Here is a 144,179-nt window from a genome sequence, read left to right on the forward strand (position 1 = left end):
ACAGGAAAAACCATAGCCTTGACTAGATGGACCTTAGTCGGCAAAATGACATCTCTGCTTTTGAATATACTATCTAGGTTGGTCATAACTTTTCTTCCAAGGAGTAAGCGTCTTTTTATTTCATGGCTGCAGTCACCATCTGCAGTGATTTGGGGGCCCTAAAAATTAAAGTCTGACACTGTTTCCACTGTTTTCCCATCTATTTCCCATGAAGTGATGGGACCAGATGCCATGATCTTCGTTTTCTGAATGTTGAGCTTTAAGCCAACTTTTTCAGTCTCCCCTTTCACTTTCATCAAGAGGCTTTTTATTCCTCTTCACTTTCTGCCGTAAGGATGGTGTCATTTGCATATCTGAGGTTATTGATATTTCTCCCGGCAATCTTGATTCCAGCTTGTGCTTCTTCCAGTCCAGCGTTTCTCATGATGTACTCTGCATAGAAGTTAAATAAGCAGGGTGACAATATACAGCCTTGACGTACTCCTTTTCCTATTTGGAACCAGTCTGTTGTTCCATGTCCAGTTCTAACTGTTGCTTCCTGACCTGCATACAGATTTTTCAAGAGGCAGGTCAGGTGGTCTGGTATTCCCATCTCTTTCAGAGTTTTCCACAGTTTGTCGTGATCCACACATCAAAGGCTTTGGCATAGTCAATAAAACAGAAATAGATGTTTTTCTGGAACTCCCTTGCTTTTTCCATGATCCAGCGGATGCTGGCAATTTGATCTCTGGTTCCTCTGCCTTTTCTTAAACCAGCTTGAACATCAGGTAGTTAATGGTTCATGTATTGCTGAAGCCTGGCTTGGAGAATTTTGAGCATTACTTTACTAGCATGTGAGATGAGTGCAATTGTGCAGTAGTTTGATCTTTCTTTGGCATTTCCTTTCTTTGGAATTGGAATGAAAACTGACCTTTTCCAGTCCTGTGGCCACTGCTGAGTTTTCCAAATTTGCTGGCATATTGAGTACAGCACTTTCACAGCATCATCTTTCAGGATTTGAAACAGCTCAATTGGAATTCCATCACCTCCACTAGCTTTGTTCATAGCGATGCTTTCTAAGGCCCACTTGACTTCACATTCCAAGATGTCTGGCTCTAGATTAGTGATCACATCATAATGATTATCCGGGTCATGAAGATCTTTTTTGTACAGTTCTTCTGTGTATTCTTGCCACCTCTTCTTAATATCTTCTGCTTCTGTTAGGTCCAGACCATTTCAGTCCTTGATCGAGCCCATCTTTGCATGAAATATTCCTTTGGTATGTCTAAAATTCATGAAGAGATCTCTAGTCTTCCCCATTCTGTTGTTTTCCTCTATTTCTTTGCATTGATCCCTGAAGAAGGCTTTCTTATCTCTTCTTGCTATTCTTTGGAACTCTGCATTCAGATGCTTATATCTTTCCTTTTCTCCTTTGCTTTTCACCTCACTTCTTTTCACAGCTATTTGTAAGGCCTCCCCAGAGAGCCATTTTGCTTTTTTCCATTTCTTTTTCATGGGGATGGTCTTGATCCTTGTCTCCTGTACACTGTCACGAACCTTAATCCATAGTTCATCATGCACTCTATCTATCAGATCTAGTCCCTTATATCTGTTTCCCACTTCCACTGTATAATCATAAGGGATTTGATTTAGGTCATACCTGAATGGTCTATCGGTTTTCCCTATTTTCTTCAATTTGAGTCTGAATTTGGTAATAAGGAGTTCATGATCTGAGCCACAGTTAGCTCCTGGTCTTGTTTTTGTTGACTGTATAGAGCTTCTCTGCCATCCCTTATGGTGAAGGAGGAATAAGGATGTGAAATTTAGAAAGAAAAAAAAAACAAACACACACTTGCTCCTTGGAAGAAAAGCTATGACAAACGTAGAGAGCATATTATAAAGTAAAGACATCACTTTGCTAGAAAATATTCAAATAGTGAAAGCTATGATTTTTCCAGTAGTCATGTATGGATGTGAGAGTTGGACCATGAAGAAGGCTGAGTGTTGTAGAATTGATGCTCATGAACTGCGGTGTTGGAGAAGACCCTAGAGAATTCCTTGGACTGCAAGGAGATCAATCCAGTCAATCCGAAAGGAAATCAATTGTGAATATTAATTGGAAGTTCTGATGCTTAAACTGAAACTCCAATACTTTTGCCACCTGATGCGAAGAGCTGACTCACTTGAAAAGACCCTGGTGCTGGGAAAGATTGAAAGCACGAGGAAAAGGTGATGACAGAGCATGATATGGTTGGATGCCATCATCAATTCAATGGACATGAGTTTGAGTAAACTCCGGGAGATACTGAAGGAGAGGGAAACCTGGCGTGGTGGAGTCCATGGAGTTGCAAAGAGTTGGACGTGACCGAGCAACTGAACAACAACAACAAAGGATGTGAACAATCAAGAAGCAAGATTTGGCTCCAGATAGTTGTGATGCATGTGGAAGAAATGAATTCAGTGAGCCCGGGTGCTTGCATCTTCCCATACATAGAAAACTGCTAAATTCCTTGAGATATCTGGTTTTCCTTAATTAACAGACTGCCTTCCCTTCTGCCTCCACAGCCCGTTACAAACTTCTATATATCCTGACTCCTTTCCCCTTCTCCTTGGAGCAGTCTCTCAGGGTCACTTGCGATCCTGTCTCCCGGGCTTGTAGTCCTCATAATTCCCACTGAATGCAGTAACTCTATACTTTCAGACTGTGACTATTTTTTAGTTGACAAATGCCACCAGGTTTTTAAATGAAGACCCCAGAAAGAGTCCCTCTTTGTTCTGGCAGAGGGAATAATCATTTTGAAATTCTTTCACACATTTCTTCTTATCAGAAGCCTACTTTTCAGTAGGAAAAGGTGTTAGCAGGATCATTTCCCACTGAGGGAAGAATGCTCCACCAATTTCAGCTCCCTTTTACCCTCCTCTCTCACCTCAAGTGTGAAAACATCTATACTGCTGGAGAGAAAGATGGTGAAGGCCATGCCACAGAGATTCAGGTCCATCAACAGACAAATTTGATGCTAAAACTCTCCTCTCACACATCTTACACTGTATCAGCAGCAGCAAAGTGAAATATAGCCAGTTCTTCTCATTTGTATTTGTGAATTCACCTCCTTCTTAAAATGTATTTGTAACCACATATCAATCCTTGTAGCAATTCTGCAATCATTTGCTGATAAGGACAGAGTGGTGAGAATTTTTAGTTTCCTTATATGCATGACCCAGCTGAGATGGAATTAGGAGATGCTCTGCCTTCTTGATTCAGCTCTCATATTGGAAAAATACCCTTCTTCAGTGTCTATTTAGTGCTACATTAAAAAAAATAAAATAAAAGGATGATTTTGGTGATGATGCTGTTTAAAATGGACCCCAAGAGAAGTGCTGATTTGCAGTAGTGTTTCTAGAACAAGAAGGATGTGATGTGCCTTTCTGACAAAATATGTTTGCTATAGCAGCTTTATCCATGCATGGGTTACAGCACCTGTTCACTGTGAGTTCAATGTAAATGAATCACAGTATGGTACCTTCATAAAATGGAGGAGGAATTTCACCTATCTGTATATAAGGCTGCTCTGGAAAGTGATGAAGTAACATCTATAGTGTGTGATAAAATTATTGGAAATATCAAAATGTGTCTAACTTTTGGGACTCATAAGGGGAAAAAAAAAGCAGTAAAAGGAAAAACATAGTGCACAGCAGTGTTGTGTGGCTGAAAGCTAAAGAAATTTAGGGTCATGTTATGTGGGGTCAGGAAGCTGAAAGCTTTCTTGGCTAGTGCTGGCTGGCTCATGCGTTTCAGAAGGCAATGTAGCATAAAACTGCTAAACTTACAGGTGAAGCAGTTTCTGCAGACCACAGGCTGCAGCAAAATTGTTCAAAAACGTCTGCTAAATGTTGTACAGGAAAGGGATTGTGTAAAAGAGTAAGCTTCCCATGTTTTGGGACTGGCTTGGTTTTAAGGTCTTTGGCAAATGGACCTATAATAGTCCAAAGAGCATTTCAGTTGGTGAAAGGTTCTGACTGGACTTGCAGGAACCTAAGCCTGCATTTCCCCTCGCAGCAGCAGTTCAGTTAGTCCAATCAGTGTCTCTGGTGACAGTATAGAACACAAGCTATGGTGAGGATAAGAACGGACTGTGTGATAAACATGGCTTACAGCTCAAAGAACTGCAAGACCCAAACTGTCACCAGGGTGGAGTGCTCAGTCAAGACCAAAGGCAAAAGGGAAAAAAAAAAAAAAAGAGGAATTGACATTGGAGGGATTTGATATCTCTGAAAGCTATAGATAAAGCAAACATTAAATACCACCCACTTCCTAGCCCAATTAATCCAAATCCTTACACTAAATGACCAGTTGGACAAAACCAAGGGGTTTAATTTATAAGTGAGAAGTAGAAAAGTAAGAGTAAAAAGAAAGAATATGTAAAGAATAACAGCCAAATTTTCTTTTCCAATTTTGAGGGAAAATATATGATATCTCACCTAACAAAAAGTGTAAACCCTTCAACAAAGACAAAATTAGCATGAATGAAAAACACTCAGGTAATAACATAAACATATTTCTGAATGAGAGTGATAAATAGAAAAATCTTAACTTTTGTTACATATCCAAAATCTCAATGATTTTCAAGCAGAAGAAATATGAATAGAGCAACTACAATAACCATCATAATCAGATTTCTGAAAAACAGTAACAAAAAGAAGTACTAAAAGCAACCACAGAAAAATGACACATCACACATAAGAATTTCAAAAAAGAATCATAGCCAACTTCTTATCAACCATTATGCATGACAGAGGACAATGAAGCAATTCTTTAAAAGCATGGAAAACAAATGAACAAAGAAAAATACAAAAATTCTATATCAGCTAAAATATTTTTCTAAGAATGAAAGCAAAATGAAATATTTCACACATAAAATAAATACAAAGAGAATTCATCAATAGCAGACTGCAATATAAAACATGTTAGAGGAAATTTCTCATGTAGAAACTCAATTTAGAAAGTTATACATAATCTGTAAGCTTGTAGAAAGTTGTGATTCTAACATAGGTATACATACTTACTAATGAAACTATTAACTGATTATTTCAAAATAACTAACTAATATCCACAGAAGCAACTTCTCCATAATATGTTAGTTGTGACCCCATGGATTGTAGCCAACCAGGATCCTCTGTCCATTGAATTCTCCAGGCAAGAATACTGTAATGGATAACCATTCCCTTTTCCAGGGGCTTTTCATGACCCAGGGATCAAACCTGGGTCTCTTGCATTACAGGCAGATTCTTTACCATCTGAGTCACCAGGGAAGTTCTACTCCATAATGTAGTGTTTTAAAACTACTGCCATCTTTTATTTAAAAAAAAAAAATTATTGTATTCAATGGATAAGAAATGCAGACACTGTATTGAAGAGGTCAATTGCCCTTGCTCCATAGTGTCTGGGCCTTCAGCTCATAAAACTTGAAGCCTAGGTATAAAACAAGGGCTGGAGTTTGGTGTTAACTGGAGGCTTCTTCACTCATCTATCTGGCACCTGAGTTGGAAAGACCTAAGGAAAAAAGCTGTCAACCAGAGAATCTAGAGTTGACCAACTGGTATCTGGATGCACATGGCATGGTGGTCTTAGGATACTCAGATTACTATACTACATGATATCTCATGGCTCTCAATTTGAATATTCCAGTAGCTAAGGAAAAACTTGCCTTGCCTTCCATTACCTGTCTTCTGAGATCACACAGCATCACTTCTGCCGTGTCCTACTATAATCATAGCAGTTTAAAGTTGACCCAGGTCCAGTGGGAGGGGACATTGAATCTCTCAGAGAAGAATATTAAATATTTTGTAGTCATTTCTCAAAACATAACAGTTAACTGTACTCTGATTAGCCATCATTTTCTATCACTATCTTTTTCCTTTTCTGGAACCACAAGAATTGTAATCTGCTGCTTCTCTCTGAATTTCTGCTCTAACACTCTCCTCATCCTATTTCCCAACCAGTTTCCTTTTCTTCTTGAATACAGCTCAAATGACTACCAATGGTCATTTGAGATCTTAACAGGGCATACTACCTGCAATAAGAAAAATCATTTCTTCCATGCCTTTTTGAGAGGGTATATGGATGGCCAAGCATCATTTTAAAAAAGGCCTCTTAATTCATGATTCAATGACTAACATTGAATTAGACAGGACCAGGAAAGGGTAATAGGAAATGGAGTAGAGGAATTTTACGGCTTCTCTTAATAGAGGGAATCTGTCTGATGTTTCTTGAAAGCCCTCCTGGAATGCTGATAGCCACACACTGTGGTAAGTGTTTTACCAAGGTCATAGAACTCTTAGTTTATGAGAGCAGATCACAAAGAAATAAAAGTCTGGCAGAACAGAAAAAAAAGGACTTTATTAACTAAATCTTTCAGTGATTTTTTTCCAAAATTCAAGCTGAGAATAAACTAGAAAAAAAAAAAATTCCTTTCTTCTTGAAATGATACAATAAAAACTTTATTCTCCAAAATTTAATTAAAGTATGTTATTAAACATTTACCATATAACAAAAACTACATAAATACTTCATTTTTTCCATTCCATATGAAAAGCCCCCCAACGCACACACACACACAAACCTAAGAGGCAGGTATTATTATATCCATTTTCTAGACAACATTATTGAGACTTAAGAATTTAAATAAATAAACTAATATAATATATCAATAAGGACAGGAAAAAGTAAGAGAGTTCCAGAAAAACATCTATTTCTGCTTTATTGACTATGCCAAAGCCTTTGACTGTGTGGATCACAATAAACTGTGGAAAATTCTGAGAGAGATTGGAATAACAGACCACCTGACCTGCCTCTTGAGAAATCTGTATGCAGGTCAGGAAGCAACAGTTTGAACTGGACATGGAATAACAGACTGGTTCCAAATAGGAAAAGGAGTATGTCAAAGCTGTATATTGTCACCCTGCTTATTTAACTTCTATGCAGAGTACATCATGAGAAATGCTGTACTGGAAGAAACACAAGCTGGAATCAAGATTGGCAGGAGAAATATCAATAACCTCAGATATGCAGATGACACCATCCTTATGGCAGAAAGTAAAGAGGAACTAAAAAGCCTCTTGATGAAAGTGAAAGAGGAGAGTGAAAAAGTTGGCTTAAAGCTCAACATTCAGAAAACGAAGATCATGGCATCTGGTCCCATTACTTCATGGGAAATAGATGGGGAAACAGTGGAAACAGTGTCAGATTTTATTTTTGGGGGCTCCAAAATCACTGCAGATGGTGACTGCAGCCATGGAATTAAAAGGTACTTACTCCTTGGAAGAACAATTATGACCAACCTAGATAATATATTCAAAAGCAGAGACATTACTTTGCCGACGAAGGTCCGTCTAGTCAAGGCTATGGTTTTTCCTGTGGTCACGTATGGATGTGAGAGTTGGACTGTGAAGAAGCCTGAGCGCCAAAGAATTGATGCTTTTGAACTGTGGTGTTGAGAAGACTGGTGTTGAAGAGTCCCGTGGACTGCAAGGAGATCCAACCAGTCCATTCTGAAGGAGATCAGCCCTGGGATTTCTTTAGAAGGAATGATGCTAAAGCTGAAACTCCAGTACTTTGGCCACCTCATGCAAAGAGTTGACTCATTGGAAAAGACTCTGATGCTGGGAGGGATTGGGGGCAGGAGGAGAAGGGGACGACCGAGGATGAGATGGCTGGATGGCATCACTGACTCGATGATCGTGAATCTGAGTGAACTCCGGGAGTTGGTGATGTTCAGGGAGGCCTGGCGTGCTGTGGCAGGGATCCCAAAGAGTCGGACATGACTGAGCGACTGAACTGAACTGAGCTGGAGTGAATTGAAGCACAGAAGAAGAAATTAGACTTATATCTTATTCCAAAGTGGGAAAATTTTAAAAGGTGCCTGATTGTAGACCTTCTACCATACTAGTAGATAAGAAGTTTAAAGGCTAATTATAATTTTATTTGGATAAAGAGATGTGATTTTTCTTAAATGCAGATATGAAAGAGATCAAATAGACAGAATAAATATAAGGATTTTGAACTTCAAGGAGTTTAAGTAAATTACTAAGTGCATGCGTCTTGAACCATGGGCCATAACTAGAATTCAAGTCTCATTTCTCCCATGATGTGGCACTGTCACCTTTTTGCTTTGTCATAATGCAGCATTCATTTGGAATTCCTTTTTGAAACTCCTTTCATGACCACTGCATAACTTATATATGACCTCTCTCCTCCACAGATTTTTTTTTTAATTCTTTCACATAAAAGTGACTTTCTAGAGTGACTATTTGTTATAAGATCCAATAGTGTATTTACAGTAGCTTGATATATATCAACTAAGTATCAGATTAACATCACTTTTGGTAATTTGGTATTTTCAAAACCAATACAATATTCTAAAGTAAAATAATAATAATAATAGTAAATAAATGATAAATTGTTAAAATAAATTAATTAATTAAATTAAATTTAAAAAAAGAAAATATGGAGACATTTTTTCAAAGAAGACATACAGATGGCCAACATGTACATGAAAAGATGCTCAGCATTACTAGTTATTAGGGAAACACAAATCAAAACCACAATGAGATATTGCCTCATATCTGTTAGAATGACTATTACTGAAAAGATAAGAAGCAACAAGTGTTGTCAAGGATGGGGAGAAAAGGGTATTTGTGAATTGTTGGTGGGGAATGTAAACTGCTGCAGCCACTATGAAAAACAGTATGAAAGCTTCTTAAAAGATTGAAAATAGAAGTGCCATATGATACAGTAATTTCAGTCTGGATATTTATCTAAAGAAAACAAAAATACTACTTTGAAAAGATATATGCACCCCTGTGTAACTGGCAACATTATTTACAATGGCTAAGATATGAAAAGAACTTAAATGTCCATTGATAGATAGATGGATAAAGAAAATGTTATATATATATGTGTGTGTGTGTGTGTGTGTGTTTATGCATATATATATATAATGGAATATTATTCAGCCATGAAAAAGAATGAAATCATGCCATTTACAGCAACAGGGATTGAACTCGAGTACATATGCTAAGTGAAATTGCTCAGAGAGTAAACATCAATAATATACTATCTCACTTATATGTGGATTCTGAAAAACAGACAAATCAGCTTATGGATGTACAGAGCAGATTATTGATTGCCTGAAGTGGGAAGCAGGGGATGAATGAAATAAGTGAACGGTTTAAATAGATATAAAGGTACAAAATCTAAAACATAATTAGGTCAATATGACTATATAGCACTTATGAGTGCCCCTTGTATATGGAAGTTTATTAATGCAAACTAACAGGGAAATTGAAACAATCTTACATTGCTCATTTAAAAACTATAAAAAATTGTCCAAAGCACACTATCTAGTAATTTCTGAAAACAAAACCATTACTGCAAGAACAAAACATAATTGCTTAATTAATATTTGATATTTTTTAGGTATTACTTATATTGAGTATGCCATCTATGGGGTCACACAGAGTCGGACACAACTGAAGTGACTTAGCAGCAGCAGCAGCATGCTCTAATGTGCTGTTTTGTTCTCTTTAAAATGTGTTCAGTATTTATTTTAACCATTGAAACATATTACTGATCAAAAGAAATTAAGAACATTTTAATAGATATTACTTTGCCAGTGTTCTTTGCTTAAAGATTATAAAGGGCACACTTTACTAGCAACTTTCATCTAGTGTAAACAATATGCCACAAAAGAATGATTAAAATTATTTCAACAAACATGACTCAGAAAGACCTACCTATGAAAAGATTTTCCATAACATCATTTTAAGTATCTACTTAAAGTTACTCAGCATTCCTCATCAAGATTTAATCAGGTAAAACTAAACTATCACATAAACACTTCTTCAGTTCAGTGCAGGTTCTCAGTCGTGTCCGACTCTTTGTGACCCCATAAACTGCAGCACACCAGGCCTCCCTGTCCATCACCAACTCCCAGAGTTCACCCAAGCCCATGTCCACTGAGTCGGTGATGCCATCCAACCATCTCATTCCCTGCCATCCCCTTCTCCTCCTGTCCCCAATCTTTCCCAGTATCAGGGTCTTTTCAAATGAGTCAGCTCTTTGCATCAGGTGGCCAAAGTATTGGAGTTTCAGCTTCAGCATCAGTCCTCCCAATGAATATTCAGGACTGATTTCCTTTAGGATGGACTGTTTGGATCTCCTTGCAGTCCAAGGGACTCTCGGTAGTCTTCTCCAACACCACATTTCAAAAGCATCAATTTTTCAGTGCTCAGCTTTCTTTATAGTCCAAGTCTCACACGTCCATACATGACCACTGGAAAAACCATAGCCTTGACTAGAGAGACCTTTGTTGATAAAGTAATGTCTCTGCTTTTAAATATGCTGTCTAGGTTGGTCATAACTTTCCTTCCAAGGAGTAAGCGTCTTTTAATTTCATGGCTGCAATCACCATCTGCAGTGATTTTGGAGCCAAGAAAAATAAAGTCAGCCACTGTTTCTACTGTTTCCCCATCTATTTCCCATGAAGTAATGGGACTGGATGCCATGATCTTAGTTTTCTGAATGTTGAGCTTTAGGCCAACATTTTCATTATCCTCTTTCAGTTTTATCAAGAGGCTGTTTAGTTCTTCTTCACTTCTGCCATAAGGGTAATGTCATCTACATATCTGAGGTTATTGTTATTTCTCCCAGCAATCTTGATTCCAGCTTATGCTTCGTCCACCCCAGCATTTCTCATGATGTTCTCTGCACGTAAGTTAAATAAGCAGGGTGACAATAGACAGCCTTGATGTACTCCTTTTCCTATTTGGAACCAGTCTGTTGTTTCATGTCCAGTTCCAACTGATGCTTCCTGACCTTCATACAGGTTTCTCAAGAGGCAGGTCAGGTGGTCTGGTATTCCCATCTCTTTCAGAATTTTCCACAGTTTATTGTGATCCACAGTCAAAGGCTTTGAGATAGTCAATAAAGCAGAAGTAGATGTTTTACTGGAACTCCCTTGCTTTTTCCATGAGCCAGCAGATGTTGGCAAGTTGATCTCTGGTTCCACTGCCTTTTCTAAAACCGGCTTGAACATCTGGAATTTCATGGCTCACTTATTGCTGAAGCCTGGCTTGAAGAATTTTAAACTTTGCTTTACTAGCATGTGAGATGAGTGCAATACTAGGCAAGACTAAAAACTTTTTGAAATATATTAGAATAAAATCTGCTATACACTTTCATCATTGCCTTAAACTGGCAAATAAATGATTAAGACAATTTTTTTTCCTAATTAAAAAACAAACAAAAAAAAATGTTTTCTCACCAAATCTTCGTACATTGTGCTTCATTGTGTCTGACTCTTTGTGAACCAAAGAACTGTCACCCACAAGGCTTCTCTGTCCATGGGATTCTCCAGGCAGGAATACTGAGGCGGGTTGCCAAGCCCTCCTCCAGGGCATCTTCCCAATTCAAAGATCTAACTCGCATCTCCTGCATTGCAGGCAGATTCTTAACCACTGAGTTAGTGGGGAGGCCAGCAAATGTTCAGAAACTCAACTGCTTTAATGTCAGATTACCAAAATCTATTATTTTTCAGACAAACATGATGTTTGCTAGAAAACAACACAATACTGTAACACAATTATCTTTCAAAAATATTTATTTTGGATTAATCAAGCATTTGCCAAATTCAAGTTTATTTTGTAATACACACACACACATAAACAAGATTTGAAAATATTTCCATTAAAAGGTATTTTTGTAATCCAGAGAATAATACATTCTTTGCAATTCCTATGACTCAGACATTAACGTGTATTAGGAGTACCACATCTATGCTTATCTCAAGAAACTTGGCAACCATAACATCTTTAATGGTGTTTAAATCATCCTCAAATCTGTATGCCTTTTTTTCTGTTCAATTTGATTGGTATCTTGTTACTTGATTCTATTTACATCTGGAAATCAATCACTTTGCATGGATTCTTTAAAATGAATTACATAAAAGGTGAATAGGCACATCCTTTACTTTGCAACATATAATAAATAGTCAAGAATTTTTTCTGTGGGAACATTATTGAAATTGTGGATGATGGGAATTTGAATTATGACACAATAGAAAACATAAAATAAAATTAGTTATTTTGATAGTCCATAGTTCTTTCCACTGTTCTCCAATATTCTAGCCCCTGTCTGCAAAAACAGACCACTGCCTTCCTAATCATTTCCACCACCCAGACACCTTCATTATTACTACCACCAGGGCCATTACGCTAATGAAAGTTCTTAAAATAAAACTAGTAAATTAAATAGATATGAAGGGGAAGTTTGCTATTTTTGTAAGCAAAGCACTTCAGTTCCTACAGAAATTCTTTGCCTGAATCCTTGCCTTTCAGACCTTGCCTAGATCCAGTCATTTTGATACCTAAATAGGATAACAGGTGTTTTCCTAACTAATTCGTGTTTTTTCCCTAATAGGTGCCAGCTTTTTAAGCATATACTTTCTCAATTGTATGCATTGAAGACTACATTTATATGTGACCATATTAATGGTAAATTAAGTTTATTATTTCTGTAGTGATTTATAAAGAATTTATTAATCACATAACTCATTTCTTTAAGATGTAAGTAATCTGATCTATTAGTGGCTACCAAGGATGCCTAATGGAATAGATTTTATGGATTTATGAATCATTGAATATTTTAATTAAAATTGTCATGTGTATAGAAATATATCCATAGTTATTATACTTACATGAAAGATTTTTTTTTCATTCACAAAATAGTATTTCAAGGAATAAAGCGTAATGTCTTATTGTAGTATAGAAAAAGGGAAGTGTATATTTTAATATTAAAATCAAAGGGGCATTCTCTGTTGAATAAGAAAGGAAGTATAAGAGATATTCTGTCTTGCATTTTAGCACAGCATCTTTCTTACAAAACATCTTTGAATACCTGTGATTTATGCAGCACAATAGCTTTCTTATGACACTTATGTTAATTTTTTTCCCCTTTCCATTACCTGAACATATCAATATGTTTTCTTGTTGAAATAATTTGGACTAGTAATTTGAAAATTTCCTCTGACAGCCCTTAAGGTACAATGTATTTCTCAAATCAGTGGGAACCCTTGAAATGTGTTTTCAATATCCCTGCTGCAAATGAAACTAGCAAGCTACAAATGTGCAAATGCACAGAAAATCAGAAAGAATAAATTTTTCACTTTTACAAGGAATCGGATGTTTCCTTAATTATCTGCAACCCTGGGCTATAAGGAAGTTTCTCATTTCAGAATTAGATTTTACAATCAGTTTGTTGTTGTTGTTGTTGTTGTTGTTGTTGTTTATATACCTGTACTATATTTGATGAGTTTGAATCAGAAAAAAAAGAAATAAAAGCTTGACCAAGAAATACATCACTCCTTTCAAGTTATTTTTATGATATTTTCCATAAACAGAGTTATTTTAACATATAAAACTTTACTGAGTGCCCATGGACTAGGATAACAAAAAACTCTGGCCAATCTAAAATTTTGAGGGATGTTAAAGATTTTCTTTTGTGATTTTGACCATTGCAAGTTCAGGTGGCAAGGTATCTAATATGCTACTGAAAATATTCCATATACTTTACACTTTTTGACTTTTATGATTATGATACATTTTATAATTTTGGGCCTTTAAAATCTTTTGTACTTTCCCCTTGTTTTGATGATTGTGCTTTTTCCTTTGAGGCAGTATGGTGTGGTGATAAAACTATAGATCCTGAAATCAGACAATTGTGATATAAATCCCAATTCTTCCACTTACTAATTTGCGCAAGTGACTTGGTTTATGTTTTCAGTTTTTAAATGATGCATAGATTACACTTAGGGTAGTAACATATACAAGTAAATCCATGAGGTATCTTAATGTTTTTAATGCCTAAGCAGTTAATCTTCTCTTGCATAGCTTAATTCCAAAGGTCTTGAATTGTTAGGATGACTCCATTAAGACATCAGAACAGCAGGTGCCTTCTATCTATCATCACTGCTACCCTCAAGGCTACATGGTAGTTGCTGGAGTTCCAACAATTATATCCTTATTTTAGGATGGAGAAAGCTGGAAAAAGGGAAGGATAACTAGTACAGCTTAGCCCAGTAGTTTGTTTCCTTTATGAGTCTTTATGTGATTTCCAACTCCCACTTAACATCTCCTTGTTTCTCAACTGCTCAGTTGTGTCCAACTCTTTGAGACCCCATGGGCTGCAGCATGCCAGGCTTCTCCATCTCTTTCACCATATCCTGAAGCTTGGTCAAACTCATGTCCATTCAGTAGGTAATGTCATCCAACCATCTTGTCTTCTGTTGTTCCCTTCTCCTCCTGTCTTCAATCTTTCCCAAGTTTTTTTCTAATGAGTCAGCTCATCACATCAGGTAGCCAAAGTATTGGATCTTCAACTTCAGCATCAGTCCTTTCAGTGAATTTCAGGGTTGATTTCCATAAGATTGACTGCTTTGATCTCCTTGCAGTCCAAGGGATTCTAAAGAGTCTTCCCCAACACCACAGCTTGAAAGCATCAATTGTTAGGTGCTCAGCCTTCTTTATGGCCCAACTCTCATATCCATACATGACTACTGGAAGAGCCATAGCTTTGACTAGATGGACCCTTGTCAGCAAAGTGATATCTACTTTTTAATATGCTGTCTAAGTTTGTCATTGCTTTTCTTCCAAGGAGCAAGTATCTTTCAATTTCATGGCTGAAGTCACCATCTGCAGTGATTTTTGAGCCCAATAAAATAAAGTCTGTCACCCAAACTTATTCACTTTGCTGTGGTCAGCTACTATTCCATTTAGTATCACTGATTGACCACCTCAAACTAACTGGAAAAAAAATTATTTTATTAAATTGAAAGCTTTCATCAGTTAAGGATTTAGAAAAGCCATGGGAAAGTGGCTTCTTTCTGCTCCATGATGCTTGAGGCTCAGTTTGGAAGACTCAAAATCCAAGAGTAACTTGATGACTCTGGGCTTGTACAATTGGAGAAAACTTATTGACATGTCTGGAAGCTGATACCCACTGTTTACTGAGACCTCAACTAGGACTTCTAGACAACATCAAGATGACATCTGTGTTACTCCACAAGGTTCTTGGGCCTCCACAGAAGAGGGGCTGGATTCCAAGAGAAAACATTCAGCATAAGATAGGCTGAAGCTACGTGCTCTTTTCTAACCTAGTTTTGAGTAGCACACATGTCATTTTAATATAATCTTGTTCTGCAAACATACTAAAACTTTCCTTCTTAGTAAAGAGAAGAATTTTTTAGACTCTACTCTTAATAGGATTTGTATAACAATCTTTGTTGTGAAAGATATTAAGTCATCTTTGGAAAATTCAATTATCTGCCTATAAAGGCAGATTTACTTGTCTATAAAAATAGCTGAAAATCTAACTCTTTATCTGGGTGCACTTTACCCCTGTGAAAAATTGTGATTTGGCTGCTTCTAAGAAGGAGAGAAAGGATATTTACCTGTTTTTGATAGACCTCTATTGACCCATTTGCTAAATAAGTGATATAGTAGTGTATGGCTCTAAAGTGTTATGATCAGCTATAGTTTTGGGAATATTATAGAGTAATACAGTAATTAAGAGGGTTTTCCACAACATGTTTTACCTTGATGTGGATAACATGGCTCTTTGGTGACACATTGACTTTTTACTGCCATGAACATCTTCCAACTTATTATCAAAACTTATTCTCAAACTTTCTATACTACATCTCACATAGACAATGACATTTTCTAGAAACTGGCATGTCAAAGGTAGCTCATGGCCTGCGGAGACAGAACAAAGAGCTCTGCATCATTTGGGCCCAATAGAGTTCACCTGTTTGCTGAGGAAATCAGTGTCTTTACTCACCTTTAACACACTCACTACCATTATCAATTTTTCTTGGGCCAAGAATCTCTATTCTATAAACTACTTATGTAGTGTTCTCTTTTATCTCCAAGTCAGTGAACTACTTCAATTATAAAAGATATAAAGTTTATTAGGAATTTATATAACAGCATCGCTTTCTCTGCCACAGCATTCTTCTTTGATAATGACATGTTTGTTGTTGTTGTTGTGTAGTCACTAAGCCATGTCTGACTCTTTGTGACCCCATGGACTGTAGCCTGCCAGGCTCCTCTGTCCATGGGATTTCCCAGGCAAGAATACTGCAGTAGATTGTCATTTTCTTCTCCAGGGCATCTTCCTAACACAGGGATCGAACCTGCATCTCCTGCTTTGGCAGGCAGATTCTTTACCACTGAACCACCATGTTTCTGAGAATTGAAATTGAGGTTTAAACAAGGAGACTCAGTAGAGAAGAGACATCTGAATGTTTAGCTCTATTGAAGAGATTCAGAACAAGTACTTCTGGCCAGTAACTACAGTTTTCTATGATTTGCTTTGTTATTGTTTGGTCACTAAGTCATGTCTGACTCTTTCAACTCCATGGACAGCAGCACTCCAGGTTGTGTCCTTCACTATCTCCTGGAGTTTGTTCAGACTCATGTCCATTGAGTCAATGATTCCCTATAATCGTTTCATCATGTCTACCCTTTTTCCTCCTGCCCTTAATCTGTCCTCAACCTTTCCCTCCATCTTTCTCAATCAGAGTCTTTTCCAAAGAGTTGTTGCTTTGCATCAGGTGGCCAAACTATTGGAGCTTCAGTTTGAGCATCAGTACTTCCAATAAATATTCAGGATTGATTTCCTTTAGGAATGACTGGTCTAATAGCTGAGCTGTGCTTATTAACTGCATTACTTGGTACAGCACATGTGAGTCCAAATGAAGTCATAAGGTGTGTCACCTGTAGGTGTCTGATGATTACAGTGCAAGTGGTAGGGTTTGTGCTCATGCATATTTATTTGTTCTTTTCATCTTTTTCAATTCATGCCATTCTTTTTCCCTTATACAGATGATTTATTCTCTTTCACTTCACATGACTTTCTACTCATACACCCTCCATGAATTCCTTCTTTTTCTTACAAGCTACATGCTTACTCTCTATGCTTAACACATCCTATGAGCTTCAACTATTCTATTTTTTATCATCTTCAGAAGAATTGAACATTCTTCAATAACAAAAAAAGATTGTGCTTCAGTAATAGAATTGTTTGAAACTATGGTTACATTTAACAGAAGAGAATGAAGGCAGCATGAGGACTGAAATCCAGATAGCCCATACCTCACTGTGAAACTCAACAATACTGATCCTGTTTCACTGGCCATTTTAAATCCCATGAAATTACTTTTCAGTAACTAGTTGTAAGATAATTTGTGTACTTACTGCAAGAGCATTTCTCTGGTTCATTGATGAATGGTGCCTTTAAAGATTTTTACTTGCCCTTTTGTGATGTTTGAATGAGGATTCAGGCATCTTCTCAGATCATTAGACTTTAGTGGAAGATTTCCAGTAGCGCTTAGCAGAAGGTTAATGTGCGGGAAGATACAACAGGAAATATAAACCTCTATTTTTTTTCCAGACAATTCACTTATTTATATGCATTCATTGACTACTATATGACCCAAGTACTGTTGAAGGTGATGCAGATAGAGAAGTAAACCTGTGCTGAATAGAAAGAGACAGTCCGTGGCATCCTTGAAATATGCTTCCAGATCTCACCCAGGATTCTGTTTGCCTGGAGTGTAATTGGCAACCAGTGGAGTTGTTGCATTCTGAAATCTATCACTGGATTTGTGATATGTGAGGACATGCTGAGTGCATTTTCGTGTCAATTACTGAGTGAGGCTGGGATGCACAGGCTCATGCATTCCTAGTAGCTTTGATATTGCTCTCATGGGACAACTTGGCTCAAGGACTCTACAGTAGCCTAGCCAAATTCTCCTAGGTCTGTATAGAAATCTCAAATACACCCCTACCTTCCTCCTTGTCCTCCTCCCTACTTCCCTCTCCCCTCCTTTCCTTCCTTCTTCCCTTCTTTCCTTGCTTCCTCCTTTCCTTTCTTCTTTACCTCTTTCCTATACCCAGAGCCAACTGACATTAGGATCTAACAACTTTTCAGACTTCCCCAGATCAACTTTTCCTCACAGGCTTTGTCCTTTACAGAAATGACTAATTTCATTCTGTTGTCTATATCTCAGAGGAACCAAACTAACCCACAGAACAACAGCAAAGAAGTAGTAACAGGTAACTGCTATGGAGAAAAAGTAAAGCAAGCAAACAGAGATTATGTTGTACAAGGTAAGTATAATTGCTACTTTTACTGTATTTAGTCATAGGCTTTGGGAACTGAAGGAAAATTACAGTAGTCCCAAGGTATTGTGGTTTTGCTTTCTGAGGTTCAGTTACACGCAATCAATAGTGGTCCAAAAATATTAAATGGAACATTCTAGAAAGAAAAAAACCATAAGTTTAAACCTGCATGCAGTTCAGAGTAGTGTGATGAAATCTCCTGCTCAGTCCCTTAATGGATGTGAATCTTCCTGTTGTCCAGTGTATCATGCCCCTTAGTCACCTTGTAGTCTATAAGCTTTCTACTATCAGGTTGGCTGACTCAGTTGCAATGCTGCAGTCAATTAGATTTATTTTACTTAATAATAGCCATAAATGCTCAAGTAGTAATCACAGCAATTTGAATATTTGAAGAGAAGCTGGAAAGAAAGCCTAAAGCTCCTTTAAGTTAAAAGGTGAAATTTCTTAATAAGGAAAGGAAAAAATCATATGCTGAGGTTGCTTAGACCTACAGTAAGAATTAATTTTCTGTCCATGAAATTGCAAAAACAAAAATAGAAATGTGTGCTCGTTTTGTTGTCACACTTCAAACTGCAATGTTATGGTCACAATGCATGATAAGTACTTGGTTAAGATGGAAAAGGAATTAAATTTATACAATAAGATAATTTGCAAAAGGCACATGAACACACAGAGAGACATCGCATTTACAGAATGTTTATTACAGTATATCATTATAATTGTTTTATTTTAGTAATAGCTACCATTGTTAATCAGCCCTGTGATTTCTTTGGAAGGAATGATGCTAAACCTGAAACTCCAGTACTTAGGCCACCTCATGTGAAGAGTTGACTCATTGGAAAAGACTCTGATGCTGGGAGGGATTGGGGGCAGGAGAAGGGGACGACAGAGGATGAGATGGCTAGATGGCATCACGGACTCGATGGACGTGAGTGTGAGTGAACTCTGGGAGTTGGTGATGGACAGGGAGGCCTGGCGTGCTGCGATTCATGGGGTCACAAAGAGTCAGACAGGACTGAGCGACTGAACTGAACTGAACCATTGTTAATATCTTACTGTAACTAATTTATGAATTAGGCTTTATCATAGCAATTTGTGTAGAGGAGAAAGCATCATATTTATACAATATAGCAATATTTTTCCCTTAAGAATTGACATTTTTAACATTAAGAACATTATAAGCATGTATGAAAGTGAAAGTTGCTTCAGTCAGTTCAGTTCAGTTCAGTTCAGTCACTCAGTCGTGTCTGACATTTTGTGAACTCATGAATCACAGCACACCAGGCCTTCTAGTCCATCACCAACTCCCAGAGTTCACTCAGACTCACGTCCATCAAGTCAGTGATGCCATCCAGCCATCTCATCCTCTATCATCCCCTTCACCTCCTGCCCCCAGTCCCTCTCAGCGTCAGAGTATTTTCCAATGAGTTAACTCTTCTCATGAGGTGGCCAAAGTACTAGAGTTACAGCTTTAGCATCATTCCTTCCAGAGAAATCCCAGAGTTCATCTCCTTCAGAATGGACTGGTTGGATCTCCTTGCAGTCCAAGAGACTCTCAAGAGTCTTCTCCAACACCACAGATCAAAAGCATCAATTCTTCTGCACTCAGCTTTCTTGACAGTCGAACTCTCACATCCATATATGACTACTGGAAAAACAATAGCCTTGACTAGACAGACCTTTGTTGGCAAAAAATGTCTCTGCTTTTGAATATTCTATCTAGGTTGGTCATAACTTGTCTTCCAAAGAGTAAGCGTCTTTTAATTTCATGGATGCAGTCACAATCGGCAGTGATTTCGGGGTCCCCAAAAATAGTCTGACACTGTTTCCACTGTTCCCCCATCTATTTTCCATGAAATGATGGGACCAGATGCCATGATCTTCGTTTTCTGAATGTTTTGCTTTAAGTCAACTTTTTCACTCCTCTTTCACTTTCATCAAGAGGCTTTTTAGTTCTTCTTCACTTTCTGCCATAAGGGTGGTGTCATCTGCATATGTGCAAATATTATTGATATTTCTCCTGGCAATCTTGACTCCAGCTTATACTTCTTCCAGCCCAGCGTTTCTCATGATGCACTCTGCATGTAAGTTAAATAACCAGGGTGACAATATACAGCCTTGGCACACTCCTTTTCCTATTTGAAACCAGTCTGTTGTTCCATGTCCGGTTCTAACTGTTGCTTCCTGCCTTGCATATAGGTTTCTCAAGAGGCAGATCAGGTGGTTGGGTATTTCCATCTCTTTCAGAATTTTTCAGTTTATTGTGATCTACACAGTCAAAGGCTTTGGCATAGTCAATAAAGCAGAAATAGATGTTTTTCTGAAACTCTCTTGTTTTTTCCATGATCCAGCAGATGTTTGCAATTTGATCTCTGGTTCCTCTGCCTTTTCTAAAACCAGCTTGAACATCAGGAAGTTCACGGTTAATTATTGCTGAAGCCTGGCTTGGAGAATTTTGAGCATTATTACTAGTGTGTGAGATGACTGAAATTGTGCAGTAGTTTGAGCATTCTTTGGCATTGTCTTTCTTTGGGATTGGAATGAAAACTGACCTTTTCCAGTCCTGTAGCCACTGCTAAGTTTTCAAAATTTGCTCTCATACTGAGTGCAGCAATTTCATAGCATCATCTTTCAGGATTTGGAAAAGCTCAACTGGAATTCCAACACCTCCACTATCTTTGTTCATAGTGATGCTTCCTAAGGGCCACTTGACTTCACATTCTAGGATGTTTGGCTCTAGGTGAGTGATCACACCATCGTGCTTATCTTGGTCATGAATACCTTTTTTGTATAGTTCTTTTGTGTATTCCTGCACCTCTTCTTAATATCTTCTGCTTCTGTTAGTTCCATATCATTTCTCTCCTTTATTGAGCCCATCTTTGCATGAAATATTCCCTTGGTATCTCTGATTTTCTTGAAGAGACCCCTAGTCTTTCCCATTTTGTTGTTTGCCTCTATTTCTTTTCATTGATCACTGAGGAAGGCTTTCTTATCTCTTCTTGCTATTCTTTGGAACTCTGCATTCAGATGCTTATATCTTTCCTTTTCTCCTTTGCTTTTTGCTTCTCTTCTTTTCACAGATATTTGTAAGTCCTCCTCAGACAGCCATTTTGCTTTTTTTCCATTTCTTTTCCATGGGAATGGTCTTGATTCCTGTCTCCTGTACAATGTCACAAACCTCATTCCATAGTTCATCAGGCACTCTATCAGATCTAGGCCCTTAAATCTGTTTCTCATTTCCACTGTAGAATCATAAGGGATTTGATTTAGGTCATATCTGAGTGGTCTAGTGGTTTTCCCTGCTTTCTTCAATTTAAGTATGAATTTGGCAATAAGAAGTTCATGAGCTGAGCCACAGTCAGCTCCCAGTCTTGTTTTTGCTGACTGTATAGAGCTTCTCCATCTTTGGCTGCAAATAATATAATCAACCTATTTTGGTGTTGACCATCTGGTGATGTCCATGTGTAGAGTCTTCTCTTGTGTTGTTGGAAGAGAGTGTTTGCTATGACCAGTGCATGTTCTTGGCAAAACTCTATTAGTCTTTGCCCTGCTTCATTCCGTATTCCAAGGCCAAATTTGCCTGTTACTCCGGGCGTTTCTTGACTTCTTACTTTTGCATTCCAGTCCCCTATAATGAAAAGGACATCTTTTTTTAGTGTTAGCTCTAAAAGGTCTTGTAGGTCTTCATAGAATCATTCAACTTCAGCTTCTTCAGCATTACTGGTTGGGGCATAGACTTGGATTACTGTGATATTGAATGGTTTGCCTTGAAAACAAACAGAGATCATTCTGTCATTTTTGAGATTGCATCCAAGTACTGCATTTTGGACTCTTTTGTTGACCATGATGGCTATTCCATTTCTTCTGAGGGATTCCTGCCCGCAGTAGTAGATAGAATGGTCATCTGAGTTAAATTCACCCATTCAAGTCCATTTTAGTTCGCTGATTCCTAGAATGTCGATGTTCACTATTGCCATCTCTTGTTTGACCACTTCCAGTTTGCCTTGATTCATGGACCTGACATTCCAGGTTCCTATGCAATATTGCTCTTTACAGCATTGGGTCTTGTTTCTATCACCAGTCATATCCACAACTGGGTATTGTTTTCACTTTGGCTCCATCACTTCTTTCTTTCTGGAGTTATTTCTCCAGTGATCTCCAGTAGCATATTGGGCACCTACTGACCTGGGGAGTTCCTCTTTCAGTATCCTATCATTTTGCCTTTTCATACTGTTCATGGGGTTCTCAAGGCAAGAATACTGAAGTGATTTGCCATTCCCTTCTCCAGTAGACCACATTCTGTCAGACTTCTCTACCATGACCCGCCTGTCTTGGGTGGCCCCACAGGCCACCAAGTTTCATTGAGTTAGACAAGGCTGTGGTCCTAGTGTGATTAGACTGACTAGTTTTCTGTGAGTATGGTTCCAGTGTGTCTGCCCTCTGATGCCCTCTTGCAACACCTACTATCTTACTTGGGTTTCTCTTACCTTGGGCATGGGGTATCTCTTCACAGCAGCTTCAGCAAAGCGCAGCCGATGCTCCTTACCTAGGACAAGGGGTATCTCCTCACCGCTGCCCCTCCTGACCTTGAACATGGAATAGCTCCTCTAGGCACTCCTAGGCCCACACTGCCACCACTCCTTGGACATGGAGTTTCTCTTCCTGGCTCCTGCCCCTGGCTTCGGGCATGAGGTAACTCCTCTCGCCTGCTGCCCCACACCTCGGACGTGGGGATCTCTTCCTGGCTGCTGCCTCTGACCTCGGACGTGGGGGAGCTCCTCTTGGCTGCCACCCCTCAGGCATGGGGTCCTCCTGGCTTCTGCCCCTGACCTCGGACGTGGGGTATCTCCTTTCAGCCACGCTATGTGCACCATCATGTCTAACTCTTTGTGACCCCCATGGACTATACAGTCCATGGAATTCTCCAGGCCAGAATACTAGAGTGGGTAGCCTTTCCCTTCTACAAGGGATCTTCCCAACCCAGAGACTGAACCCAGGTCTCCCTCACTGAAGGTAGATTCTTTACCAGCTGAGCCATAAGGGAAGCCCATGTATAGACATTGATTTTAAATGGATCTATTAAGTCCTAAAACTTTGCTGCTAAGCTGTTAAGTTGCTTCAGTCGTGTCTGACCCTGTACGACCCCATAGACGGCAGCCCACCAGGCTCCCCATCCCTGGTATTCTCCAGGCAAGAACACTGGAGTGGGTTGCCATTTCCTTCTCCAATGCATGAAAGTGAAAAATGTAAGTGATGTCACTCAGTGGTGTCTGACTCTTATCCACCCCATGGACTGCAGCCTTCCACGCCCCTCCATCCATGGGATTTTCCAGAAATAAAACATAGGGAAGACTTGCTTTGACATAGTTCTTGACAATGGAAACATAAAATGATTTTGCAGATGTCTGAAATTACCAAATTTGTTTGAGTTAATCAAAGATGATTATAGTGAATAGCCCAGATTTAAAATAGGTTAAAGTTGTCTAAAAAAAAAAAAAAGACAAGGACTCTCCCTGAGGAGGGAGACTCTCCAACTGGCATTGAAGAAGACCTACTGTAAGTTCTTCATCAACAAGGAAATGGCTGTGGCCAACAACCCAAGGAAGCTTTAGAGCCTTTGAGGAGAATGCACATCAGCAGATACCTTGATTGCAGCCTTCAGATGCCCTGAGAGAGACTCAAAGTGAACTATACCTGGATCCTTGACCAATGGAGACTAAAAGTAAAAATATGAGATATTTTAACCCAGTAAGTTCACGGCAATTTTTTTATGCAGCAATAGAATGGGATGGGGAGGGATGTGGGAGGGAGGTTCAGTATAGGGAAGACATGTACACCCATGGCTGATTCATATCAATGTATGTCAAAAACCACTACAATATTGTAAAGTAATTAGCCTCCAATTAAAATAAATAAATAAATAAAAGAAAACTAATACAATACCCAAGAGTACAGGAGGATTTAAAGAAAAATAGAGTGAGTAATAATTGCTCAGATGTGTCTGACCCTTTGTGACTCCATGGACTGTAGCCTGACAGGCTCCTTTGTCCATGGAATTCTCCAGGCAAGAATAGTGAGTGGGTTGTCATTTCTCTCTCTGCAGGATCTTCTGGAATCAGGAATTGAACACAGGTTTCCTGCATTGCAGGCAGATTCTTTACCATCTGAGTCACTGGAGATGCTTACTATAAGTCAAATAAATAAACTAACTCTACACCTAAAGCAACAAGAAAACGAAGAATTGGAGAACCCCAGAGTTAGTAGAAGGAAAGAAATCTTAAAAATTAGGGCAGAAATAAATGCAAAAGAAACAAAAGAGACCATAGCAAAAATCAACAAAGCCAAAAGCTGGTTCTTTGAAAGGATAAATAAAATTGACAAACCATTAGCCAGACTCATCAAGAAGCAAAGAGAGAAAAATCAAATCAATAAAATTAGAAATGAAATGGAGAGATCACAACAGACAACACAAAAATACAAAGGATCATGAGAGACTACTATCAGCAATTATATGCCAATAAAATGGACAACGTGGAAGAAATGGACATTTTCTTAGAAAAGTACAATATTCCAAAACTGAACCAGGAAGAAATAGAAAATCTTAACAGACCCATCACAAGCATGGAAATTGAAACTGTAATCAGAAATCTTCCAGCAAACAGAAGCCCAGGTCCAGACGGCTTCACAGCTGAATTCTACCAAAAATTTCGAGAAGAGCTAACACCTATCCTACTCAAACTCTTCCAGAAAATTGCAGAGGAAGGTAAACTTCCAAAGTCATTCTATGAGGCGACCATCACCCTAATATGAAAACCTGACAAAGATACTACAAAAAAGGAAAACTACAGGCCAATATCACTGATGAACATAGATGCAAAAATCCTCAATACAATTCTCGCAATCAGAATCCAACAACACATTAAAAAGATCATACACCATGACCAAGTGGGCTTTATCCCAGGGATGCAAGGATTCTTCAATATCCACAAATCAATCAATGTAATTCACCACATTAACATATTGAAAAATAAAAGCCATATGATTATCTCAATAGATGCAGAGAAGGCCTTTGACAAAATTCAACATCCATTTATGATAAAAATTCTCCAGAAAGCAGGAATAGAAGGAACATACCTCAACATAATAAAAGCTATATATGACAAACCCACAGCAAACATTATCCTCAATGGTGAAAAATTGAAAGCATTTCCCCTAAAGTCAGGAACAAGACAAGGGTGCCCACTTTCACCGCTACTATTCAACATAGTTCTGGAAGTTTTGGCCATAGCAATCAGAGCAGAAAAAGAAATAAAAGGAATCCAAATTGGAAAAGAAGAAGTAAAACTCTCATTGTTTGCAGATGACATGATCCTCTACATAGAAAACGCTAAAGACTCCAGCAGAAAATTACTAGAGCTCATCAATGAATATAGTAAAGTTGCAGGATATAAAATCAACACACAGAAATCCCTTGCATTCCTATACACTAATAATGAGAAAGTAGAAAAAGAAATTAAGGAAATAATTCCATTCACCATTGCAACGAAAAGAATAAAATACTTAGGAATATATCTACCTAAAGAAACTAAAGACCTATATATAGAAAACTATAAAACACTGATGAAAGAAATCAAAGAGGACACTAACAGATGGAGAAATATACCATGTTCATGGATCGGAAGAATCAATATAGTGAAAATGAGTATACTACCCAAAGCAATTTACAAATTCAATGCAATCCCTATCAAGCTACCAGCGATATTTTTCACAGAACTAGAACAAATAATTTCAAGATTTGTATGGAAATACAAAAAACCTCGAATGGCCAAAGCAATCTTGAGAAATAAGAATGGAACTGGAGGAATCAACTTGCCTGACTTCAGGCTCTACTACAAAGCCACAGTCATCAAGACAGTATGGTACTGGCACAAAGACAGAAATATAGATCAATGGAACAAAATAGAAAGCCCAGAGATAAATCCACACACATATGGACACCTTATCTTTGACAAAGGAGGCAAGAATATACAATGGAGTAAAGACAATCTCTTTAACAAGTGGTGCTGGGAAAACTGGTCAACCACTTGTAAAAGAATGAAACTAGATCACTTTCTAACACAGCACCGTAAATTCAAAATGGATTAAAGATCTAAATGTAAGACCAGAAACTATAAAACTCCTAGAGGAGAACATAGGCAAAACACTCTCAGACATAAATCACAGCAGGATCCTCTATGATCCACCTCCCAGAATTCTGGAAATAAAATCAAAAATAAACAAATGGGATCTAATTAAAATTAAAAGCTTCTGCACAACAAAGGAAAATATAAGCAAGGTGAAAAGACAGCCTTCTGAATGGGAGAAAATAATAGCAAATGAAACAACTGACAAACAACTAATCTCAAAAATATACAAGCAACTTATGCAACTCAATTCCAGAAAAATAAACGACCCAATCAAAAAATGGGCCAAAGAACTAAATAGACATTTCTCCAAAGAAGACCTACGGATGGCTAACAAACACATGAAAAGATGCTCAACGTCACTCATTATCAGAGAAATGCAAATCAAAAGCACAATGAGGTACGACTTCACACCAGTCAGAATGTCTGCGATCCTAAAATCTGCAAACAATAAATGCTGGAGAGGGTGTGGAGAAAAGGGAACCCTCCTACACTGTTGGTGGGAATGCAAACTAGTGCAACCACTATGGAAAACAGTGTGGAGATTCCTTAAAATATTGCAAATAGAACTGCCATATGACCCAGCAATCCCACTGCTGGGCATACACACCGAGGAAACCAGAATTGAAAGAGACACATGTACCCCAATGTTCATCACAGCACTGTTTATAACAGCCAGGACATGGAAACAACCTAGATGTCCATCAGCAGATGAATGGATAAGAAAGCAGTGGTACATATACACAATGGAGTATTACTCAGCCATTAAAAAGAATACATTTGAATCAGTTCTGTTGAGATGGATGAAACTGGAGCCAATTATACAGAGTGAAGTAAGCCAGAAAGAAAAACATCAGTACAGTATACTAACACATATATATGGAATTTAGAAAAATGGCAATGATGACCCTGTATGCAAGACAGCAAAAAAGACACAGATGTGTATAGCGGACTTTTGGACTCAGGGGGAGAGGGAGAGGGTGGGATGATTTGGGAGAATGGCATTGAAACATGTATACTATCATGTAAGAATCAAATCACCAGTCTATGTCCGATGCAGGATACAGCATGCTTGGGGCTGGTGCATGGGGATGACCCAGAGGGATGTTGTGGGGAGGGAGGAAGGAGGGGGGTTCATGTTTGGGATCACATGTACACCAGTGGTGGATTCATGTCAATGTATGGCAAAACCAATACAGTATTGTAAAGTAAAATAAAGTAAAAATAAAAATTTTAAAAAAATAAATAAAGTTGACAGTGGAAAAAAAAACCACATTTCTAAGTATAAACACAGGTAACTTAAAAAGTATCAGCAGATACATTCTTGACTGTATATTATAATCTATAGACAATACATTAGAATATGTAATGAATCCATACACCTTTTCAAAAGAAATACCCGAGACAGAAGCAGCAGTAAAGTTATAAATGACAATCATCAATCAGATGAAATAATTTAGATGAAGCTTATCTCTCTGGAAGAGATGGGGACTGAACAAGGGATCAGCAGAAATAAATGCCTTTTACAAACCAAGTCAATAGTCAAAAATTTTCTCTCTGAAAAGACAGTGTATCAGCAGATACATTCTTGACTGTATATTATAATCTATAGACAATACATTAGAATATGTAATGAATCCATACACCTTTTCAAAAGAAATACCCGAGACAGAAGCAGCAGTAAAGTTATAAATGACAATCATCAATCAGATGAAATAATTTAGATGAAGCTTATCTCTCTGGAAGAGATGGGGACTGAACAAGGGATCAGGAGAAATAAATGCCTTTTATAAACCAAGTCAATAGTCAAAAATTTTCTCTCTGAAAAGACAGTGTTCCATGAATTATTAAACTGTTATTTTAGAAAAAATATCTGGAATGGTGGCAATCCTATATATATTATACAATTTGGACAAAGAGTAAAAACTGAAAGTTAAACTCATTACCTTGTATAATTTGCCCTAAGGATGTGAAATTGGGTTGGTATTTTTTTTTTAGTTGTCACTGTGAACCACCTTATTAACTGATTAAAGACAAAAAGAAAAACTCTCAGTAGATCCAGAAAAATATATCTAATAGAAACGTAGCAATTATGATAAATCCTAGCAACTTGATAAACGTCTCTGCCAAGAATCAAAGCAACACCATACTTGAGAGGAAAAAATATAGCCAATTCTTTTACTGTAAGCAAAATGCCATCTTGCTCACTAATATAGCTCATAATCAGTACGGTACTGGATGTCCTAGCCAAAGAAATGTAATAAAGAAGTTAAGTGAAAAAAAATGGAAAATGAAAAAAATGTACTTTTCTTAAAAGTCACATAATAATGGTAAAAATCCAATAAAATAATATTAACTCCTCCACAGCTAGAAAGTACTTGGCAGAGTAACTGTGTCAAAATATGAAAATCATGGCATTCAAATGAATCAGCAATAACAAATAATTGCTCTATACAAAAGCAAGTGTCATTGAACCTGATAAGCAAATCAACATGTTATATGAAGCTACAAAAAAATCTTCAAAATTTAATGGATAAATTAGCTAAATCTCACTGCATATAAAATTTTAAAGTCTCTATGATTTCATTAACATAATGAGTAATTTAAAACTGTTAAAAGAAAAAAAAACCTGAAAAGATATTCACATATAGGACAAAAATGGCCAATTTAAATACAGAATTAAAAACTAGTAACTATATACTCTCCTATCCCCCCCAAAACATGTAGCCTAGTAAAAGAAAATACAACAAAAATCAAGCCTCATAAAGATCATCAAAGTAAGGGAAAAACAAAGGCTAGTGAGCATACTTGTTTGTCTATAATCCTAGCAATATTTTATTCTATTAAATTAACACATATTTATCTATAATCCTGGCAATATTTTATTCTATTAAGTTAACAAATACTTGATACTCTCAAAATCCCATGTATTGTCCAGGATGTAGGAAAACAGAAAAGTAATGATAAACTGCTAGTGGGATTGTACATTTTCTATTTATTTAAGAGAAAATTTCTTTAATATAATGTAATACTTAAAATATTCGAAGTTGCTGTATAACATAGGGGGTTCAACTTGGTGTTCTGTGATGACCTAGATGGCTGGGATAAAGGGGTGGGGGGGAAGCTAAAGAGGGAGGGGATATATGTATACTTATGGCTGATTTATATTGTTGTATGGCAGAAAACAACACGATGCTATGAAGCAATTATCCTCTAATTATAAATTTTAAAAATTAAGTGTTCATTCCTTATCCTCATCAACAGTGTCTGAGGAAACAAATATTTCATGCTGCTGCTGCTAAGTCGCTTCAGTCTTGTCCAACTCTGTGTGACCCCAGAGACGGCAGCCCACCAGGCTCCTCCATCCATGGAATTCTCCAGGCAAGAACACTGGAGTGGGTTGTCATTTCCTTCTCCAGTGCATGAAAGTGAAAAGGGAAAGTGAAGTCGTTCAGTCGTGTCTGACTCTTAGCGACCCCATGGATTGCAGCCTACCAGGCTGCTCCATCCATGGGATTTTCCAGGCAAGAGTTACTGGAGTGGGGTTGCCATTGCCTTCTCCAAATATTCCATGTATCATTGTTTAAAAAAGCAAATTTGGAAGAATTCTTGTCAGAAATGGAGAGGAATGGAGTAGGAAAAATACATAAATGATAATCCCATAATGTATATGTGCATTATCTATTCTACCTTGATGCTTTTGTAGATAATTAATGTATTTCATAATATGCTTAAAGTAAATAATAATAAAGGCCTTGTAATGAATTTAAGAAGCCCTACATATAAGTAACAATCTGAATAATTTATCTATGAATGAAAGGCTGAATGGCTTCAAGAAAATTCAACCCCAAAATTCTCAAATAAATGAAACACAAATTTCCTTCAAAAAAAATGAACACACAAGCTAGAAATAATAGGAACTGCATGTCATTATAGTACATCAAGTGATATGTGAGACTATCATCAGAACATGAAGAAATCAAATTTAAGTTAGATTTGCTGAGGAAGAGTGAAGGAGGTAAAACTCAAGCTGAATTTTAAAAGATAATAATAAGATCACATCACTCAGATCAGTAATTGGAAGGAGAACAAAGCTCTAAATGAAACCTGTAGTACAGCTAATTTTAAGGCATACAAGAATAGAAGCAGGTACTTGAAAGAAGCAAAACATTACACACTCATTAAGTCTTTGCCTGGCCATGTAATAGGCCTTTTGTATATAATTGTTTTCCTACAAAAGTCTCATAAACAGATGTTATGTCAACACAAAGAAATTAAGCTTCAGTTCAGTTCAGTCACTCAGTCGTGTCTGACTCTTTGCGACCCCATGAATCGCAGCACGCCAGGCCTCCCTGTCCATCACCATCTCCCGGAGTTCACCCAGACTCACGTCAATTGAGTCAGTGATGCCACCCAGCCATCTCATCCTCTGTCGTCCCCTTCTCCTCCTGCCCCCAATCCCTCCCAGAATCAGAGTCTTTTCCAATTAGTCAACTCTTCGCATGAGGTGGCCAAAGTACTGGAGCTTTAGCTTTAGCATCATTCCTTCCAAAGAAATCCCAGGGTTGATCTCCTTCAGAATGGACTGGTTGGACCTCCTTGCAGTCCAAGGAACTCTCAAGAGTCTTCTCCAACACCACAGTTCAAACGCATCAATTCTTCAGTGCTCGGCCTTCTTCACAGTCCAACTCTCACATCCATACATGACCACAGGAAAAACCATAGCCTTGACTAGATGGACCTTAGTCGGCAAAGTAATGTCTCTGCTTTTGAATATACTATCTAGGTTGGTCATCACTTTTCTTCCAAGGAGTAAGTGTCTTTTAATTTCATGGCTGCAGTCACCATCTGCAGTGATTTTGGAGCCCCAAAAAATAAAGTCTGCCACTCTTTCTACTGTTTCCCCATCTATTTCCCATGAAGTGATGGGACCAGATGCCATGATCTTCGTTTTCTCAATGTTGAGCTTTAAGCCCACTTTTTCAGTCTCCTCTTTCACTTTCATCAAGAGGCTTTTTAGTTGCTTTTCAGTTTCTGCCATAAGGGTGGTGTCATCTGCATATCTGAGGTTATTGATATTTCTCCCAGCAATCTTGATTCCAGCTTGTGTTTCTTCCAGTCCAGCGTTTCTCATGATGCACTCTGCATATAAGTTAAATAAGCAGGATGACAATATACAGCCTTGACGTACTCCTTTTCCTCTTTGGAACCAGTCTGTTGTTCCATGTCCAGTTCGAACTGTTGCTTCCTGACCTGCATACAGGTTTCTCACGAGGCAGATTAGGTGGTCTGGTATTCCCATCTCTTTCAGAATTTTCCACAGTTTATTGTGATCCACAGAGTCAAAGGCTTTGGCATAGTCAATAAAGCAGGAATACATGTTTTTCTGGAACTCTCTTGTTTTTCTGATGATCCAGCGGATGTTGGCAATTTAATCTCTGGTTCCTCTGCCTTTTCTAAAACCATCTTGAACATCAGGGATTTCACGGTTCACATATTGCTGAAGCCTGGACTGGAGAATTTTGAGAATTACTTTACTAGCATGTGAGATGAGTGCAACTGTGCAGTAGTTTGAGCATTCTTTTGCATTGCCTTTCTTTGGAATTGGAATGAAAACTGACCTTTTCCAATCCTGTGGCCACTGCTGAGTTTTCCAAATTTGCTGGCATATTGAGTGAAGCACTTTCACATCATCATCTTTCAGGATTTGAAACAGCTCAACTGAAATTCCATCACCTCCACTAGCTTTGTTCGTAGTGATGCTTTCTAAGGCCCACTTGACTTCACATTCCAAGATGTCTGGCTCTAGATTAGTGATCACATCATCATGATTATCTGGGTCATGAAGATCTTTTTTGTACAGTTCTTCCATGTATTCTTGCCACCTCTTCTTAATATCTTCTGCTTCTGTTAGGTCCAGACCATTTCTGTCCTTTATCGAGTCCATCTTTGCATGAAATGTTTCCTTGGTATCTCTAATTTTCTTGCAGAGATCTCTAGTCTTTCCCATTCTGCTGTTTTCCTCTATTTCTTTACATTGATCACTGAAGAAGGCTTTCTTATCTCTCCTTGCTATTCTTTGGAACTCTGCATTCAGATGCTTATATTAAAATTGTGAAATAAGTTACTCTTGATAGAAGGATGCAAGTAAGACTTTCCTGAATTTAAAATTCCTCTATAATAACTAAACTTGGTAAACGTTGTAAGTGTGGCTTCACAGAAGACAATAAAGAAAGATTCTCAAAAGAATTGTAGATACAACAGAGGAGTGAAATGAACATTAAATAATTGGAGGGAGTGATGAATGGCATTTACAGTATTGTAGAAATAGGCAGGAAATTAGTATGTGTTCAGTTGTAAAATAATTGAAAAGTGAGGAACAAGGGATAAGTGTGCTTCTCTGAGTAATTTCACTATGAAAGAAAGAAAATGAGAGAATGTTTATTAAAAATAAGAGTGAAGTAAGCCAGAAAGAAAAACACCAATACAGTATACTAACACATATATATGGAATTTAGAAAGATGGCAATGACGACCCTGTATGCAAGACAGGAAAAAAGACACAGATGTGTATAACGGACTTTTGGACTCAGAGGAAGAGGGAGAGGGTGGGATGATTTGGGAGAATGGCATTCTAACATGTATACTATCATGTAAGAATTGAATCGCCAGTCTATGTCTGACGCACAATACAGCATGTTTGGGGCTGGTGCATGGGGATGACCCACAGAGATGTTATGGGGAGGGAGGTGGGAGGGGGGTTCATATTTGGGAAAGCATGTAAGAATTAAAGATTTTAAAATTAAAAAAATAATAATATGGAATTTTCACCTGAATACATGTTACAGGTATTTAAAATATTGTGATATTGTGACCTGTCTTTATCATACTGGAGGTCACAGCCAGTGAAATAAGGAAAGATCTTTCTATAAAAGGTGGTTTAAAATTCAGAGAATCAGAAGGCAATGAATAAAAGTGTATTTCTATATGAAACATAATTTGACAAATTAAAATAACAGAATTTAGCTATGCTGTTTATGAGAACCAAGCTCTATATATGAGAAAAAACAATTAGGAAAAAAGATAATATTTTAATAGCATAAGAAAGATAAAATAAAATGCATAGCAATAAATCTAACATAGCAGGAATATTAGCCCTCCCCTAAGAATAACAAAATGAGAATAACATTAATTAAAGAAGACCTAAATAAATAAATTATTCCAAGTTCAAGGTTTGGAAAAATCAATATTGTAAACATGTAAATTCTTTCGTAATTAATATATTGATTCAAAGCAGTGCCAATAAAAATCCCAGCAGGTGTCTTAGCAAAGCTTGATTAGCGGTTTTTAAAATTACATGAAAAATAAGTCAAAAAGAGATTGGGCAACCTTGCTAAAGCATAAACAAATTCTGAAGAACTTTTATTCTCAGATATAAAGGTGAATTATAAATATATAATAAATATGACAGTGTACAATTGTAACCAAGCAAGATCCTATAGTGCCTTCTCAGGACATAATCCATATCCCACCAAGTCCTCCTCTTGCTCTTATTTAAAAACTTTGGCCCCCTAGGCTTTCCTCAAGTTCCAAAGAATAAATTTAATCAGAGAAGTGAGAAAATTCAGAAGCAAAGGAAAACAGGGCTTCCCTAGTAGCTCCATCTGCAACACAGGAGACTGTGGTTTGACTCCTAGATTGGCAAGATCAGCTGGAGAAGGGATAGGTAATCCACTCCAGTATTCTTTGGCTTCCCTGGTGGCTCAGATAAAAAATCTTAGCTTGCAATGCAGGAGACCTAGTTTTGATCCCTGGGTTGGGAAGATCCTCTGCGGAAAGGAGCAGCTGCCCACTTCAGTATTCTTGCCTAGAGAATTGCCACGGACAGAGGAACCTGATGGGCTACAGTCCATGGGGTTGCAAAAAGTCAGACTCAACTGAACATCTTTCAGTCACTTCACAAGACAAAATGATAATAGTTTATAATACTATAGCATAATATAATATTATACAATTATTATTAATCAATTGATTGTTAATTAATATTATCATGTATTAATAATATGTTAATTTACAATATAATTATCAGTTCAGTTCAGTTCAGTCACTCAATCGTATCTGACTCTTTGTGACCCCATGAACCACAGCATGTCAAGCCTCCCTGTCCATCACCAACTCCCAGAGTCCACCCAAACCCATGTCCATTGAGTTGGTGATGCCATCCAACCATCTCATCCTCTGTTGTCCCCTTCTCCTCCTGCCCTCAATCTTTCCCAGCATCAGGGTCTTTTCAAATGAGTCAGCTCTTCTCATCAGGTGGCCAAAGTATTGGAGTTTCAGCTTCAACATCAACCCCTCCAATGAACACCCAGGACTGATCTCCTTTAGGATGGACTGGTTGGATCTCCTTGAAGTCCAAGGGACTCTTGAGAGTCTTCTCCAACACCACAGTTCAAAAGCATCAATTCTTCAGTGCTCAGTCTTCTTTACAGTCCAACACTAGCATCCATACATGACCACTGGAAAAACCACAGCCTTGACTAGATGGACCTTTGTTGGCAAAGTAATGTCTCTTCTTTTTAATTTGCTGCCTAGTTTGGTCATAACTTTCCTTCCAATATAATTATAATATAATATTATAATAGTTTATAATAATAATTTATCCACTACACAAAGTCAAGGACCTTTAGTTCCTTCTCAAGGGCTACAGATAATATTCTGAGCCATATCCTTTGTGCTGTTTTACCAATATTGAAACCCCCATCAGCTGGAGTAAGTTAACTGTGTGCTGCCCACAAGCAGGAAGACTCCAGAGCTATTGGAACCAGAAGGCTGATGATGTTGATTCCTGATTACCTCACCATCAACCAATCAGAAATATGTCTACACGCTGACATGTACCCACTAACCCTTCCCTCACCTTGTCTTTAAAAAACCTTTCACTGATAGTCGTCAAGGAGTTCTGATCTTTTAAGCCCTAGTTGCCCAGACTCCTTGATTGGCACCATGCAATAAACATTGCAGCTTCTGATAGAATAACCTAGTATCAGCTGATTAGTTTACTGTGTGCAGGCAAGCAAATCCAAATTTGGTTCTGCAACACAATTAGCTCAAAAATAAACAAGAAGGATACTGGATAATGATAGTGTTCAAAATCTGACATGAAAAATTAGATATATAATGAAATGGGGAAGAATTTGATTTTGGTAGTGGGCCCCTTGGACACTCATTTGCAAAACTATGAATGTTGAGGTGTGAACTGCACTGCAATGGCGCATTGGGCTTGGTCCCAGCTCTGTGAGCTCTCCAGCCGAGGCCCTGTTCCAGCTCTTACCACTGAAAGCCTGAGCACAGAGGCAATGGGGAGGCATGAGCAGAGAGCAATATGTCAATAAGAGAACTCCAACAGCAACCCAGAGACTGAAACAGGACTACTTCAAATTTAGAAAGACTGGTACATTACAAGCGTGCTGAACTCCTCCTGTCCAATATTCTTGAATGGCACTACAGTCCAGCTGTTTCAATAAGGTCACACATGGCATATTCAAACAACTACAAATGAAAAATATTGGGGAAATGATTCCAGAAAATTCCAAAAAGCATAACTTGAACTTGCCCTCATGGGGGAACTATTTACATAGTGTTTACACTATATTTACAACCATTTACATAGTATCTATATCATATTAAGTATTATAAGTAATCTTCTTGTTGGTGGTGGTTATTTGCTAAGTCCTGTCAGACTCTTTTGTGACCCCATGGACTGTAACCTACCAGGCTCCTTTGTCCAGGCAAGAGTACTGTAGTGCATTGCCATTTCCTGCTCCTAGGGATCTTCCTGACCCAGGGATTGAACCCACACCCTCTGCATTGGCAGGCAGATTCTTTACCAATGAACCAACTGGGAAGCCCTTATATATTGTGTAATTATTCAAAACAGGATGCATAAACCACCATAGCTTAGTTATCCTTGTGAAGCTGGTTTAGTTTTGTCATGTTTCCAAACACTTCTAAATCTTTGGGGAAAAGGATGAACAAAGACAATTAACTTAAAACACAGCTGGGTGTTCTTAACTCTTCCACTCCCCAGACCCACACATCTGTAGCTTAACCTGACAATTCGATAACTATACCTTTATTTTTAACCATCTATTTGATTTGCTTTCTTTTTTGTTGTTTGTTGGAAATGATGAAATGGGACAAGAGTGATCTAAAATTATGTATTTCTGAATTATCTGGATCTAATTCATTACTGTCTTAATAGATGTAATTTTTACATTGGCCAAGTCTACTGAGCAAAGGCATATTAAAATTTCTAGGGGTCCTATTTGCTTCCATTTTGTAATAGCTTGGTTTGCAGTGGCCTCAGGAGCATCCTTTGTGTAATCTGAAACCTGCCCTGTACATGAAGGGCAGAGAGAGACCTAAGAAAGAGGCAGGTCACTCCAGACTGGTATGTGGCAGCTTTAAGAGGCAAGAGCATAATCAAGGCTTCTCTTGGGTGGCTGCAAGACCAGTTACTTTTTGCACCTACCCACAAGTTTATACAGCTGCCTTAACTGGGTTGAATCATGTACAACATCCAGATGGTCTCAAAACTATTTCAAAGCTGTGTCCTTGGGCAGCTTCCAGCTTGAAGAAGACAAACAGGAATATATTCCAGTGTGGAGGGTAAAGGGATGATAGTGTGAGCAGCCTCCAAATGCTCTGGTCTAGCTTCAGGTCAAACTGGTGATCATGTTTTTTGATGATCTTTTGCAACAAGCAGCATCCCAGTTCATGTTTGCTAATTAGAACTATTTTTCTTGGCTAGTAAATATAGTGACCCCCTTTCCTGTCTGTTGATTCAGTGGAATGAGATTTAAAAAATGTTAGTGAATAAGAGAGAAGTTAGCCTCAGTTTTCAAACCACTGGAGACACAGAACTTTTCCTAAGGGAGAGAGTTGTCCATTGAGCACCAAAATATCCAAATACTCCAGACAATTTTATATGGGATTTGGAAGGAAAAATGCCTTAAGTAGATAATTAATTGTAATATAAGAGGCCTACTTCTCTGTCTTCTGTCTGGTTCTTGGACCCAGGGTGTTTGACTAAGGAGTAAATATCACACCTAACCTATTAGGCATGGTTGCTATTACTAAACTTTTAGTGTTTTTATTATTTAGTTGCTATGCTGTGCCTGACTCTTTTTCAACTCCGTTGACTATAGCCCGACAGGCTCCTCCATGGGATTACCCAGGCAAGAATACTGGAGTAGGTTGCTATTTCCTTCTCCAGGGAATCTTCCTGACCCAGGGATTGAACCCAGGTCTCTGGCATTTTAATCAGATTCTTTACCATTGAGCCAACAGGGAAAAGTATCATTATATTAAACCTGCTCTTTCTAACCATGTGTTAAAACTAATGAATCCTGTACACATGGCCCCATTGTTGTACTCACCTTAGTACCATAAGTAAGCAGAGATATTCTATGGGCTTACACTTTAATAAATAAAGCACTCTGTAAGATCATGAATGATGATGGCCAAAGCACTCCAAGCAGGAAAGGAATTTAATATTTAGAAATTACCTAAATCTGTAAGAATAAACATTCATGATAAAATAAACACCCATGATAAAATAACCCCCCCTAATTATAAAATAGTCCAATATAGTCAGCTTTCTTGCAGGTGACTGGCTAATGACCCTGAAGGAAAATACTCTATTGCCACCTAATACAACTAGTGGAAGTGAAAGTAGCACAGTTGTGTCCAACTCTTTGTGACACCATGGACTATACAATCCATGGAATTCTCCAGGCCAGAATATTGAAGCCATTCCCTTCCCCAGGGGATCGTCTCAACCCAAGGATTGAACCGAGGTCCCCAGCATTGCAGGCAGATTCTTTACTAGCTGAGCCACCAGGGAAGCCCAAGAATACTGAAGCGTGTAGTCTATCCCTTCTCCAGGGAAAGGGATCTTTGAGACCCAAGATTCAAACTGAGATCTCTTGCATTGCAGGCAGACTCTTTCCCAACTGAGGTATCAGAGAAACCTAGGCACTTATTATTTACAGTAAACATATCATTCATGGTGAGGAAAAAAAACATATTTTAGTGCTAACTAAAGCCTCTATCTATACAAATCAATCATGGTCAATTTGTACATGATGTACCCACAGTGTAAAAATTAGAGTGCCTAGGGAAAAGGGAAGCATCATTATGCACAAAGTTAGTAGAGATGATGGAACTCCAATTGAGCTATTTCAAATCCAAAAATATGATGCTGTTTAAGTGCTACACTCAATATGTCACCAATTTGGAAAAGTCAGCAGTAGACACAGGAATGGAAAAGGTAACTTTTCCAATCACAAAGAAAGGCAATGCCAAAGAATGTTCAAGCTACTGCACAATTGCACTCATCTCACACACTAGCAAAGTAACGCACAAAATTCTGCAAGCAAAGCTTCAATACATGAACTAAGAACTTCCAGATGTTCAAGCTGGATTTAGAAAACTCAGAGGAGCCAGAGATTAAATTGCCAAATCCGTTGGATCATAGAGAAAGAAAGAGAGTTCCAGAAAAACATCTACTTCTGTTTTAGTGACTATGACAAAGCCTTTGACTGTGTGGATCACAATAAACTGTGGAAAATTCTTCAAGAGATGGGAATAGCAGACCATCTTACCTGCCTCCTGAGAAATCTGTAGGCAGATCAAGAAGAAGCAGTTAGAACCGAACATGGAACAATAGACTGGTTCCCAATTGGGAAAGGAGTACATCAAGGCTGTATATTGTCACTCCCCTTATTTAACTTATATGCAGAGTACACCATGCAAAATGCTGGGTTGGATGAAGCACAAGCTGAATAAAGATTGCTGGGAGAAATATCAATAGTCTCAGATATGAAAATACCACCCTTATGGCAGAAAACAAAGAGGAAGTAAAGAGCCTCTTGATGAAAGTGAAAGAGGAGAGTGAAAAAGTTGGCTTAAAGCCTAACATTCAAAACATTAAGATCATGGCATCTGGTCCCATCACTTCATGGCAAATAGATGGGGAAGCAGTGGAAACAGTGACAGACTTTATTTTGCGGGGCTTCAAATTCACTGCAGATGGTGACTACAGTCATGAAATGAAAAGACGCTTGCTCCTTGGAAGAAAATCTATGACAAACCTAGACAGCATATTAAAAAGCAGAGACATTACTTTGCTGACAAAGTTCTGTCTAGTCAAAGCTATGGTTTTTCCAGTAGTCATGTATGGTTGTGAGAGTTGGACCATAAAGAAGGCTGAGCACTGAAGAATTGATTCTTTTCAACTGTGGTGTTGGAGAAGACTCTTGAGAGTCCCTTGCACTACAAGAAGATCAAACCAGTCAATCCTAAAGGAAATCAGTCCTGAATGTTCATTGGAAGGACTGATGTTGAAGCTGAAACTCCAATACTTTGGCCACCTGATGCAAAGAACTGACTCATTTGAAAAGACCCTGATGCTGGGAAAGATTGAAGTTGGGAGAAGAAGGGGACAGCAGAGGGTGAGATGGTTGGAAGGCATCAATGACTGCATGGACATGAATTTGGACAAACTCCAGTGAAGGGTTAATAGGGTAGCAGAGATGTGCCTGCAAACGGGTCTCTGCTCAGGCTGAGCGTCCTTGCATGAGGCGTTCTGCCAGAGTCTGGATACAGCCTTGAGTTTAATGGTCCCTTGCAAACGAGGGAACATTCCCTTCTTGAGATAAGAGGGAGATGAGGGCTTTGTGCAGACTCTGCAGTAGACAGAGATTTCACTCCCCTTTGCTGTACGATAACATGTATATGCACCTGCACTGTACTGAAAAGGCTTATTCTTACAGTCTGGAATTCTGCCTAAGGAGGGCTTTATAATAATAAACGACAATTAGTTTGCCCAGTTCTGTTCCTCTGGCCAGAGTGGTGTCCTGTCTGTCTCTTGTGTGTCTTGTATGTTCTGTGTCATTTCACTCGTAGTAACCAACACTCCAGGAGATGGCAAAGGTCAGAGAAGCATGGCATGCTGCAGTCTCTGTGGTAGGAAAGAATCAGACACTGCTAAGCAACTGAACTGAGGGAAAAGGGGATACAGATGTTCACAGATTATTCATAAATTACCACTATAAAATTTCTATTCTTTCTGAGTCTTTGGGTTACTTCTTCTTTAGTCCTCCAGGAATACTTCAAAATATTGTTCTTACTGACTAAAAGTCATTTTAAAGTTCAGGATGTAATTGAACAACCAAGTCCACAAATTACCCACTGCTTAAACCAATCCATGATCTTGACTCAGTGTATCCAGTATCAATATATTTGACCTGTCTAGTTTAATATTTTGTCCTCTTTGGTCAAACATCTCTTAGCCCACTCCTATATATGTTCCCTCACTTCTGCTGATACATATTGGCAAGACCATGTTGTTCTGTTAGTGTGCTGTCTACTTTGCCCCTGACCATTGCTTCGACTTGTCTGTCTGGGCTATGCTGGGGTTCCAGTTCTTAAAGTGAGACAGCATAATGAATTAGTCTTGAATTTTGAGCAGATTATACCCTCATGAAGAAATTCTCTTATGAAGTCATTCGAAAGGTTTCATGAAAAGAAAGCCTATTTCCTTAGATTGATAGGGTAAACTATTTCTAAGACCAGAAACACTGACATATTTTAGAAATCAAAGGTATCACTCTCATCTGTGTCTGTCCAAATGTTTTGATCCAATATCTCAGTATTTCACTCTTCCCCTATTTGTTTGTCCAGGAGAAGGAAATGGGAATCCACTCGAGTATTCTTGCCTGGAGAATCCCAGGGACAGAGGAGCCTGGTGGGTTGCCATCTGTGGGGTCGTATAGAGTCGGACACGACTGACACAACTTGGCAGCAGCACCAGTGGCTATTTGTTTGTGTTTAAATGTGTATTTAATGGCCTTTTAACTCTGCATCTCTGAAAGTAAATCTCTTGGTTTGGTTCATAGCTGCAATTAACAAGTTTTCTGACTTTTCATGTGTTCTAAATGTTGTATTCAAGACCTTTATACGGATCCTCTTTCACTCTCTTAGGAAAGTTAAAACAAGCTACACCATGTAGAATGTTTCTGGTTGCTACAAATACTGTTTCTTTCAGCCCCTTGCTGCTGCCTACATTACACTCCATGCCAACAGTAGTGAGGTTCGTGATGTTCATTATATCACTGATGCCACTATTAGCATTCCATTTGCTCTAGGCGTAGAGGTTATCCACTTGTGCTAGACAAATATCTGATAAGCAAAAGGCAGGATATTCAGAAGTAATTTAAAACTCCTTAATGAAGAGATGGTTTATAAAAGTATATGCCGGAATGATGAAGAGCCACTAATAAAAATATCTAGTATTTACAATCTAGTATCCACCATGATTGTTTCATCTAAGATTCTAATTGCTACATTTATTTGCATAAATTAAAAACAAATATTACTGTTATATTTGTTAGATATATTGTAATGAACTAAAACATACATTGCATACCCAAATGTATAGCAGCTAGTTTTTCTTTTCCTTTCCGTTGAATATATCTAAGATATGTGACTTCAACAAGATAGAGTTATGTTTCCTTCTTAATAGGCAGACCTAGACAGCTTAATGGTGATAAAGTGTCTAAGTCCAGAAGCCTTTAGAGATTGAGGTTCCTTTGTGCTCCACAATTCATCCCTCATTAAAGATGTTTTCCACAGCTCCAGGCAATAGGAAGAAAGAAAATAACGTCTTCATTTGAATTGCCTTTCATGGAGTGTTTTTAGAAATTTCCTTGAGACACTTTCTGTCCCTTCTCATTTGCTAGAATTTAGCCACAGGCCAGATCTTATGAAGACAGACTGAATACTGTACATTTTTGATCTTTGGGGGTTTTATTTACAGCTGAAGATTTCTCTTACCATATAGAAGGGGAACGCCTTCATTGGAGTTCACCTAGTTGTCTCTGGCTCACAGCAACACTGACAAATAACATAAATATAAATGTAACATAAAAGTGAAGAGGAAACATAGATTAAGAAAAATATTCTTAACTAAGCCAAGCCATTGAAATATCAGAATAGGAAAAATGATTCCCATACAAATTAGTCTTTTATAAATGCACTCATATGTGAAAGGGAGTCTTTGAGTCATTACTTGCAAAAATTATGAAAAATAAAATGTTTGAATTGCCATTAAAGTACTCCTTTTAAGATAATTTTCAAATTCACTGAGATTCCACATTTTGTTCAAGTAAAAATCTAAATTTGTCCATGGATATTAATATTTAATATTGGTTATATATACAAAATTTGGTGATATAAAATTATCTCTAAATGATTTCATATATTATCATTTTGACCATTCAATGATATAATTTATCTCTTCATAATTATAAGAATTAAAATGAAATCAGTAGGTGTCAATGTGCTTAGATTATTTTTCAACACGACACATTCTTGGGGCTGCTTTTTTTGAGAACAATGCATTTTATTTATTTTTTAAACTAGTTGATTCAGGATTCCTTATTACTTGTTGCTGACAGCATCTTAACTTATGTACCATATCAATACCACCCGTTCTCCAACCAATACCACCAGTTCTCCAATTATCTCTGTGACTTAGGTTATAATTTGAGGGTCAGGTATTATAGAAAAAATAAATTAATTAATAAAGCTTATTGCATGAGAAAAAGCAATAGGACAGAAATCATGAGATAAAGTTTGATATCCCCTCATGTGACAGTCTTGGATATGTCATCCAAACTCTTTGAGCCAAAGAGGAAGCCACAGTAGAAAATTAGAAGGTGTGGGACAGAAAGCCTTAGTTTAATCCAGGCTTCATCACTTACTAGCTTTGTGAGCTCTCTTCTGCCTCAGTTTCCTTATCTATGCAACAGGTTGAAAAGTGAAAGTGAAACAGAGTTAGTCATGTTAGATTCTTTGTGATCCCATGGACTGCGCCTCATCTATCCATGGAATTCTCCAGGCAAGAATACTGGAATGGGTAGCTGTTCCTTTCTCCAGGTTATCTCTCCAACCCAGGAATTGAACCGGGGTCTCTGCATTGCAGGGGGATTCTTTCTCAGCTGAGCTACCAGGGTAGTCCTACACAGTGGGTTAGCATTATTTATAGAGTGGTTATGAGACTTAAATAAAACATGTTCAACCCTTAGTACAATGTGCAGCATGGCAAACATGAAATAAATGCCATCATTACAATTGCACTCATCTCACACTAGCAAAGTAATACTCAAAATTCTCCAAGCCATGCTTCAAAAGTACATGAACTGTGAACTTCCAGATGTTCAAGTGGGTTTTAGAGAAGGCAGAGGAACCAGAGATCAAATTGCCAACATCCGCTGGATCGTCAAAAAAGCAAGAGCATTCCAGAAAAACATCTACTTCTTCTTTATTGTCTATGCCAAAGCCTTTGACTGTGTGGATCACAATAAACAGTGGAAAATTCTTCAAGAGATGGGAATAGCAAACCACCTGACCTGCCTCCTGAGAAATCTGTATGCAGATCAAGAAGCAACAGTTAGAACTGGACATGAAACAACAGACTGGTTCCAACTCAGGAAAGGAGTATATCAAGGCTGTATGTTGTCACCCTGCTTATATAACTTATATGCATATACATCATGCAAAATTTTGGGCTGGAAGAAGCACAGGCTGGAATCAAGATTGCTGGGAGAAATATCAATAACCTCAGATATGCAGATGATACCAACTTTATGGCAGAAAGCAGAGAAGAATGCAAGAATCCCTTAATGACAGTTAAAGAAAAGAGTGAAAAAGTAGTCTTAAAACTCAACATTCAGAAAAGTAAGATCATGACATCTGGTCCCATCACTTCATGGCAAATAGATGGGGAAACAATGGAACAGTGAGAGACTTTATTTTGGGGGGCTCCAAAAACACTGCGGGTGGTGACTGCAGCCATGAAATGAAAAGACACTTGCTCCTTGGAAGAAAAGCTATGACCAACGTAGATAGCATATTAAAAAGCAGAGACATTAGTTTGCCAACAAAGGTCCATCTAGTCAAAGCTATGGTTTTTACAGTAGTCATGTATGGAAGTGACAGTTGGACAATAAAGAAAGCTGAGCACTGAAGAATCGATGCTTTCAACTGTGGTATTGGAGAAAACACTTGAGAGTCCCTTAGACTGCAAGGAGATCCAACCAGTCCATCCTAAAGGAAATTAGTCATGAATATTCATTAGAAGGACTGATGATGAAGCTGAAACTCCAATACTTTGGCCACCTGTTGGAAAGAACTGACTCATTTGAAAAGACCCTGATGCTGAGAAAGATTGAAGTTGGGAGAAGAAGGGGGCGACAGAGGATAAGATGTGTGGATGGCATCACTGATGTGATTGACATGAGTTTGTGTAGGCTCCAGGAGTTGCTGATGGACAGGGAGGCCTAGCGAGCTGCAGTCCATGGGATCTCAAAGAGTCAGACACGACTGAGAGATTGAACTGAACTGATAATTTCTAAAATAATAATAAAAAATGAAATCAGTAATGTAATCATGATCCAATTAAATAGTTTATAATGGACAAAGTCCACTGATTAATCATATTTAAAAATCTTCAAAATAATTAACAACATGGTAACAAATGTCTTTAATTATTCTAACATTAGATAATGAAAATTCTATATTCTGGTGTTTTTCTGCTTCCATCTCTTTTACACAGTGTTCATCAAATGAATTTTATTTATCAAATAAAAACAAACATTAAAAACTGTCATGTGAGAAACTTAGCGGTTCCTTTTTTTCCTGTATAGCTATCTTTCAAACATTAAGTTGATTTCTTTTCAGAGAAATAAATAAATAGTTAAATACTATGAAGGACTATATTGAAAGAATTAGTGTGGTACTATAATCCACACATCATAAAAGCATTAACTATTAGGTAATGCTGTAAATATGAACAAAAAAAATGGCCATTTCTTCATGAAAACTATCAATTTTAAATGTAAACATTTTTTGCATAAAGTTATTATATTTCATTTACCAAGGTAAATAATGTTATATTTTAATGTGATCTTTTTAGGTAAACTATCTAGATAAAATTTGAGAAATGAACTAGAAGAAACAGAAATAAGAAATTAAAACAACCAGAAAATAGAAGACATTTGTTTAAGAATTAAACTAAAAGTCATCTAAACTATGTAATTAAAAAGTTCTATCAGACTAAATAACCATATATTTTTTTATTGAAATATACATCGGGTACCATTGAAATATGTCAGTCTCAAATAATTCACCTTGAAGTAGTTTAGAAAGGATAACTATCAAACTATAAAGAATCTGAATTACAATACATTTTATAATATATGTTTGTAGAAAAGTTTATAAAATGGAAAGCATTAGGGATAAATTAAAAAACTATAGCGATGATCTTAGGCAAGGATCAGACATTTGCTTAGGTGTGATTCAAAATGCTAATTAAACAAAACTCTGTTTTATCTTTCAAATAAAATAAACTGACCCTGTGTAATTTTCTTTTTTTATATTTTGAGTTAGGAATAGATCACAATGGTCTGAATTTTCATATCTTAAAATGATCCTTCTCTCCTGATATTACCCTTTGTGTTAACGTCAACAGTAATATTCTGAAGAATTAAACAATATACACATTAACCATCACCTCATTAGTATACATCATAATGATTCCAATTAATAAAAAGTAATAAGTTCACATGAGGAAAATATTCATAATTTAAGGTTAGATTGCCTAGTTTATGTTGTTCACTGATTCCTACATTCATTTCTTCATTTACTCTCTTATTTTTTTTTTAATTCTTAAGATTCTTAATTCTTTACATACCACACTAATTTATCTTATTCTATATTTAGCTCTATATGCACACACATTATATATTTTGCCTATGTGCAACAATTCAGGGGAAAAAAAAAGAAACTTTGTATTGAAGGGGATGGTGATCAATTCCACCTACATCCACAAAAAAGGACTGAACTCAATATTAATTTTTGAAGCTGTTGGTTTGAGATATGATAACAATTGCAGAAAATGCAGGAAAATAACATATAAATGAATATGAATGAGCAATGATGCTGAGTGAATAGACTGTAAAAATTGACACATTTTTCACCAGTATCCTTATTTTTATGGAAATACTGTCTTGCTTTTGAATATATTTGATATTGAGAGAATATAGAGCTAACAATTCACCTAGAAATTGCAAATATAAATAAAATAATAAAACATTTATATATAAAACATTTTTATATAGAAATATTTCTAATAAACAAACAACTTTTAAAAAGTTTAATTCTGTTTACAGAAGCAGGTTTAGACAGACTTATAAGTAGTGACTTTAAGAAAATTTAAACTATAACTGCAAATTAGTAAATTTAACTGGAAAATCCTTTCTTAATGTTGAATTTAAATCTGATAATAATGTCTTACTTATTAGTCATCACTTTAGATTTGTAAAATTGTAAGACATTAAGCTTCTCTTTCCAAATTCGTCTTTCACTCTACTTTTATTAAGTTCTATTCCAGAAAACACTTTTGATAACTGTTTTGATGATTAGTACTCTTTCTCTATAAAAACTGATCCATCCTTTAATAGTAGATGTCTGTGATAAAGTGTCATTTTCGTTCAATTTTTAAGTTTCCTTCACTTTGAGGTTTCCTGGGAGACATTCTTAATTCAACTCTGATTTATTCTGCTTTCAAGTCTAGCACAAAGCACCACATCCCCTATATTGCTTTTCAAATACTTACTTACATTGTCTACATTAGTAAGACTTCCCTGGTGGTCCAGTGGTTAAGACCCTGCATTTCCAATTCAGAGAATGTATTATTGATCCCTGGCTGGGAAACTAAGTTCCCACATGCTGCATGGTGTGGCCAAAACTGCACCCCACCCTTCCCTATTTTCCCAGCCTAATCAGTAAAGAATCTGCCAGCAATTCAGGAGACCCAGGTTCAACCCCTGAGAAGAGAAGTTCCCCTGGAGAAGGGTATAGCAACCTATTCCAGTATTCTTGGCTGGAAAATCCCATGGAAGAAGGAGCCTGGCAGGCTACAGTCCATGGGGTCACAAAGAGTCGGACACAATTGAGTAACTGTCACTCACTTACAAACTCTTAACACCTTTCTGTCCTCAGAAGGTACACTGACACAAATGTATTTCAAGCACATTATTAATTTTAAAAGAAATATATTAAATAAAATGAAACAGAGTTTTTTGTACATTTTGCAATTAATACCTTAACATCTTTATTCCCTTCTTCAAGAACTAATGTGATAAATCCTAGGCCTTTTCAGTTTATTATGGTCAAAAGATATGTTTTATCCTAATTTCATGTTCTAACCACAAATTTAGACAAGGTCTTGTAGAGAAAGTATTTAGGAAAAGGTGCTCATTATTGTCACAGTTCAGTTCAGTCACTCAGTCACGTCTGACTTTTTGCAACCCCGTGGACTGCAGCATGACAGGCCTCCCTGTTCATCACCAACTACTGGAATTTACTCAAATTCATGTCCATTGAGTCTATGATGCCCTCCAACCATCTCATCTTCAGTCGTCCCCTTCTCCTCCTGTCTTCAATCTTTCCCATCTTCAGGGTCTTTAGTCAGTTCTTTGCATCAGGTGGCCAAAGTATTGGAGTTTCAGCTTCAGCATCAGTCCTTCCAGTGAATATTCAGGACTGATTTCCTTTAGGATGGACTGGTTGTATCTCCTTGCATCCCAAGGGACTCTCAAAAGTTTTCTCCAACACCACAGTTCAAAAGCATCATTTCTTCAGCGCTAAGATTTCTTTACAGTCCAACTCTCACATCCATTCATGACTACTAGAAAAACCATAGCTTTGAAAAGATGGACCTTTATTGGCAAGGTAATATTTCTGTGTTTTAATATGCTGTCTAGGTTGGTCATAGCTTTTCTTCCAAGGAGCAAGTGTCTTTTAATTTCATGGCTGCAGTCACCATCTGCAGTGATTTTGGAGCTCCCAAAAATAAAGTATATCACTGTTTCCATTGTTTCTCCATCTATTTCCCATGAAGTGATGGGACAGGATGCCATGATCTTCGTTTTCTGAATGTGGAGCTTTAAGCCAACTTTTTGAGTCTCCACTTTCACTTTCATCAAGAGACTCTTTAGTTCTTCTTCCTTTTTTGCCAGGAAGGTGATGTCATCTGCATATCTGAGGTTATTGATATTTCTCCCTTGATGTACTCCTTTCCCAATTTGGAACCAGTTCTAACAGCTGCTGGTAAGGTGGTCTGGTATTCCCATCTCTTTCAGAATTTTCCAAAGTTTGTTGTGATCCACACAATCAAAGGCTTTGGCATAGTCAATAAAGAAGAAGCAGATGTTCTTCTCTCTTGCTTTTTCAATGATCCAATGTATGTTGGCAATTTGATCTCTGGTTCTTCTGCTTTTTCTAAAACCAGCTTGAACATCTGGAAGTTCATGGTTCACATATTGTTGAAGCCTGGCTTGGAGAATTTTGAGCATTACTTTACTAGCATGTGAGATGAGTGCAATTGTGAGGTAGTTTGAGCATTCTTTGGCATTGTCCTTCTTTGGGATTGGAATGAAAACTGACCTTTTCCAGTCATGTGGCCACTGCTGAGTTTTCCAAATTTGCTCACATACTGAGTGCAGCACTTTCACAGCATCTTTTTTCAGGATTTGAAATAGCTCAACTGGAATTCCATCACCTCCACTAGCTTTGTTTGTAGTAATGTTTTCTAAGGCCCACTTGACTTCACATTCCAGGATGTCTGGCTCTAGGTGAGTGATCACACCATCGTTATTATCTGGGTCATGAAGTTCTTTTTTGTACAGTTCTTTTCTGTATTCTTGCTACCTCTTAATATCTTCTGCTTCTGTTAGGTCCAGACCATTTCCGTCCTTTATCGAGCCCATCTTTGCATGAAATGTTCCCTTGGTATCTCTAATTTTTTGAAGAGATCGCTAGTCTTTCCCGTTCTGTTGTTTTCCTCAATTTCTTTGCATTGATCACTGAGGAAGGCTTTCTTTTTTAACATTTTAAGGATTTGTTTATTGGAATTTCTTTTACTTTAAACAGTTCCTCTCTTTTATTACTTTTTTCATCTCTTCAACTAGCCTCAGGTAATATATTTTTAAATATAAATTTATTTATTTTAATTGGAGGTTAATTACTTTACAATATTGTATTGGTTTTGCCATACATCAGCATGTATGTGCCACAGGTGTACATGTGTTCCCCATCCTGAACCCCCCTCCTTCCCTGTACCATCCCTCTGGGTCGTCCCAGCGCACCAGCCCCAAGCATCCAGTATCATGCATTGAACCTGGCTGGGCTGGTGATTCGTTTCATATATGATATTATACATGTTTCAATGAGGAAGACTTTTTTATCTCTTCTTGCTATTCTTTGGATGCTATTCATTCAGATGCTTATATCTTTCCATTTCTCCTTTGCTTTTTGCTTCTCTTCTTTTCACACCTATTTGTAAGGCCTCCTCAGACAGCCATTTTGCTTTTTTGCATTTCTTTTCCTTGGGGATGGTCTTGATCCCTGTATGCACAACACCAAAAGTAAACCCAAATGTAAACTACTGACTTTAGGTAATGAAGATGTGTTAATGTAGTTTCAAAGACTGTAACAAACGTACCACTCTGGTGCAGGATGTTGACGGTAGAGGAAACTATGTGTGCATGTGAAGAGAGGAACAGAAAGTATATGGGAATTTTCTGCACACTCTGCTCAAATTTTCTGTGAATCTAAAATTTCTCTAAAAAATAGAGTCTATTCTAAAGGAAGAAAATACACACCTACTTATATCAGGTATATTCAATCTAAAATTTTTGAAATTTGTAGGCAGCATTATGGCACAGTTATTGTTCTTCTCAATATATATGGTCATATAGCTAATGAAATTTTGGGGTTTAGCTTTTGATAACTAGAACACTGATTAAAAGCAACATATTTCAATCTAATTATAAATGAACTTGTTATTTTATATTTTTAAATAATCCTTCCTGTGGAAGGAAGTGCTGACCAAACTCTGAGTTGTTTCTTTGTTAAGGTCGCTGAAATATACAGTAAAACACATGTGCGCTCAGTCACTTAGTTATATACGTCTCTTTGAAACCCCATGGACTGTAGCCTGCCAGACTCTTCTATCCATGGGATTTTCTAGGCAAGAATACTACTGTTGCCATTTCCTACTCCAGGGGATGTTCTCAACTCAGGGATTGAACTCATTCCTGCATTGACACGTGAATTCTTTACCATTGCACCACCTGGGAAGATCCATACAGTAAAATAACCATGCAGTAAATTCGTCCTTCTTTTTATCCCACTTGAGATAAAAGACAAGATTCTCCCAAGTTCAAAGGTAAAAATGTGTCTTGAAAATTTATTTTTTTTAGAACCATGGACTTTAAGCTGCCTCAGTAATAGAATTTCTATTTCCATGTAATATCACTGATGGTTTTAGCATTTTTAATATAAATTTATTTATTTTAATTAGAGGTTAATTACTTTACAACATTGTATTGGATTTGCCATACATCAACATTAATCCGCCATAAGTATACATGTGTTCCCCATGCTGAACCTTCCCCCCTCCTCCCTCCCCGTACCGTCCCTCTGGGTCATCTCAGTGCACCAGCCCCAAGCATCCAGTATCATGCATCGAACCTGGACTAGCGATTCATTTCATATGTGATATTATACACATTTCAATGCCATTCTCCCAAATCATCCCACCCTTTCTCTCTCCCACAGAGACCAAGAGACTCTTCTATACATCTCTGTCTCTTTTGCTGTCTCACATCAGGGTTATCGTTACCATGTTTCTAAATTCCATATATGTGCATTAGTATACTGTATTGGTATTTTTCTTTCTGGCTTACTTCACTCTGTATATAAACAAATGGGACCTAATTAAACTTAAAAGCTTCTGCACAACAAAGGAAACTGTAAATAAGGTTTTAGCTTTTTGATTTAGCAATAGATATAGATAAAAATGAAGTTTGGACAAATGTACAAATTGTTGATTTAACATTTGTAAATTTCTGTTTAGATGATAAAATAGAAGATTTTTTAAAAGATTGTCAGAATAAGTCTTAACATTAAATAGCTACAAATGAAAAAGGCATGATATATATTTAAGAAAAACTTATGCCTATTGTTTAAACCATTCTTTTTATCAACTAATTATATAAAAGGTATAGTTTGCAACAACTGAATTTTTTTTAAGTTACACATATACTATGTATTTGCCTCTGTTCTAAAGAACAGTATTACATCAGAGAAGAAAACAGAAATTCTCAAACTATAGAGATAACATTATTGCAGGAGGACATAAAATATTAATAAATCTAGTGATTGACAAAATTTTTCCATATCCTGGAGGGTGATAGGTCTTATGTCTATGAGGTTTTTAGATCTTCATTTCCCAGCATTTTACATCTTATGGATGGCTGAATGTACAACTATATTCCAATGGACAATGCATATATTCCTTTCCTCAACTGCAAGTTCTTATTCTAATAGACTATTTAGAATTATAAGAAACAAGGAAAATTCATTTGCAAACACAACTAAATTATTTCAGTTACTTTTAAAAGATAGTAACTTTTTTTCAGTATCAAGAGCATCAATTAAAATTATTATAAAAGATAATATTACTGTCAATATGAAAATTTTGCTTTTATGCAATGTTACCTTTCTATATCTGACAACAGATAAATTTTATGAAAGGCCCATTACAGGAAATATTTTAATGCAATGTGATTATTCTTTTCCTATTTCTGTCTCCCTTAAAATATATAAAAAAATCTTTCTGTATCACAGTAACATGAATGTGTTTGAATAGAGTTTGTTACCGGTAAGAGTGGCAACCCACTCCAGTATTCTTGTCTGGAAAATCCCATGGACAGAGGAGCCTGGTAGGTTACAGTCCACGGGGTCGCAAAGAGTCGGACATGACTGAGTGACTTCACTCACTTCACTCACTCACTCAAGAGAGAAGACAGTGAAAATGAACCAGTATATCCCAACAGTACTTGATCCATATATAATAAATATAGACTAAGACATGGATCCAAAGTGTTACTGCATAGATAGATATAGATATACAAGTGTTCATGCATTTTACATGTGTGTGTGTATATATGTATGTGTGTGTGTGTGTATCTCCACACATTATAACATTATATATGTCCACATATTTTATACATATATAAATTATTTGAATGAAGTTATCACAATAGGTAGGACATCCATGCCATTTATAGATATAGAAGTTTAAAAAGCCAGGCAAGCCAGATAGACAAGTTTAATTTGGGATATTTATACAGTAAATCCAAGCATAAATGTCCATACAAGTTTGAGTTAATTTCATGGTTGCAAAATTCATGAAATATAAATGGTTTTAAAATTGATTTTTATTTATACGGATTATGTTGCAATTACCATTGGATGAGATGTTTGGATGGCATCACTGACTCCATGGACATGAATTTGAGCAATAGCGGGAAGATAAAGGAGAGGGAAGACTGGCATGCTGCAGTCCATGGGATCTAAACACGAGCTGGACATGACTTAACAACTGAATGGCAACCATTTAAAAAGAGTGAAGTAGAATGGATACTGTGGCTATAAAATGACTAATGAAAGAATATTGGAAACTATTTTAGAGCGCACTAAGCGTGGGCAGCTGCAACCCAGCACACTAAGCGCGGGCGGCTGCAACCCGGCGCTCTAAGCGCAGCCAAGAGGAGTTACCCCACATCCGAGGTCAGGGGCAGCGGCTGAGAGTGCCAGGCTGCGACGGCGCAGGAATGGCCGAGAGGAGCTACCCTGCGTCCGAGGTCAGGGGAGGCAGCAGAGAGGAGCTAACCTGCGACTGGAGCCAGGCGCAGCAGCTGAGAGGAGCTACCCGCATCCTAGGTCAGTGGCGGCCAGGAGGAGACACCCCGTGTCCAAGGTTAGGGGTGGTGGCCAAGAGGACCTACCCCTCGTCCGAGGGCAGGGGAGGTGGCCAAGAGAAGCTACCCCATGTCTAAGGTCAGGGGCGGCTGGGAGAAGCCACCTCGTGCCAAAGGTCAGAGGCGGTGGCCCTGAGGAGCCACCCTGTGCCCAAGGCCAGGGGCAGCAACTGGGAGGAGCAAGAGGACATCAGAGGGCAGGCACACTGAAGCCATACTCACAGAAAACTAGTCAATCTAATCACACTAGGACCACAGCTTTCTCTAACTCAATGAAACCAAGCCATGCCCGTGGGGCAACCTAAGACAGGCGGGTCATGGTGGAGAGGTCTGACAGAATGTGATCCACTGGAAAAGGGAATGGGCAAACCACTTCAGTATTCTTGCCTTGAGAACCCCATGAACAGTATGAAAAGGCAAAATGATAGGATACTGAAAGAGGAACTCCCCAGGTCAGTAGGTGCCCAATATGCTACTGGAGGTCAGTGGAGAAATAACACCAGAAAGAATGAAGGGATGAAGCCAAAGCAAAAACAATACACAGCTGTGGATGTGACTGAAGATAGAAGCGAGGTTCCATGTTGTAAGGAGCAATATTGCATAAGAACCTGGAATGTCAAGTCCATGAATCAAGGCAAATTGGAAGTGGTCAACAAGGGATGGCAAGAGTGAACGTCGACATTCTAGGAATCAGCAAACTAAAATGGACTTGAATGGGTGAATTTAACTCAGATGACCATTATATTTACTACTGCCGGCAGGAATCCCTCAGAAGAAATAAAGTAGTCATCATGGTCAACAAAAGAGTCCAAAATGCAGTACTTGGATGCAATCTCAAAAACGACAGAATGATCTCTGTTCATCTCCAAGGCAAACCATTCAATATCACAGTAATCCAAGTCTATGCCCCAACCAGTAACGCTGAAGAAGCTGTAGTTGAACAGTTCTATGAAGACCTACAAGACAATTTAGAACTAACACCCCAAAAAAGATGTCCTTTTCATTATAGGGGACTGGAAAGGAAAAGTAGGAAGTCAAGAAATACCTGGAGTAACAGGCAAATTTGGCCTTGGAATACAGAATGAGCAGGGCAAAGACTAATAGAGTTTGGCCAAGAAAATGCACTGGGTCATAGCAAACACCCTCTTCCAACAACACAAGAGAAGACTCTACACATGGACATCACCAGATGGTCAACACCGAAATCAGATTGATTATATTCTTTGCAGCCAAAGATGGAGAAGCTCTATACAGTCAACAAAAACAAGATCAGGAGCTCACTGTGGCTCAGGTCATGAACTCCTTATTACCAAATTCAGACTTAAAATGAAGAAAGTAGGGAAAACCACTGACCATTCAGGTACGACCTAAATCAAATTCCTTATGATTGTACAGTGAAAGTGAGAAATAGATTTAAGGGCCTAGATCTGATAGACAGAGTGCCTAATGAACTATGGAATGAGGTTCATAACATTGTACAGGAGACAGAGATTAAGGCCATCCCCATGGAAAAGAAATGGAAAAAAACAAAATGGCTGTCTGGGGAGGCCTTACAAATAGCTATGAAAAAAAGAGAGGTGAAAAACAAAGGAGAAAAGGAAAGATACAAGCATCTGAATGCGGAGTTCCAGAGAATAGCAAGAAGACATAAGAAAGCCTTCTTCAGCCATCACTGCAAAGAAATAGAGGAAAAGAACAGAATGGGAAAGACTAGAGATCTCTTCAAGAAAATTAGACATACCGAGGGAACATTTAATGCAAAGATGGGCTCGATAAAGGACAGAAATGGTATGGACCTAACAGAAGCAGAAGATATTAAGAAGAGGTGGCAAGAATACACAGGAAAACTGTACTATAAAGATCTTCACGACCTTAGATAATCATGATGGTGTGATCACTCATCTAGAGCCAGACATCCTGGAATGTGAAGTCAAGCGGGCCTTAGAAAGCATCACTATGAACAAAGCTAGTGGAGGTGATGGAATTCCAGTTGAGCTGTTTCAAATCCTGCAAGATGATGCTGTGACGTGCTTCACTCAATATGCCAGCAAATTGGGAAAACTCAGCAGTGGCCACAGGACTGGAAAAGGTCAGTTTTCATTCCAATCCCAAAGAAAGGCAATGCCAAAGAATGCTCAGACTACTGCACAATTGCATTCATCTCACATGCTAGTAAAGTAATGCTCAAAATTCTCCAAGCCAGGCTTCAGCAATACATGAACCGTGAACTTCCTGATCCTCAGGCTCATTTTAGAAAAGGCAGAGGAACCAAAGATCAAATTGCCAACATCCGCTGGATCATGGAAAAATCAAGAGAGTTCCAAAAAACTTCTATTTCTGCTTTATTGACTACGCCAAAGCCTTTGACAGTCTGGATCACAATTAACTGTGGAAAATTCTTCAAGAGATGGGAATCCCAGACCACCTGACCTGCCTCTTGAGAAATCTGTATGCAGGTCAGGAAGCAGCAGTTAGAACTAGACATGGAACAACAGACTGGTTCCAAATAGGAAAAGGAGTACATCAAGGCTGTATATTGTCACCCTGCTTATTTAACTTCTATGCAGAGTACATCACGAGAAATGCTGGACTGGAAGAAGCACAAGCTGGAATCAAGATTGATGGGAGAAGTATCAATAACCTCAGATACGCATATGACACCACCCTTATGGCAGAAAATGAAGAGGAACTAAAAAGCTTCTTTATGAAAGTGAAAGTGGAGCGTGAAAAAGTTGGTCTAAAGCTCAACATTCAGAAAACGAAGATCATGGCATCCGGTCCCATCACTTCACGGCAAATAGAGGGGGAAACAGTGGAAACAGTGTCAGACTTTATTTTTGGGGGGCTCCAAAATCACTGCAGATGGTGATTGCAGCTATGAAATTAAAAGACGCTTACTCCTTGGAAGAAAAGTTATGACCAACCTAGATAGTATATTCAAAAGCAGAGACATTACTTTGCCGACTAAGGTCTGTCTAGTCAAGGCTATGGTTTTTCCTGTGGTCATGTATGGATTTGAGAGTCGGACTGTGAAGAAGGCTGAGTGCCAAAGAATTGATGTGTTTGAACTGTGGTGTTGGAGAAGACTCTTGAGAGTCCCTTGGACTGCAAGGAGGTCCCACCAGTCCATTCTGAAGGAGATCAGCCCTGGGATTTCTTTGGAAGGAATGATGCTAAAGCTGAAGCTCCAGTACTTTGGACACCTCATGCGAAGAATTGACTCTTTAGAAAAGACTCTGATGCTGGGAGGGATTGGGGGCAGGAGGAGAAGGGGACGAGAGAGGATGAGATAGCTGGATGGCATCACTGACTCGGTGAACCTGAGTTTGAGTGAACTCCGGGAGTTGATGCTGGACAGGGAGGCCTGGCATTCTGCGATTCATGGGGTCGCAAAAAACCAGACACGACTGAGCAACTGAACTGAACTGAACAGCATTTGAAAAGCTGTAGAAGAGAATGATGCATTAGAATATAAACACAGCAAGCAAAGGGAGAAGGGCAGGATACCTGGAAAGGATATAGACACTTAAGTTTGAAAAATAACATAGGGATTCAAACTCAGTTCAGTTGCTCAGTCATGTCTGATTCTTGCAACCTCATGGACTGCAGCACACCAGGCCTCCCTGCCCATCACCAACTCCAGGAGCATACTCAAACTCACATCCATTGAGTTGGGACATCCAACCATCTCATCCTCTGTCATCCCTTCTCCTCCCACCTTCAATCTTTCCCAGCATCAGGATCTTTTCCAGTGAGTCAGTACTTCACATCAGGTGGCCAAAGTATTGGAGTTTCAGCATTAACATCAGTCCTTTCAATGAATATTCAGGACTGATTTCTTTTACAATTGACTGATTTGATTTCCTTACGGTCCAAGGTACTCTCAAGAGTCTTCTCCAATACCACAGTTCAAAAGCAATGATTTTTTGGTGCTCTGCTTTCTTTATAGTCCATCTCTCACATCCATACTTGATGACTGGAAAAACCATAGCTTTGACTAGACAGACCTTTGTTGGCAAAGTAATGTCTCTGCTTTTTAATATACTGTCTAGGTTGGTCATAATTTTTCTTCTAAGGATCAAGCGTCCTTTCATCTCATGACTGCAATCACCCTCTGCAGTGATGTTGGAGCCCCCCAAAATAAAGTCTGACACTGTTTCCACTGAATCCCCATCTATTTCCCATGAAGTAATGGGACCAGATGCCATGATCTTAGTTTTCTGAATGTTGAGCTTTAAGCCAAATTTTTCACTCTCCTCTTTCACTTTCATCAAGAGGCTTTTTAGTTCCTCTTCACTTTCTGCCATAAGGGTGGTGTCATCTACATATCTGAGGTTATTGATATTTCTCCCAGCAATCTTGATTCCAGCTTGTGCTTCTTCCAACTCAGGGTTTCTCATGATGTACTCCGCACAGAAGTTAAATAAGCAGGGTGACAATATACAGCCTTGACGTACTCCTTTTCCTATTTTGAACCAGTCTGTTGTTCCATGTGATTATGTTTGATTTAGTCTAGTATATCATATAATCAATAGTTTTAAAATTATTAATAGGTAGCTTAGCCTGTGCCTGCAGTGTGGGAGACCCCGCTTCGATCCCTGGGTTGGGAAGATCCTCTGGAGAAGGAAATGGCAACCTATTCCAGTACTCTTGTCTGAAAAAGTCCATGGACTGAGGAGCCTGGTAGGCTGCAGTCCATGGGGTTGCAAAGAGTAGGACACGACTGAGCGACTTCACTTTCACTTGTTTTTTTAATGCTGTCTTCAAAATCCCCCATATATTACATACTTAGAACACATCTCAGTTCAGTCTATTCACCTTTGAACTGTTTAGCCACAGGTCACTTCTGGCTACTTTTGGACAGAGAATTTCTAGCTGGATGACTGATTATTTTGTTTTGTTTTGACAGTGTATCCTTTCTTCATAAATCTTTTTTCTTATATTTTAAGAGACTTAATTGTAGATATTGCTTAAACTGTCTTTAGAATTATTTTTTTGAAGCTTTCATTATAGCGATTCAGTTACACAGGGTTTTTACTTTCTTTTAAAACAAACTCTTTAAAACAAAAAGTTTGACTTTCTAAAATATACATATTAGATATACTGATATGTAATGCTTCCTTCATAGGTCTATTGGTAAAGAATCTGCCTGTAATACAGGAGGCTCAGGTTCAGTTCTTAGGTCGGGAAGATCTCCTGGAGAAGGAAATGGCAACCCACTTCAGTATTTTTGCCTGGAATATCCTATGGACAGAGGAGCCTGGCAGGCTACAGTCCATGGGGATGCAAGAGTGTGACATGATTTAGTGACGAAACCACCACCACCAGGGCAGTAGATGGTTACTTGTGATTAAATTATTTCTACCATTTCTCCTTGTTGTACTTAAGTTTTCATCAGTAAATTAAAATAGAAGTTTATCAACCAAGAGTGGGATAAGAGAGGAGCTTTTAGTTGTTTGAGGAGAATAAAGAATATTGAGGAAAAAGTAGGCTACTAGCAATTATATTTCCTGTTTAATTTTTAACATTCACCTGCAACCTGGTAAATGTTGGTCTCTGCCCAAAAGAGGAAAGGACCCTGCCCCTTCATTAATCTCGTGGTATACAAGAGAACAATGCTGAATCATGCTCTAGCAGACCTGTTTTTAAAAATATATTAAAGTAGTGCTTTGGGCAGAAGAAATATGGTCTCAGAAAGAAACACAGAAATGTAGAAATAAATGAAGAGTAAATGGGATGTAACTATACAATTAACTTAAACTAACATTTGCTTACAATTAAAAAAGTAATACAGTATACATTTTAAATATATAGAGGAATAGAATCAATTCATAAATGTTGAGGTGGTAAAGCGTTTTAAGGTAATAATGTTATCTGAAAAGTGGTAAAATTTATCATTTAAGTGGCTGTCTAATATGTCAAGAGTTCATATTACTAGGGTAACACTCAAGCAGTAAAGAGTGTACATTAATAAGAGTAGAGGGGAAAATAGCATCCTAAAAATCTTGATTAATCCCAAAAGAGACAATACAGGAGAAAAATAATGCAAAAACTTGAGACAAACAAAAAATAAAACATAAGACTGTAGACATCAATCTGAATATAAGAAAGAGAGCAATATATGTCAATTAATTAAATATTCCAATTAAAAGACAAAACTCGCTTGTACCACTTGACTGTCAATTAAACCATAAAACAGAACTAATAATAGATTTTCCATTATTTCTTACAAACAACTTTACTGTCCTAATTCTTCATTTACTCTTTTCTCTATGCAGATTTCCCACCACGTGAAGAGGAGACTGATAGAGAATTGTCAAACGACACATGATCTATTTTTAATACTAAATTCTATGAACAGTCACAGATTTTGATTCAAAGCAGACTTTAGATAATTGGAATTCAAACATTCAATGCTATCCAGATGCAATTGTTTTCCTCAATAAAAGCCTATTTGCAAAATAAAGATGCCCCATGCATGATATTCAAGCCAGGGTCATTCTCTTAGTCACCCTACATTTTATATCTTGAGCACATGTTACCTACTCATCATACACAAATTAAGTGGCAAAAAAATGACCCTAACACATTTTTTAGAGTCTACCATTAGCCTGGAAGAATCAAAGGTCAGTGTTTTCATTAGGCCATACTTTCGTGAAACCAGATTTCAACCCTGAGTGGGATTTATTGCATCAAGCTTCTCTACTTTTCTCTTAAGTTCTGTCTTGAGTCATTGCCAGACTGATTTTCTTTTTGTCTCACTTATGAAGTTCCTTTTAAAACCCTGTAAATTTACTCTCAAAATTATTTTATGCCTACTCTTTCATTTTCTGGAATTAAAGTAAGTTAGTTCTTCTAAAAGTGATATGTTTGCTGATCTCTTTATTCATCCTCTGTCGTATATTTTGTCACAAGAGTAATTTTATTTATATCAGTTATGTTTCTCTTCTAATCTTATCCCATCTCATTTATCTTATTCTCTTGAAAAATAAATTTTAAAAATCTGTTTTACTGATCATGGTTTTCTTCACAGTCAGCTTTCAACCTGCTTTCCCATTTCCCTAATTTTACTTTTTACTACACTTTTCCATCTTACTTAAGATGTGTGGAAATTTGAGTAAAATTGAACATGCTTCCTTTACTAGCTGAACAACATCTGATGCTATAGCAGATTAACTCTCAAATATCAAAGATTTAACATACGCAGAGATTATGTCTCACTCATGTAACTGTCGTTCATGGATATTCACTAAATGGTGTTTACCAAGCAGAGATATCATGCAATCAGCATCTTTTCATTACAGGATTCCACATTCTCTATGGGTTTACATCTTTTCCTTCCAGCAAGAACATGGAAGAAAGTAAGAGGATAGTTTTATGCAAGGGTCTTGATATGTTCTTCAGGCTAAAATTCAATAATATGGTCATACTCAACTGTCAAGGATGTGAAGTGTAGTCTCCCCTTGCTGGGTATTGAGAAAGAATAAGAATGTGAAATCTGTGAACATGTCGCATTTGTACCACAATGCCATGTTTACATGTTCTCTCCATAGAGTATCCTTCCTTCTAAATCTTCCCTTAATATTCTCTAAGATTCAACACCCACCCTCATCACTTTTATAAAACTTACTTGCTACTTCTAACAGATTAATTTAAAATTTATTTTTATATGCATCAGATCTTTCCTATAATAAATTATATTTTCCTCAGGTCAAGTACTATATTTTAGCCAGTGATTAATCCCATACATCATTTAGTTTATTTATTTATACATGGCAAGTATACAATAAAAATGTTCATTTAATTGATAAATTAATTATTCTTCCCTAAAAACAGAATTTTTCCAGACATATCAGAGAGATCTTTTTTTCAATTAATTATTTTTGGATGTCTGTTAATGACAAAATAATTAGTAAAAATATAACAAATATTCAATACATCCTGAACAAAAAAATCTAATTATAATATGCTTCCTTTCAAAAATGAATTGACTACAAAACATTTTATAAGCCACTGGAAAAAAAATCTCCATTCATTCTTGCTCCATGTTTTTAATTAGTGCTGCCACTTTTGTTTTCTTCAGTTAATTTAATTCTCAACATATTGCAGCAATTATTGCTGCCTACTCAAGCACATTTATAAGATTGCTACATATTATGAATATTCATACTGTTACATTGCTTGGGGCTGGTGCAAAGGGATGATCCAGAGAGATGATATAGGGTGGGAGGTGGGAGGAGGGTTCAGGATTGGGAACTCATGTACACCCATGGCGGATTCATGTCAATATATGGCAAAACCAATACAGTATTGTAAAGTAAAATAAAGTAAAAATTAAAATTTTAAAAAAATAAATAAATAATAAATTTAAAAAAATAATAAAGTAAAATTGGCCAGCAAAGGACTTGTACCAGAACATGTACCATTAGACTTATGTCTCATACATAAAACATAATGACCTATTATCACACACACACACATACTTTATGTATACACAGAAAAAACTAAAATTTATTAATATAAACATGTAAATATTAACATAGCCATTCAAAGAGTTTCAAGAAGATAAAATTCAGTTAAAGCCATGAAATTTACTCTTAAATAAATGTTGTTAATCATCCCCTTAGATAACTACATTATTTAATTGAAATATAGAACTCAAGGCACAGTAAAATTGAGAAAATATTCACACAAATGAAAATATCTACGAAATTTGACTTGATGTAAGCCAGGCATTTTGAAAACTATTGAAGATTTTCAATAATATCCTTAGGAAAAAGCTTAATTTTACAAAAAAAAAATTATTAATATAAGAACCTTGACATCTAGCAGATAAAATCATAATTATATACTCATTTTTGAGGGGCTAATTTCTAACAACGTGAGCTCATGTAAAGACTTGACTCATTGGAAAAGACTCTGATGCTGGGAGAGATTGGGGGCAGGAGGAGAAGGGGACGACCCAGGATGAGATGGCTGGATGGCATCGCTGACTCGATGGACATGAGTCTGAGTGAACTCCGGGAGATGGTGATGGACAGGGAGGTCTGGCGTGCTGCGATTCATGGAGTCGCAAAGAGTCGGACACGACTGAGCGACTGAACTGAACTGAACTGTATATGGCTGGAAGAATAAAAGAATTTGATGCATGTAATATTTTACTAGAACAATTAATAGCAATTGATTTTAGTGTTAAAACAGAAAATGTAGTGGTTTAGTTGCTAAGTCATGTCCGATTTTTACTAATCCATAGACTGTAGCCTGTCAGGCTCCTCTGTCCATGGGATTCTTCAGACAATAATACTGGAGTGGGTTGCCATTTCCTTCTCCAGGGGATCTTCCCGACCCAGGGATTGAACCTGGGTCTCCTGAATTGCAGGAGGATTCTTTACTGACTGAGCTACCAGGGAAGCCCAAACTAGAGAACATGTGGTATGAATTTTCTGGAAAGAAAATTTGAGTGTCAAGTATCATGTATAAAGTTGTTTTTTGTTTTATTTTTATGTACTTGCTGATCAGTAAATATTCAAATTGGCCATTTAATGTCATTGAAAAACATTAAACATAGAAATAAAATGATCACACCTGTGACAAGGGTAACATCTGTGGAAGAAATAGCAGTCAGGAGGAAAACTGAAGAAAGGCTTACAAATATGGCAATATTAGTAAGAGTTCAAAATAATAAATGGCAAATTGAAATCAGTAGGAAATTGTCAGGCAGAAAATGGCATTATAGATTGAAAAGAATAATTGTGAGTTGATAATTCCAAAATTGGATAATAGTACCAGCCCTAATATATTTAACTTGATAGAATATTGAGAGTTAAGAATAATTTTTTGTAGAAAAAGTGTTTATCACTCTGCTAGTTTTCAATGGAGATCATCATACTGAAAAGGCAAAACTGTGGAGGAGACAATAAAAAGATCAGTGGTTGCCAGGGGCTGGGTGATGGGTGAATAAGCAGAGCTCAGTGGATCTTTAAGGTGAGTGAAAATATGCTGTATGGTATTATATTGATGAGGGTATGTCATTAAACATTTGTTCAAACCCTTAGAATGTACAACACCAAGAGCAAATCCTGATTTCAGTAAAATATGAACATTGAGTGATTATAATATATTAATATAAGATTAATCCTTGTTAAAAACTGTACCATTCTGATGCTGCTGCTGCTGCTGCTGCTAAGTTGCATCAGTGTGCGACCCCATAGATGGCAGCCCACCAGGCTCCCCCGTCCCTGGGATTCCCCAGGCAAGAACACTGGAATGTGTTGCCATTTTGTGGCTCAGATGGTAAAGCATCTGCCTGCAATGCGAGAGACCTGGGTTCAATCCCTGGGTTGGGAAGATCCCCTGGAGAAGGAAATGGCAACCCACTCCAGTACTCTTGCCTGGAAAATTCCATGGACTGAGGAGCCTGGTAGACTAGAGTCCATGAGGTCACAAAGAGTCGGACACGACTGAGCGACTTCACTTCCACTTTCACTTTTTCTTCTCCGATGCATGAAAGTGAAAAGTGAAAGTGAAGTCACTCAGTTGTGTCCGACTCTTAGGGACCCCATGGACTGCAGCCTACCAGGCTCCTCCATCCATGGGATTTTCCAGGCAAGAGTACTGGAGTGGGGTCCCATTGCCTTCTCCAACCATTCTGATGAGTGATATTGATAACAGGGAAGCTATGCATGTGTAGAGACAGGCGGTAGATGGTAAATCTCTGTACGTTCCTCTCAATTTTCCAGTAAACCTAAAATTGCTTAAAAGATCTTAAAATTAAAAAAAAAAAAATTAAAGGTATACACTAAACTGTTACAACTTCCAAGTATGGAAATGGAAGTAGAGGTGTCTAAGGGCACATTTTAAATGCAGACAAACAAAACTAAGAGCAATGATTCTGTGTGTATTTTCTTTTTAAATTCATCTGTTACAAATTACACCAATGTAAATGGGTTTTAAATGTTCTAAGTGTTGCAAAATGACATCAAATAAAGTAGCTAAACATAAAGTTTTAGACTATGAATGGGCATAAATTCCAGTTTGAACTGGATTAGACTTATTTCTGTAAGCAAACAGTTAGTATCTTTGCATCTTTGTTTTCTCAACTATAGAATAAATATAGTCATCCCATTTTGTCATACAGATGACCTGTGTATTAAATGAGTAAATCATGGAAAAAATATAAATATTCAAACATGGTGGTTATTGTTATTTATAATATATAAAGTAAATTTTATGTAAATAAGTATTTGAGATGTTAGCATTATTATCATGTATAAAGTACAGGTCTGCATGTTTAATCTTATTATCATTTTAAAAACTCAATTTGAAATTGTCCTTTACTGGCTAAGCATTTTGTTACTCTCAGCATTATTTTATTTTCTTATGTATCTGTAACTGCGTGAACAGAGAGCTGAAATAAATTCCGCATGTCATACGTTTGGTAAAATGGGGTTAGAATTTGAATTCAGTACTTCTGATGACATAGCCTATGCTTTAACTAATAAACTTTCAGCCACACTTAAATACAAGTGTACAAGTGTACACATATTTACACTATTATGCCTCAGATTATCTTTGATTTTACTCGCACATTCTCCCTTTATAGATCTCAACTTAAATGTCACCTACCTAGCTAAACAAAATCACAGTATCCTTCATATTTGTATAATACTCATCATAATCTGTACATTTCTTATATCATAATTATTTATTCTTTGATTCCTCAACTCTTCCACCTAAATATATCTTTATAAAAGAATGGATAAAGAGTATCAATCTGGCATAGAGTGGACATTTAGTATATCCTATAACATGAGTAAATACAAGGATACAGGGAAAAGTGAAACTATTCTCTTAGTGGACTGTGTTAGTGTCTTCATTTATTTACCTCCTTGTGTCTACTCATATGTCATGAGTCTCTCGAGGCAGTTCAAATTTGCACTCAGCTTGTGACTTGATTGGGCTATTAAAGTGAGACAGGTCTGACAGAGTGCCAGTTCTCATCTTAGTTCTTAAGACATCTTGTGATTTTTCTCTTTCATGTAAAATTTTTCTGCCATCACCTTAAACCATTTTAAGGATATACATTTAAATTCTGGGTGGACCTCAGGGCTTTTGGCCTGAGCACCTGAAAGTGTGGCATTACCAATAACTGAGTTGAGAAAATCTGCCACGGAACAGGTTTTGGGGAGGATTTCTGGAGCTCCAGTTTGCAGATGTTATAGTTGACATGCCTATCATGTATCCAAATGGAAATGTGGAGAAAGCAGTAGGATGTATATGGATTTGAGGTATTTGAGAAAGATTCTATCACCATGTCTTTCCAACCTTGTCTGTTCACAGTTTTCCTCTTATTTACTATCCTCTAAAATATGACTCGGAGAAGGCGATGGCATCCCACTCCAGTACTCTTGCCGGGAAATTCCCATGGATGGAGGAGTCTGGTAGGTTGCAGTCCATGGGGTCTTGAAGAGTCGGACACGACTGAGTGACTTCCCTTTCCCTTTGCACTTTCACACATTGGAGAAGGATATGGCAACCCACTCCAGTGTTCTTGCCTGGAGAATCCCAGGGACAGGGAAGCCTGGTGGGCTGCCGTCTATGGGTCGCACAGAGTCGGACACGACTGAAGCGAGTTAGCAGCAGCAGAATATGACTTAGCAAACAATAGACTACTAGCCCTCATGAAAGTGATGAAAGTGAAGTCGCTCAGTCGTGTCCGACTCTTTGCGACCCCATAGACTGTAGCCTACCTGGCTCCTCTGTCCATTGGATTTTCCAGGCAATAGTACTGGAGTGGATTGCCATTTCCTTCTCCAGGGAATCTTCCCAACTCAGGGCTTGAACCGGGGTCTCCCGCATTGTAGACAGACGCTTTACCGTTTGAGCCACCAGGGAAGTCCTATCACTATCTCTCATAATGATAATTATAACTGTCATAAATTTATTTGCCATATGACATTGCTACTAAGAAACAGAGCAAAATTTTAGTTTAGGTCTTTTTATTTCAGCTTTCTCTAAATCTATAGGAATTTGGGCAATGTGGACTGCTTATGGTTGTTGTTGCTGTTGTTGCTACTGTTTTTGCTATTCATACTTCCTTCCAGGATGGTGCCCAAAAGTTTTGGGAGTACATTTATCTCCCTGGGATGTTTTGGTGATCATCAGGGCACAACCTCTCTACATTACCCAAACTGATGGTGTCCAGCTATCTCACTGGCTTCCTGTTCTTGTCTGTCATATTTATTTCTCACGATAACTTTTCCATGAGGAAATTACCTTATTTCTGAACCTTGGTTGATAACCTTGGGTGAACTGACTCAATCAACAAACGTCTCTGGTCCAACTTTCTGAAGTACTATTTATGTGAGCTAAGATGTGGAAAAACCTAAATGTCCATCAACAAATAAATCGACAAAGTGTGGTATATATATATATATATACATGCAATAGAATATTGTGTGTTTTAGTCACTCAGTTGTGTCCACCTGTTTCTGACTCCATGGACTTTAGCTCACCAAGCTCCTCTGTTCATGGAATTCTCCAGACAAGGATACTGGAGTGGGTTGCCAGTTCCTTCTCCAGGGGATCTTCCGAGCCCTGGGATCTAACCCAGGTCTTCCATGTTGCAGGCAGATTCTTTACCATCTGAGTCACCGGGAAGCCCTACATATACATGCAATGAAAATTATAAAACTTTAAAAAGGAAGTCTTGTCATATGCAACAACATGGTTGGGCCTAGAGGACGTTATGCTGCTGCTAAGTCGCTTCAGTCATGTCCGATTATGTGTGACCCCATAGACAGCAGCCCACCAGGCTCCCTCATCCCTGGGATTCTCCAGGCAAGAACACTGGAGTGGGTTGCCATTTCCTTCTCCAATGCATGAAAGTGAAAAGTGAAAGTGAAGTTGCTCAGTCAGGTCTGACCCTCAGCGACCCCATGGACTGCAGCCTTCCAGGCTCCTCCGTCCATGGGATTTTCCAGGCAAGACTACTGGAGTCGGGTGCCATTGCCTTCTCCATTGAGGAACTTATGCTAAGTAAGTAAAATAAGCCAGTCACAGAAGGGTAAATACTTCACGATTCTACTTATGTGGGGATCTAAAATAGTCAAACTGATAGAATCAGAGTAGAGTGGTAGTTGCCAGAGCTAAAGGGATGGAAAAAAGGGGAAATCAAGTTGCTTTTCAAATTTATAATGTATTAATTATGCAGTAAGAAGATCTAGAAATCTGCAATCAGTTCAGTTCAGTTGAGTCGCTCAGTCGTGCCCGACTCTTTGTGACCCCATGAATCGCAACATGCCAAGCCTCCCTGTCCAGCATCAACTCCTGGAGTTCACTCAAACTCACGTCCATCGAGTCAGTGCTGCCATCCAGCTATCTCATCCTCTCTCGTCCCCTTCTCCTCCTGCCCCCAATCCCTCCCAGCATCAGAGTCTTTTCCAATGAGTCAACTCTTCACATGAGGTGGCCAAAGTACTGGAGTTTCAGCTTTAGCATAATTCCTTCCAAAGAAATCCCAGGGTTGATCTCCTTCAGAATGGACTGGTTGGATCTCCTTGCAGTCCAAAGGACTCTCAAGAGTCTTGTCCAACACCACAGTTCAAAAGCATCAATTCTTCGGCACTCAGCCTTCTTCACAGTCCAACTCTCACATCCATACATGACCACAGGAAAAACCATAGCCTTGACTAGACGGAACTTAGTTGGCAAAGTAATGTCTCTGCTTTTGAATATACTATCTAAGTTGGTCATAACTTTTTTTCCAAGGAGTAAACATCTTTTAATTTCATAGCTGCAGTCACCATTTGCAGTGATTTTGGAGCCCAAAAAAATAAAGTCTGACACTGTTTTCACTGTTTCTCCATCTATTTCCCATGAAGTAATGGGACTGGATGCCAGGATCTTCTTTCACTGAATGTTGAGCTTTAAGCCAACTTTTTCACGCTCCACTTTCACTTTCATCAAAAGGCTTTTTAGTTCCTCTTCACTTTCTGCCATAAGGGTAGTGTCATCTGCATATCTGAGGTTATTGATACTTCTTCCAGCAATCTTGATTCCAGCTTATGTTTCTTCCAGTCCAGCGTTTCTCATGATGTACTCTGCATATAAGTTTAATAAGCAGAGTGACTATATACAGCCTTGATGTACTCCTTTTCCTATTTGGAATCAGTCTGTTGTTCCATGTCCAGTTCTAACTGCTGCTTCCTAACCTGCATACAGATTTCTCAAGAGGTAGGTCAGGTGATCTGGTATTCCCATCTCTTTCAGAATTTTCCACAGTTAATTGTGATCCACACAGTCAAAGGCTTTGGCATGGTCAATAAAGCAGAAATAGATGTTTTTTGGAACTCGCTTGATTTTTCCATGATCCAGCAGATGTTGGCAATTTGATCTCTGGTTCCTCTCCCTTTTCTAAAACCAGCTTGAACATCAGGAAGTTCACGGTTCATGTATTGCTGAAGCCTGGCTTGGAGAATTTTGAGCATTACTTTACTAGCATGTGAGATGAGTGCAATTGTGCGGTAGTTTGAGTATTCTTTGGCATTTCCTTTCTTTGGAATTGGAAAGAAAACTGACCTTTTCAAGTCCTGTGGCCACTGCTGAGTTTTCCAAATTTGCTGGCATATTGAGTGAAGCACGTCACAGCATCATCTTGCAGGATTTAAAACAGCTCAACTGGAATTCCATCACCTCCACTAGCTTTATTCATAGTGATGCTTTCTAAGGCCCACTTGACTTCACATTTCAGGATGTCTGGCTCTAGATGAGTGATCACACCATCATGATTATCTAGGTCATGAAGATATTTTTAGTACAGTTCTCCTGTGTATTCTTGCCACCTCTTCTTAATATCTTCTGCTTCTGTTAGGTCCATACTATTTCTGTCCTTTATCGAACTCATCTTTGCATGAAATGTTCCCTCGGTATGTCTAATTTTCTTGAAGAGATCTCTAGTCCTTCCCATTCTGTTGTTTTCCTCTATTTCTTTGCATTGATCACTGAAGAAGGCTTTCTTATCTCTTCTTGCTATTCTTTGGAACTCTGCATTCAGATGCTTATATCTTTCCTTTTCTCCTTTGCTTTTCACCTCTCTTCTTTTCACAGCTATTTGTAAGGCCTCCCCAGACAGCCATTTTGCTTTTTTGCATTTTTTTTCCATGGGGGTGGTCTTGATCCCTGTCTCCTGTACAATGTCATGAACCTCATTCCATAGTTCATCAGGCTCTCTCTCTATCAGATCTAGGCCCTTAAATCTATTTTTCACTTCCACTGTACAATCATAAGGGATTTGATTTATGTCATACCTGAATGGTCTAGCGGTTTTCCCTACTTTCTTAAATTTGAGTCTGAATTTGGTAATAAGGAGTTCATGATCTGAGCCACAGTGAGATCCCAGTCTTGTTTTTGTTGACTGTATAGAGCTTCTCCATCTTTGGCTGCAGAGAATATAATCAATCTGATTTCGGTGTTGACCATCTGGTGATGTCCCTGTGTAGAGCCTTCTCTTGTGTTGTTGGAAGAAGGTGTTTGCTATGACCAGTGCATTTTCTTGGCCAAACTGTATTAGTCTTTGCCCTGCTCATTCCGCATTCCAAGGCCAAATTTGCCTGTTACTCCAGGTGTTTCTTGACTTCATACTTTTGCATTCTAGTCCCCTAAATTGAAAAGGACATCTTTTTTGGGTGTTACTACTAAAAGATCTTGTAGGTCTTCATAAAACCTTTCAACTTCAGCTTCTTCAGCATTACTGGTGTGGGCATAGACTTGGATAACTGTGCTATTGAATGGTTTGCCTTGGAGATGAACAGAGATCATTCTGTCGTTTTTGAGATTGCATCCAAGTACTGCATTTCGGACTCTTTTGTTGACCATGCTGGCTATTCCATTTCTTCTGAGGGATTCCTGCCCACAGTAGTAGATATAATAGTCATCTGAGTTAAATTCACCCATTCAAGTCCATTTTAGTCCGCTGATTCCTAGAATATCGACGTTCACTCTTGCCATCACTTGTTGACCACTTCCAATTTGCCTTGATTCATGGACCTGACATTCCAGGTTCCTATGTAATATTGCTCTTTACAGCATGGAACCTTGCATCTATCTTCAGTCACATCTACAGTTGGATATTGTTTTTGTTTGGCTCCATCCCTTCATTCTTTCTGGAGTTATTTCTCCACTGACCTCCAGTAGTATATTGGGCACCTACTGACCTGGGGAGATGGTCTTTCAGTGTCCTATCTTTTTGCCTTTTCATACTGTTCATGGGGTTCTCAAGGCAAGAATCCTGAAGTGGCTTGCCATTCCCTTCTCCAGTGGACCACATTCTGTCACAGCTTTCCACCATGACCCTCCCGTCTTGGGTTGCCCCATGGGCATGGCTTGGTTTCATTGAGTTAGAGAATACTGTGGTCTTAGTGTGATTAGATTGACTAGTTTTCTGTGAGTATGGTTTCAGTGTGTCTGCCCTCTGATGCCCTCTTGCAACACCTACCATCTTACTTGGGTTTCTCTTACCTTGGATGTGGGGTATCTCTTCACAGCTGCTCCAGCAAAGCACAGCCACTGCTCCTTACCTTGGATGAGGGGTATCTCCTTACAGCCACCTTTCCTGATCTTCAACGTGGGGTAGCTCCTCTAGGCCCTCCTGCGCCCGTGCACCCACTGCTCCTCATATTATTCTTATTGTTAACAATAATGTATCATGCAATTAAAACTTATTAAGAATGCAGATATTATCTTAAGTCTTCTTACTATAATAGGAAGAAGAAGAATGTGTATGGAAATCGACATGTTGTTTGTAATTTTAGTTCCTTTCATTCCTTTGTTTCTTGTGGGCTTAATTTAGTACCGCTTCCTCAACTTGGAGAGAGAAGATGGTATCATTCCTGTCTTAATCAAATTGCACCAGCCCTGCCTTTAAAACTATCTGATTTGATCCCAACTGAATAATTAGGGCAGTGTGTTACAATAAATTTACAATCTTTGAAAGGGAAATAACATAAATTATATGCAACAGAGGTTAAGATGCTTCACATAATGATTTGTAAACATGATAGTGGTTTAAAAGCAGTTTAATCAATTATTATATCATTGTAAATATAACATAATTGGCTTAACCTTGTATTTAACTCTCCCCACCTAGAAAACCTATTTGGCTTTAGTTTCATTGCAAAACTGTTGGTGAACTTGAGGGTAGAAGATGATATGTTGGTGGAAGATCCTTTATTTTAGCTGACCCTATCTTTCAACTCAAAAATCAGATCTCCAGGCAATAAACTTGTATTTTGACCTTTGATGAAAACTCAGTCAAAGCCCAAACATAATAAAAAAGGAAAAATCATAATGGACGAAGTAATAGCCTTAGGCACAGTTATGGAGTCCCTAGAGACTGTATAGTATCTGTAAACACCGAGAGGGCTATAGATGACTGTGTTTACTGACACTCGAAAATTGTCATCAATTCAACACCTAATAATAAAAGGAGGATTGTGTTGGTTTCTACTACAAAAGGGTTTTTCTTTATTTTTTTCTTAAACTAAAGCATCCTCTTTTTACCTTTGATGGAATGCTATAGAAAGGGCACTCTTTTCCTTTACTCTGCCATTCTCCATCTTTGTGAAACTATTTTCAGCATATATTGAACAGTGAAATTATCATTTAAAGGAAAATACATTTATAATTTAAAAAAAAAGAAAGTAAAATCATTGTTCAGCTCCTCTTTAATTTATGACACATTTTTAAAGGAATATCAAGAGACTTAGTATGCATGCACGCACCAAACAATGAGGTCTTAACATTTGAGAAATTTCTTCCTTAGAGAATGAAATGCATGTTTACAGACAGTGCTGCTTTATTTATTCATAAAGTGCTCTAGTTGCGCTTACACACTTGACTCTGAGCTTTTCTGTAATACAAAATTCCAGTTACTTCTAGGGTAAATAAGTTCTATAAAATAGATTAATCAGAAAGCTTAGCTCTAGACTATTTTTTCACTGATTTTTACAATACATTTCTGGTTAGTTTCATTTACAGAAAGAGCACGTTTTTACATGTTGATTTTGCAAGAAGGAAAAAGATATTTGTAATGCTAGATATTAAATATGTTCTTATTTTCATATGTATAATTTATATAAATAATATTCATATGAACTATTAGCTTGTAAAGTAACATACACATTAAATATTAGAAAATTTAATATTTTTCATACAAGGTTATTTAACTGATAAAAAATATGTATAGTTATTATTAAAATAAGTATGTTGCTGCTAAGTCCCTTCAGTCATGTCCGACTCTGTGCAACCCCATAGATGGCAGCCCACCATGCTCCGCGGTCCCTCGGATTCTCCAGGCAAGAACACTGGAGTGGGTTGCCATTTCCTTCTCCAATGCGTGAAAGTGAAGTCGTTCAGTCGTGTCGGATTCTTCCCGACACCATGGACTGCAGCCTACCAGGCTCCTCCGCCCATGGGATTTTCCAGGCAAGAGTACTGGAGTGGGTTGCCATTGCCTTCTTCGATTAAAATAAGTATACTTAAGTTAAAATTATTTGACATGTATATTTAGTAGGGAAAGTATGTATAGGTAAATAATTAATATTTACACACCTGTAAGGATTATATGTTATATATCTCATTTATCAATGACAAGTGCATTTTGTAAACTTATTGTGATAGTGAGAGTTATTAGAATAGAGAGTCATATCTCTATTTGCATAATTATCAACCCTGGAAGCTCCATCTGGGGTGCTCTCATTTTTTAAGCATATAGTATACTTTTAGGGCACCCCACTGACTCCAAAATATATTTCTTAGTGTGAAATCTATCTGTGTAAACAAATTCCAGGGGCTAGCACTGGATGCTTGCACCATTGCTTGCTCTCTACCCCACTGCTGTCTTGGGTCCATTTCTATACAGTGGCAGAGAGTTTTATTTAAATTCTGGAAATCGATTTACTTATTTTTCTTCAAGCAAGTTCTGCTTATTGTTCATGTTTGTTTTCTTTGTTAGTTGAACAAAAAAACTGGATATTTGTTTTCATAATCCTGTCCAAATTGTAGTATCTTCTATGTAAATAAACATAATTTTATGATACATGTGAAAAATTTCAAAAATTTTCAGAAAGTACATAGTATGCAGATCTTTAGTAATTTCAACATTTTATAGGATAGGAAATACGGTAATGAGAGATAGTTACATAAACATCAAGCTCAGATTTTTCATTTTAAGTTACAGGACACTATGAAATTCCTTTCACTGGTTGACAAAATCGACCAACTAAAAACCTTAAGAAGTAATAAAAGTGACTCTATTTTAGGAAACAAAGTGCTGAATTATTATTCAGGTTTACATTTTAACATTTTGAGGAAATATTACATACATTAAACCACAAGTTAAACCCATTTTTAAAAAAATATAATCCAGCCTTAAATTATGAAAATGGAACTATCCTGTTGTCTTAAAACCGAATGGTTAAGGGCATTAATTTTCATTATAATTACAGAGGATAATATCTATGAAGCAAAAATTATAAAATTGTTCTAAAGTTAACTGACATTTCCACAGCTTACAAAATATGATACACACATTACATTTTCTTAAATAACCAGGGGAATTTATTCATAAGCTCTACTTTTGAGCATTTATGTTAAAATTTTTATATGGAAGTATTAAATTATATCAAATCATCCATTAAAATCCAACTTTTACATGCTAAGAGAAGAAATAATTTCTTATTATGAAGAGATGTGGCAGGACTGCTGTGCTATAATCTAAGGCACACTAAGCAAGGACCAAGTTGGGAAGATAATTAAATTCTATAAAGGTTTAAGCTTCCAATTATTTGCTCTAAGAAACTATGGCAAGTTTTTTGAGTAATAAAGTTGCACTATCAGATCTTTACATTAGATGGTAAGTGTGGAAGCAACTTATAATACAGAACCTAGCAAAAGAAAACTGCATGAGTCTAATGCAATGAAAGCTTCTCCCAAAACAATGGCATTAAATCCTCATGGAATCAACTTTTAAAAAATGTTCTGTTTTGCACTATAGAGCTTGCCCTTAAGTGAAAGTAAAAACTTTAATACCTTCTTAATGTTTGTCAATTGGAGAAGGAAATGGCAAACCACTCCAGTGTTCTTACCTGGAGAACCCCAGGGATGGGGGAGACTGGTGGGCTGCCATCTATAGGGTCGCACAAGTCGGACACGACTGAAGTGATTTAGCAGTAGCAATGTTTGTCAATATAACCAGCTATATAATATTAATATACAAATGAAAGAAAATATGCAAATAATCAAAAGAAAACTAATATATACACTTCACACTATGCGCAAGCCTAAATATTTGTCATTTGTTGTTTCAATTTGACCAAAGCTTTAAATGATGTATAGTGATCTATAATATACTTAGGATGAGTCAAGTTGTTTGGTACTCCCATTGTAATACCCATACCTGATCCAAGTCACTTTCAAAGCCCTACCCCTGTCATTCTCTGCTAAACTGACTTCCTATAATTCCCTAAGACTTCAGACAAATAACAGGAAAGACCACAAATTCAATCCACATCATTTCAGCAAGGAGAACTTCATGAAGCAGTGATAATTAATTCTTATTGATTTATAAATTCAACAATGCCATGTCATTAATACAATATGTTTTTGCCCAATCAGCTTTTTGTTTTTTTATGTTACCATTATATAGGACCCATTGAAAGATCACTGTATTTGTTAGTCTTATCATCTCTTAAAGGGGCTTCCCTGGTGCCTCAGCTGGTAAAGAACCTGCCTGCCAATGCAGGAGATGCAAGAGATGTGGGTTCAGTCTCTGGGTCAGGATGTTCCCCAGGAGAAGGAACCTGCAACCTGGCAACCTGCTCTAGTATTTTTACCTGGAAAATCCCATGGAGATTTTCAGGAGCCTGGCAGGCTAGAGTCTATGGGGTCACAAAGAGTCAAACAGGAGTGAACAGACATGTGCAAACAAATACATCATCTCTTAAAATAGTATTATTTTAACTACTATAAAAATTCTGTTCAGTTCAGTCATGCCCAACTCTCTGTGACCACATGGACTGCAGCACGCCAGTCTTCCCTGTCCATCACCAACTTTCTGAGCTTGCTCAAGTTCATATCCATCACATTGGTGATGCCATCCAACCATCTAATCCTCTGTGGTCCCCTTCTGCTCCTGCCTTCAAGCTTTCCCAGCATCTAGATCTTTTGCAGTGAGTCAGGTTTTACATCAGGTGGCCAGAGGGTTGCATCTTCAGCTTCAGCATCAGTCTTTCCAATGAATATTCAGGACTGATTTCCTCTGGATTGTCTGGTATGATTACCTGGCAGCCCAATGTACTCTCAAGAGTCTTCTCCAACACCACAGTTCAAAAGCATCAGTTCTTTGGCACTCAGCTTGCTGTATGGTCCAACTCTTGCATCCATACATGTCTACTGGAAAAACCATTGCTCTGACTATACAGACTTTTATTAATAAAGTTATGTCTCTGCTTTTTAATATGCTCTGTATGTTGGTCATAGCTTTTCTTCCAAGGTGCAAGGTCTTTTAATTTCATGGCTGCAATCACCATCTGCAGTGTTTTTGGAGCTCAAGAAATGAAAGTCTGTCACTGTTTCCATTATTTCCCTATCTATTTGCTGTGAAGTGACGGAACTATATGCCATGATCTTAGTTTTCTGAATGTTGAGTTTTAAGCCAGTTTTTCTCTCTTCTCTTTCACTTTCACCAAAAGGCTCTTTAGTTCTTCTTTGCTTTCTGCCATAAGGGTGGTGTCATTTGTATATCTGATGTTATTGATATGTCTCCTGGCAATCTTGATTTCAGCTTCTGCTTCATTCAACCTCGCATTGTGCATGATGTACTCTGCATATAAGTTAAATAAGCAGGCTGACAATATGCAGCCTTGACGTACTCCTTTCCCAATTTGGAACCAGTCGGTTGTTCCTGTCTGGTTCTAACTGTTGATTCTTGACCTGCATACAGGTTTCTCAGGAGGCAGGTAAGGTGGCCTGGTATTCTCATCTCTTGAAGAATTTTCCACAGTTTGTTGTGATCCACTCAGTCAAAGGCTTTAGTATAAAGCAGAAGTATATGTTTTTTTCTGGAGTTCTCTTGCTTTTCCTATAATTCACCAGATGACATTTGATCTCCGGTTCCTCTGTCTTTTCTAAGTACAGCTTGAACATCTGGAATTTCTCAGTTCAAGTACAGTTGAAACCTAGTTTGCAGTATTTTGAGTATTATTTTGCTAATGTGTGAGATGAGTGCAATTATGCGGTAGTTTGAACATTCTTGGGAATGCATTGGCTTTTCTTTGGGATTGGAATGAAAACTAACCTTTTCCACTCCTGTTGTCACTGCTCCACTTTCCAAATTTATTGACATGAGTGCAGCACTTAACAGCATCTTTTAGGAACATTAATTATATGTTTTAAAATATACACATATTAATAACAATTCTGAAGAACTGATATTGTTCATTTGCATAGAGAAAGAAAATAAAACCATCTTCATTGTTAGATAACCCATGAAGTAAATGCTCACTTCAGATTTTGTAAACAATTCTATTAAAGAACAGATAAAGTTCTGTAGATACAATTCTTTACTTTATGATTTCTTATCAAAGACCACACTCAGAACTTCTAAGGCGAGTACAAAAAGTAAATGAGACAAATTGTAGTCATCTACTATAAAGCAAGAGCCAAACAGTGATCCATAGACTAAGTAGCCCAATTTTGGAGGTGTGCAAGGCTGTGGCAGAATACAGAAGTAACAATAGGGTAATCAAATCTTCTTTAGGAGAGACCTATTCCAAACAAAATCCTGGAGGAAAAAGTCAACTAAAAGAAAGTTTTTGATTTGAAAGTTCAGTGGACCAAATCAAGCCCTCTTGGTAAAATTTGAATCCAAGTGCTTAGCAAGTTTGAAAAGATCAATGCAGTAAAACATCTCTGATTTATGCTCATTTCTGAAGACTTTAAAATCACAAAGGACTTTTCACTCAATAATTTTCATTATAGTTCATATCCTAGTCAAATGAAAAATATTCTCAGGAATGAAAGAACTCAAACAATAATTGGTTCCATGAATGTTTCTAATGAAACAAACAAAACCACATATAATAACTCAAGCAAACCAAATAAAGCAAAGAACCAACTTCTTACCATCTCTACACAAACAAAACATGATTCAAAAAGACCCCAGAAATGCCATGTACAAAACACTGGTTACTTTTTTTATGGAATTTACTTAGTGAAAATGGAGTGGACTAGTAATTTAGGTCCTTGATTTTAGGGGGCAATTTTTGCGATTATACAACATTAGGAGAAGGAAAAGTTAGCATACTACAGCTTGTGGGCCAAATCTAGTTTGCCATCTAAATTTTTTCCCCTGAGCTATTCTGTTCATGGTGGCAAAATTTAAGTTGTTTTATGTGAAGGTCATCCATGTTTGTGGAAAAGCAAGGAGTTTTATTTTGTTCATGTCAATTTAAGGATGCCTAGTCAAGAGAATCCCAGGGACCAGGGAGCCTGGTGGGCTTCCATCTATGGGGTCGCAGAGTCGGACACGACTGAAGCAGCTTAGCAGCAGCAGCAGCAGTCAAGATCAACATGAGAAGTCAAGTGGATAGTTGGATATGTGAGTCTGGAATTCAAGGGAGAAGCTCCTGCTGTTGTTAAACAACTAGTGTTTTTTTTTCTATTAACATACCTTATTTGTCAGAATGCTATCTGTCCATGTTATCACTTCAGATTTTAAAGTGTTTTGTTTCCATGAAAGCTTCATTTAAATTCACAGTGTTTACTTATTGGATAAAGTTAAAAGTGTTTATGAACTCAGCATCTTGACTTGACATATTTAACAATAGCAATAAATAATATTTCTGCCTGATTTGATCATTTATTTTTAGAGTAATGCATTTGAATTGTTACTCAAAACTAACAGGAATTTTACAATGAAAAGCAGAAAATATCCATTCATCATTACTATACAGATTTATGAGATTATAAACTTTATGATTCAGGCATTAATCAAAATTACCTTTAGAAATTTTATTTCAAAATTAGTTTCCATTTATTTATATTCTACAATAGAGATTTTGATTAATTAATAGCATCATTTATTTAACTAGTGGGTCAAGAAAATTTTTAATTTTTTTAAATTCAAAGATAGAATAACTTTTCATATGGATTATAATTATCAATATTTACCATATAAAAACTAAAAAATGATCTTTGACAAAAAATTTATTACATTGTCTATTACTGAAGGTTTTCAAATTTATTTTCAGACTAATGTAGACTCTTGCACTTTGAAAATCATACTGTATTTGATATTATAGCCCTCTTGTTTATGTTATATTTATATTGTCCAGTTGAAAGAGCCTAGAATTTAGGTTAGACAGACTCAAGGTAAATAAGCCAACTCACTTGTTAGATATTAGTTTAATCACCACTGCCTCTGGGAAGCCCTTCATCACTCCTGGCAGATGCTTTTATGAATTCCTATATTTTCTCTAGCAAAACATTTCTTACATAATTATTGTCATTTGTTTAATGAGCAGCTTCTATGTTAAACTGTAAGCTCTAGGAGGGTAAAGAGAAGGTCTGTTTAATTTTCCACCAAACACCTAGCGCAGTGTTTGAATCAGAGTGAGTATTCTGTAAATCTTTGTTGAATGAACAATTACTTTTTCCATGTCCTTCCCTGCTTGTCTGTTTCATAAGATCATTGTTATAATGGGCTTTCATAGTTACATACCAAGAGAGGAGAAGAGTAATTAAAAATGCCAGCTCTAAAGCCAGAGTAATGTGTTCAAAGTCAGGCTGTGCCACTCACTAACTTTTTATAAGGATTATAATTATCAATATTTACCATATAAAAACTAAAAATGATTGTATAAAATATTTATATATTAGTTTAACAGATAATAGTAATGCAACTATTTTATGTTAATATAAATGATGTATATATCTTCCAACCCACATATTAATGAGCAGAGTAATATAACTTTACATTTTAAATTGTCTGGCTTAATAGAAAACAAAAGAATTTTTAAATTATTAAATAAGAATTAAATTATTAAATTATTTAATAATTATTAATAATTATTTAATTAATAAATTAATTATTAAATTAAATATATTCTACATTAACTTTGGAATGTTACAAGTCATGTAGAACCTCTAAAAATCTTATTTTTTCTCTTGAGATAGTAAGAGTTAATAATGTTTTAGTTACATTATGCAAATATTAATAGTCTTGAGTTTGAGTTACTCTGCAAGTCTTCTTTTGAGACCTCTGATTTATAATAGTATTTCATTCTCTTTTTCCTGGTCTTTTTTTTGTTTTTCTTTTCTGTCTTTAAGTTTCTTAAACAAATTTCATCTTTGAAATCTCTGTTTTGAAGTGGTCCTATCACCTTTGAGTCAACACCCTAAACCTTTTCCTTGGACATTGTCAGAACTGACTTCAAAGTGGAGATTCATCGAATGCGTGACATCAAGGGCATTTTTGGGGTCACTCATGACTTGTCTTATGGGGAATACTTAAGAAGGATGCTGACTTTTACTGCATGCATGTATGTGTTTGTGTGTGTGTGTTCCCTAAAGTATAAATAATTGGAATAAATAACTAGGAATTGTTCATTTATTATTATTATTATATTTTAAATTGAATTCAGGAGGGAGGGAAGATTTATATCTACATGCATAGATGCTCTATGAGCAAATAATGAAATATTCACAGCAATTATTTCAGAACCATCTCTATCTCATTCTGTCTCCATTGCCACTAATTCCCATATCATTAAAGCCAGTAATAAGAGAATTCAACAGCAAGTAAGAGATGTACTAAGTTGAGAACTGCTTTAGAAGTGCACCTAATTGAGGTCACATGGTAAGAATCAAGATACACAAACACAGTCAGTTAGACAAAAATGCTTTTTTGTAACCACAAGCTCTTTCCCATATGATTGATATATTAGTGAAAACTCTGAAAGTAATGGAAATTCTGTACTTGATTATGCATGATTTAATTTGTGAGAAATAACTAGGTGAAAAAAGAAAACTGTACCCAGCTGAACCAAATTGTAAGAAAATAAAGATACATACAACTCAAATATTTACCAGCTACTTCAGTTCACAATATGTGTTATTCTATAAGGTTTGTTTTGCTAAGTTTTCATATTTGGGAATATATATATATGTGTGTATGTATATATGTACACACACATTACGAAGTGAACAACTGGAATGCAATTTATTATTTAATGGCAAAAGTGTCAAACAAAAAAAGTCATTTTAAAATATTTTACTGGGCAACCTATAAGAATTTGTATAGAGCTGTGGTGGTTGCATAGGTATGTCTACCGGCAGGTACTTATATGTTTGTTTTCCTTATATAGACAGGATCAAATGTTTGTTTGTTTGTTTGTTTTTTACCATATATATTAGATGACATTCTCATGTGAGACAGATTTTATGCTTGCTTTTCACAACTTTACTATCTGTGGAACAGAAGAAATGGGCCAACAGTAATGTTAACATTTCCTAAAGTGACAGCAGTTTCACTCCTTTCCTGCTGACAGATCCATTGGTGACTACCATGTATGATATTGTAGTTTTAACCAGTGTTCTAGACATACAATAACAAAATCAAAATAATTCTCCCATCTAAAAAGCAGTGAATACTGTATACTTTTCCCACAATTTGTACTAATATTTCTAGCTGATTTCATGAGGGAAAAAAAGGAAATCCATGAGCAGTCAGTAAAAAGAGATGAGAAGAGTGAACATTCTTGACTTAATCTTCTGGCTATTGCATCTGCCCACTGGCCTCTCAATTTGAACATATCTCAGGAATACCGGATTGACTAACACACATAATACTTAACTCATATTGATTAGTCTAATGCTTATCATCTCTTTTCCCACAAATAAAAATGCCCTGTAACCATGAACAACAAAGAAAGAAAAAAGGAGGGTAAGTTAGTAAACTGGGAAAACAAGAATTATCAACATGATTGATTTTCAGCACATTTCTGTTCTTTTAAACATTACTCCACTCTACACACCTGGCTTTCTGGGTGATGCAGTTGATAAGGAATCTGCCTGCCAATGCAGGAAATACAAGAAACTCAGGTTTGATCCCTGGTTCAGGAAGATCTCCTGGAGTAGGAAATGGCAACCCAATCCAATAGTCTTGCCTGAAAAATTCCATAGACAGAAGAGACTGGCGGGCTGCAGTCCATAGGATTGCAAAGAGTTGAACACAACTGTTCATGTACACATGCACAGACAGTAGGACTCAAATCCAAAAGAAAGCCCTGCATTCATGAGTTTAATATTTTAATATTTAACTTCTCATTCCTTATTCATTTTACTTGTTTTTATTTTGTTTCTTTCTTCTGACCATGAATCTCTCTTTCTCTCATCTGCCCATAGCCAGGTACACCATATGTAAAAATACTTTTTTGCCAATGAGGTAATGGACACTCCCATTGCCTGTCCTTGTCCTTAGCATAGAAGTCCAATTATTACTATATTTTTAAAAATCATAACTCCTGAATTTCATAATCTGTTTCCTGTGTAACCAGGTTGCTCTTTCTAGCCAGGCACATCACAGAACTTTCTGTAAGTAATGGAAATTACAGTTAAATACACTTGTATTTAGCTCTTCTCAATCATCAAGGTCACTTGGTTGAACTCAGATGATTTTGATAATACTAAACAATGAAAATGTTTGAAAAATATCAACTATACTCTTATTTGAAACTGCTCTTGTGCCCTTCCAAAGATAAATATTAAAATTCCCTAAAAATCGTTTCAGTTGTCACAGGTCATGAGTTAACTGCCTGCAAGTTTAAAATTAAAAAATGTTTAGTGGCATCATGGATAAAATAATGGATAATATCAACTTGAACTTCAAGTTTGAAAATGGAATTCAGGAAACAGAGATGACTGCTAATATTCTTCAAGAGATGGGAATACCATAGCACCTTACCTGCCTCCTGTGACATCTGTATGCAGGTCAAGAAGCGACAGTTAGAACCAGACATGGAACAACAGACTGGTTCCAAATTAGGGGAGTATGTCAAAGCTGTATATTGTCACTCTGTTTATTTAACTTATATGGAGAATACATATACAAAATGCCAGGCTGGATGAAGTGCAAGCTGAAATCAAGATTGCTGGGAGAAATCTCAATAACCTCAGATATAGAGAGGATATGGCAGAAAGCAAAGAGGAACTAAACAGCCTCTTGATGAAAGTGAAAGAGGGGAGTGAAAAAGCTGGCTTAAAATTCAGTAGTCAAAAACCTAAGGTCATGGCATCCAGTCCCATCACTTCACGGCAGATAAGGAAACAATTTAAACAGTGAGGGATTTTATTTTCTTGGGCTCGAAAATCACTACAGATGGTAACTGCAGCCAAGAAGTTAAAGGACACTTGCTCCTTGGAAGAAAAGTTATGACCAACATAGGCAGCATATTATAAAACAGAGACATTACTTTGTTGACAAAGGTCTGTCTAGTCAAGGCTATGGTTTTTCCAGTAGTCATGGATGAATGTGAGAGTTGGACTATAAAAAAAGCTGAGTACCGAAGAACTGATGCTTTTGAACTGTGTTATTGGAGAAGACTCTTGAGAATCTCTTGGACTGCAGAGATCAAATTTGTCATCCTAAAGGAAATCAGTCTTGAATGTTCATTGGAAGGACTGATGCTGAAGCTCAATACTTTGGCACCTGATGCGAAGAACTGACTCACTGGAAAAGACCCTGCTCCTGGGAAAGATTGAAGATAGAAGGAGACGGGGATGACAGAAGATGAGATGGTTGGATGGCGTCACTGACTCAATGGACATGTGTTTGAACAAGCTCTGTGGGTTGGTGATGGACAGGGAAGTCTAGCATTCTGCAGTCCATGGGGTTGCAAAGAGTCGGACATAACAAGTGACTGAACTGAACTGAACTGCTAACATAAAACTTCCATTTAGGGCTAAGTCTTTCAGTTAACCTATGTTTCATATTGTCCTTTACTTTGCTCATTTTTTTTTTCTGTCCATGTAATTTATTTAATCACCCAAGTAAGTGGAATTTGGGCTTTAATTATCTGTCAATTTTAGCCTGAGCACTTATAGGAAAGAGGATTTAATGATATCACAAGTTAAAATTGAAATGGTGTAAAACTCCCAGGCAACAGAATATGGTATTTTAGTCACTTTTCACATGTATTTCCAGGATATAATAAGATGTAGTGAAGGACAGTTTGATATGTAAACACTTAGATAACTGAAGATGATTCCTTATGGAGATTTGAAACTTTCTCAAATGCTTTTGTATGTCACCAGAGTGAGTGACACTGTTGTCTCATACTTGTTAAGAGAAAAAAAAAAAAAAAAAGATTTAAATTGGATGAAACATAACTGCTCTGTTGTCTAATACAGAGACTTTTTTTTTTAATGTTTCAGTAAGGCAGAACTTTTAATAAAACAATGATGGTCATACATGAGGTAAATGATCTTAATTTCACCATGCAAAAATATCCAGCATAATATTTTTGGAATCAGATTCAAACAGTCACTCTGCAAAACTAAGCCTATATCTCTATATAAATCATTTTCCTCCTCCTATTAAGAAAAGACATACTTAACGTTTGACTCAGCAAGTCAACACTGGCAAAACCTGGTCAGTATATTTCATTCTAATTGTACTACCTTTATAGAGGATACATTTTTTTCGCCCATTGCCACTTTGGCAGGTCACTTGTCTCATCAATCACTTAGGCATAACTGTGCTTGTTAAGCAATCATCAGAGTAAAATCAAAAATCAATACTAAGCATTATGCTCCCTGTTCTGCAAAAGGGAGAGTGGATAGGATAGAGCTTATCAACACAAAACGTGGTGATGTTTTGACCTTAACTCTAAAGGTTTTACAGGGCAAGACAAGTTTCCTTAGAGTTGTGTGGTATTGGATTCCCATACTTCTCGTCTTTATTTATGCTTCTTGACGCTCCACTATTTGTCATCCACTCATATTTATTGTACATTCCCAGGTGCCTGACATCACAACAAGTGGTTTGAGATTTACAGTTTTTATTTCCTCCTTGCTCTTAAAAGGCAGTTTAATGAGATGAACAAACATAGGCAAATGGATCACATTGCTAGTTTCATATAGCTTATAATAAGAAGTAAATAAATAAGAACAAATACAAAGAAAACATTTATAAGCTTGGGAGGAGGACTGTCTGAGGCTTTTAGGTAAGTTTAAACAAGCTCAGGACAATATATAGGTTGGCCTTGACTCATTGCCCCAGAAACGAGTAAGCTGTTTTAAACGTGGACCCATAGAGTAAATCTGAACACATAAGAAGATATAGTTGAGGTATAATAGACAATTCATTCATAGTTAATCCAGAAGAAAAACAAACAAAAAACTAAATAACCAACCTCATAAAGTTTAAAAAGATTTGTTAAATTATATATTTAAGACATATTAAAATCAAATATCTCCAAACCAAGGAATACATCAAATATTGATATTCTCTTGTTTCAGATCATCACATTGGTCATTACTTTTCAACATACAAACCTGGGGAGACACAAATATGCAGCCTGTAACAATTCTTCATAAATCTTAGCAAAGTGTGATATTATCATTATTATTTTCAGATGGTCATTATTCTTAAATCATATTAAATAAATAAATCTTGTTATTCATTATGATATCAACTATATATGCTATGTCACCATATATCAGCAAGTTATCCCATGATAATGTCTAATGTATATTAGGACTGAAAAAAGAAGCAAGTAGCATTATTGTCACGGCAGGTTATAGGATTGAAGAATAAATCCTTTGGTGTCTACAAAACTGACACTTTATCTTACTTTTACATTTCATTCAAGATACCCTGACTACTTATAGTTTATCTGCATATCTGTTGTTTTCTCTAATGTCCAGAAAATTTACTCATGAAGTATGTTCACCTCCATGCTCCCACCAAAACCATTCATCTTCTACTACATCCTAATCTACTGTAGTCCACTGTGGGAATTCCTTCTGCCTATTTCAATTTGAAAGTCAGACTCACACTGTAAATGACTACACCATGTTTGCTTATACCCTTCACTTTTTCATTTTAGGTTGCTCAAAAAAAAAAACAACAACCTGTATTCTTAGTGGTTTATATATATAACAAGAGTTTAACTATCACAGCTCAAAGGCCAAGATTACAGTGGCTACATGGTCAGGTTCTGATGAAAACCCTCTCTAGGTTGGAGGTAGCTAAATTCTCATTGTATCTTCACATGGCATAACAAGCCAGCTAGCTCTCTGGCCTATTCTTACAAGAACAGTAATAATATTTCTGAAAGCTCCACCATCAGTTAAGTTCAGTTCAGTTCAGTCGCTCAGTCGTGTCTGACCCTTTGCAACCCCATGCACTACAGCACGCCAGGCCTCCCTATTCATCACCAACTCCTGGAGTCCACCCAAACTCATGTCCATCAAGTCGGTGATGCCATCCAGCCATCTCATCCTCTGTAGTCCTTTTCTCCTCCAGCCCTCAATCTTTCCCACCATCAGGGTCTTTTCAAATGAGTCAGCTCTTCGCATCACATGGCCGAAGTATTGGAGTTTCAGCTTCAACATCAGTCCCTCCAATGAACACCCAGGACTGATCTCCATTAGGACAGACTGGTTGGCTCTCCTTGTAGTCCAAGCGACTCTCAAGAGTCTTCTCCAACACCACAGTTCAAAAGCATCAGTTCTTCGGTGCTCAGCTTTCTTTATAGTCCAACTCTCTGGAAAAACCATAGCCTTGATTAGACGGACCTTTGTTGGCAAAGTAATGTCTTTGCTTCTTTTTAAACTTTATTTGTTTACTTTACAATGCTGTATTGGTTTTGCCGTACATTGACATGAATCCACCACCACTGTTTATAATAGCCAGGACATGGAAGCAACCCAGATGTCCATCAGCAGACGAATGGATAAGAAAGCTGTGGTACATATACACAATGGAGTATTACTCAGCCATTAAAAAGAATACATTTGTCTTTGCTTTTTAAAATGCTGTCTAGGTTGGTCATAACTTTCCTTGCAAGGAGTAAGTGCCTTTTAATTTCATGGATGAAATCACCAACTGCAGTGATTTTGGAGCCTAAAAAAATAAAGTCAGCCACTGGTTCCACTGTTTCCCCATCTATTTCCCATGAAGTGATGGGACCAGATGCCATGATCTTAGTTTTCTGAGTGTTGAGCTTTAAGCCAACTTTTTCACTCTCCTCTTTCACTTTCATCAAGAGACTCTTTTGTTCTCCTTCACTTTCTGCCATAAGGGTGGTGTCATCTGCATATCTGAGGTTATTGATATTTCTCCTGGCAATCTTGATTCCAGCTTGTGCTTCTTCCAGCCCAGCATTTCTCTTGATATACTCTGCATATAAGTTAAATAAGTAGGGTGACAATATACAGCTTTGATGTACTCCTTTTCCTATTTGGAACCAGTCTGTTGTTCCATGTTCAGTTCAAATGTCACACTTTCAAATATTATTACATTATGGTTAGGCTTTCAGCATGAATTCAGGGGGACATAAGTTTTTCAGTTCATTGCAACTTCCGAGGCACTTCTCAAAACATGTTGAAGTGTAGATATTATAAGGTCTTACCTCCTTATACCTGTAATTGTATGAATGTATCCATATATATTTTTTCCTATTGCAAATAACTATAATAGGAGTTTAGGTAAAATGTTGGTGTTCAAAATAAGCACTGGTAAATTGACTTCTAGTCACATTTTCATTTCCAGTTTCAATGTAAATTATATCAGGTTTTAACAGTATCAGAGGAGTTTGTCCATCTAGTCAAAGGTCCATCTAGTCAAAGCTGTGTTTTTTCCAATAGTCATGTATGTATGTGAGAGTTGGACTATAAAGAAAGCTAAGCACCAAAGAATTGATACTTTTGAACTGTGGTGTTGGAAAAGACCCTTGAGCATCTCTTGGACCTGCAAGGAGATCAAACAAGTTAATCCTAAAGTAAATCAGTCAAGTAAATCATTGGGAGAGTTGGTGCTGAAGCTGAAACTCCAAGATTTTGGCCACCTGATGCAAAGAACTGACTCATTGGAAAAGACTCTGCTGCTGGTAAAGACTGAAGGCAGGAGGAGAAGGGGACGACAGAGGCTGGGATAGTTGGATGGCTTCACTGACTCCTTGAACACGTGTTTGAGCAAGCTCTGCGAGTTGGTGATGGACAGGGAAGCCTTGCATGCTGCAGTCCATAGGGTCGCAAAGAGTAGGACACGACTGAGCAACTGAACTGAACTGACTGAAAATAAGGTAAAATGATTTTGTGAATTAAAAAAGGTAATGTAGGTACTATGGATTAATTAATGTGAGGTGTTCAATGTCAGGTTTATAGATTTAGAGTTTGTACTAAGCTTCTGACTTACATGATATATGCATATCATGAGAGGTATATCATATATATATGAGATATAAAAATAAGAGACACATTGTTTTGTTAAGTTAATGTACACTGAAAATGAAAAAGACTGATCTAAGAGTTTATTGGGCTTCCCTGGTGTCTCAGATGGTAAAAAAACTGCCTACAATGCAGAAGACTTGGATTCAATCTCTGCATTGGGAAGATATTCTGGAGAAGGGAATCACAACCCACTCCAGTATTCTTTCCTGGAGAATTCCATGGACAGAGGAGCCTGGCGGGCTACAGTCCACAGGGTGGGAAAGAGTCAGACATGACTGAGTGATTAACACAAGAGGTTATTAGCTCATATATAGTAACACAAATCCATACAGGAAATTAAAATAACCTGGAAAAAGTCATCCTGTACAATTAACATGTATTGAATAAGAAGTTTCTCACTGATTTTGGTGAAAGAGATATTGATATTAAAGACTAACATTTATTAATACTTTCCTCATAAAGTAATGCTAGCTGGTTTTAACTGATACTTTATTTCTAGTATCTTATTACTTGAGACAAGGAAACTTGAGGCTCAGGTATGGAAGAGTGCAAAGAAAAAGCAAAGAAGGAATAAAAAGTTTTCTAGAATAGTGTCTATACAGTATCAGATAACTGCTGTTGCGATTGACAGGTATAAAGATTTGAAGAGGTTCAAGTTTGGATATATTGAATTCAGTTTTTGAGAGGATACGTTTTGCTAGTTATCAGAACATCTGTTCAATTTCACATTGAATGAGTTCCCTTAAAGGATTTAAGAATGCCTATTCAGTTCTGAGCATTCTTATTGGGGCAGATGTAGAATCATATTTACTTTAAGAAAGATTAACTCAGTTCAGTGTTTCTTATCAAAATACTAACAGCAGTCTACCTGGAAAGCTGAGTGAAGAAAAAAGCTGAAGCAACAGCAGATGGATAATTTTTTTAAAAGTTACTTAATATTTAAATATATAAGATTATGCCCTCAAAAGGAAATCATGCTTAATGCATTATAGAGTCACTTATATTTTATAATCCACAGTCTTGATATCAATGCAAAATGCTTACTTTCAGAAAATAGACTCTTAACAAAATATTATGTCTGTAATTGGTACTACTCTTTCTACACTGTTAACTTTTTAAAGCCAAAATATTATTTTCTAGGATCATTATTAATACAACATATCCAACTGTATTGTTAAACTCACTTAGCACAAATAATTCACTAAAAACTGCAAACTGAGGTAATATTCTAATCCTTCTTTTCCTTTCCATATTTGATATAGATAATCTCAAATTTTCACCTATTAATTCAGCCATCCATTTTTTCACTATTGATTCTTAGCACAGAAGTTATCATTTCAACAATATATCTATTTCAAAATATATAAACATACACAATATGTTAGTGTTTGACTCATTTTTAATTTCCACATGCACTTGCATTTTCGAGGCATTCTTAAAATGAACACGTGTCATTCAAATTAATTATTTCCTGTAGTGGTTGTTCACTAGCTAAGTAATGTTTGAGTCTTTGCGACCGCCATGGACAGCAGCAAGCCAGACCTCACTGTCCCTCACTGTCTTACAGTCTCTGCCCAAGTTCGTATCCTTTGAATTGGTGATACTATCCAATCATCTCATTTTCTGCCACCGATTTCTTCAACAGTATGTGAACTGTGAACTTTCAGACATTCAAGATGGATTTAGAAAAGGCAGTGGAACCAGAGATCAATCATCTCATCTTCTGCTGCCAATTTCTTTCTTACTGCTTCTACAAGATGGCAGAGTAAAAGGACATGAACTCATCTTCTCCTGCAAGAACTCCAAAACTACAATTTCTTGTTGAACAATCGTCAACAGGAGAAGATTGGATCACGCCAAAAAAAGATATCCCACGTCCAAGGGCAAAGGAGAAGTCCCAGAAAGATGGTAGGAGGGGCAAAATTACATTTAGAATAAAACCCTATAGCCACAAGAGATGCTCGGACGGCTCAAACAAAACCTTGTGTGCACCAGGAGATCCCACAGAGACTGAGCCAGACTTGCCTTTGAGCGTTTGAGTATCTCTTGTGGAGGTGCAGGTCAGCAGTGGCCTTCCACAGGGGCAGGGACTCTGGGTGCAGCAGACCTGGGTTTGACATAAGCCGTCTTGAAGGTCACCATTAACCCCATAATAGAGCCAGCAGAACTTGCACAGAACTGGGGAAACAGATTACTAGAGGGCCTAAACAAAACCTTGTGTACACCAGGACCCAGGAGAAAAGAGCAGTGACCCCACAAGAGACTAACCCAGACTTGCCTGTGAGTGTCCAGGGGTCTCCAGCAGAGGCATGTGTTGGCGAAGGCCTGCTTCAGGGTTGGGTGCATTAAGTGCAGCAGTGCATGCACGGGACCTTTTGAAGCTAGTCACCATTATCTTAACTACCTCCACCATAGTTTGGCCTCAGATGAAACAAAAGGGAGGGAACACAGTCCCACTGATCAGCAGAAAATTGAATTAAAGATTTACTAAGCATGGCCCTGTCCATCAGAACAAGATCCAGTTTCCTCTTCAGTCAGTGTCTCCCATCAGGAAGCTTCCATAAGCCTCTTATCCTTATCCATCAGAGGGCAGACAGACTGAAAACTACAATTGCAGAAAACTAGTCTAACTGATAACATGGGCCACAGCCTTGTCTAACTCAATGAAACTATGAGCCATGCCCTGTAGGGCCACCCAAGATGGATGGAATATGGTGGAGAATTCTAACAAAACTTGGTCCCCTGGAGAAGGGAATGACAAACACTTCAGTATTCTTGCTTTAAGAACCCTATGAAAAGTATACAAAGGCAAAAAGATAGAACACTGAAAGATGAACTCCCCAGGTCAGTAGGTGCCCAATATATTACTGAAGAACAGTGAAGAAATAACTCCAGAAAGAATGAAGAGAGAGAGCCAAAGAAAAAACAACTCCCAGTTGTGGAAGTGACTGGTGATGGAAGTAAAGGCTGATGCTAAAAAGAACAATATTGCATAGGAACCTGGGATGTTAGGCCATGAATCAAGGTAAAGTGGAAGTGTTCAAACAGGAGATGGCAAGAGTGAACATTGACCTTTTAGGAATCAGTGAACTTAAATGGACTGGAATAGAAGGATTTAATTCAGATGACCACTGTATCTACTTCTGTGGGCAAGAATCCCTTAGAAGAAATGGAGTAACCATCATAGTCAACTAAAGAGTCCAAAATGCACTACTTGGATACAATCTCAAAAATGACAGAATGATCTGTGTTCATTTCCAAGTAAAACCATTTATGTTAATCCAAGTCTATGCTACAACCAGTAATGACAAAGAAGCTGAAGTTGAATGGTTCTATGAAGGCCTACAAAACCTTCTAGAACTAACACTAAAAAAAGATGTCCTTTTCATTATTGGGGACTGGAATGCAAAAGTAGGAAGTCAAGAAATAGTTGGAGTAACAGGCAAAATAGGTCTTGGAGTACCAAATGAAGCAGGGCAAAGTCTAACAGAGTTTTGCCAAGAGAATGCAATGATGATAGAAAACACCCTCTTCCAACAACACAAGAGAAGACTCTACACATGGTCAATACTGAAATCAGATTGATTATATTCTTTGAAGCCAAAAATAGAGAAGCTCTATAGAATTAGCAAAAACAAGACCAGGAGCTGACTATAGCTCAGATCATGAACTTCATTTAGCCAAATTCAGAGTTGAATTGAACAAAGTAGGGAAAACCACTAGACCATTCAGGTATGACCTAAATCAAATCCCAATGATTATACTGTGGAAGTGACAAATAGATTCAAGGGATTTGATCTGATAGAGTGCTTGAAGAACTATGGACAGAGGTTTGTGACATTGTACAGAAGGCAGTGATCAAGACCATTACCAAGAAAGAGAAATGTAGAAATAAAAAATGATTGTCTGAGGAGGCCTTACAAATAGCTGAGAAAAGAAGAGAAGTTAAAGAAAAGGAGAAAAGGAAAGATATAACATTTGAATGCAGAGTTTCAAAAAATCGCAAGGAGAGATAAAGCCTTCTACAGTGATCAGTGCAAAGAAATAGAGGAAAACAATAGAACAGGAAATACTAGAGATCTCTGCAAGAAAATTAGAGATAGCAAGGAAATGTTTAATGCAAAGATGGGCACAATAAGGGACAGGAATGGTTTGGACCTAACAGAAGCAGAAGATATTAAGAAGAGGTGGCAAGAATACACAGAAGAACTATACAAAAAAGATCTTCATGACCCAGATAACCACAATAGTGTGACCACTCACCTAGAGCCAGACATCCTGGAATGTGAGGTCAAGGTACCTTATGAAACATCACTATGAACAAAGCTAATGGAGGTGATGAAATTTCAGTTGAGCTGTTTCAAATCCTAAAAGATGATGCTGTGAAAGTGCTGAACTCAATGTACCAGCAAATTTGTAAAACTTAGCAGTTGTCACAGGACTTAAAAAGTTTGGTTTTCATACCAATCCCAAAGAAAAGCAAGGCCAAAGCATGCTCATACTACTGCACTATAGCATTCATCTCACACACTAGCGAAATAATGCTCAAAATTCTCCATGCCAGTCTTCAACAATATGTGAAGCATGAACTCCCAGATGTTCAAGCTAGTTTTAGAAGAGGCAGAGGGATCAGATCAAATTGTCAACTTCCCTTGAATCATCGAAAAAGCAAGAGAGTTCCAGAAAACATCTACTTCTCTTTTATTGACTACCACAAAATGTGTGACTGTAGGGATCACAACAAACTGGAAAATTCTTAAAGAGATGGGAATACCAGACCACCTGACTTCCCTCCTGAGATATCTGTGTGCAGATCAAGAAACAACAGTTAGAATTGAACATGGAACAACAGACTGGTTCCAAATTGGGAAAGGAGTACGTCTAGGCTGCATATTGTCACCCTGCGTTTTTAACTTATATGCAGAGTACATCATGTGAAATGCTGGGCTGGATAAACTCAAGCTGGAATCAAGGTTTCTGGGAGAAATATCATAACCTCAGATACGCAGATGACACCACTCTTATGGCAGAAAGGGAAGAACTAAAGAGCCTCTTGATGAAAGTGAAAGTGGAGAGTGAAAAAGTTGTCCTAAAGCTCAGCATTCAGAAAACTAAGATCACGTCATCTGGTCCTGTCACTTCATGGCTAACAGATGGGGAAATAATGGAAACAGTGACAGACTTTATTTTGGGGGGCTCCATAGCCACTGCAGATGGTGACTGCAGCTGTGAAATTAAAAGATGCTTGCTCCTTGGAAGAAAAGCTATGACCAACTGAGACAACATGTTAAAAAAAGCAGAGACATTACGTTGCCAACAAAGGTCCATCTAGTCAATGTAGGGAACAAGGTATAAGGAAGGTTGAGAAGTGCTTGCAAACGAGACTCTCAACCAGGGCTGAACATTCTTGCAAATGAGATGTTCAGCTAAGAATCCTCTGTTTGTTCCCATGGGAAAAGAACATTTCTTGCACACAAGGATGTTTCTCTGATTCCTCAAAAGGAACAGACCCAGGGACAAAATGGATTCTAAGTTGATAAGGAAGTTCCCCAAAACAAAGTCTTAGCTGCAGTAAATAAGTCAAGGTAAAGGTTATCTTGCCCTGTGCCTGAGCACTGTGTAGTCTCTGAATCATAGTGCTTGGCAACTTGCCCTGTAGGTTGTTGTGCAAGGGATATAAAATAAAGCAGCTGTAAGAAGCAAGTGTTAAAATATAAAGATTCGAACCACTCTGCAGTGTTGGTGTTTCATTCCGTCTCTAGCAAGTCAAGGGTATGGTTTCTCCAGTCATTGTGTATGGATGTGAGAGTTGGACTATAAAGAAATCTGAGTGCCAAAGAATTGATTCTTTTGATCTGTGGTGTTGGAGAAGACTTCTGAGAGTCCCTTGGACTGCAAGGAAAGCAAAACAGTCAATCCTAAAGGAAATCAGTCCTGAATATTCATTGGAAAGACTGATGCTGAATCCGAAACTCCAGTACTTTGACTACCTGATGCGACAAACTGACATTTGAAAAGACCCTAATGCTGAGAAAGATTGTAGGTGGGAGGAGAAGGGGACTGCAGAGGATGAGATGGTTGGATGGCATCACAGACTCCATGGGATGAGTTTGAGAAAAATCCCGGAGTTGGTGATGGATGGGGAAGCCTTGCATGCTGCAGTCCATGTGGTCGCAAATTGTTGGACAGGACTGAACATCTGAACTGGACTGAATTGAAGTGAATCCAATCATCCCATCTTCTGCCGCTGATTTCTTAGTATATCAAAATTGTTGCTGCTCAGTTGCCACGTCATCTCTGACTCTTCACAACCTCGTGTACTGCAACATGCCAGGCTTCCCTGTCCCTCAGTATCATTTGGAGTTTGCCCAAGTTCTTGTCCATTGGATGGGTGACACCATTCAACCATCTCATGCTCTGTTGCTCTCTTCTAGTTCTGCAATCACGCTTTCCCAGTTTCAGGGTGTTTTGTTTTTCCCCCCCAATAAATCAATTCTCATATTAAATTAATATAATTTCATGGTTTTTTTTCCCCCATTCTTTCTTTCAACCTATTTATTGTGCCTTGCACTATGTTAAACAAATTCCTTGGTTCTGAAAATTAAAAATAAAAAAACAGCTTTTTACTTTATGAATGGAATATTTAAATATTTAATAGAATGGATACTCAAACCATGAATTGTGATACAATATCCTAAATTTTGAATCATAGATAAACACAAAGTGTAATGGGTACATAGTGAAGGAAAGAACTGAGTCTACTGTAGAAGAAGAATAGAGAAGGCTAAAGCAAGTTTTAATCGGAGACAGCAAAATCACAACTTTGTGCCACTCCTATTCCAGTGTCCACCTTGCTGCCTCAGACACGCAGTCTCAGACCAGTTCCACACATGTTCTCCTCACAGATGAATCTGACATGCAAGGTATGATGTCTTTACTACCTTTTATAGAGGGAGGCATGAGGAATGTGGATTGAAAGCACTAAGATGCCATAATAACTGCAGGTTGATTGTGCCAGCCATTATGAGAAATTTCAGTGAGTAATGGGGAAGACTTGTGAAAATTGCTTGGAAATTTTACTGTAAAATACAGCATTATTATTGAACAATTCAAATAGAGAACATAAATATCAGTGGTTAATGTCTTATAAGCAATAAGACATGAGATAGTCTTTTTTGAATGAGGCAGTGTGATGTGATTTTATCAGGAATCATGGTAGACAACCATACTCAAGAATATCAAGGCCAGTGTGATAGACAGAAAAGGAAAAATGGCCCCTTGAAATTGTATAACACTTTAATTTCCTGTGAATTCATCAGTGATGGCTAAATATATATAATATATATAAAGATTTTTGTTAGGTAATCTATATCTTATTTTTTATTATATAAGATTACTTGGCAAATAGGCAATTTGGAGTGAAGAAAAGAGGAACTGAAATATGTACCACATTTTAGGATATACATTTATTTGTCCTTAGCAAATGAATGGTATATAGCAAACAATTGCTTCATCAGTTTAATACCATTTTAATACTTTTAAATACATACTTTTCTTGTTTTTTTTTTTTTTTTGTAGGTTTTGTTGAATGGAAATAGAAGATGGTTAAGAAGTCAAAGGGATGCTCATGTGGACCTTCTGCTTGACATTATAAGAGAAGGCAGAAGAATGCAAAATGCATTTAAAGCAAATCTGTGTTTTACTTCCATTATTTTATTTCTACTCAGAGAGTTGATTTGTAGATTTTAGAAAGAGAAACATATAAAACAGATGTTCCTGCAGAAAAAAAAAATATATATATATATATATATATAATCTTTGGCTATCTTGTATAACTGATTTATTGTAACCCAAGAGGTCCAGACTGAGAATCAGGAGTTTGAGTTTGAATTTGCATGCAATCACTAATTAGTTACATCACTTGCATTCAGTTACCATGATTAGAAAAGTAAGAATTCTGAATTAAATCACTTTTTTTCTTAATTTTTTTATGTAAATGCAATGATTTTCAGAGTTACGATCTGATCGCTATTTGCATTCTGAAAGTGTTTCAGAACTGAAAAGATTCTGAGACACAGAGGAGTAAATCTCACATAATTGATTTCAGAAACCATAACAGGCTGCAGAGTATAAATTTTTTGGTAGTTGGCCTTCCTGGTGCCCATAAAATAGCATCATATAGATGGTTTCAGAGTCCTGCCTACTTATTAAGGTCATTCCTAATAACAAGATGAAGCATGGATCATAAGTTAGCAAAAGCAGTTGGCAGTTAGAATTCATTTTCAGGAATATATTTAAATAGAAATTTCTCCTCAGATCAATCTAGTAATGCAATTATTATTGTCTAAAACCTGCTATTAATAAAGAGTGAAATAATTTCCCCATTATAACAGAAAGGGAAAATAAATATTAAGATTCTACTACACAGAATCATATATCAAAAGAAAGAAACAGCAATATCTAGATACATTATCTCTCTTCAATATTAACAGAATGATCAATCTTAACAGATAAAATTTATGTTTGTTTTGCTTGAATCTCTCAAACTTTTACACTCTTTTCTTACCAGAAACAATTACTATCAGTAATTTTACATATAGCTATTCAGCCTTTATTTTTATATTGAATTATAAAATACCTATAAGAAAATTCAGACACAAATGGAAATTTAATCCATGATATAGTAATTCTTACATATTAGAGGGAACAAAACAGACCCTACAGTAAATCACACTATTAGGACCCTATTATTTGGTGATGATGGTTTATGAAACCCCATAGACTATAGCCTGCCAGGTTCCTCTGACCATGAGATTTCCAAGTCAGGAATACTAAAGTGGGTTGCCACTTCCTTCTCCAGGGAATCTTCTAGACCCAGGGATTGAACCCAGGTCCCCTGCATTGAAGGCAAATTCTTTACTCTCTGAACCTCCAAGAAAGTCTTAATGTCTAATAGTCATTAATTCAAACTGCATTATAATCATGTATCTGAAACACAAATCTTTAAAACTGTTTACAGGAAAATAGTAAAAAATTAAATAATATTGTTAATTTCTGTAATTAATTAGACAATTCATGAGAGGCAAAATTCAACATAAATATTGATAAATGTGGTCCAAGAAAATTTAAAACTCCATACAGCTTTCAACATTGTTTTTTATTAATATTTTTAAAACTCACATCTGTTGGCTAAAAAATATAATCAAAACCTGAAAGTAGAGTTATTTTATTTGGTAGGAATGTTTAGAACTCCAAGCCAGGAGACAGCATATCTCAGTAGCTCTGAGGAAACTGCTCCAAGGAGGAAGGAGGGAGAGTCAGGTTATATACAAGTTTGCAACAAAGGGATCAGGCAGTCTGAATATCAAAGATCAGATATCAAATTAAGGAATTTAGCATTATATGTAGGGAAAGATACAAGCCTCTGGACTCTCTGAATTCATTCCTTTCATATGCACCTTAGCTATCTAGGGCCCAATCTTGTTGGGGTTTTTTGTTGTTGTTGTTCACCTTAAGGAGTGGCAGATAGCTTCTTCTTGCATTAGCCAACTCCTCTGCAATCACCATGAGGGTGGAAGTATCTGTTGGACCACAGTTTTTGGAGCCCTCATTCACATTTAGAGGCCAAAAATCATTGATGGCTGTTTATTGATATGACAAGAGATATTTTCATTTAACACATCTACTGAAAAGATATGATAGGAAGTCATATAACCCTGTATTCTTTGAATACTAATAATATATGTATATTGGGGAAAAGCTTCTTTTTTATTATGTATTAGAAAGTTACTATAGTGAAATTCCTTAATCTCACAGTTCTAGCTTCCTCATTAACAAAGTGAGTCTGATACCATCAATGTGACCAATTTTTGTGAGGATTCCATGAGATAACTTTACAGTGCTCCATACATTTTGGTTCTCTCTCAACCTGTTGGGTGCAAAGTACTGTTCAGGTAGAAACTGTTAGGCAGTTAGTGTAGGGACTCTGAGACCTTGGCCTGTTTCAATAAACATCCTGCTCCATTAACCTAAAGCTGTACACATTGTCCCAAATTCCTGGTTCTCAGAGGAATGTGTCCTTGGTCTGATAAATTATCAGCACTCTGGTGTATTAGGTAGTTAGAATAGGAAAAAGGAATCCAAAATAGTGGTGGCTAAAAGACAAAGAAGGGAAAAGCCCACTAAAATAGAACAAAGGAAGGTCCGAAGACCGGAGTGAGGATCTTAAGTAAAACAAGCAGCCCTCCTGGCTAGCCTAGTTTACATAGGGCAGGCTCAGCCAAAATTGGGCTGGGGGCTTCTCTTCTCTATGTCTTTTGGGTCGACCGGCCTTCAGGCCTCAAGGATGTATTTTCCTTTGCTTTCTAAATAAAACTGAGCTGTAACACTGGTCTGTCTGTCTCTTCAAATTTTTGCTGCAGAGAGACAGAAATAAGGAAATTATGAACTCTCTCCCAACATATACATGAAAGGGTAGTAATTAACTTCTGTTCCATATGCCCGAGGGAAAAATAACTGTCGATCATTAACCTTTAACCCTTACATTCAGTCCATTGTAAAATGCCTGGGGTTCATGAGAAAAGGCTGTGGGATGGTTAATTAATGTCTAAGAAAACTAAGAATCTGAGAATCAAAAGAAGCCGTAAAGATGTCAAGTTAAACACTGTGACCTTTAAGATGATTCGTTAAAAATGGCATATGTTAAAAGTAAGACAACCTGATGTGAAGATCTGACTAATTGGAAAAGACCTGATCCTGGGAATGACTGAAGGCAGGAGGAGAAGGGATGACAGAGGATGAGATGGTTGGATGGCATCATGGACTCAATGGACATGATTTGAGCAAGCTCTGGGAGCTGGTAATGGACAGGGAAGCTTGGAGTGCTGCAGTACATGGGGTTGCAAAGAGTCGAACATGACTAAGCAACTGAACTGAACTAAAAAGTAAGTGCAAGTGTAGTCAGACACGACTGTGTCTGTCTTTGCGACCTCTTGGACTATACAGGCCATGGAGTTCTCCAGGACAGAATACTGGAGTGGGCAGTTTTTCCCTTCTCCAGGGGATCTTCCCAACCCAGGGATCAAACCCAGGTCTCCCACATTGCAGTCAGATTCTTTACATGTTGAGCCAAAAGGGAAACCCAAGAATACTGGAGTGGGTAGCCTATCCTTTCTCTAGCGGATCTTCCTGACCCAGGAATCAAACCAGGGTCTCTTGCATTACAGGAGGATTCTTTACCAACTGAGCTATCAGGGAAGCCCTAAAAAGTAAGCCCCAATCAAAAGTGCACAAATCCCATCACTTCATGGCAAATAGAATGGAGTAAAAGAGGAAACGGTGACAGGAATTATTTTTCTTGGGCTCCAAAATCACCTCAGATGGTGACTGCAGCCACAAAATTAAAAGACACTTCCTCTTTGGAAAAAAAGCTATGAGCAACTAGACAGCATATTAAAAAGTGGAGACATTACTTTACTGACAAAGGTCTGTCTAGTCAAAGCTATGCTTTTTGCAGTAGTGATGTATGGATGTGAGAATCAGACCACAAAGAAGGCTGAACACTGAACAATTGATGCTTTTGAACTGTGGTGTTGGAGAACTCTTGAGAGTCCCTTGGACTGCAAAGTGATCAAACCAGTCAACCCTAAAGGAAATCATTCCTGAATATTCATTGGAAGGACTGATGCTGAAGCTGAAGCTCCAATACTTTGGCCAAATGCTGGGAAGAGCCAACTCATCTATGATACTGGGAAAAATTGAAGGCAGGAGGAGAAGGGGACAACAGAGGGTATGATAATTGCATGGCATTTCTGATTCAATAGACATAAGTTTGAGCAAGCTCCAGGAGACTGTGAAGGACAAGGAAGCCTGGTTTTCTGCAGTTCATGGGGTCACAAGGATTCACATGCAACTTGGCAACTGAACAACAAAGGATATAAACGGTTAACCTCTTCAGACTTTCTTATATCCTCTTTATTTTTCTGCCACTCACTGAAGGACTCATGAAGATGTTTAAAACTTTCCAATTTTTCTATTATAAACCTTCAAAACAAATTGTGTTACTACAGAAATGCACATTAAGATAATATTAATTTTATAACAATAGGAAAGAAAACATTCCAGAAACAAGGGAAAAATCTCTCTCCCTCTCATTCTTCATGTGTCCTTAATCTATCAATCATTTATCTATTATCTATCTATCTGCCATCTAACTACCTCTATCCACATCTACACACATATACATATAATTGTATAATTATTTTCCTTTAACTTAAAATTTTATTTCTTCTTTCTGAAATTTGTAAGTTTCTGTAAAGAATTTGTAACTACAGTAACCTTTATTGTCCATAACACTAATGCATACACTACAGACAAATGTATAATTAAAAAAACAACCAAAAACATGAAACTTGGAATCAGAAAACTTCGATGCACATCTCATATCATCTGTCTTAGTTTGGAAAGTTTCCCTAGCCTCTCTAAGCTAGAGTTTCCTTATCAGAAAAATTGGGATAATGATCTCATCAACTTTGAATAATTACAAATAAGTAACAAACTAAAGGGCTTCCTGATGAAAATAAAAGAGGAGAGAGAAAAAGTTGGCTTAAAGCTCAACATTCAGAAAACAAAGATCATGGCATCCAGTCCCATCACTTCTTGGCAAATAGATGGGGAAACAGTGGAAACAGTGGGTGACTTTATTTTTCTGGGCTCCAAAATCACTTCAGATGGTGATTGCAGCCATGAAATGAAAAGACACTTACACCTGGGAAGGAAAGTTATGATCAACCTAGACAGCATATTAAAAAGCAGAGACATCACTTTGTCAACAAAGGTCTGTCTAGTCAAGGCTATGATTTTTCCAGTAGTCATGTATGAATGTGAGAGTTGGACTATAAAGAAAACTGAGTGCTGAAGAATTGATGCTTCTGAACTGTGGTGTTGGAGAAGACTCTTGAGAGTCCCTTGGACTGTAAGGAAATCCACCCAGTCCATCATAAAGGAGATCAGTCCTGGGTGTTCATTGGAAGGACTGATGTTGAAGCTGAAACTCCAATACTTTGGCCACCTGATGCAAAGAGCTGACTCATTGAAAAGACCCTGATGCTGGGAAAGATTCAGGGCACAAGAGAATGGGACGACAGAGGATGAGATGGTTGGATGGCATCACCAACTCGATGGACATGGGTTTGGGTAGAGTCCAGGAGTTGGTGATGGACAGGGAGGCCTGGCGTGCTATGGTTCATGGGGTAGCAAAGAGTCAGACATGACTGAGCGACTGAACTGAACTGAAATGAATGCATCACAAAATGCATCATCATGTAGGTTTTGAGGTATTATTTCCATGTCACATCATAAATTCAAGCATATATCTCATAAAACAAAAAACTACATGAGTGTCATGAACCTTTTATGTCCTCAAAAATTATTTAATTCCATCAACTCTAGATATCCCAAAGACTTGGCCATAATCTTGAGTCCAATACTGAGTTAAAGCTAAAGTGCTATAGAGATGGGAGAGCAAGACATCAAAACAGAAAAATTGCTGGATTGTTTCAAATCCAAATCAGGTCACAGGCTACAATCAATGGTTTGTTTGAGACATCAATACTAATGTATAAAATAGGTAAACCAACATGTATACATGACTACCAGATTAAGTAACTGGACACTCAAACTATGTGCCAAGAATGCTAGTATATCACAGAGAGTCACAGAATATTTAAAATTTTGGGGAGAATGTACAGATGTGAGAGTTGGACCATAAAGAAGGCCGAGCACCAAAGAATTGATGCTTTCCCAACTGTCATGTGAAAGAAGACTCTTGAGTTCCTTGAACAGCAAGGAGATCAAACCAGTCAATCGTAAGCAAAATCAACCCTCAATTGATGCTGAAACTGAAGCTACAATACTCTGGCCATCTGATGTGAAGAGCTGATTCATTGGAAAAGACCCTCATGCTGGGAAAGATTGAGAGCAGGAGGAGAAGACAGTGACAGAGGATGAGATGATTGAGTGTCATCACCAACTGAAAGGACATGAGTTTGAGCAAGCTCTAGGAGATAGTGAAGAGCAGGGAAGTCTGGCTTGCATCTGCAGAGTCAAAAGAGTTGAACACAATATAGTGACTGAACAACAGGGACATTTATCAGAAACGATGTACACTATAGTATTTAAATTACCTAATGTCTTTCAGCTATAATTTTTATTTATTTATTTTTATTTTTTTGGCCTAGGATACCTATGAAAAAATTAACTGAAACACAGAGGATGTTCCAAATCAGGAAAGGTTTCCATACAGTAAAAAGATCAGTGGTTACAGAGGTTGGGGGAGGGGAGGAAGGCTGACACACAAGGGAATTTTAAGGCAGTGAAATTATTCACTAACATACTGAGAGGGTGGATATATGGAATTTCTAAAAATCCATAAAATGTATAACCTTATTGTAAACTGCAGATTTTAGTTAATAATAATGTACTGATATTGCTTTGTTAACTTTAACGTATGTACTGCACTAATGTAAATTGTTAATATAATAGGGGAAACTATATTTGGGAGGGGAGTATATGGAGTTTTTGTATTAGCTGATCAATTCTGCAAATCTAAAACCACTCTAAAATTAGTCTATTAATTATTAAAATAAAAGAAAGTTTGCTATTAAAAATATAATAAAAATACCATTTATTCAGGGAAGTAAAGCTCTGGAGTATTTACACACAACTCAAATAATTTTTTTCTTATTTTCTTACATTTTTTTCTGACTCATTCTCTACTCCCCAGTTTCTTAGATTTTTCCTTAAAATAGAACCAAATAGACTGCATGTGACTCCACCTGTGATAAAAGTCACACCAGTTGCCTGTAGTTCTTCAGATTAAAATGTCGTCATTATAGAGGATACTGTCATAGTATAATTTATTTTTTTCCTTTTTTTACAGAATCTCACTTTACTTGGTCAGATTTATCCTATGGTAATGTGTTCCTTTGCTCCTAGGGTATTTAAAAACATCAAAACCAGACTAAAACTATGCTGTTTACTTTTCATTTTTTTCTCTATTGTACCCCATTAATGTCTAACTCTCTCTCATCAAAATCTGGATGTCTTTTCCAATTTCTTCTGAAATTAACTCTTTGTGTCATCTTCTTCTTTATCATAGATCAGTGCTCCCACTCTCTAATTCCAATTTCAATTCAGTAGTTTCTCTCAAAAAGTTCTCCCTTTGTATGTATTTTTCTAAAGATACAGTTTGCTGCTAAGTTGCTTCAGTCGTGTTCGACTCTGTGTGACCCCATAGATGGCACCCTACCAGGCTCTGCCGTCCCTGGGATTCTCCAGGCAAGAACACTGGAGTGGGTTGCCATTTCCTTCTCCAATGCATGAAAGTGAAAAGTGAAAGGGAAGTCGCTCAGTCATGTGCGACTCTTAGCGACCCCATGGATTGCAGCCTACCAAGCTCCTCCATCCATGGGATTTTCCAGGCAAGAGTACTGGAGTGGGGTGCCATTGCCTTCTCCAAAGATACAATTTAGCTTATTGAAAAATGGCTCATTTTTAAATATTTTATCTGCATTTCTTATTCCATTACTTTTCTCATATATTATGTTGTTACTGCATTACGATTCTAATGAAAAATAATGATGCTTATAATATTTCTTCACAATTATTGCATGAAATAGACCAATACTTTTCCTAAATTATTTTTTAACCAAGCTCAATCACTGCACACTCAAGAAACCTCTTAAATTCTGTAGATACTGTATCTGCTCAATTTGTTAAAAATCTAACCTATTCTCTGTATACATACTTACTTTGTGATTTATTTTCTCCTCCAGTTAAGATAGGCGATCACCATGCAGTTTCTTATATATCATACTCTAGTATTTCTTCAAAAAAAATCTCTATCTGCAAAAGGATATTGGATGAATTGCTAATTTATTCATGTCTAGTTATCATCTTGACACATACACAGATTGCTCTCAATCCTTGTACACTAGACACCTAGTATTAGACACATATATCTAGACTTTTCTTGCTTCCTGTTAAAAATCTATCACTGTAACTGCTTATTCAGGACATCTGGTATGGGGTCCAGGATTCCTTGGTGAAGTATTTTGGACATATTTTGATGCACATTAAACTATCAACAGTATCTAGCTCTGTTCATGGAGAGATAAGAAAGCCTTCCTCAGGATCAATTCAAAGAAATAAAGAAAAACAATAGAATGGAAAAGACTAGAGATCTCTTCAATAAAATTAGAGATAGCAAGGGAACTTTTCATGCAAAGATGGCAAAATAAAGGACAGAAATGGTATGGAACTTAAGCCTAACCCTAACCCTAAAAAGCAGAAGATATTAAGAAGAGGTGGAAAGAATACACAGAAGAACTATACAAAAAAGATCCTATTGATCCAGATAATCATGATGGTGTGATCACTCACCTTGAGCCAGACATCCTGGAATTGTGAAGTCAAGTGAGCCTTAGGAGTCATCACTACGAACACAGCTAGGGAGGTGATCAAATTCCAGTTGAGCTCTTTCAAATCCTAAAAGATGATGTTGTGAAAGTGCTGGACTCAGTTCAGTTCAGTCGCTCAGTTGTGTCCGACTCTTTGCGACCCCATGAATTGCAGCACGCCAGGCCTCCCTGTCCAGCATCAACTCCCGGAGTTCACTCAGACTCATGGCCATTGAGTCAGTGATGCCATCCAGCCATCTCATCCTCTGTCATCCCCTTCTCCTTCTGCCCCTAATCCCTCCCAGCATCAGAGTCTTTTCCAATGAGTCAACTCTTCACATGAGGTGGCCAAAGTACTGGAGTTTCAACATGCCAGCAAATTTGGAAAACTCAGCAGTTTCCACAGGACTGGAATAGGTCAGTTTTCATTCCAATCCCAAAGAAAGGCAATACCAAAGAATTTACAAACTACCACACAATTGCACTCACCCCAGGTGCTAGTAAACTAATGCTCAAAATTCTCCAAATCAGACTTCAACAGTATGTGGACCATGAAATTCCAGATATTCAAGCTGGATTTAGAAAAGGCAGAGAAACCAGACAGCAAATTGCCAACATCTGCTGGATCATCGAAAAAGCAAGAGAGTTCCAGAAAAATGTCTATTTCTGCTTTATTGACTAAGTCAAAGCCTTTGTCTCTGTGGATCACAATAAACTGTGGAAAATTCCAAAAGAGATGGAAATACCAGACCACCTGACCTGCCTCTTGAGAAACCTATATGCAGGTCAGGAAGCAACAGTTAGAACTGGACATGGAACAACAGACTGGTTCCAAATAGGAAAAGGAGTACGTCAAGCCTGTATATTGTCACCCTGCTTATTTAACTTATATGCAGAGTACATCATGAAGAACGCTGGACTGGAAGAAACACAAGCTGGAATCAAGATTGCTGGGAGAAATATCAGTAACCTCAGATATGCAGATGATACCACTCTTATGGCAGAAAGTGAAGAAGAACTAAAAAGCCTCTTGATGAAAGTGAAAGTGGAGAGTGAAAAAGTTGGCTTAAAGCTCAACTTTCAGAAAGCTAAGATCATGGCATCCAGTCCCATCACTTCATGGGAAATAGATGGGGAAACAGTGGAAACAGTGACAGACTTTATTTTTGGGGGGCTCCAAAATCACTGCAGATAGTGATCACAGCCATGAAATTAAGAGACTTTTGCTTGTTGGAAGAATTATGACCAACCTAGATAGCATATTAAAAAGCAGAGACATTACTCTGCCAACAAAGGCCTATCTAGTCAAAGCTACGGTTTTTACAGTAGTCATGGATGGATGTGAGAGTTGGACTCTAAAAAAAAGCTGAGCCCTGAAGAACTGATGCTTTTGAACTGTGGTGTTGGAGAAGACTCTTGGGAGTTCCTTGATGTGCAAGGAGATCCAACCAGTCCATCCTAAAAGAAATCAGTCCTGAATGTTCATTGGAAGGACTGATGCTGAATCTGAAACTCCAATACTTTGGCCACTTGATGCAAAGAGCTGACTCATTTGAAAAGATTCCAATGCTGATAAAGATTGAAGGTGGGAGGAGAAGGGGTTGACAGAGGATGAGATGGTTGGATGGCATCACCGACTAAATGGACATGAGTTCGAGTAAACTCTGGGAGTTGTTGATGGACAGGGTAGCCTGGCGTGCTGCAGCCCATGGGGTCACACAGAGTTAGACACGACTGAGCGACTGAACTGAACTGAGAGTCTAGGTAGTCCACCAATAAAGATTAAAATAATCACCATAAAATCAGTTAGAGAAAATACAATGAAAAACAAACACAGAACAAGTACAGTGATAGGAAAATATGACATTTGTAGACCAGCAAGGTAAAGGTAGAGAAAAACTGATCTCATATTTATTCTGTTCTTTCTTATATACATAATTTCTGATTTCATGTTTTCAAGGAGATATCAAGTTAGCATTAATTCCAACCACAGAAAAACTTTACTTTTGTAATATAATTCCTAATTAACTGAACTTATTATCCAAAGTGCAATATTTAAAATCACAAACATGGCAGAATTTTTAACTGTATTCAATAGTATTTCAATTAATTGTCAGTTGCCAGGCATGGAAGTTTTTGTTATTATTACCTTAGGGGACTATTCATAACAGGATCCTGAATTGCATTCAAATGTGTTTAATAACTAATGCTTTAATAACTAATGCTTTAAACACATCAAAGAATTGCAACTTATTTGCATCATACTCTGTTATCCATGTTCAGACACAACTCTGAAGTAACTGAGATGTCACTCTTGCTGCTGCAAGCTGAGAGTAACAGCATTACTCTTTAGGAGAATAATATAAGCATATAAAGATAAAAATATGACTAATACCAGCTAACATCTTCCTTACATAATACTAGTATTACCACTAATAATCCATAGAAGACTAAAGGTAAAAGAGAGGCATAAAGATGTACATTTAGGATAACATGCTTATATCCTCAAGGTTCCTATTTATTTAATAGAAATCCACCAATACCTAGTATTTGAACTAACTATTTTTACACAGGAGGAAGGCAATGGCACCCCACTCCAGTACTCTTGCCTGAAAATCCCATGGACGGAGGAGCCTGGTTGGCTGCAGTCCGTGGGGTCGCTAAGAGTCAGACATGACTGAGTGATTTCACTTTCACTTTTCACTTTCATGCATTGGAGAAGGAAATGGCAACCCACTCCAGTGTTCTTGCTTGGAGAATCCCAGTGATGGGGGAGCCTGGTGGGCTGCTGTCTATGGGGTCGCACAGAGTTGGACACGACTGAAGTGACCTACTAGCATTTGTATACATCTACAAATTGATGAGCAATATTTGGAAATGATAAATTAAGCATTTAAAGATATGTCAATAGAAATCCTAAACAGAGTTCTGCATTTTACAACAATGGATAAGGATGACTGTTTTATTATACAACAGTTTTGTAACACATATCACCTACATATACAAGAGCAAGTATAGTAATATCTTTTTTAAACATTGATGAAATAATTTTACTTAAGACTCACAGAATTTATCAAGTTTGATTAAGAGAACAGAGTCAACTAACAGTACAATATAAACTGAAATACATAAAACAAACTTGTTAGCTACAAAACTGTTAACTCATGTTTGGTTTCTTAGGGATTAATACATTTCAAAGCCATGTTTTGCCTTAGAAGATATGATCAAAAATATCTTCAATAACAAGTTTATATCACAGATAATGTGAAGGCATGTAAAAGACAATAATTTAAGGCAAACCCCATGGTAATTCTATGCTATTTTATTTTATAAATTAAATCAACATATGGCTTTATCTAATAGTGTTAAGGTTCTGTGTATTCCTATATTACCTTTTCTTTTCAGCTGGAATTTTAATGAATTTGAATAAGTGTGGGGAGACATAGAAGTTTAAAATCCCCTGGAAGTTTTAGAGTAAAAGGCTGTTTGTATCTCTGGTTAATTCTTTTCTGTGGCTACTGCCAATTGTTCAGAAGGGTGATTGGGAAGACAGGAGTCTTGAGGACTCTTGTTTGCCACAGAGGTATACAGTGCCAGCCAGACTGTTAAGGGAAGAGCAAGAGAGTCTGAAAATTGCTGTCACTGACCCAAACTCTTCATCAATACAGGTCTTGGTGGAACTACACTAAGCAATTTCTTAAAAATGGCAAGGAACTATTACTTATCTAATATGATAAAAAGAGCTAAGCATTTCCAGTGAGAAAGGAGCATATTTCTCACCTGAGACATCTATTCTTTTTTTCTTAGAATATTTCTGAGAAAATGATCTGTATACTGATGGATGGTTCTCCAGAGACTATCAGTTACTACAGGAAGATATATATGAAAGAGGTCAGTACTGGGGGAATAAGAAAACTTCCATTCAGTTTAAACTCATATTTTAGTAGTAACAAACTTCATCATAAACAGGAAGAAAATTCTCTTCTCATAATTTATTAAATTTGCACTCCCGTTAATGTATCCCCAGTTTATCAGTGGAATATAGGATAAATGATACTATCTGATGTTTCTAAGTTATGAAACTTTGAGAATTGCTTTACTTCTGTGAGGTAAAGAGTCTTACATGCACAATATAGATAAATACCTTTTCTTAGAAGGCTATTGGATACAAATTTACAAGCTTATGTATTTCTCATAGAATATAGGTATGTAACTGTTAGATTTCCTTATACCTGAATGGATTTTGCAAGTCTCTTTTGGAAATGAGTTTTAGTCTGGAAGCCCCACCATTAGTCTAACAGAGATGCTAATTCACTGTTGTCTGTAGTTTCAATTAAAACCACCAGATGATAGGAGCACCTTGGTATTCACCTGCATAGCAGATGCATCAACTTCATTACTAAGAGCTTTTAATGTAGATTGTCATATGAATAATGGGAAATACACCAAATTTCAAGCCATGAAACAGTGATTTTTAATGCCTTGGTAGTTTATATTTCAATCTATCATTAACAGGATTCAAAGAAACCAGAGACACAAAATTGATGGGCAGGGAACAAGCACTTAAATGCTGTTAGAGCACTCATCACCTAGTGCTAATACTCTCTTGCTAGGATAAGCTGGTCACAGAACAGATTAGTTTCACACTAGGTCACCTGCCAACCTTGAGAAAATGTCTGTGCAAGGAGGTACACTGCAAAATGCCACAAAAGTCCCAGTCTAGCAGTACATCACTCTTGGGTATTCAATGACTCCAAAAGACCCAAAGCTTAGCTAAGCTAAAGGCTTAGCACAAGTTTCAAAGGACTAGTGTACTACTTTCTGGAACACCTGCTTATCCTAAGAACTATGGTGTAGAAGCTACAGATGGCTACAAAAATGGTAAAGTCTTTATAAAATAGCCTAGAATCATAATAGTCACTATGGGAATGTTCCAGTTAGACAAGACTGTTCATTTAAGAAGTGCATTTAAATGCAAGGGCTTCCAAATCAAACAAACAGAATGGGAAATCTATTTAACTGGTATGCAGAAACTGCCAACAAGCTTCAAGATTTCACAAGAGCTTCATTGCATGATCCATTGCAAAAGGTTAATAAAAAATTAAAGATGCAAGAGATATTTAAAGCAAAAGACTGTAAAACTGATATGACTATTTCTAACTCTTCTCTGTTCTCTAAGGTACATGCATGTCTAGCCAGGAATGATTAAGGGAGTTTTATAGGTATTAATACTAAAATATTTTATATTTATTAAATCCTTGCAAATATATTATGTAAGGAAATCTAATAGCCTCAAACATTGAGCAGGGCTGACATCTATACTAGACTTGATGTGTTAACTCTTGTCTCATTAACAAGTTTTTACATAAAGTTTTAAAACTCACATTGCTAATACTTTGATTTGAAAATTAAAATGACAAGTTTTACACTGGTTATACAAGTTATACAACAAAAATATTTTACTAACTTAAAAGTGAGATAAAGTTACATTGTTCTTTTGACTTTTGCTTTTTATTGAATGTGTTATGGAAACGTTCTCATATTGGTATGTACAGATTTTACAAATAATTTCTAGTTTTCTGATCTTTGTGTGTATATGTGTGCTCAATCATGTCCTATTCTTTTGCAACCCCATGAACTGTAGTGCAGCAGGCCCCTCTGTTCATGGAATTTTGCAGGCAAGAATATTGGAGCGGGCTGCCATTTCAGAGAATTTTCCTGACCCAGAGATTGAACCAATATCTCCTGTGTTTCCTGCATTGGCAGGCAGATTCTTTACCACTAAGCCCCTGGGAAGGCCTTTCTGATTTTTATCCCAAACCTAATCTTCTAAGGGAACAATTTATAGTGATTTCAAACAGCTTGTTCCCTACACCATATCCAATGTAATCAAGAAGGTGTATTTAGTGAATCCAGGACTTATTTCCTAAGTATTTCTTTCTCTAAAACAGCACTTCCATGTTTTTCTCAGACAGGCCATTTCAGCATGGTTTTGTTTGTTCTTTAATCTGCTGCTTTGATTTTAAAGCTGTAACAAAGGTGTGGGACATGAAAGGATATTTTGAAACATTAACAATTTATCCTTCTACAGTATTTAGTTTTCTTTTCTAATCTTCATTAGGCCATTCTGAACTTCTTAGGTATACCTTGGATTTTACTCTTCAGAGGTTTAGAATCTTTCAGAAGAAGAAAAAAAAATTTTTTTTACAAAAGATGTGGAAGGTAAATGATCAATAAAACCAAAGCCTCCCTGTATGCTCTCTTCTGTCTTACCAGCCTCTCCATACCACAGGGGAAAAGGATTGATTTAGCGAAGCAGTGGATTGCAGAAGGGGGAAAGATATGACAAATGGACATGTGGTTTAGAAAGATGGTAGTTCCCTGAGCGACATCCTGCTCTGAGTGATCACAGTAAATCCCATGTCCTCCAGAGGGATAGGAGCTACTGAAAAGTTAACAGATTAAAACAAAAAACAACAACAACAAAAAAATGCAATGGAGACCAAAGCTACACTGGCCCTAAAAAGAGCCCTAAGAAAAATGGGAATAGTGATTTTAGGCAAATTAAGATTTCAATACTACAGTAAAATAAGGACTTGAAAGAGTAATAAAATTTTTTTAAGACAAAGAAAATTATGTTTCTTACTCTCTAAGCCTTAGGACTAACTTTTTTCCTATTATACAAGTAAAAAACCTGCTTCATCTAAGTGAACTTGAATTCAACTATGTTATTTGTATCATTTATTTAAGTTGTATAAGCCTAAGTATCATGCCATTTTGACTATAGCTCAATCTGCTCATGGAAGCATGGTTAATTGAGTTTAGAATGTTTATAAATAAGCAGGAACAGCAGCTTTGAAAGAGGCACTACAGTATTGAAAGAGTCATAGAGTAAGCAGAAAAATAATGCTGAAGAAGATCCATGGATTCAGACCACAGCAAAAGAACTTTATTTTTTTTTTTTTTCTACTTAAGAAAATGAATTTATACTAGGAAACTGGATTTAAGTGTCAATAAATACAACAGCCTAATTCGTTAACTTTTTCTAGATTTGACTTTGAATATTAGTAATGGGACTATCCTATGTCTTAATTTTATAAAACAACTATTTTTTAATACTTAAGACATATAACATGTCATCATCCCTAAACCAGATACAAAATTTTCTATTTTGTACAACATCTATTTACAAAATCTGTCATTAAAATGATGATGAAGATGATAATCATAATAATGCCTCCTAGATAGTTATCTGAAAGTGAAAGTTGCTTAGTTGTGTCTGACTCTTTGTGACCCCATGGACTGTATAGCCCACGGAATTCTCCAGGCTAGAATACTGGAATGGGTTCAGTTCAGTTCAGTTCAGTCTCTCAGTCGTGTCTGAATCTTTGCAACCCCATGAATCGCAGCATACGAGGCCTCCCTATCCATCACCAACTCCCGGAGTTCACCCAGACTCACGTCCATCCAGTCAGTGATGCCATCCAGCCATCTCATCTTCTGTCGTCCCCTTCTCCTCCTGCCTCCAATCCCTCCCAGCATCAAAGTCTTTTCCAATGAGTCAACTCTTCACATGAGGTGGCCAAAGTACTGGAGTTTCAGCTTTAGCATCATTCCTTCTAAAGAAATCCCAGGGCTGATCTCCTTCAGAATGGACTGGTTGGATCTCCTTGCAATCCAAGGGACTCTCAAGAGTCTTCTCCAACACCACAGTTCAAAAGCATCAATTCTTTGGCGCTCAGGCTTCTTCACAGTCCAACTCTCACATCCATACATGACCACAGGAAAAACAATAGCCTTGACTAGACGGACCTTAGTCAGCAAAGTAATGTCTCTGCTTCTGAATACTATCTAGGTTGGTCATAACTTTTCTACCAAGGAATAAGCGTCTTTTAATTTCATGGCTGCAGTCACCATCTGCAGTGATTTTGGAGCCCCCGAATAATAAAGTCTGACACTGTTTCCACTGTTTCCCCATCTATTTCCCATGAAGTGATGGGACCAGATGCCATGATCTTCGTTTTCTGAATGTTGAGCTTTAAGCCAACTTTTTCACTCTCCTCTTTCACTTTCATCAAGAAGCTTTTTAGTTCCTCTTTACTTTCTGCCATAAGGGTGGTGTCCTCTGCATATCTGAGGTTATTGATATTTCTCCCGGCAATCCTGATTCCAGCTTGTGTTTCTTCCAGTCCAGCGTTCTTCATGATGTACTCTGCATATAAGTTAAATAAACAGGGTGGCAATATACAGCCTTGATGTACTCCTTTTCCTATTTGGAACCAGTCTGTTGTTCCATGTCCAGTTCTAACTGTTGCTTCCTGACCTGCATACAGATTTCTCAAGAGGCAGGTCAGGTGGTCTGGTATTCCCATCTCTTGAAGAATTTTCCACAGTTTATTGTGTGATCCACAGAGTCAAAGGCTTTGGCATAGTCAATAAAGCAGAAATAGATGTTTTTCTGGAACTCTGTTGCTTTTTCCATGATCTAGCCATTCCCTTTTCCAGGTGCTCTTCCCAACCCAGGGATTGAAGCCAGGTCTCCCACATTGCTATCTAGTCAATTATTAATATTAAGCAAGCAATTTGTTAAATATGTCTTATATCTTGATTTATTGGTAAATTTCATAAAATAGAATGATTAACTTTTATAAGTCAATGAATGGTCTACTTATTTTATGCCTAAATTCCCATCATCCACTTGCACTGCTCTGTCTCATCACCTTGGGACACATGGAACTTTCAAAACAGAAAGTTCATGCTGTTTCTTTGTCATAACAAAGTTCATTGTACCTGAACCAGGAATCTCATATCTTTTCTCCATATCCATGAACCTTTGGTTGGCTAACTTTGAGCATAGCTCTCAGATGCTTAAAACTTCTTGACATTACATACATCATAGTTCATCTAACACAAATACCTTTATTTTTCCCTGAGGAAAGACTCTACTCATCAATCTGTCTATATATTCTCAGGTGAAAAAATGCTACCCAGCTAAACAGAAAACATACGTCTCATCTGGATATTTAGAATATTATTTAACATAGAGATTAAATTAATGATAGAATTATGACTCAAATTGAACTATTAAAAATAAAGTTTATGACTTCTATCTAAATATTTTTGCAAGTATATACTCTTCTGTATTAGGTTTTTATTCATCATGGATATTGCAAGGCATCTTAATGTTTTATGCATTCATTTCTTTATAAAATAAGAAAACTCAGTTTCTACTTCATGGAATAATTGCAAAGATGAAACGAGTTAATTCATGTAAATTTCATACACTATTGCCTGGCACACTGAAAGTACTCAATGACTGAATATTATAATTCTAAGTGTACTTCTGAGAATTTAAGCCAAGAGTTGTTGGCAGCCACCATGATACCACATGGGTCTTTTTTTTTTTTTCTTAGTTTTTCTCTAATATAAATTTATTTATTTTAATTGGAGGCTAATTACTTTACAATATTGTATTGGTTTTGCCATACATTGACATGAATTCAGAACAGAATAGAATTAGAGAAGAATATGTCCTTGGGAAATTATTTGAATCTCAGATTTCATTTCTGCTTGAAGCTCATGGATTCTGAGTTACATATACAAATAAATTCCATTTACTTTTTTTCTTTTTGGCTTAGATTTTCTGTCACTTGAATTTTTAAAAGTTCAGTATTTAGGCACAAAGTAAAAATAACCATTCTAACAATTCAGAATAAATTGAATAAGAACAGGGTGAATAAATATAAGAACCCCTGTATCCTGGTCTGGAATAGTGAAACAGGTGTAACTTCTTTGATATGCATTTTAGCAGTTATATCATCTATCTTTCAGGGCTTTCCCAGATGACGCTGGTGGTAAAGAACCTGCCTGCTGATGCAGGAGACATAGGAGATGTGGGTTCAAACCCTGTATCAGGAAGATCCCCTGGAGGAGGGCATGGCAACCCAAATCCAGTATTCTCACCTGGAGAATCCCATGGACAGAGGGGCCTGGCAGGCTACAGTCCATGGGGTCACAAAAAGTCTAACACAACTGAAGTGACATAGCATGCACCCATTATTTACCTTTCACCTAGCAAACAACTCCAAAATTGAAGTGGATTGAAATGACACATATCTTATTAACATTATAGATAGATGATCAAAAATGAGCTTTAATTCAGTTTAGCTCTAAATTGTGTCAGATTGTCTCCATTCCAAGATTCAACCTGAAGAGCATGTGTTTTTTGTGGTGAAGGGAAAGAAGAGGGTGAGTTGAACTATGTAATTCCAGTGATATCTTCTGCTCTAATTTGACATAAAACATAACTATGGCATAAAGCTTAATGACTCAAGTCTCATGGGCTAAAGCAAGTCACAGACTGAGATGTCATCAAATAGACAGAAGAGTATAATTATTCACCAAAAGCACAGGTGAGCCACTTACAGGTAGTGGTGTGTACAATCCTCTAGAGTGGTAAAGGGAATGAAAGTCTGGCTCAATAATATTGGAAACATTAAAGTTCTTGTTACAGAAAAGATTTGGGGTGTAACTTTTTTTTTTTCACTTTCAGTCAATAACATTATATTAGAAAGATATGATATCAGACTTAAGCTATTTTATTTAGAAGCAGATGGATCTTGTGGGAATTCCTTTCTACCTACTGCCCGCGATCTGAAATGGATGGGAGAATAATTTTCTAGGTGGAGCTTAGTTTGATCTGTAGTAGGGAAGTAAAACTGGGAGATAGATTGAAACCTAGAAGAAATTTTTCCAATTTTTTTGTACTTTGAAGCTTCTCTTTTAAACAGAGTTTCTATATTGTAAAAGGAACACATTTCCCTGTTTTTAAGAGGTAGCTATGAGGCAAGGTCCTGGAGAAGGAAATGGCAATTCGCCCCATTATTCTTGCTAGGAAAATCCTATGGACAGACAGGTTACAGTCTATGGAAATGCAAAGAGTCAGACATGAATGAGCAACTGGGCACATGAGGCGAGATCCAGACTGAACTTGCTTCCAGAGTCTTTTTTTTTTTTTTTAAATGAGTTATCCTGAGGTAGAAGCCAGATAAGACTCTGTAGAATGATCAGTCTCATAGCTTGTGGTTATTGGGCATTTAATATTTGTAAGGCCGTGTACTGTTCTAAACACATGATATGCATTAAATAATATATTTAGTACTGCAACTCCATAGGTTAGGTACTACTAATATCCTCATTGTGTGGAGAAAGAAAATTTGGTACAGATGAATTAAGTAATGTGTTCAAATGCACTCAGTTAGTAAATGGTGGAGCCAAAGTGGTCTAAAATGATCTCCCTTATTCTACCCTTTCCAATAATCTATATTAAAGAGAGTAGCCAGAATCAAAAGTTCTTAGAATATTGTTATCATATTATTAGTATGAAGCTTCACATTTCACTCCAGCAGCTTCATATTTCTCTCTGATTAAAAACCAATGCCATTTGAATGGTTCCCAAACCATACATATTCTAGACTTCCATTATGTCACTGTCCATTCCTTCATCTTCTTACTCTTTCCACTGCTCCAGCTTCTTGACAGTAAGGGAAACTTGTTCCTCATATCCTTGGTAATTTCTGTTTCTATTGTCTGAAATGTGCTTTAGTCAGTCACTTGGGTTATTTTTAGAAATCTATGTATAGAGTCAAATGAGGATTATATTAATGGTATGGAATAAGCAAAAGGATGGCTTTTGGTGGATAACACTTCTTTATTTTTTAAAATCCAATCTCAGATTTATTTTGCATCTTTGATAATACTTATCAGCTTTCTTCTAAGCCATCAAACAGGAGGGGATTTGGGAATTCTCTGGTGGTTCAGTGGTTAGGACTCTGCACTCTCACAGCCAACAGCCCAGGTTCAATCCCTGGTTGGGGAACTAAGATCCCACAAGCTGTATAGCATTACCAAAAAAAAAAAGAAACAGGATGGCTGAGTGTGCTGCTGTTTTATCTGATACCATTTGACTGTGCTTCTTTTTTTTCCCCCCATATCACCTCCATCATTTATTTATTTTTTTAATTTTTTTAAATTTTACTCTACAATACTGTATTGGTTTTGTCATACATTGACATGAATCTGCCACGGGTGTACATGAGTTCCCAATCCTGAAACCCCTTCCCTCCTCCCTCCCCATATCATCTCTCTGGGTCATTCCAGTGCCCCAGCCCCAAGCATCCTGTATCCTGTATCGAGCCTAGACTGGTGATTCATTTCTTACATGATAGTATACATGTTTCAATGCCATTCTCCCAAATCATCCCACCCTCTCCCTCTCCTACAGAGTCCAAAAGTCTATTGTACACATCTGTGTCTATTTTGTTGTCTTGCATACAGGGTTATCATTACCATCTTTCTAAATTCTATATATATGTGTTAATATACTGTATTGGTGTTTTTCTTTCTGGCTTACTTCTTAAAAAAAAAAAAAAACTAACAAAACTGGACTTGAATGTTAAAAGATATGGGACTGAGTTTGCTGACAGCTATTGGGCTACTATGTGGATCTGAGAATAAATCATCTTGAAGAAAAGTAAAGCCAAGAGTTAGAGAGGATATAAGATTATAATATGACCTCCAGTTTTTAAAGCATCAAAAAGTAGTGAATAAGGATTTAATTAGTATTTGAATGTAAGTAATATAGGCTGGATTTATATTTATTTCATAAGTAAAAAGTTAACAAAAAGAAATTCAAATAATAAAGTATTCTATAAATATTTCATTTATATGTTGTCTTCAATGTTGACATTAAAATTTAAGATGAACATAAAGGTTAACACTAGATAAAATATGTATCATTTCTATCAGAAAGAAAAAGTAGATTCAGCTTCATTTGATAGTTAAACAAATACGATTTCTTCATTACCCAAGTCAATTCAAGACAAAGATTTGTTGTTTCTATTGATCAGTTGCTAGGTCTTACCTGACTCTGTGACCCTATGGACTGCAGTGTAGCAGGCCTCCCTGTCTTTCACCATCTCCCAGAGTTTGCTCAGATTCACATCCATTGAGTCCTTCATGTTATCTAACCATTTCATTCTCTGCCACCCCCTTCTTTTACCCTAAGTCTTTCCCAGCATCAGAGTCTTTTCCAATGAATCAGCTCTTTGCCTCAGATAGTCAAAATCTTGGAGCTTTATGTTCAACATCAGTCTTTCCAGTAAATGTTCAGAGTTGATTTCTTTTCAGATTGATTGGTTTGATCTCCTTGCAGTCCAAGGAATTCTCATGAGTCTTCTCTAGCACCAAAAGTCAAAAGCATCAATTTCAGCACTCAGCCTTCTTCATGGTTCAACTCTCACATCCATACATGACTACTGGAAAAACAATAGCTTTGACTATACAGACAATTGTCAGCAAAATGATGGCTCTGGTTTTTAATAAGCTGTCTAGGTTTGGCATCCCTTTCCTTCCAAGGAGCAAGCATCTTTTAAATTCATGGATGCAGTCACCGGCCACAGTGATTTTAGAATTCAAGAAAATAAAATCTGCTACTTCTTCCACTTTTTTCCCTTCTATTTGCCATGAAGTGATGGAACTGGATGCCATGATCTTAGTTTTTTGAATGTTGCATTTTAAGCCAGGTTTTCACTCTCTTCTTCATCCTCATCAGGAGGCTTTTTAGTTCCTCTTCACTTTCTGCCAGTAGAGTGGTATCATCTGCATATCTGTGGTTATTGATATTTCTTCTGACAATCACGATTCAAGTTTGTGATCCATCCAGCTCAGCATTTTGCACGATTTATTACTCATAGAAGTTAATCAAGCAAGGTGACCATATACAGCCTTGACATACTCCTTTCCCAATTTGAAACCAGTTCATTGTTCCATGTCCCATTCTAACTGTTGCTTCTTTACCAACATACACGTTTCTCAGGACACAGGTAAGGTGGTCTGGTATTCTCATCTCTTGAAGGATTTTCCACAGTTTGTTGTGATCCACATGGTCAAAGGTTTTAGCATAGTCAATGAAGCAGAAGTAGATGTTTTTCTGGAATTCTTTTGGTTTTTCTATGACCCAACGGAGTTGGCAATTTGATCTCTGGTTCCTCTGCCTTTTCTAAATCCAGGTTGTACATCTGGAAGTTCTCGGTTCACATATTGCTGAAACCTAGCTTGAAGGATTTAGAGCATAAACTTGCTAGCACGTGAAATGAGCGCAATTGTATGGTAGCTTGAACATTCTTTGGCATTACCTTTCTTTGGGATTGAAATGAAAACTGATCTTTTCCAGTTCTGTGGCCACTGCTGAGTTTTCCAAATTTGCTGGCATATCGAGTGCAGAACTTTAACAGCATCATCTTTTAGGCTTTTAAATAGCTCAGCTGAAATTCTGTCACCTCCCCTAGCTTTATTTGTAGTAATTTTTCTTGAGGACCACTTAACTTCACATTACAGCATATCTGGCTCTAGGTGAGTGACATCACTGTGGTTGCTTGGGTCATTTCTTCTCTGTATTCCTTCCACCTCTTCTTAATATCTTCTGCTGCTGTTAGGTCCTTACTATTTCTGTACTTTATTGTGACCAGTCTTTCATGAAATATTCCCTTGGTATCTCCAATTTTCTTGAAGAGATCTTTACTCTTTTCCATTCTATTATTTTCCTCTATTTCTTTCCATTTTTAATTTAAGAAGGCCTTCTTATCTCTCCTCTGGAACTCTACAATCTTTGGGTATATCTTTCCCTTTCTCTCTTGCCTTTTACTTGTCTTCTCTCTTAGCTATTTGTAAAGCCTCCTCAGACAACCACTTTCTCTTCTTGTGTTTCTTTTTCTTTGGGATAATTTTGGTCACTGCTTCCTATACAGTGTTACAAACTTCTGCCCATAGTTCTTCAGGCACTCTGTCTATCAGATTTAGTCCTTTGCATCTTTTCATCACCTCTACTATATAATCGGAAGAGATTTGATTAGGTCATATCTGAATGGCCTAGTGGCTCCCCCTACTTTCTTCAAAAAAAAGCTTGAATTTTGAAATAAGGGGCAGATGATCTGAGCCACACTTAGCTCCAGGTCTTGTTTTTGCTGATTGCATAGAACTTCTCCATCTTTAGCTACAAAGAACATAAATCAGCCTGATTCCTATATTGACCATCTGATAATGTCCATTCTGCTGCTGCTGCTAAGTCACTTCAGTTGTGTCCTACTCTGTGTGACCCCATAGACGGCAGCCCATGAGGCTCCCCCATCCCTGGGATTCTCCAGGCAAGAACACTGGAGTGAGTTGCCATTTCCTTCTCCAATGCATGAAAGTGAAAAGTGAAAGTGGTGTTGCTCAGTCGTGTCTGACTCTTAGCGACCCCATGGACTGCAGCTCACCAGGCTCTTCCATCCATGGGATTTTCCAGGCAAGAGTGCTGGAGTGGGGTGCCATTGCCTTCTCTGATAATGTCCATGTGCAGAGTCAATTATCAGACTGTTGGAAAGGGTGTTTGCTATGACTTGTGTGTTTTCTTGACAAAACTCTGTTAACCTTATCCCTGCTTCATTTTGTACTCCCAGGCCAAGCTTGCCCATTATTCTAAGTGTCTCTTTACTTCCTACATTCACATTCCAATCTCCAATGATGAAAAGGTTATCATCTTTTGTTGTTAGTTCTGTAAGGTCATGGTTTTCTTCACAAAACCAGTCAACTACAGTTTCTCATTTAGAATTTCAGTTTTCAAAAGCAGAAAAATGGGAAAACTAAGCATCATGCAAAAAGAGAACAAAAAATAATAGTGATAATAAACAAAAATTTGGAAGTTATTTTTTGAAAAAAATATATACCAGGGGAAAACCTCAATCAAGAGTATTCAATATCAAATTCAAAACACACTTAAATAACATAAAAAATACTAAAAGAAACAAGTTGCCAATTAAGAATATATTCAAGTAATATATTAAATGCATCCTAATATTCTAAAATAGCACTACATTCTCAATCTTGGAAAATATAATTTGCCAAAATTGACTATTTAAAATTGTCTACATACCTGAAAAATTTAAGGAAAATAAAACTTAAGTTCATGATTTTCCCAAAGTAGAGGCACAGTAAGGGCACTACCCCAAGGAAATTTAAGTATTGAGTATTAGCAACTCTATAACAATATATTACATATTTTATATTGTCTACCTTACCAAATGGAAAAGCAGGGCAATCTTTTGGACAAATACATAATATATGTTATATTAGTAACATATAAGGACTTAGAAAATTTAAACCTGTCACATTAGAATGTAAATGTCTTAGATAGTAATATTCCCTAAATAAAATCCACATGACTAAATTATATGTCTATATATGTGTATATAATATAAATTCAACATATGTGCATGCATGTGCCTATATGTGTGTGTATGTGCCTATATATTATTAGCATTATTCCCCCCAAATGGCCTTTCATTATCAAAATATCTTTTAACATAATTCACTGCATAAGTTACAGGAGGAAATAATTATAGCTTCAATAGATACAAAATTACACTTGATATTATTTTACTCCATAATAATATAATTTCAGGTCACTTTAAAGGATTTTTAAACATTTAATAATGGGTAAGTAATAAATTCTACAAAAAAATCAGTAAGAAAACATTAGAAACATTTTCTCTATAAGTATGTATGGAAAAATGGTTACTCTAAAGCACTTTATTCAAAAGTATAACATAGTCTTTAGAAGTACAAAAGGAAAGCAATAAAAAGCCAAACAATTGAAAGAAATGAAGCAAAATCATTCTTGTTGGCAATTGTTAAAATGTATACAGATAGCCAAGACGTATGCAGATATACTGAGAGACTCCATAGAAAATATTTAAAATAAGATGAACATTATGAGACCAATTGTGTAAAATTCAAAACCAAACCATGTTCCATTTCGTGGATGCATTTTGAGCTCTACTTTCCATTGTCAACCTGGTACCACACCACTTTTTTGAAACCTGGAAACTACATTTTCCAGAACCACCTTCTTAATAGCTCCTGTTAAACTTGAGGAATGAAAGGAGCTCACTGATTTAGAAACTGGAAGTGAAGTAGTAACTGGTAGTTTCCAACTGTCGAGACATCAGTTCCCAGTGACCACCACAGGACCAGCAGCCTCTCAGGCTGTTCTTCTAGATCTTTCCCAAGATTTGCAAGCTCTCCACCACCATTCTCACTCCAGTGCTTCGGGCTAACTTTGTTCATAATTTATAAGGGAAAACTTTATTTTTAGAGTAGAGCACTTTTAGGTTCACCACAAAATCAAAGGGAAGGTACAGAGAATGATTATTTCACCAATTCTCTGGCTTTGTCTCTTTCCACCTGGCTGGCTATACTGTTTCCTGTATGAAACCCCACTCACATACCACCAGCTGATGATTTTGATATTCTAACTGATACACATACATACATAAATTGAAGTCACTCAGTCATGTCCGACTGTTTGCCATCCCATAGACTGTAGCCCGTCAGGCTCCTCCAACTATGGGGTTTTCCAGGCAAGAATACTGGAGTGATTTGTCATTTCCTTCTCCAGAGGATTTTTCCAATCCAGGGATTGAACCCGGGTCTCCTGCACTGCAGGCAGACTCTTTACCATCTGAGCTGCCAGGGAAGCAAGGAATGAAAGTGAAAGTTGCTCAGTCCTGTCTGACTCTTTGAGACTCCATGGACTATACAGTCCATGAGATTCTCCAGGTCAGAATACTGAAGTGGGAAGCTTTTCCTTTCTCCAGGGAATCTTTCCAACCCAGGGATTGAACCCAGTTCTCCTGCATTGCACACAGATTCTTTATCAGCTGAGCCACAAGGGAATCCCATATGTACACAGTGAAATTTAAACAAGGCTAATTGGAGGAAGAAGGACAGGGAACAGGATCAGCGTGGGATGCAAAGACCACTCCCAACTGTGTTGCTTCTGTTATATTTACTCAGAAATACACTCTGAAGAAAGTATGGCAAATGAACTAACACTTGGTAAATGTCTATTATATTTGGTAGATCAGTGTGTGTTAATATATTTTTTGTATCACTCCAGATTTTTAAAATATTTCCTTAAAATAGAGCTTGTAAACTGATCATTTCACCTGAGCTCCTTTCCAATAGTTCCTTCTAAATCATCAGATTTCTTGTTGAACATACTCAATTATGGCCAGAAAAATATAATTATACTGATGAATACGATAGATATAAAGCACTGAAATTATCGTCATTTCATCTGACATTAGGTGTCTAGACACTTTGCTATTAAAATGATATATTATTACTGTAAGAGGATTTCCTGAATGAACTTGATTTCCATTTCAAATTCAAATTTTTAGTCAACCATAAAATATTACAGCAATGTTTGCTAAATCATTTCACTGAAGTGCTACTTTAAACTATCTTTGAGGAAACGAAATTTGAAACTTCATGGAGAGAGGGAACGAACACATCCCCATCACTTTTCCAAATGAATATCACTAGGTTCCTTCATCATGTTCACTTTATAGCCCAATGATGAAGAGACCTCTTCAAATTCTGATCTGAGGTATTTTTGCTGCAGATACCCAATAATCTATTCACAACAGAAAGAACATGGACATTAGTTATACGAAGTTTGATTACAGTTTTCAGAAAGGGATAAAACATTTTTTTATGAGTTTTATTATTAGTATCATAAGAACATTAACATGGAGCAATGGCATCAAAAGCTATTTGAAACACATGGCTGCCTATGCATACTGCCCATGCCCGTTCTACCCTTACTAACACCCTTGCCCATGTGTGCATGTGTGCTGTCGCTTCAGTCGTGTCTGACTCTTTGCAACCCTATGGACTGTAGCCTGCTAGGCTCTTCTGTCCCTAGGATACTACAGGCAAAAATACTGGAGTGAATTGCCTTGCCCTCCTCCAGGGGATCTTTCTGACGCAAGGATCAAACCCACATCTCTTACATCTATCTGCATTGGCAGGTGGGTTCTTTTTGACTAGAGCCACCTGGAAAGCCCAACACTTTACCAACCCTCCTGCTATTTCTCCTAATATTAGCATCTCTATAACTTAGGTCCCCAAACAAATGATACATGATTTTGTCACCTAAGATTTCAAATTGCCAACATCCACTGGATCATCGAAAAAGGAAGAGAGTTCCAGAAAACATCTATTTCAGCTTTATTGACTATGCCAAAGCCTTTGTGGAGAAGGCAATGGCAACCCACTCCAGTACTCTTGCCTGGAAAAACCCATGGACAGAGGAGCCGGGTAGGCTGCAGTCCATGGGTTTGCACAGAGTCGGACACGACTAAGCAACTTCACTTCCACTTTTCACTTTCATGCATTGGAGATGGAAATGGTAACCCACTCCAGTGTTCTTGCCTGGAGAATCCCAAGGACGGGGGATCCTGGTGGGCTGCCGTCTATGGGGTCACACAGAGTTGCACACAACTGAAGCAACTTAGCAGCAGCAGCAGCAGCAGCAGCAGCAGCAAAGTCTTTGACTGTGGATCACAATAAACTGTGGAAAATTCTGAAAGAGATGGGAATACTAGACCACTTGACCTGCCTCTCAAGACACCTGTATGCAGGTCAGGAAGCAACAGTTAGAACTGGACATGGGACAACAGACTGGTTCCAAATAGGAAAAGGAGTACATCAAGGCTGTATATTGTCACCCTGCTTATTTAACTTACATGCAGAGTACATCATGAGAAACGCTGGTCTGGAGGAAGCACAAGCTAAAATCAAGATTGCCGGAAGAAATATCAATAACCTCAGATATACAGATGACAACAGCCTTATGGCAGAAAGTGAAGAAGAAATAAAGAGCTTCTTGATGAAAGTGAAAGAGGAGAGTGAAAAAGTTTTCTTAAAGCTCAACATTCAGAAAACTAAGGTCATGGCATCCGATCCCATCACTTCATGGGAAATAGATGGGGAAACAGTGGAAACAGTGTCAGACTTTATTTTCAGGGCTCCAAAATCACTGCAGATGGTTACTGAAGCCATGAAATTAAAAAATGCTTACTCCTTGGAAGGAAAGTTATGACCAACCTAGATAGCATATTCAAAAGCAGAGACATTACTTTGCCAACAAAGGTCCTTCTAGTCAAGGCTATGGATTCTCCAGTAGTCGTGTATTGATGTGAGAGTTGGACTATAAAGAAAGCTTAGTGCTGAAGAATTGATGTTTTTGAACTGTGGTGTTGGAGAAGACTCTTGAGAATCCCTTGAACTGCAAAGAGATCCAACCAGTCCATCCTAAAGGAGATCAGCCCTGGGTGTTCATTGGAAGGACTGATGCTAAGGCTGAAACTCCAATACTCTGGCCACCTGATGTGAAGAGCTGACTCATTTGAAAAAACCCTGATGCTGGGAGGGATTGGGGGCAGGAGGAGAAGGGGACAACAGAGGATGAGATGGTTGGATGGCATCACCGACTCAATGGACCTGAGTTTGGGTAGGGTCTAGGAGTTTGTGATGGACAGGGAGCCTGGCATGCTACAGTTCACGGGGTCACAGAGAGTCAGACAGGATTGAGCAACTGAACTGAACTGACTGAAAATTTCAAATAAATTGCATCTCATATTTAAATGCTTCCAGATGAATGACCTGAAACACCCTGAGGGCTGTTTAAGAGTTTTTAGGCATTAGTCATGTATTAACCCCATCCTGTGAATTGAAGTTGTGATATGCTCACAACCACATCTCATGGGAGCACACCTGGGTACCTCAAAGCTATTCTTAAATGTACCTTTCTTAAATACCTTGAAGACCAAATAGAACTTGCTTTCTCTGGTGCTTTGGGATTAAGAAGTAAAGTACTCATTTCTCACCAGAAATGCTTCCAGATATTTATTTTGGCGATTGTCCAAATGGGACAATGAGAGCTCTATTTTAGTCCCTGAGAAAATCTGAGAAGTGAATTTTTACCCTTTCCCCTTTCTACCCTCTACCCTCTCTGTCCTCTCCCCCAAACCAACACAATTAAGAGTCAATGAGCTGGCATGAGACCACTAAAGTTGTTCTGAATCTTTCAAAATTCAAACAACTTAGATGTTACTCCAGGGTGCAGCTGCTCATAGAATAATTTCACTTCATACCCTGAATATTGGAAACAATGTGTGTTCCTGTGCCCAGTTAGTTGCTCAGTCATATCCCACACTTTGCGACCTCATGGACTATAGCCCACCAGGCTCCTCTGTCCATAGGATTTCAGAGGCAAGAACGCTGGAGTGGGTTGCCATTTCCTCCTCCAGGGACTCTTCCTGACCCAGGGATTGAACCCAAGTCTCCCGCACTGGCAGGTGGATTCTTTACCGCTGAGCCACCTGGGAAGCCCCTTGGAAGCAATAGGACCATTCAAAAGGAAAATCTTATGGTTGAAGGGTAGGCACTAAGAAAATTGCTTCTCTAGGACATCAACAAGATTGAGTAGGATCTTGAAAGAGCTGAAGGTGATTATGGGGAAATAGTGCTTGGAGTTGAGAAAAAAAAAATCTATCTTCCAGTAAATGAGATCCAGTCTCTGACTTTGGGGATACTCACTGGCATGTCTTAAATGTTCCTGCCATAGTACCATGCAGATAGTTTTAGGCATTTTATAGACATAGCCATTCATTTAATATTTATTTTCTTTAATAGTGTCCCAATTGGGACACTATGTATTGGGCATAGAAGCCTGTTGAAAAAACCCCTGAATTAGTAAGTAAATTAGTAAATAAACAAACATAAATACTCCCCCAGTGCAATATGAGAGTGTGTGAATGGATCATGAATAAAGAAAGAAGGTTAGCCAGGTTCCTTTAAGTCTTAAAAAGTGAAAACCTCAGTGTATTGCTTCTTAATGAATTTAATTTGAATATTATGCGGAAAAAGCTACTGAATACATTTGCTAGTTTAATTTCTGGAGAAGGCAACGACACCCCACTCCAGTACTCTTGCCTGGAAAATCCCATGGATGGAGGAGCCTGGTGGGCTACAGACCATGGGGTCAATAAGAGTCGGAAACAACTGAGCGACTTCACTTTCACTTTTCACTTTCATGCGTTGGAGAAGGAAATGGCAACCCACTCCAGTGTTCTTGCTTGGAGAATCCCAGGAACGGGGGAGCCTGGTGGGCTGCCATCTATGGGGTCACACAGAGTTGGACACAACTGAAGCGACTTAGCAGCAGCAGCAGCAGCAGTTTAATTTCAGTTGTCTTGATAACTTTTTGACTGATGGTTGTATAGGATGCCTGAAGAATCAGGAATAGGTCTTGCAACAAAGTTTAAGGTGTAGCCAAATTCTACATGTAATAATCAAATTAATTGCCTCCCTCTCTTGTTAAACTGTTGCCCTAACTACTTATTCTATGGAGATGAAAGATACTTGAAACTTCTGACTTATTTTAATTTTTTGGACTTATCCATTAGTACATTTTGTGAAATAATTTGTGACAATTAACTTCTGTAATAAATGTCTCCAGTATAAATAATCATTCATTTCCTCCCACTCACTCACTAAACAGGTGACTGCTGTAGGTCAGGAAAATTTATCTCCTATATTGTAAGAGCCCTACAATTTCTTTCACATGTAAGTAATTTACTGCCAATATTACATTCTTATAATGAACACTATTGCTCTTGTCAGTTCTGAACTGATATTACTACCACTATTATTACCATTGTTGTTATATTATTTCCTGAGTGAAGTATTGGAATTGCTCAAACAGACATTTGTTTTGATGACAAATTAAAATTATAATGAAATAATCATGGTTAGGAATACAAAAAACGACAGCCATTGAGTATCTAGTCTCTTTTTGTTCCTGCACCGATGAGAACTTGAATTTTCTCTGAAATTTGTCAAATCCAAGTATATCACCAGGTGTTTTGGAACATCTGTCAGCTGCAACTTTATGACCCCAAGGTCCCTCCCTTGTAACTCTGCGAACATTTCAGATCCCAACCAATCCTCGCTTAGCAAACAGCCTAGCTTCTTGCCAGCTCCAATTATCATTCTTGACAAACAACTTTTGTAACTGACTGTGACCTTGATGTTTTTGTCTTTGTAAGTTTCCTTTATTTTGTAGTCTGGCAGAACACAATTCAAGTTCTCCTTGAATCTCTTTCTCAGGATATACTCTTAACAAATTCAAAATTAACATCTCTTTATTCCAGTTAGATCCTCATTTATAAAATTTTAGTCATCAGTTTATTTGTTTTGTCTTCGGTTTTATTTTGGTTTTGTTTGTTTTAAAAGGAAAGACACAAATGTTTCTTATAATGTGTATTGTCAAATTATTTCTCTTTGAGAGTGACCAGATTTTGGTACACATTATCTATGAGACTCTACTTGTTAGACTGATTCAGAAGATACATATGAAAAAGAAAAGTCTAAGGCTTCTTGCCATAAATGAATAATGACAGAAGATGGAGAGATTGTCTGGTCTCCCAGAGCTAGCTGTTAAGAGAAGCAATGCATATATTTTCTTATATAGCTTTCTCTTTACAAAAGCCTATTCTCTCTCTCTTCTGTAATGTAACAGAGGATGTGCAATAGACAATTAAATTATATAACTTTTATGAAAAACAATACATAGTTTACATAACTATTATTACGTTTTATTTTGTAAACTAACGACTAAAATCTTCACATTCAAAAAGCTAAATACTCTGGAACATATACATGTAATTACTACTTCTACCCTAGTGAAAGCCTGGATATACTAAAGTACTTCCAGTTCCTAGGCCTATTTTGAAATATCTGTGAGGCAGTAAGTATCACTTCTCAGTTTCCTATGATTTCCCTCATTTATAATCTCTTCATCTAAGTTACATTTTGTTACTTGGACTTTTCAGCACTTCCTTCTTTTTTCTTAAGTCTAAGATGAGTTGAGAGGATCACAGTGTAGAAAATCAGGAATTGTAAGTATAAAAGCTTTATTAGACAAAGGAAGTAGTATCACTGACAAGAGTTAAAACTGTGAGCAAGACTCAGAGTCACTGATAGGGGAAGAGAATGTGTGAGGTTTATCAGAGCTCCTTCCGAAGGATGGCCAACTGTGCATGCTCTGGTGTGAACTTTGGATTTTAACTTCAGTGATGAGCAATCATATAATGATTTTAAGCTTTTGAGTCGGATGACTATCACATTTGAGTTAGAGGAAGATAAACTTGAATGCAAAATAAAGACCACAGAGAAGCTTTGCTAAAGTAAATTAAAAGGGAAAATAGTGGCTTTAAATAAAAGATGTCAGATAAAGAACAATTAAAATTGTTAGGTACCCATTGCCTTCCTCTAGTTTCCCCAGGGTGCAGAGCCTGGGTAACAACTGTGTGCAACTACTCTACCAGTTAGCACAGTCCTAGGGTTCAAGATTGAAAGTTTAATAAAAGAAGAAAGGAGAGAAAGGAAGAGAGTCAATAAGAGAGTACTTTATTGTTATTATTATTATTAACTTTATTTTACTTTACAATACTGTATTTGTTTTGCCATACAGCAACATGAATCCACCACGGATGTGCACGTGTTTCCAATCCTGAATCCCCCTCCCACCTCCTTTCCCATACCATCTCTCTGGGTCATCCCTGTGCACCAGCCCCAAGCATCCTGTATCCTGCATCGAACCTAGACTGGTGATTCGTTTCTTATATGGTATTATACATGCTTCAATGCCATTCTCCCAAATCATCCAACCCTCTCCCTCTCCCACAGAGTCCAAGAGACTGCTCTATACATCTGTGTCTCTTTTGCTGTCTCACATACAGAGTTATCATTCTTTAATAATCAGGTTGTGTGCTGGTGCAGATAGAGAGACTATGAGGGAAGAAGATGAATTTGTTTCCAGAATAAGTAGGGGCTCCAGTGAGCATGTATTGCTGCCTTTTCAGAGCAGGAAGGAATTTAAGATAGGTGACATGTCACTGAGCACACAACTAGTCTTTGGGGGTGAAGTCATCCTGAGAGACCATCCTTGGGTTTTGCTAAGGGCAAGGTGGCTATGCAGCAATAACAATTAGCTAGATCAGCTTATAATTGTTAATACAGATATTATGATCCATTGATTACATAATTTTGTTGTTCATGGGCTACTGACCAAACTTGGGTGGTATGAGAGAAAAGGCTTACAGAAAACCATAGTATTAGTCATTCTGGAATGCACTAACTCAGAAAACAAAGACCCACATGCTGTATGCCCACTCCCGTGTGTCTACCCACATGTCTCTCCCTCAGAGCTCTAAATCTTTACCTTCTAGCTTTCTCTTTTTTTGAATGTCCAAATCCAGATCAACCAATCAGACTTTTTACCTCTGCCCTAGATTTCATGTATATCTATACTGCCAACTACTTCTAATCCATAGAAAGTGACAAGAAGGTGACCTCACATAGCTTTGCCCACTGGAATAATTCCCCTTATTACTGTGCATTAGAACCACGACTTTATAGTAGAGAGCTATAGTGAGGCAATAATTTCTTTTCACAGAATACATATTGCAATAATTCAACTGTGAATGAGTAGAGATGTATCCAACTCCATCAGTTGGTCATAAGGAATTCCCATCCACCTAGAGCATGTGTTGAAAGAAATTCATTTGTTTGAAGAGACCATTAACATTGGCATCAGAGTCACCCTGGCAAAGAATAGTCCTAACTAGGAAGCATAGGATCCTGTCTAAATTCACTTTTATTGCTTTATTGCAAAGAATAGTATCTAGGCTGTTCTGGGTTCTCAGTTCTCAAGTATTAAATTTATTTTACCTTCCTATATCTTCTGAGTCTTTTGATTTTATTCTCAGTACTATGTCAAAGAAGCAACAACATTTATTCCTAATTTATTGTAGTTGAGTGCAGGATTTAAGTAGCCAGATTAATAGGTTATTAGGATATTTTACAATGGAAATAAACTCTCAAAAATAATTAAGTTGTTCCCTACTAAACCATATTTTCTGACCCTTGGATGAATACACTCAAGATCTATGCCTATATATTGCCCAATAATTCCTGCCAGCAAAAATTAACTAGGTTCTTTACTTCCTTTAATGTGTACACTATTTCCTTATTTCTTCCTTATGAAAGAGAGATTTTATTGCCCTGTTGGACTGTGCTTAATCTGATGCTTGTAATTGTCTTAGCATCAATGAAAGGAGGTAGGGAAAATTATTTTATGGAAATGAGCTTCATCTCTGTAAGCATCTGATTCAAGTTAGGTCATTTCAAAGGGAGGTTGTTTTCCTCTAATAAGAGAGTGGGAGCAGCTTCTGCTGAAATAATGAGTTCAGTGGAATTCAGGAATTAAGATTTATCAGACTTGACCATCCATATTCCTCATCACAAATTTCAGAGTTCTACTCTCCCCCTATCAAAATCCTATTTGACAGATGAGAGTTGTTGAAGTTTCACACTTAATTATGCTATATATAGTCTGCTGCTGCTGCTGCTAAGTCACTTCAGTCGTGTCCGACTCTGTGCGACCCCAGGGATGGCAGCCAAACAGGCTCACCCATCCTTGGGATTCTCCAGGCAAGAACACTGGAGTGGGTTGCCATTTCCTTCTCCAATGCATGAAAGTGAAAAGTGAAAGGGAAGTCACTTCGTCATGTCCGACTCCTAGCGATGCCATGGACTGCAGCCCACCAGGCTCCTCCATCCATGGGATTTGCTAGGCAAGAGTACTGGAGTGGGTTGCCATTGCCACTAAACCCTTAAAATTAGGCTCTGTCCCAAGACTATAGCTTCTGAAAAATTTTATAGAAGCTACCACAGTATGACATAAGGTAGTATTTGATCCCCAGGTACTGGAGAGAGTGTCCTAATATATAATTATATAATTGCCATAGCCCTGTGCAACCTTAACATCACAAACACCACACATTTTAGTGGCCTAGATTCTACTTGTAACTCATTCAAAGCATTATGAATACTTTTTGTACTACTGAGTCCCAGGAGTTATGATCACTATAAGCAATGTGGTCTTTATCAGAACTCTGAGCACTGAAGCTCTTTGCTCTTAATCAGAGGGTCTGCTTTCCAAAGCCAAGATATTGTTCTGTCCCTAAGTCGTGTCCGACTCTTTGTGACCCCATGGACTGCAGCATGCCAGGCTCCTCTGTTCTTCACTATCTCCTGGAGTTTGCTCAAATTCATGTCCATTGGGTCAGTGATGCTATCTAAACATCTCATTCTCTGCTGCCCCTTTTCTATTTGCCTTCAATCTTTCCCAGCATCAGAATCTTTTCCAATGGGTTAGCTCTTCACATCAAATGGCCAAAGTATTGGAGCTTCAGCTTCAGCATCAGTCCTTCCAATTAACATTCAGGGCTGATTTCCTTTAGGATCAACTGGTTATAAGGCTGTGAAAGTGAAAGTGTTAGTCATTCAGTCTTTGTGACTCCATGGACTATAGCCACAAGATTCCTCTGTCCATGAAATTCTCCAGGCAAGAATACTGGAGAAGGTTGCATTTCCTTCTCCAGGGGATCTTCTCAACCCAGGGATCGAATCCGGGTGTCCTGCATTTCAGGCAGAATTTTTTACTGTATGGATGTGAAAGTTAGACTATAAAGAAAGCTGAGGGCCAAAGAATTGATACTTTTGAACTGTGGTATTGGAGAAGACTCTTGAGAATCCCTTGGACTGCAAGGAGGTTCAACCAGTCCATCCTAAAGGAGATCAGTCCTGGGTGTTCATCTGAAGGACTGATGTTGAAGCTGAAACTCCAATACTTTGGCCACCTGATGAGAACAGCTGACTCATTTGAAAAGTCCCTGATGCTGGGAAAGATTGAGGTCAGGAGGAGAAGGGGACGACAGAGGATGAGATGGTTGGATGGCATCACCGACTCGATGGACATGAGTTTGGGTAGAGTCTGGGAGTTAGTGATGGACAGGGAGGCCTGGTGTGCTGCAGTTTATGGGGTCGCAAAGAGTCAGACATGACTGACTGACTGAACTGAAGTGAGCTGAGTACCAGGGAAGCCTTCATAAGTCCGTATTTGTTATCAGTTGTCCGAGCTTGGGTTCTCCAGAAAGTAGAGCCTGAGAAAAATGTATATATGCCAGTATATTGTTTGGCAAAGCAATCTTGACATGAATGAAGGAAAATGGAAAGAGGGAACAATAAAACACCAAATAATACACTGGTATTATGTTTTCAATTGGCCACTGCATGATATAAAATAAAACTGATGACACTCAACACTTTCTTATAAAATGCTGTATAAAGTATGAAACTTGAACTAGATCAAAAAAGAATTAAATAAATGGCGAAATATTTCATGCCTGTGGATAGGAAGACTCAATATAGTCCCACAATCAGTAGTTCCCAACTTGATCTATAGATATAATGCACTCCTAATAAAAATCTCAGCAAGTTACTGTTATGGATAATACTGGAGAAAATATAGATGACCTTGGTTATGACTTTTTAGAGAAATATCCTAAAATAAGTTGAGATATTTTGGCCCTTTATCAAAGGTAAACTTTATTGGATAGTTGTCCCTTAGTATCTGCAGTGGATAATTGGTTCCTGGGCCCGCCATGGACACCAAAATTCATGTATACTCATGTCCCTGATATAAAATAACCTATATCAGTCATCTGTATCTGGGTTTGGCATATGTATATATGGAGGACTGACTGTATTAAGAAAAACATGTATTCCGTTGATTTCTTAAACAGGGCTGCTATTACAAAATACCACAAACCTAAGTGGCTTATAAATGACAGAAATTTATTTCTCATAGTTTGACATCTGGACATCTAAAATCAATGTGTCGACATGGTCAATGAGGGCAGTCATTCAAGTTGCAGACTTCTTATTGTATTCTTACTAGCCAGAAAGGGCTAGGGAACTCCATGGGGCCTGTTTTAATGGGCTTTAATCTCAATCATGAGGGTCCCCTTAATGATCTATTTATCATGAGGGTCCCCTTAATGACCTATTTATCTCCCAGAGTACCCACCTCTTATTGCCATTACCTTGGGGATTAAAACTGAGGAAATACAAACAGTCAGATCATAGTAGTTCACCCCCGCCCCCCAAGACTCAAGTTCTTTTTGCATGCAAAGTATATTATTTCTATGTAAATTGTCCCCAAAGCCTTAACTGGTCCAAGCCTCATCCAGATATCATCTAGATCAGATATGGGTGAGACTCAAGATATGACTCATCCTAAGGCAAACTGCTCTCCTGCTGTGAACCTGTGAAATTGAATATGTTGTGTCCTTCCAAAACACAATGATGGGCCAGGAAGAGGATATACATCCTCACTGCAAAAAATAAAGTAAAGAAAGAAAGAAAGAGTAAAAGGTCTAAGGGAAGTCTAAAATCTAATGGGCAAACCACACTAAACCCCAAGACTTGAGGACAATCCTCCTTGGCTCAATGTCCTGCCTTCTGGACACAGTGGGAAGGAGTTGGACATCCCCATCCCCACAGTTTTGCTGAGTGCAGTCCACTCCTCAACTCTCACAGGTTAGGGTGGAATTTCTACAGCTAGCCAGAATAGAACCATGACCTTGTCGCTCTGCTAGTCTGGAGTTGAGGGATGGCCCCATTCCCAAGCCTCCACTGGTATTATTCTAGTGGGGACTCTTGGTAGTAGTGTCACACCTGCAGCAAGTCTCTGCCTCAGTTGTGTGTTAGTGGCTCCAGGTGGCTCCAACCTTTGAAATCTAGGTGGAGTTAGCCAGGTTCCACACACCTTTTGCTTAATATAGCGGAAGACACACCAGGACTCACTGAATTTGTGAGTGCATTGGTCAAGGAGTATGGTGCTGGAATTCAGGGAATGGAGACCACAATGTGAGCAAGGATCAAACAGAGGCAAACCCCTCCTTCAAAATCTTTGTGCCTATAAATGTCTGCACTCCAGGCTTGTGACAGGAAGGACAGCCAGTGAATTTCTGAAATGCTTTGGGGGAGTCAATTCTCCATTATTTTGGACAATGGGTCCAGGCTTCTGTTTACACCACTGAACAGTCTTGCTGACTCTTTTGAGGTAACTATTCTAGCTACTGTGAAGATGGCCAATCTAGTCTTATCAAGTTTGGCCACATCTTCATGTTCACTCCCAAACAAGCTTCTATTTTTTTGGTTTAGAAATATTTATTTTTATATATTTTTGTGTAGCTTTTATTGGAGTATAGTTTATTTACAATGTCTTGTTAAAGTGTACAGTAAAGTGAATCAGTTACACATATACGTATATCTACATTTTTTTAAAACACATGTAAGAATTAAAGATTTTAAAATTAAAATTAAAAAAAAAATAAAAAAAAAAAAAAAGATTCTTTTCCCAAACAATTTTTCTTTAATTCTTTTCACTGTGGATAGGACAAGAATTTCCCAAAATTTTAAGTTCTGCTTCCTTTGTGATTAATAATTTAATCTTAAAATTGTTTCTCTTCTCAAATTGCTGTAAGTATTCAGGAGAAGCCAGCTGCTCCTTCCACATTTTGCTGTGGTATTTCCTCAGCCACATAGCCAATTTCATCTTTCACAAGTTCTACGTACCATAAAATGCTAGGTCATGAACACAGTTTGGTCAAGCTCTTAGACACTTTAGAGTAAAGAATCATCTCTCGTCCAATTTTCATAAACAAGTTCCTCACTTCTGTCTGAGATCTCATAAGAATGGTCTTTACAGTTCATATTTCTACCAACATCCTATTCACAACCATTTAAGTATTCTCTAAAACTAAGCTTTTCTCTATAGCTCTCCTTCTGATCACTCATGAGAACTTCTTTTAATGGTCCTTTCATGTCAATATACACTTTTTCTAGCATGTGTTTCAAAACTCTCCCAGCATCTACTCATTATCTAATTTTAAAACCACTTTCACAGTTTTAGGTATTTATTTCAGCACCACTTCCACTTCTCAGTGAGAGTGAAAATGTTAGTTACTCAGTAGTGTCCAACTCTTTGTGACCCCATGGAGCCTCCAGGCTCCTCTCTCTATGGGATTCTCCAGGCATGAATACTGGAGTGGGTTGCCATTATCATCTCCAGGGGATCTTCCCAACCCAGGGATTGAACTCAGGTCTCCCATATTGCAGGCAGATGTTTTACCATGTGAGCCACCAGGGAAGCCACTTCTCAGTACCAATATTTTTATTAGTCAGTGCTTTTCAGACTAACAGGATAATTAGGATATACAGAGATGTATAAGGAGAGATTTATTATGGGGATTGGCTCAAGCAACTATGGAGTCTGAGATATGCTACACCATGCCATCTGCAAGCTGGGTGACGAGCTGATTATATATATATCCACATAATATGTGTTTGTGTTTATTATGCATGTATCATTTACTTATTATTAAATTTTACTTATTTATTTAATATCTGTGTATTGAATTATTATTATTAAATTCCTAGTCTTCAAAAAAATTTTTTTGATTGATGGCTAAACATAGAACCATAGCACTTGTTTATTGTTGAAGCACTTATTGTTTGAATCACAGAAGGTGGCTGCATTTCCAGAAACTCTGTTGAGAGAAAGATTGAAATTTTCACTGAGGAAAAATAATGGTGCTACAGATTCTATTGTGAGATTATCAGAAATCTTCATATATTGCACAAGACCATATTCTTTGGTATAATGAGATAAAACATATAAAGAAAATAAGATAAATTGAAATCAGGCCTCAGAAAATAACCATTTTAGTTCCTTGTTACATAAAAATGTCTAGTTTGATGAACTCAATGCTGAGGTAAGAACAACAGTCTTTTCTTATGAACAAATGCAGTATATACTTCTAAAGATAAATTTCAAGGGAATTAATCTTCAAAATAAAACATCCATATTTTTTTTAAAAAGATATGACCAACCTAGATAGCATATTAAAAACCAGAGACATTGCTTTGCCAACAAAGGTCCGTCTAGTCAAGGCTATGGTTTTGCCAGTGGTCATGTACGGATGTGAGAGTTGGGCTATGAAGAAAGCTGAGCGCCGAAGAATTGATGCTTTTGAACTGTGGGATTGGAGAAGACTCTTGAGAGTCCCTGGGACTGCAAGGTGATCCAACCAGTCCATTCTGAAAGAGATCAGCCCTGGGATTTCTTTGGAAGGACTAATGCTAAAGCTGAAACTCCAGTACTTTGGCCACCTCATGCAAAGAGTTGACTCATTGGAAAAGACTCTGATGCTGGGAGGGATTGAGGGCAGGAGGAGAAGGGGACGACAGAGGATGAGATGGCTGGATGGCATCACCGACTCGATGGACGTGAGTTTGAGTGAACTCCGGGAGTTGGTGATGTGCAGGTAGGCCTGGCGTGCTGAGATTCATGGGGTCGCAAAGAGTCGGACACAACTGAGCAACTGAACTGAGCTGAACTGATCCTTTACACTGAATCATTTTCTATAAACTTGTTTTTTTTTTTTTTTTGTCTTAAAAGATGGCAACTTTATACGTTACTCATTTCTAAGTAAAAAACTAAGCCATCTTATATAACAATTTGTCCCAAAATATTTTTTTCTATGTTGACATCAAGTTTTTATCATGAAGTCACAAATTGCTATGTTCTATTACAAATTACTGACTTTTAGCTCCTATGATAAACTCATTCTTCCTCAATGTGAGAATTAGGAACAACAGTCTAATTGGAGGCAGAAAGATATTTGTGAATGAGACCTTGAGATGCCATATGTGACTCTAACACCCTCATGTTTTTCAGTTATTGAATGCTCTTATACATATCCATTCAGAAACATTAAGCAAAAAAAAAAAAATCTCTGGAAGGTTGTGTTAATTCCTTTTCCAACATAAAAATTAATTGAAATTATCAGGTCTTTAACAAAAAATGTAAGTAGAGTTTTAATAGAAATCTACATTGTTTCTCTGTAGTATTTGCTTAGAATACACACTAAATAAGAATATTGAGAGCTCATTTTTCAAAATGTATCATAAAACACTCATAGCCAAATTGTACATATGCATCCATTTCTCCTGTTCTCCTAGGTATTTCATTTCATAAATCATCTCTTCTGGCCTTTTCCGTCTAACTACCTGGAATTCTTATATAGAATGAAATGAACTATACTGTCATACTTTCTAGTACTTATAACTTAAATCTTAGAACAAAAGTTATTTAATAGAAGAAAATATAAATAAAATTTATCAATTTTAAAGACATTTCTAAAATGTGTCATGAGTTATGTCTAGACTAAATATTATATTTAAAGACAAGATGGCTTTCAAATGTTCCAACAGTTGTTCTTAAATTTTTAACATTCCAAAGCTTAAACCTTGACCTTTCTTTATGACCCAGGTAATTTTTCTTTACCTTTACTTTGGTTTGTATCTTTATGCTTGGCTCTCAATTGAGCTCCTTCATGCCCATAATTGATTCATGAAGACTCCAGGGAGAAGTACACTTACTTTAAATAATATTGATTTAGGAAAGGTCACAACTTTATAAAGCAATTCCAATAATTTTATTCTCGCTTTCATGTACAAATCCATACAGAAGTTCTCACAAAGTTGCCAAATTTGACCTTTTTTTTTTTTTTTGGTTAACTGACTCACCAAATAAAAGGCACGAAACTCCTGGCTGATAATTTAAGTTTAAAGGACTAGGACTATATATGCAACATCCCCATAGATATATCTGATTTCTTTGCTCTGGATCCATCAGGAAAATATGGCACTCTTGGCAAATCCACTTCATAGGTAGACTTGTAAATTGCACTGGGTGCATTTTTATTCTGAAGAAACTAAGACAGTTTATACATTGGCTAAGCCAGGAGCACTGCTTAGGGAATTTAACTGTTTCTCTCAGACTATAACTGGCCATCTGTTATTGAAAAGAGGACTTTAGAGCCTGAGTCATCTACTCAGGTTAAGGCTATTGATAAAATTGCTTGACTAAATACTCAGTTTTCCATTTCTTTTTTTAAAGGTGCATAATGTATAAGGAAGGAAGGACAGGTTTTATCACTTCTTAGCATCGATATTGCATGTCTATGAAGTTATTCAATCATAGTACAATATCCCCATTTCAAATCTGTGTCTGTCATTGTGTGTGTGTAAAGATGTTGCTGCAGTGACTGGAGTTTATTTTTTAATACTATTTATGATTTATTTGTTCAGTTTTAAATATTTTGAACAAAAACCAACTGAAAAAAAAAATATTTAGCAAGTCATTTAAGAAAATAAATATTTGGAACAGTTTGCCCTGAATTTCGGTTCAGGCTCAAAGGATAAATGTTTCATGATTAAACATTTTGGAATACTTTTTTTTTAATTACCCAATTTACTCTGTGAGAATCTGAAATGCCTAGCTCTTCTCTTTGTGATGAGAAAGAGTCTTTTTTGAAAAACTGTCCACATAAGGGTGACTATCAGATTAAATTTGGGTAGCTAACTTTGCTTTTTGAAAATAAATAGCACAAACGTTGTAGAAATAAATTAAATTAGATTATCAAAAATAAATTTTCAAACAATTCACATCTTCACTAATAAGTTTTTGATGAGTAATTTAATGATATAAAGCACCATTTTTTAATACTTAACAAGTACCAAGAAAGGAATTAAAATATTTTATATAAAAATCTCATTTAATTATCATTATAAATTTTATTATTATTATTTAAAATCTGAAAAATACAGTTTACTGATTTTCCTTCTACTAACATGAGAACGTGAGTATACAAGTGAACAGTAGTCTCCTAGATGTTCCATATAAATAAATGGATATTTTGCCTTAGTTTATAGATAATATGTCTAACATCTATGAGAGTTCTCAAAAAACTAATAACTTTAAACAACTAATCTGAAAATATGAATGAAAAGAAAACTGAAACATTTTAGATATTACATTTAACTATACCTAAAAGTAATGCTTATGTCATTGTCTTTGATGAAATGATTCTGTGCAACTGTAGAGCAGCCACTGGCCACCTACACTGGCATTTTCCACATGCAGGGAAGTCCTCCCACATTAACCATGAGGCAATGGTAAGGGGAATAAATAGGAACGTGAAGGTGGATGATGACATCTCACATTGGCTGTCCAGGAAAATAATATAAAACAAGCATAAGGAACTTATGAAAATGTTGTTTCAGGCAGATTGAAAGCATGAAATGATCTGACATACTTCTTATAACTGCATATGACAAATTAGTCCACCAGACTTAATAAAATGCTTTATCAACCTGAATTAAAACTACTGCATTTAGATTTCAAGTTTTTTGTTTTTTTTTTTTAGTTTTATTTATGTATTTTGGCTGTGCTGGGTCGTCATTGCTGCACTCAGGCTTTCTCTAGTTGCGGTGCTCAGGCTTCTCAGTGTGGTGACTTCTCTTAATGTGTAACACATGCTTTAGGGCCCATAGGCTCAGTGGTTGTGGCACACAAGCTTAGTTACTCTGCATCGTGTGAGGTCTTCCTGGACCAGGGAATCACACCAGAGACCCTTGCATTGCAAGGCAGATTCTTAACCACTGGTCCACCAGGGAAGCCCTCAAGTACTTTTAAAGAGGGATGAAATGTGTTCAATCCCTGGGTCGGGAAAAAACTCCTGGAGGATGGCATGGTAACCCACTCCAGTATTCTTGCCTGAAGAATCCCAAGGACAGAGGAAACTGGTGGGCTACAGTCCATGGGGTCACAGAGAGTTAGACAAAACTGAAGTGGCTTAGCATGCATGCATGCAGATTGTTAGGACTTATAATGAACCTGGTCTCCCTGATATTCCTCCAACTTGCCAACCGTTCTCTCACTCTAGACTTTGTATTTGCTGTCTCCTGTATCTCAATAGCTGTGCAACTCATTCCTGCACCACTTTTAACTATGTTTAAATGTACCTTCAGTATTTCTGCTGAAAGGAAATTTGCTAATTTGGAAAAAAATATAACAAAGTTATTTTACAAACTATTTATTTGATAGCAATGTCTTAGGAATTTCCGTGTCTTAGGAACAACTGAGACCTTGTTCTGTTGCCACTTCCCTCGAAAGTGTGATGGTACAGAAAGGATCTGGAGGCATGCCATTTGCAAGAGGAAAGGTGGCAACCTATAAATTACTCTTAATTATCAAAAATAGAATGCATAAAGTGACTTTCACACTCTTGAGTATAAAACACATCAATAATTGCCATTAGACATCCTCTTACAGTTATAATTCACTCACTTGATGTTACAGGCCTTCAATGTGCCTGATTTGCTTGGCCTACCTGTTTCTCTCTCCCAGTTATTTGTTCTTCCCTTCCCATTGACTCTTCAATTGGCACATTTCCATAGTCTCCATTATGCTTGCAAATAATCTCATTAAAAGAGTTCAGCTCACCAAAGAGCACTTGTTCCATCAAGGATGGAGCTGACATTAGACTCATTTCTCCATGGGCAGTATTTGAGTGTTTTAGGAGAAACATACCCTTACTTCTGATTGCTGCTCAATGGTTAACAGTCCAGTGAAATTATTGAGATCAATAATTGCCTGTCTGAGCTACAAAACAGTTCACAACATGATGAGAGGATAGAAAATGTAGTTTTCAGTGAACTGGTCATTGACTGAAATATCAAGTACCTGTTGTGTCAAAGTGCTAACAACTTATAGTCTAACAGAAATAGTATTTCAGGATCATATGCTGATTATCTAGAGATATTTATTCAACAGAATTAAAAAAAAAAAAAAAAACCCTGTGCAATCTTTGTGACTGCTGAGATCACAAATACCCAGTTAGCAGCAGAGCTAAGAAATTAAATGATGACAAATACCACATGATTAAATTTCCATTTCCCATTCTTGATTGTTTACAACTTCATTTTGATCCACTTTTTACTCACACATTTTAATATTAGTGAAAACTAGATACACTTTAAAATGATGATTTAAGTCTGAAATGAAAAACACACCCACCCCAAACCTTGGTAGAACAACATCTGACTATCAAAGAAAAGGACACATACACCTCCTCGCTCAACTACCACCTGCCGAGAGAATGAAGGCTCCCTGCCTGCTGAGATAATAGGCTGGCACATCACACACATGAACTTCTGAGAAGAGGGTGGTGCCGAAGGAACACAGCAGGGGCAGATGTGGTGGTGGGAAGGATTCTTGATAGAAGGGTAGTTGTACAAAAAGGTCAAGAAAGCAGTTGTTGGTCCAACACTGAATATACGTTAGTGGCTAAAGGTAGATTGCACAGCTCTGGCAAACTAATTTTATTTTTTCTGCATAGTACATGTGTAAAATTACATAAAAGTAAATTTTGTTTCACAGATGCCTGCTGCCTAATATTGAATGTGGTTTCCAGGCTCAAAATAGTATCTACCCCTTCATTAAGCCCTTACTTTCAAAGTCAAGCAACCATTTTTATAGTATGAGTGTCACTTGAGGTTTAAAATACAATGATTTTCCTTTTCTGGGAAGAAAATGTAACATTGTGGTGAAATTATTCTAGCATTTAAATGTGCAAAAATAGCTAGGCTAACATACTAGACCAATTTCAGCAATCCTTTCTCAATCATATAAATGGAGAGATGTATGTGAATGCTAAGTCACCTCAGTTATGTCTGACTCTTTGTGACCCCATGGACTGTAGCCCGCCAGGGTCCTCTGTCCATGGGATTCTCCAGGCAAGAATATTGGAGTGGGTTGCCATGCTTTCTCTGGTTATCTTGAGGGAGTCTAGAAATTATACTACAACATCTAAGATCATTCGCATGTTTCGTGAATCAGGCAATGTTAATTTATAGCATCTTCTTAATAGTAAATCATTTCTGACAAAATGATTTTCAAAGGAAAATTTGAAGTGGATTATTCTAAAAACTATGCCTTTATAAAAAGTGATATAATGGTGAATCAGCAACTTAGTACAAGTGACTTTTTTTATTTTAGATCATTGAAAATTTATAGCATCTTTATTTTATTTTTGTTTTGTTTTATTTTATTTATTATTATTTTTTTAATTTTATTTTTTTACTTTGCAATACTGTATTGGTTTTGCCATACACTGACATGAATCCACCACAGGTGCAAGTGACTCTTAAAAGGACTGTCTGCTTTAGTTTCTTTGTTCCATGAATAAGTTTTAAATGAAAATTTCTTGGAGTAGGTAATAAATTAAACTCATATACTATACGTAAATAAAACTAAGCCCATAAAAACTTTACAGAACACAGTACAATAACCAAAAGAAGAAAGTAAACAGTTGATATTTTGATGAGAAAGAATGATGGCATCCTTTCTGTTTCTAAAATTTTCTATATTTAATAAGGTATATTTTTCACAAGACCAATGGAACTTCCAGTGTAATAATTAATCAAACACTGACACTAACAATAATACTGGGTGGTTGTGCTTACCATTCCTTTGAAATATTGTTAGGATTTTTCCCTATGATTATTTAGGAAAATACAATTATTATGAGCACATTTCTCTTCAGAAATGTGAGTTAGAAGAAAACCTGCTAATTTCCTCCTCTGAGAAAGCTCAGGATATGACAGGAAACCTCAGGTATAATTAAATCCTGGTGCAAGTCCTAATGGACATAAGCATTCATTGTAACCAAAGCCCTTCAAAATTCTGATTAAAAACAATCTAGGAAACTGCGTTTTGAAATAGTTGTTGCTTTTATCTTTAAATTATTTTGTTCATTTAAAATGCTGTATTAACAAAACAATGAAGTTTTAGTTGCTTCTAGCTCAAATACTGTAGTTATATCATTTTGCCCAAATGACGCAGTTGTGTTTCTATTTCTGTAATATTTAAGAAAAGAGTTGAAAACAATTCTTTAAAATTACAATTATACGTGTATTGACACAGAGTCTCTAATTTCACAAAGTATTAGAATCAGGAGTAGGGTAGGTCCTGAAAGTATTGAGTAATAACACCTCATTGGCACAATCGAGAAGCAGGGAGCAAGAAAGGCAGACTGTTCCAGGCATAGCAAGCAGCTGCTGCTTTTCTTTTTTACCAATTGAGCTATCAGCTGCTAAGCTGCTGCTAAGTCACTTCAGTCATGTCCGATTCTGTGCGACCTCATAGACGGCAGCCCACCAGGCTCCCCCGTCCCTGCGATTCTCCAGGCAAGAACACTGGAGTGGGTTGCCATTTCCTTCTCCAATGCACGAAAGTGAAAAGTGAAAGTGAAATAGCTCAGTCGTGTCCAACCCTCAGCGACCCCATGGACTGCTGCCTACCAGGCTCCTCCGTCCGTGGGATTTTCCAGGCAAGAGTACTGGAGTGGGTTGCCATTGCCTTCTCAGGGAAGCCCTTATATGTAGCAGCCTCTCCAAACCCACAGTCTTTCTGGTTGTCATAGCAGCAAGTGATGAGACCTTTGCTCCATAGGTAATTTACGAGTTCGCAGCATCCGAAAAGGAGAGTAATAATGGAAGAAGATGCTATAGCATGATCATGAAATATACTATGATTTCAACATGGAAGATCCATCAAGATGGTTAATAAAACATGTGACATGTGTGTGAGTGCATGCATAAGCTCATTTAACGTTATTTTGCATAGATAAATTTTGTGATTTCTTACTAGGATCTAATTTCTTTGAGTTCCAAAAAATTAATTTATGTTGGTAACCTTTCTACCGTCAAGTTCAAATTTGAAATAAACAAAACATACTCTTAACAAATATATTTAACAATGTCTGTAACATTTAAAAAATACTCTCATATACCCTTAATTTTAATCTATATGCCAAAATCTAAATCCTTAAAATGATAGTAGTTATTTTTATCTTGTTTGACATCAATGCAATATATAATAGTGACGTGATTGCTTATAATTTTGCTTGAGTTCCTAGATATTTCACACACTATGTAACAATGTATCAGTGTTGCTTGTGGGATTAAATCATACAAATGATATTAACAAAGAGAGAAGCATTAAGTATCAATGGAAGTGTAGACATAGGGAACAAACTTGTGCACACAGTGGGGGAAGAAGAGGGTGGGATGAATTGAGAGAG

The sequence above is a fragment of the Budorcas taxicolor genome, chromosome 1 (genome assembly GCF_023091745.1).
Source record: "Budorcas taxicolor isolate Tak-1 chromosome 1, Takin1.1, whole genome shotgun sequence".
Taxonomy (NCBI): Eukaryota; Metazoa; Chordata; class Mammalia; order Artiodactyla; family Bovidae; genus Budorcas; species Budorcas taxicolor.